Source organism: Natator depressus, chromosome 1 (assembly GCF_965152275.1).
Source record: "Natator depressus isolate rNatDep1 chromosome 1, rNatDep2.hap1, whole genome shotgun sequence".
NCBI lineage: Eukaryota > Metazoa > Chordata > Testudines > Cheloniidae > Natator > Natator depressus.
In genome coordinates, this window is record NC_134234.1 from 28,224,779 (window position 1) to 28,361,055 (window position 136,277).

Consider the following 136,277-nt stretch of genomic DNA (forward strand, 5'->3'; position numbering starts at 1 on the left):
AATAAACTGGTTCGGGAGGTTGTGGAATCTCCGTCATTGGAGGTTTTTAAGAGAAGCTTCGACAAACACCAGTCAGGGATGGTCTAGATCAGGGGTCTTCATTGCAAGGCCTGTGAGCCAGTGGCGGCTCCCATTGACCCGAAGCACAGCTCCCTAAGTTCCCTCTAAGCTGCGCGGCCCCACAACAGGCTATAAATAGCTGTGCAGCAGCTCTAAAGGGCAACACAGTGGGGACCTGGAGAGGAGAGAGGTAGGAGGTGGGTGGGAGCTCCCATGCTGCCTGCCAGCAGAGAGAGGGCTAGGGGAATCCTGAGGCCCCAGCCCCGGAGCAGCCTGCTTGCGCCCCAAACTCCTCATCCGCGGCCCCATCCCAGAGCCAGCACCCCCGCATCCAAACCCTCTGCCGCAGCCCTTAGCCCCCTCCTGCATCCTGAACCCCACATCCCTGGCCCCACCCACAGCCCTCACCCCAGCATCCCAACCCTCTGCCCCAGACCTGAACCCCCTCCTGCACCCTGAACCCTGCATCCCTGGCCCCACCCCACAGCCCTCACCCCAGCATCCCAACCCTCTGCCCCAGTCCTGAGCCCCCTCCTGCACCCTGAACCCTGCATCCCTGGCCCCACCCCACAGCCCTCACCCCAGCATCCCAACCCTCTGCCCCAGCCCTGAACCCTCTCCTGCTCCCTGAACCCCTCATCCCCAGCTCCACCCTAGAGCCCTCACCCCCAGCCAAAGCCCTCACCCCCGCACCCCACCCTCTGCCCTACGCTGGGCCACCTCTCACACTCCGAACCCCTCGGCCCCACCCCATGTGGCTTTCACATTGAAGGTTTTTTTGCCAAAGTGGCCCCCACTTCAGAAATAGTGAATAGCACTGGTCTAGATAATAATTAGTCCTGCCAAGAGTGTAGGGGACTGGACTAGATGACATCTTGAGGTCCCTTACAGTCCTATGATTCTATGTATGGTAGTCACTGGTATGATACAGATGGGAAAGAGATCAACCTACAGCAGCGTTTCTCAAACTGGGGTCCTTGGACCCCTGGGTGTCCCCTAGGGAACTCCAGGGGTTCCACAGACCCCACTGATCAACTCCTCCGTCCCTCCCTCCCTCAACTCCTCCCCCACCGTCTATCTCCCAGAGGCTACTGAAGCCAAACCGGGAGATTTTAGCCACTAAAGGTCTGGCGGTGCAGTGGGGCTAAGGCAGGCTCCCTACCTGTCCTGGCTCCACACCGCTCCCGGAAGCGGCCGCTATGTCCCTGCAGCCCCTGGGGTGGGAAGGCAGGGGGTCTCTTCACACTGCCCCAGCACCAACTCCGCAGCTCCCATTGGCCGGGAACTGAAGCCAATGGGAGCTGCAGGGGCGGTGCCTGTGGGCAGGGGCAGCACGCGGAGACCCCCTGCTCTCCCCACCTAGAAGCTGCTGCCAGAGGGATGTGCTGATTGCTTTCGGGAGCCACCTGAGGTAAGTGCCACTCCTCACCCCCTCCTGCTCCCCAATCCCCTGCCCCAGCCGAGAGCCCGCACCCTTCACCCCCTCCTGCACCCAAACTCCCTCCCAGAGCCTGTACCCCCTCCCACACCCAAAGTCCCTCCCAGAACCGCACTGCTCACCCCCTCCCACACCCGAAACCCATGTCCCAGCCCAGAGCCCACACCCCGCACCCAAGCAGTCTCCTAGAGCCTGCACCCCACACCCCCTCCTGCACCTGAACTCCCTCCCAGAGCCTGCACCCCCTCCTGCACCTAAACTCCCAAAGCCCACACCTCGCACCCCCTCCCGCACCCCAACTTCCTTCCAGAGCCCGCACCCTGCACCTCCTCCTGCACCCCAATCCCCTGCCCCAGCCTGGTGAAAGTGAGCAAGGGTGGGGGAGAGCAAGCGATGGAGGGACGGGAGATGGAGTGAGCGGGGGGCAGGAAGAGGTGTGGCGGGGCCTTGGGGGAAGAGGTGGAGTGGGGGTGGGGCCCGGGGCTGAGTCAGGGTTTGGGGGTCCCCACAATTTTTAAAATCAAAATTTGAGGGTCTTCAGGTTGTTAAAGTTTGAGAACCGCTGACTTAGAGCATGGTTATTTACCATGGGTAACATTTTCAAAAGCATAAAAGGGTGTAGCCACACTGCAATGTAAGCCTAGGCTCAGATTCAGGCTCAAGCCCAAACCCCACTTCCATCTACGCTCAATCTATTTAACATGAGGACATAAGAACAGCCACACTGGGTCAGACCAAAGGTCCATCTAGCCCAGTACCCTGTCTTCCGACAGTGGCCAATGGCAGGTGCCCCAGAGGGAATGAACAGGACAGGCAATCATCAAGTGATCCATCCCCTGTCGCCCATTCTCAGCTTCTGGCAAACAGAGGCTAGGGACACCATCCCTGCCTATCCTGGCTAATAGCCATTGACGGGTCTAACTTGGGCCCAGGACCCTGAGAGGTAGAGGGTTTGAGACAGAGTCCCGCCGAGGCACAGGCCCGAACTCCATCATTTTGCAGTGTGAACACAGCTCAGCCTGGGCCCCCTGTCTTAGGTCCTGAGAGTCACCAATGCTATCCCACAATCCCATGGGCTAGTGTCCCTTCTATCCCAAGGCTGGCCAATCAACTCCCTGGAAACTGAAGCAACCCCATGGTTCAAGTACAGCTGTTCAGCGTTTAACCCTTCCATTTTGTTTTGACTGCTGAGCTGCACGCAGAATAAACCTTCCCCTGCGTTTGTAATGGCCACTGACACGAAGAAATCCTTCCCCAAGCACACTGCTAAGTGGTCATGGGAACACGGCCAGACTTTGGTTAATCTCTGGTGTGTGGTAAGTAAACACTTTGACTTTAGCAAAGGAATGACCATGCATACCAGCTAATAGTGAAGAAGCTGGCAGCATTTGGGATTCACTGGACCAGTGACCAGTGCAGGGAGCAGATTAAGTGGCTCAAGACCAACTATAGGCAAACCAGGGATGAGAACTGCACCTCTGGGAACTTTTACAAGGAGTTTTCCTGGGTGCTGGGTACTGTGCCGAGCGCAGAGCCAGCAGCGCTTCACAACAGCCTGGTCAGCCGGGACAGTGACCTTCTCACCCCTGAATCCAATATAGGACTGGAGGGGAGACAGCAAGCATCAGATAAGGCTGCCGAAGTGACTCTTGTACTCACACTGGTCCCCGAGGAGGCTCTGCCACTAGAGCAGCTGCGACACATTCTGGGTCCCTATTCAGAGCAGGTTTTTGGTCCCCCACCACCCGTCCCTGGAGGAGCTGTCCACTGCAGAACCAGCATCAGAAACACAAGGGGCAGAATTAACCCCTGAGCCTGGTCAGTTTCTGACCCCATGTTTGTTGTTATTAATACTGTATAGGGATGGGACGGATTTCTGGCTTATGACCCAATGCAAAATGTATTGCAAGCCATAGGCAGTAGCATGCATCCACTAATGGCGGATTACACTCCAGCATCCTGGCCACCACCACCGTGTGGAACTCAAAATGGAGACTGGGAAGCACAAACAACGGTGAAATAAACATATAAAATGAAATTTTTACTAGAAATGTACACATTCTTACAGAGATGGGCTGGGGGTGTTTAAAGTAAGAACCTTTTTGCCTTCCCTTTTAATATGCCGGGCTGTACAATTCGGGCATGCCACAACAAAACAAACTATTGTAAATAGAAAGCTGTCAGGGGTGTGTGTGTGTGTGTGTGTGGAAGCAATGGATAAATTTAGTCCACAGGTGACAAAATCAATGTCCATGCAGTCACCCATGCCACAACAGCCAGACCGCTATTTTCAGCATGCTCGCTCAAGCACAGCCAGCACATCTGTCTACCTGACCTGGGAGTCACTTGAGGCATTAGGAATGCCTACGCTGCAATAAAAAACCCGTGGCACTGAGTCGCAGAGCCCAGGTCAGCTGACTCAGGCTGTGGGGCTATGAAACTGCAGTGTTAGCATTTAGGCTCAGGGTGGAGCCCATGCTCTGAGACTCTACCCCTTCCCAGGCTCCAGCCTGAGCCTGAATGTCTACACTGCAGTTTTATAGCCGTGCAAACTGAGCCCTGCAAACCCTAGTCAGCCGTACTGCGGGTCTTTTATCGCAGTGTAGACATACGCTATAAAGCCTAAGTCTCATTAAAAGTAGCTCAACCTTGCTGCGATAAAGATGGTATAAAATTGACTATAGGGAGCACAGCAATTTCCTTTCATGCTCTGTCTAGTTGTGTCCATCTAGTCTGGTGTCCTAGCAGCGAAAGTAGTTTGTACCAGGAGTTTCAGAGGCGGATGAAAAGCCTCATACGGCACCTGCACAACTGTAGAACCATGGAGCAAATTTCTTCTTGATCCTGTCCACTGAACATTTTTTCCCAAGAAGTTTGAGGATTGATTTCTCTTGAACTGTTATCAAGGCTAATATACACACAGACACTATCCTTAGTTATGTGTCTAATCATTCATTTGCATCTTATTAAACAGTTTGCTTCAATAATAGTCCACAACTGTGAGTTCAAAGTACTTGCACACAAAAATATTTCCCTTTATCTGCATGGATTGTGTTTATCTTTTAATTTTATCAACTGTTGTTTTGTTCTTTTATTCTGGGACAGGGTTAAAAGGATTGTCCAACTGGCCTTCTCTGTTATATAGCTCTCCTGTATCTTTCCTGCCATTTCCAAACTTAACAATCCTACTATTAAAAAACCCAAAGAACTCTTCTTATTTTTGGTAAGTGTTGATAAGATTTACAAATGCTGATATATTGACTTTTGTCTTTCAAAGTCACGCAATATATTTGAACTACTAACACAAAAGAGATCCAAAATCAACATATCAAGAAATCAAAGACAAAATATTAAGGGAAACACCTCCCTATGAAATGGTTGTTGCTGATTAAGAGTGTTGAATTACATAAATAAAGGCATAAAAGTCATTGTCTTTTTGTTTTTCTTCCAAGTATTTCCTCCTCCATCTTGTCATGAGTAGGAGTAGAGTTATAGCAGTTTTTAGGTTTTAGTATAGTATAGTTTTTAGGTCAAAGTATAGGTTTTAGCAGTTGCGGCAGCCTATGAGTAAGTTTAATATGTTACTTGGAGCTATAGCCCCATCCTGCAGTTCTGTAAGGGTGGATCCTTGCACCTGTATGGAAACTCACTGACTGCAGTGAGGCCCGGTGTCAGTGCAAGGATCCATCTGAGTGGAGCCAGTTGCAGAATCGCAGGTCTTAGTCTTTTTAAACTTTTCCCTTAGTTAATAGCATCATTGCATATGGGACTTTAAGGTAGGGGAGAAATCTTGGTTGTGCAGAATTATTCTTTGTCTCTGGATTTATAAGCCCAAGTCTCATAACCAAGTGTTCCAAGAATTGCTTCTAACCAAAGATTCAAGATGGGATACTGTATCATAAAAGAACTAACAGACATCCACAGAGTCATATTGTGGCTGTCTGGTGCCTCTATGCAGTGATGAGCTGCCAAAATCTTAACAACCGGTTCCCTCCTCACCCCACGAGGGGGTCGTGGCCCACCCCCACCCCCCGGGACCCTTGCCCTATCCACCCCCTTCCCCTGTCCCCTGACTGCCCCCAGAACTGGGCAGGAGGGTCTCGTGGGCCACCGTAGTGGGTGCCCACCCTGCCCCTACAAGCCAGAGGGACCTGCTAGGGGGCGAGGTGGGGAGTCCCGGTGGTGCTTACCTGGGGCAGCTCCCAGGAAGCATCCGGCAGGTCCCTCTGGCTCCTAGGGGCGGGGTAGCGTAGCTAGGGCGGGGAGCAGGGGGAGCGGCTGCTCCCCCCACTGATCACATCAAAAGTGGCGCCTTAGGCGCCAACTCCATGGGTGCTCCAGCCCTGGAGCACCCACAGGGAAAATTTGGCGGGTGCAGAGCACCCACCGGCAGCTCCCCGCCCCGCCCCGCGCCCTGCCCCAGCTCACCTCCACTCCGCCTCCGCCTCCCTGGGCCTGAGCGCGAAGCCACCGCTTGCTTCTCAGGCCTCCCAGGCTTCCCGCGCGAACAGCTGATTTGCGGGAAACCTGGGGGTGGAGAAGCAGAGGGGGAGGCAGAGCGGAAGTGAGCTGGGGCTGGACACGGGGTGGAGCGGGGAGGAGCTGCTGGTGGGTGCTCTGCACCCACCAAATTTTCCCTGTGGGTGCTCCAGCCCTGGAGCACCCACAGAGTCGGCGCCTAAGGCGCCACTTTTGGCCGGTTAAATTTAGAAGCCCTTTTAGAACCGGTTGTCCCTCGTGGGACAACCAGTTCTACAAGGGCTTCTAAATTTAACAACCGGTTCAAGCGAACCGGTGCAAACCGGCTCCAGCTCACTGCTGCCTCTATGTGTGTGTCACAAAACCTGAGAGCAGTTTGGAATCTTTGAGATGAAAGTTTTTTGCTCCAGTTTTGGCTCTGACCTTAACACATGGAGCAGTCATTGAGGACATCTTCTGCACCAGAAAGCACAGAGGCATTCTGGGACAGGGTTTGCAGATCAGGGTGTGGTCAACACATCTGTGCATCTCTGCAACCTCACCTGGCAATATTAACTTTACACAGCCCTCTGCAAAGATTAATTCTACCCTACTCAGACACACATGGGGCTATTGCCTGCTAGAATACAGGTGCACATTGACTCCACCTTTACTGCATATAAGGACCATGGATTTAATCTTTTAGCCACAGTTACTTTTCAGAATTGTTTATTCCTTCAACCAAATTGATTACATTATCCAAATAATATGCTGTATGTAATCAAATTACATATATGTTTAAACATTACACCAGCAAATAGCATATAATTCACTTAGGGCTGGATTTGACCCACTTTTTCACACTGAGTAATGCCGTACTATGCAAACACTCCCTTCAGTACTATTTGTGGGGAAAGGATTTGAAAATCTGACCCAGAAATATTTATATGCAGGAAAATGGTGTCCTGCCATTCTGTGAAAATACTCATTTCTGTTTTTAAAAAACTCTGTAAGGTCTCCCATTGCACTACAGTATCTGGCTCAGTAGTTTGGGACTTGAAATACATCACCATCTTCCGGTGCCTTTTCAAACTGGTGCTTTGAGACAGCTGATAAATTTAGAAAGAATTTAGACCTAAATAAATGTCAAGTGCTAAAGAAGACAGTGAGTCAGAGAGGGTGAAGAGGCCAGCTGGGCAGCTCTTGGGCAAAAACATTTGCTGGTGTTAGAAACTGCAACAAAAGAAGCAAACATGTTTTGCTTTACAATGCCTTTATGGCTTAAGGGCCCAATCCTGGAATATTACTCAGTTCTTATTAAGGCATATTTGCCATTGACATCAATGGGCGTTTTGCCCAAGTAAAGAAAAAGCAGGACTGCTGTATAAGACCCTATGTTTGTGTAGAAGAACCATGGCTAAGGAAAGCATTGCAGAGTTTCCAGTCTCCCCACCCAGAGAAACTAAGGGTATGTCTACACTGCAATTAGACACCCAGGGCTGGCCTGTGCCAGCTGACTCAGGTATGCAGAGCTTGGGCTATGGGGCTATTAACTGCACTGTAGACATTCGACTGGGCTGCAGTCTGAGCTCTGCCACCTCCCCCCCAACTTGCAGGGTCCTCGAGCCCCAGCTGCAGCCCGAATTTAAGCTCTTCATACTGCAATTAAACAGCCCTTTAGTTGGAGTCCTACAAGCCCAAGTCAGCTGGCACAGGCCAGAGGCAGGTTTTTAATTGCAGTGTAGACATACCGTGAGAGGCAGATTCTTCACCCTGTCTGACCTCCGCTCAGGTGCGGGGGGAGGGGCAGTGCAGGGAGCTGGTTACAGCTCTTAGAATCTGAGCCACCTGGCCCTGAGTTATACATTATAAAGACAGAAGGGACCACTGTGTTCATCTACTCTGACCTCCTGTGTTACTCAGGCCATAAGATGTCCTTGAATTAGTGCCTGTTGGAACTACAGCATAGCTTTCACAAAAAACATCCAATCTTGATTTAAAAGTTGCCAGTGATAGGGAATCCACCATAACCCTTGGTAAATTGTTCCCGTGACCCTCACTGTTAAAAATGGGCACCTTATTTCAAGTCAGAATTTGTCTAGTTTCAGCTTCCAGCCATTGATCGTGTTATAGCTTTGTCTGCTAGATTGAAGAGCCCATTATCAAATATTTGTTTTCCAATGAGGTACTTACAGACTGTAATAAAGTCACCTCTTACCTTCCCTTGGGTAAGATAAACAGACTGAGCTTGTTGAGTCTGTTACTATAAGGCAGGTTTTCTAAACCTTTAATCAGCCTTGTGGCTCTTCTCTGAACCCTCTCTAATTTATCAACAGCCTGCTTGAATTGCGGGCACCAGAACTGGACACAGTGTTCCAGCAGTTCCAGGGGCATAGTGCCAGATACAGAGGTAAAATTACTTCATTCCTCCTACTCCAGCAGCAGGGAAGCAGGTCCAAGTGACACGGCTGGAATAAAATCCCTTATACCAGGAAAGGATCAGGCATAGGGGAGATGACATGCAGAATTTTGTCCAAATTGTGTACTCCTTCTCTATAAAGGAAGTGAAGAATTAAAAAAAAAAAAAAAGGTGACCCAGTGGTGTGAGCACAGGAGTGAAAGACAAAAACTCCTGACTTCTAACCCTGGCAATGACGTTGATTCTTTCTATGGCAAGTCACTCAACTTTCTTGAGCTTCGGTTTCCCCACCTGCAAAGTGGGAATTATAATACCTGCCTCCCAGACTTAACTAGTCCACATTTACAACATGCTGTTAGATTGTCAAAGGCAAGACACTTTAAAAGTGCAAGGTACTATTATTAATTATTATGATAATTATTAACTGTGCTTAAAAGAGACCATTATGCTGTCTCTCAAATTTCTGGTGTTTGTGGAAGAGGTAGAAGTTGTCAGGCTCTGAGACATAGGTGGTCTAGCGGATGAAGCACACATCCAGGTCAGGGAATGGAGTTGAAGGACAAGCACCAGAGTCAATTGCTGATCACCAGAGCCAGGGGTTGAGCCAGAGTCAGGAATCGAAACTGAGAGTTGGAGCTGGGGTCAGATACCAAATGCCAGAGCCAAGGGTCAAGCCAGAGTTGGAGTCAAAAGCCCAAGCTGGGGGTCAGAGCCAAGACTGGTAACCTATGGTCAGAAGTGAGGCATAAGGGCAGGAGCGGGAGGCCAGGCAAGGATGAGCATGGAGCAGGAGCACAGTAGGAACTGGGAGCAAAGAGGGGGTGAAGCAGGAGCCAGAAGCAGGTCAGGAGTGGAGCAGGAACTAAGGAATGGGTGGGTACAGCAGGCACAAGCAGAGTCTGTTGCTGGAGAAGGAGCAGGAGCTGATGCTGGAGCAGGAGCAATCAGTTGCTGGGACAACTTTTCTTTCTTTTTCTTTTTTTAATGGGGAAGCAGATTTGGCTGAGTAGTCAACAGCCACCATCAACTATAATTCCTAAATATTTAACGGTTTATATTTTCTCAGTCGACCCTGTGTCCTTCAGGTAATGCAACAACCAATTTCTAGTATTACCCCATTTCCCCAACATTTTTATTAAATAACATAATGTAATTTTTTGTTACCTTAAAATGTTTGAATTCCTCTGAAAGCTTTTCCCTTTCTTCATCAAAGCCTTTACATACCCATGAAAGGTGATCCACTGTTTCTTCCACCTTACAGTGAGTGCACACATAATCCATCTTTGTGTCTACTTATTTGAAAAAGATTTTTGTTTAAGCCACAATAGCCAGTTAGTATTCTAAACAAAAGCACTTCATTGTTCCTATCCAGGCCCTGAAATATATCTTTATCCTCAATTCAAAAAATCTTTTCCCTCTTTTTTCATTAATTTTCTTGCCATTCCTCTTTTATATTTTTCTGTACTAAGCTTTTGAATTCCCATTTACTCAGGGGTATTTCTGTGTCAATTCTTCCATTTCATACAGCATTTTCAGCTACTTTTTCCGTGATTTAATTCCATGTTATTGTTAGGGGGCTTATTCCTTCACCCACTTACTTCCCTGGTCCTTCTCGCATGAACAGAGAGCAACAATACCCGAAGTCCAAAGGTGCAAACAATTCGATGTTTATTGGGGTGAACTTCCAGCAAGCATGATTCCAGTTTCCTTCCTTAGTATCCTCCTTCCCAGCTCTGACACCACAGAGCCTTACACCTGTGTCCCTGTTCCCATTCCTGCCCTTAGCCAAACATTATTCCAATTTCCTTACTCCCATTCCCTGTTCCCATTTCCCCCTTTAGCAAAACATGGTTCCAATTTCCTTACCCCCATTCCCTGTTCCCATCTCCCCCACCCACACGCCCACCCCCTCTGATATGTGCCAGGATCCAAGTTAACGCTACATGTATCCCCATCTGTACTAACTCTGTTATTAGAAATATTATTTCTAATGGACTATGTACAATATGTAAAACTAAGCACGTGTAAGTCTTTTTAACAGAGGACATTACCGTGGAAGTGCTCTTACTACACTGCAATAATACTAAAAAACAATTTAAGATCCATCTTCTACTTCAGATTGGTCTTATTTTTGTCATAATAGGAAGTCAAATAATAAGGTGATATCCATATTATATTTTCAAATCTCTAGCTACCGGTAACAACTTGATGTAGATATTTATAATAGCTTGCTTCTGTATACAAGATAATAGAGCTTTAGCTGGTGTATGTGAATACAAGAGGCCTGATTTTGACCTCGTTTAAACCAGAATAACTCCACAGTTTTGGATAGCATTGCACTTGCTTTACATCAAAGTAAGGACAGAATCAGGCTCAAAGTGTATTGCAGCTGTTTTTCCTACTTGTTTATTTGGCTTTTAGGTGTGATTTCAGATTTGTTGCTGAAGACTCAATGTAAGACTGCAAAAAATCAAAAATAATTAGCCAAATGGTACTACTAATCCCCAAAGAGAAAACAAACCATTTTACCTTTAAAACAGATAAGGCTATGAAAAGGGGAAGCCTTGTACAATCAGTGGGAGAAACAATATCTTATATCAATGGAACACAGACAGAAGAGTTGGAATTTACATTATATTTATTTTCATATTTGTTAATAATATTTAACATATAGCAACTTACATTTCGAGGGGTCCCAAAGTACTTTACAAATTCTAAAGCAATGACGAAATACTGATTGACTTCACTATGTGTAGGATTGGGCTTTGTATGATCAAATCATAATATGCTTAACATAGAACCACCCCCACAAGCTACAAAAATAAAAACTTGATGTGCCAAGTGGAGCCAGATGAACAAAAAATTATGTAGCTGAACTTTCCATAGCATCTGACATCACTGCTAGAAATTATACTATTGAAAGCCATAAGAATTATGATCATAGCCATTATAATAAATATAATGGACAACTTCCTTGCCCCATTGATGTCAGTAGAGTTTTCTCACTTCAGTGGGGCCAGGTTTTCACAAATTATCAAGCAAAAATGGCTGAATGAAAGAATCGGTAGCAATAAAGTAGCCCTTTTATATCAATTGGACTCTTCTGTTAGAGCAGAATATGGTCATCCTCTCTTTAAGCCAGTTAGGCCGAAGTGAGCACATAATACATGTGCTCAATGCTCTGCATTGACTTGTGCGTGCCGTTCGTGGTGCTGGTTACCTGTGTGATCCAAACTGTGAGCAGGGTTTGGTGGATGGGTGAGGTGGTGCAGTCAAGGGATCACTACCCATCCAACATTCTCACTGGTTGATGGGAAAGGACTTAGAGTATAGTCAAAGTTACTGGAAGGCTGGGGATGAGATATTTTACTCTTTATTTACATACATACTCTGTTGCTGGGTTTATGACTATGTTCCTTTTCCCATAATAAAGGTTTTCCTGTTTGTACACAGTTTTGGAATATTTGCCAATGGGTAACCCAAGCAGGGAGTCTTTGGTTTTCCCAAGATTTCTGGGTGGGGGCTCAAGCCAGTTTCTCAAGTGGGGACCTAGATGTATTGAACCCATCCCTTTTTGCTGCCATTAACCAACTGGAGAAGGACGATTGCATTAGAATAGGGGTAAAGTGCTATTTACTTTAGATAAGAGAACTGTGCTGAGTGTTTATAACTATTGTCCTGATCCTTCAGTGAGCCTGCCCAAAGCTTCGTTGATCTGTAAGCAGAGTCAGAATGAGCTCTACCCTGACATCTGGTGGTGAGCTGTGGAAAAAGACTTCAGGGGCTGATCTTGTTTGCATGGGCACTCTCGTTTGCATGGGCACACCCACCCTGCCTAGCATGATGGACTGCTTGCCCAAATGGTCACTTTGACTGCTGTGGGATCCCCAGTCTCCCTGTTATTGGGGCAGGAGTAATAAAGCGTTGTTATCCTGGTTATGTGAATCAAGGAAAGTAGAACTGTACTTGGTATTTTATGACAGAGAGACTCGCCCTCACCTAAGTAGTACTTGCTAGGCAAGGGACATGGGTTTCAAAACCCAGGGAATTAAAAGAGGCTGGGGATAGGTATGTGTATCTGGTAGTGTGGGCCTCTTCTGAGGGCTCTAAACACTACTTTGACCTCTTCTCTTTCTATGGAGTAATAACAGAGCTAATTTTGGTTCCAATAGGAGTATTGTTACATGCTGCAGAGCTGAAATCACTAATCTAAGCATTAGACCTACTTTGGGCTAGTGGTGCACCAGTGCTGGAGCTCCCCCTACTATCAGCTTGAAGTTGCTGAGAGCTGTGTTAAGTAAGGTGGCCCTGAAGACAAGTTGGTGAGCGGACAGCAGGATTGCTAGTGCAGAGAGCAGAGTGGATAACCGGGCAGCTAGAGAAGTGGAGAGCGGAGCAGATAGCTGGGTGGCTGGCGGAGCGGCGTGGAGTGGATAGCAGGGCAGCTGACGGAAAGGTGTGGCTGGTGGTGAAGACTGCAGCAGAACCCCATAGAGAGGCATGGCACTTGGCCATTGACCCAAGCAGCAGAGCATGTAAGATGCCCCCCATACCTCCCTCCACTTCCACCCAGGCTGGGAGGTAAACTCTGCAGATTAACTTCTGAACTCTAGGGGGCTGCACTCACCAAGGACAGAAACTGTGTGTGTGTGGGAGGGTGACTATTGGGTTGTTGGACTTAAGACCCTGAGGGGAAAAGGACACTGCCAAACTTACTTGGGGGTGGGTCTTTTGCTCATGGTTGGTGTTTATGAATCCTGTTTGTAGTGTTTCCCCAACATAATGCCACATTGTTTCCCTCCTTTATTAAAAGGCTTTTGCTACACTCAGACTCTGTGCTTGCAAGAGGGGAAGTATTGCCTCTTAGAGGCACCCAGGTGGGTGGTATGTAATTGTCCCAGGTCACTGGGTGGAGGCTCGAGCCGGTTTTGCATTGTGTTATTGAAACAGAACCCCTAGATACTGAACCTGGCCCTTGCTGCTGCCAACTCGGACGGGTAGGAGGATTACAGATTGAATGCAAAACTCACTGCAGGATTCGGACCTACACTTGCTTTTAACATGTTCCAGTTACTAGCAAAACCTGGATACCCACAACTGAGGAAAATAACTATTTAAAACATCAAACTTCAAAAATAATAATCCCCAGCCATTTCCATAGTGGTGACAAATTTAGCAAAATAAACATGATCTTATATTTGTTTGGTGAGATATGTGGTTTTTTTATGTTAGGAAAATATTATACAGAATGTGTAAATCTTTGCAAATAAGGACCCAGCACAGATAGACTATTATACATATATAGTGAATATCAGGGCTACTGTTGCTTAGATTTTTGTAACTGCTGTGAACAGGGAATTGGAAGGCTGTCAATGATGCCAGCTAATCTTTGAACACCTCCACACATAAACTCTTCTTCCTTTTCCTGGATTAACATAATCCTGACATAAATCCTCCTAACCGCTTTGTGGCAGGGACTGTCATTTTTGGTATTTGCACCGTGCCCAGTACATATGGGGCCCTGACCTGGCAGGCATCTAGATGCTACTGTTATCAAATTATTTATTATTATTATTTGTAATAAAAATCTAGCTTCTCATCTAAATTATGGGTCAACATGGAATGCAGTGGATTTACATGAGAGATTACTTTGGCCCTACATATCTACTGGATATGAAAATAGAGTGTCAGATTTGGAAACTTCACCTTTCCATAAAATAGCTCTCAGGTTTACAAAGCACCAAAGCTGTACACAGCACTTTGTTAAAACGGGGATGTCCCTGCCTGCCCCACAGGGTTTACAGACAAACCCAGAATATACACAACCTGATTCAAACACAAGGAGACATAGAGCTGGGGTTCTCAAACTGGCGGTTAAATATAAAAAAAAAGTATAATACTAGTGTTAAATATTAAAAAAAGTTTTTAATTTATAAGGGGGGGTCGCACTCAGAGGCTTGCAGTGTGAAAGGGGTCACTAATTCAAAAGTCTGAGAACCCCTGACACAGAGGCAATGTGAGAAGGGGATTTGGATGGGCCAAGGCCTGTGGCTCTGGGAACAAAGTGGGTTTGAAGGAGTGATCTGAAGGAGAAGATGGAGGGAAAGTACTTGGAGCATGGAGGCTGTTCCAGATCCCTTGGAAGGAGAGAGCCTAGTAAGAAGTATAAGGAATGAGTGAAAGTGTATGAAGAAGCAAGAGTCCTCCAACCCTCACGCTGAGTGTTCACTGTGCCCTTTCCTCACTGTGCCCTGTGTCTGCCCACAGTCCTCATGGTCTGTGTCCTCACATTCTGTTCCCTGTGCACTCTCCTCATGCCTATGCTTGGAGGCGGACAGCAGGGGGTGTTGGTCTTCTCTGTCTCTCCTTCCTGAAATGCAACCCCTGACGCAGTCAGTGGAAGGGAAGAAGTGGATTTCCTTTTACTCTGCAGGATCCAGAGTGAACAAGGAGGTTCATTGTCCTTATGCTGCCTTCAGCCACGCTGTGCCACATCAGCAAGATGCTGCTGCAGATAAATCAACCCAGAAAGGATGAGCAGCCAGGAGTGGAACATACCTCAGGGAGGGATGGTGGGGCTGCTCTGGGAAGTGTACAAGGGAAGGAGGAGGGATGGAAGTAGGGTGACCAGATGTCCCGATTTTATAGGGACAGTCCCGATATTTGGGGCTTTTTTTTTAATATGGGCTCCTATTACCCCACCCCCCCCACACACACCCGTCCCGATTGTTCACACTTGCTATCTGTGCACCCTAGATGGAAGTAAGAAGTAGGGGAAGAGATGCTTGGAGGAATGGTATCTTTACAGGCAAGGAGGAGCTAAGGGATGAGAAATAACCTGGGGGCGGGGGAGGCGAGGCAGGAGGGACGAGGTAAGAAGAGATACGTGCACTGCGGGGAGTGGTACCTACACAGGGAGGAGTGCGTCCCTAGGGGAGTGAGGGTGCCCTGGGAAGGGGTGAAGGTCCCAGGGGAGGGGCTTGTGCCCAGGTAGGGGGTGGGTCCCTGGGGAGCGGTTTGTTCCTTGCTGGGGGGCGGGACCTGGGGAGCGGCTGAGGCTCTAGCACGGAGCTGTTGGTCGGGGCTCCTCGGCTGTCCAATGGCCGGGGCCCGGCTGGGCGGGGCTGCTAGCTCCGGCCCGGCAGGAGAGGGGACAGCGTGGCCGGCGGGGAGTGGCTCGGAGCCTCCCGCGGCTGCCGCTCCTAGGGGCGGGAGGGATTGCGGCGGCTGCAGGATGCTCGCGCCGTCGCTTCGATCCCCGGCTCCCCGGCAGCAGCGGCGCGGGGCGCTGCCGAGGCAGAGCGGAGGCGGCGCGGGCGGCTGCCCCCGATGGAGCCGGGCCCCGCTGGGCCCCCGGGCCGGAGCCGGGCGCTGCGCCGCAGGCGGCGGCGGCTGCTGGCGGCCGGGCTGAGCTGCACGCTGCTGGCCCTGTACGCCTGCCTGCCGGAGCTGCCCACGCTGGACGCGTGGCCCGGCCGGACGCGGCCCCCGCCGGAGGTGACCGTGCTGCTGTGGTGGGAGCCCTTCGGCCACCGCCGCCATATGACCGACTGCCAGCGGCGCTTCAACATCAGCGGCTGCCGGCCCAGCGCCGACCGCAGCCGCTACCGGGAGGCTCAGGCTGTGATCTTCCACCACCGGGACCTCGTCCTCCACGGCCTGGGCCAGCTGCCCGCCGACCCCCCGCAGCGCCCGCCGGCCCAGCGGTGGGTGTGGATGAACTTCGAGTCCCCCTCGCACTCGCCCGGGCTCAGGGACCTGGCTGGCATCTTCAACTGGACCATGTCCTACCGGGTGGACTCGGACATCTTCGTGCCCTACGGGTACCTCCGGGCCAGGCAGGCGGCCTCGCACTTCAGCCTGCCCCGCAAGACCAAGCTGGTGGCCTGGGTCATCAGCAACTGGAACGAGGCGCATGCTAGGGTGCGCTACTACCACCAGCTGAGGAAGTACGTCCCCATCGACGTGTATGGGGCACAAGGCCTGGCGCTGGAGGAGGGCAGCATGGTGAGGACCATCTCCCAGTACAAGTTCTACCTGGCCTTTGAAAACTCCCAGCACCCCGACTACATCACCGAGAAGCTGTGGCGGAATGCCTTCAAATCCAGCGCCGTGCCCGTCGTGCTGGGCCCTTCCAGGTCCAACTACGAGCTTTTTATCCCGCCCGGCTCCTTCATCCACGTCGACGACTTCCCCAGCCCTAGGAAGTTAGCTATCTACCTGAAATTCCTCGACCAAAACAAACCCCTCTACAGGCGGTACTTCGCCTGGAGGGACAAATATGATGTTCATATGACTTCGTTCTGGGATGAGCAATACTGCAAGGTTTGCGAGGCTGTCAGGACAGCTGGGGATCAGCTCAAGACCATACAAAATTTAGCCAGCTGGTTTGAAAGCTGATAATGTTGGTTGGGGAGGTTTTCTTTGTTGGCTTCTCCTGGGGATGCAGTGCAGTCAAACCAAGGCTTAAAAAGTACCGGTTCTCAGGGGGTCACACACCCGCCAAAAAAAAATAGAGGATTTCAGAAGTGTGTCTGAGCTGTTTCTTGAGAGGCAGGATTAAAAATGTGGGTGAACAGACCATCAGACCACTATATGTTTGTTATGAACCTATGCAATTCCATCTTTGAGCTATGACAGACCTAGCACTTTCTCAAGAACTTGATTATTTGGTCATCCAGAGCGGAAACCATAAATGCAGCACGGTGTTAGACACAAATAAACTATGCCAATTTCTGTCACTCAGCAAATTTTGTCAGCTGTGACAGTTTCCAGGATTGTGAGACTTCCTCATACAGTTCTGACTGTGTATTTTTATTCCCTTCTGGGAACATATTTCTGCTGCACAAAGGCAAATGTATTAACAGTGATCATTGGGAAGATGCAAACTCCTTTGCATACAAATTCCGACCCTGGTGCCTTTAATGTAATATTATAACAATGCACAGGCAATTTCTGGCAGTGTTTTAAAGAGCTATAACCAAAAATAAAAATGGAAAAATCCTTTACTAGACATCTTAAAAGTCCCAGTGGGGAAAAAGTGTGTGGAAGGATGTGGGTGTGAGTAGAAAAATAACAAGCTCTGAAGGGTAGCAAGTAATTCCTCTGCTGCCTGCTGAAACTAAGTGCGTTCCTGCCCTGTATGAAGGTGAAGAAGAGACATAGGGAAAGGAGAGGAAGGAATACAGAAATAAAGCAGGAGCTCATCCATCTTTGCTTTATTCAGGAATCAGAATGTGTTTAAAGGAGTCTGCATGTTTTTCTCTGCAACAGTACTGCCACACAGGAAATGGCAGGGGAAGGTTCAGAACAACGCAAATTTTGTTACTACAGATGAAACATTTATGAAAAGGTTAATTTATTTCTATATTATTAGAAGTTCTTGTATAATGGTTAATCTAGGCTTGCAACATGAATTTTAAATCAGTCTATCAGGTGGTGGACAATTCAAAATGCTGTTTTGTGGTAAATTGGAAGTACAGTTCTCTTTCTTATAGAAAAACATTATGGAAAACTAGGTCTAAGCTATATTTTTAAAATGTTTGATACTAAGAGAGAATGCAAATGGAGGAGGACAGAGATCTATTATTTATTGAGTTTATTTTTCTGATGCCTTTATTCCAGCTTTTTTTGTTTTGTTTGTTTAGATAAAATGAGGTCCCTAGGCTAGAAACTTTCCTGTTAGTGCAGTGGGTCCCAACTCTTTAATGCAATTGTGTCAGTTTGCCAGACTAAGATTTTGGCATACCAGTCAGTATTTTCTACCTCCTAGTTCAGTGGTCCCCAACTTTTCTGTGGGAATAGCGCATTCCTATTCCCAGAAGACTGTGGCGGGCGCCAAACACCCCGCCGCTGAAATACCGCCGAGAAACGGTGGGCGGTTCTCCGGCGGCATTTTGGCGGCGCGATGTCCTGCGGGTGCACACAACTGCCCCGGTGGGTGCCATTGCGCCCGCGGACACCGCGTTGGGGACCCCTGTCCTAGTTACTTGCCACCTCCAGTGTCTGCATGCTTTCTAACCCACAGAGGGCCTTGGGCGGCTCTCCTCTGGTGTTTCAGGTGCCCAAGCTTTATTGCAGGTTAAAGTGCACACAGTTGCCACACACTGCAGTGCAATACAGACAATTATGGGCCTTTTTCTGCAGCCCATGGACCTCAGTAGGAATAGGATTGGGTCTAAAGGAAGGAAGGGGGAGACCAGTTTCAAAAGAATGACGTGTCAGTACAGGTAAGTTTACCAGCACTGGGGACCAGTATTCTGAAGAGGTTTGGACTTGATCTGAACTTATTACATGGCGAGTTGCTAGTTTTGAGATTCATTTGCTGTCAGCAGACTTTATACTTTAAATCAGTGGTTCCCTATGGCTAGGTAGATGGTCAAGTGACACTTCTGTACATTATTGAATATTTAATATTATTATTAATAATAATAAAACTGGTGCATGAGCCACTGGCTGGTGGTCAGGTCACACACTGCTGGTTCCCATCTGTATTCCCGGTTGCTAAAGTTTCAGTAAAATGCAGCTAAAAGCACTTCATGTTCTTTCCTGATCTTACTCTTTGATATTGGCAATTGCCATAGTTGCTGCAGGGATATTATATGATTCTGAATGGCAAGGAAGATGGTCTGCACAATTGGGAGTGGGATGGGCAGGTCCGTGAGACTCATTAAAATGTGGTCCACATCATGGAAAAAGTTAGAGAACCACAGTTTGGAGTGCTAATCTAAAGTTCTGATTTATCATTTATTACATAAATTGTAGGGCTGTTGATTAATCACAGTTAACTCATGTGATTAACAAAAAAAATTAATCACAGTTTTAATGGAACTGTTTAACAATAGAATACCAATTTAAATTTATTACATATTTTGGATGTTTTTCTACATTTTCAAATAGTATTCTGTGTTGTAACTGAAATCAAAGTGTATATTATTTTTGATTACAAATATCTGCACTGTAAAAATGATAAAAAAAAATAGTATTTTTCAGTTCACGTCAGACAAGTACGGTAGTGCAATCTCTTTGTTGTGATAGTGCAACTTACAAATGTAGATTTTTTTTGTTTGTTACATAACTGCACTCAAAACCAAACAATATAAAACTTCAGAACCTACATGTCCACTGAGTTCTTGTTCAGCCAATTGCTAAGACAAACAAGTTTGTTTACATTTAAGGGAGATAATGCTGCCCACTTCTTATTTATAATGTCACCAGAAAGTGAGAACAGGCATTTGCATGGCACTTTAGTAGCTGGCGTTGCAAAGTATTTATGTGCCAGATACACTAAACATTCGTAGGCCCCTTCATGCTTCGGCCACCATTCCAGAGGACTTGCTTCCATGCTGATGATGCTCGTTTAAAAAAATGTGTTAATTAAATTTATGATTGAACTCCTTGAGTGAGAACTGTATGTCCCCTGCTGTGTTTTACCCGCATTCTGCCATAGATTTCATGTTAAAGCAGTCTCGGTTGATGACCCAGCACATGTTGTTCATTTTAAGAACACTTCCACTACAGATTTGACAAAGTGCAAAGAAGGTACCAATATGAGATTTCTAAAGATAGCTGCAGCACTTGACCCAAGATTTAAGAATCTGAAGTGTCTTCCAAAATCTGAGAGGGATGAGGTGTGGAGCGTGCTTTCAGAAGTCTTAAAAAAGCAACACTCTGTGCGGAAACTACAGAACCCAGACTACCAAAAAAGAAAATCAGCCTTCTGATGGTGGTATCTGACTCAGATAATGAAAAAGAACATGCGTCCGTCTGCACTGCTTTGGATTGTTATTGAGTAGAACCCTTCATAAGTATGGATGCATGACCCCTTGAAAGGTGGTTGAAGCATGAAGGGACTTATGAATCTATAGCGCAGCTGGCACATAAATATCTTGTGATGCTGGCTACCACAGTGCTATGAAAACACCTATTCTCACTTTCAGGTGACGTGAACAGGAAGCAGGCAGCATTATCTTCTGCAAATGTAAACAAACTCATTTGAGTGATCGGCTGAACGAGAAGTAGGACTGAGTGGACTTGCAGGGTCTAAAATTTTACATTGTTTTATTTTTGAATGCAGTTTTTTGTACATAATTCTACATTTGTAAGTTCAACTTTCATGACAAAGAGATTGCACTTGCAGGATATGGCTTGATGGGCTTCTTTGAGCATCCAAATGCAAACCTGTATGCCTACAACTGGAACTTTCTGTTTTTAATCACAACATGTTGAATTCTATTTATTAAAAAATAAATGTAGATGATCGTATTGTGGAATATATTTTGCAACATTGCCAGCCTTGCCAAGTCTTTTCTAGTGTGAAATATGAAAATTGTTTGTTGTGAAACAACCCAATAGGTTCAGCTCAGAAATGTTAAAAGTTTTGTTCTAAAAGCAAAATTAAATATTTGAAAATAGACCCATCGAATTCAGAACAAACTGAAGCAAATGGATTGGAATTGCAGGAGAACAAGAACATGAATTTTACATATTTAAACAACCAGAACTATGTGGGAATTACTGAATCTATGTTACTCCTGGGGGAATTCTGCACTACTGTGCGTGCACATAATTAATGAGCCATGCATATTTTTAATTTTTTGCGCAAAACAGAGCTTCTGCTGAAATGTTGCTGCAGTTCTGTCTTTTGCCTACTAGATGGCACTGTGGTGATAGAACACAGCAGCCGCTCCCAACCAGCTAGAGAAGAGAAAGAGCCTGCCTTCTTCACAGCACCTGTCAGGCCAGGTCAGGAGACAGGCGCTATGGGGAGACAGACAGCGTGGGGTACTGGGGGGGGGTCAGACAGGGGCTCATAAGGGCTAGTGGGGGAGAACAGACTGGGGCAGGGGCTGAATGGGATTGGAAGCACAGGGCCACAGGGGGAGGAGGTGCAGAGCCACATGGTGATGGAGAAGGGGGTGCAGAGCTACAGAGGACTGGCTGGGTGGGGGCAGAGACACATGGGGACAGGGATGGTGGTCTCTGAGTGGGGGTGTTAGACCCGCAGCAGGAGGCTCCCTATGAGATAGGGGAGCAGGCAGACACCGGACACAGTGTTGGTATATGTGACGTTCCCCTGGTGTTATCTGGACTGGTGATCTGCTAGGTCACTCCAATCCTTGACTCTGGGAGCCAGCCTTACCCTGCTCTGCTGTGAGAACCCCACTCCTGGGCTTACAGCCTCTGGCATGTAAGCTGCTCCTTGGATTGTGCAACCAAATGACACTAGCCATTATCCCCGGTCCCAGACACAGTCCTAGGAGTCTCCTTCTTGTAGTGTCCAGTTATGCCCGCTGGATGCTGCAAGCTTATATGAGTTCATCAATTTAACAAATAAATTGATATGCATCAGGCTTGTTATTCCAAGGGGAATTTCTGTCATGCTTCAAACCAAACACACTTCTTCAGGTAGAATAAACAAATTTATTAACTACAAAGATAAATTTTATGTGATTATAAGTCAAAGCATAACAAGTCGGATTTGGTCAAATGAAATAAAAGCAAAACACATTCTAAGCTGATCTTAACACTTCCATTGCCCTTATAAACTTAGATGCTTCTCACCACAGGCTGGGTGGTTGGCCTTCAGCCAGGCTCTCCCCTTTGATCAGTGCTTCAGTTGCTTGGCAGTGATGTCTGTAGATGGAGGTGGAAAAGAGAGAATGAGCATGGCAAACGTCTCTCCCTTTTATCATGTTCTTTCTTCACCCCTTCAGAGTCCAGTGAGCATTACCTCATCATAGTCCCAAACTGACCAAAGGAAGGGGGGTGACTCACTCGAGAGTCCATCAGATCCTTTGTTGCTCCCTAGGCCAGTGTCCTTTGTTTCTGAGAGGCTGGGCTCGGTTTGTCCCATACATGCCCTGATGAGGTGTGAACTGCCCCTCTGCTCTTGGAGAGTTTTGTCTGGGCTTGTTTTAAGCCATGAGGACACAATTTCTTCCTCATAACTGTTACCTAGCAGCTCTGGGTTCTTGGGGAACCAGGGTGCAGTACCCAGCCTGTCGAAGCCCCGCCGCCTAGGGCTGAAGCCGAATCCCGAGGGCTTCAGCCCTGGGCGGTGGGACTCAGGTTATAGCCCCCACCCCATCACCCTGGGCTGAAGCCCTCAAGCTTCACCTTTGGCCCCCTGGCCCAGGGCAGTAGAGCTCAGGCTTCAGTCCCCCTTCCTGGGGTTGTGTAGTAATTTTTGTTGTGAGAAGGGGGTCACAGTGCAATGAATTTTGAGAAAACCTGTTGTAGTTTAAATGAATTATTACTCAGAGTTCTGTATTAATATGCCTAGTAAGGAATCTGTTTCGCAAAAAACATCTCCTGAATTCTTTTTGTTGTATGTATTGTTACAGACATACTTGCTGACAGGTATTTTGAAATTAATGACCAAAAATAATTGAAACTGGTGTGATTATATTGTGTTATTTTGACAAATAAAATATGCAGATTTTTGCAGAATTTTAAAATATTGTACACAGAATTTTTATTTTTTTGTTGCAGAATTCCCGCAGGAGTACCATAGGCTGTACTTGATTAAGGCCTGATTCAGGAAGGCATTTAAGCATGTACCTAAAGTTATGCATGTGCTCAAGTGCTTTCCTGAATAGGGATGCTCTCCTGAATTGGGACCAAAGCTCTGAAACTCTTTTTTATCTTCTATATAATCTCTTGACCCTCCTGACCTTCTTGCACTATTATCTACCACTGTCATACATTAAAAGTGTTCCATTTTACTATCCCTTCCATAATGTTATTGTTGATATAATCCTATAGGTGTGCACAGTGCTTTAGAGACAAAAAACACAATTTTCAAACTTGTCTGCGTAAGGGTGCTGAGCAGAACTGGTGCTCAGCACCTTTGAAAATCATGTCAGTCCTCTAAGGTATCTAAATATGGATCTAGGGGCCAAATTCTCAATTAATGGAGTTATACCAGCAGATCATTTATCTGTAGGAACCTACACTTAGGCCACATTAGACCTCATGCCATTACAATCTCTGTCCTCCATGTAGCCCTTGTACTGGTGCATCTGTCAGACCTCTATTTTCAGTCACAGCCCCGGTCATTTTCAGTGGGTGTCAGGCTACCCTAATTTGTGGAAGTTCACTACAGAAGTTTGGAGTTTATACACCTCGGGGCTGATTCTTCTGTCACATGGGTATACATTGGGGTAACTCCACCTATGGCAATGGAGTTACTGCAGGATCAGTGGACTTGGCAGGATTAAATTTTATTTTTTATAATTTTGACAGATATTAGTGTCTATATTAAGCTATTTTTAGAGTTTTATCTATTTAACTTTTCACAGTTGTGTGAAATTAGGGGGGTTAAGCATTTTTTTATGTTTATACATTTTCAGTTGTGGGAAATTCGGGGGGGCGTCAGACAATTTTATGACAGTAGATGCTGAGATTCAAAAAGTTAACACAAATTGTCAACATCACATGTCAAAATATACAAAGTAAATATCCTTAAATCAACAAATTATACATGTTTTTACTATTCATTCGCTAGTCCATTTCTAACCAGCATAATTCAAATTTAAATCACTGGATTTTGACTTTAATTTCTCAAACAGTATTTTTCTTACTTCCTCTATCTGTAAATTTTTATTATTATTGATGGAAATATATTTTGTCAGTAAGTATGTGTATGGTGAAAGTGATGTACTGACATTTATTGATAAAAATCGAATCCTTCCAACCCTAAGTATCAGTGAGAGGAGAACCAGGCCCCTTGAGTTCAGTCTATGCCAGAGGGGTTTTTTTGGGACCTCAGTCTTCATTTCCACTGAGTGAAAAACTACATCAGATCTTAATGCTAATGCTCAAAGTTATAGGTTTTCTATTTAGCTGTGATTATTTTGTAGAGTATCCATGAATGTTTTCAATCCCTATTATTGCAGACTGGATCCTAACAGGGACTCCCAAATCAATCAATTGCTTATGCTCATGCACAAATAAATTCAGTTAATCACAGCTAGGTACATGCTAAGATGAAGTTCTGGCAAGTTGCCAGCAAGTGTGTTAATGGAAAAACACACATTCTTTTCCCATTACCATTAGAGATGTCTTTTGACACAGAATCATCGGCAGGAAGCAGACAATTGGTTAATGCATAGAAACCACTTCCTTGCCTTGCAATCCAGAAGTGTTTTATTTTTCAAGTGTAAAAATTACTGCCATTTTAACAAATCAAGATATATCTATAAATAAATACAGATACCTATATAATTGATATATTAACTGTACAGTATTTGAATACTTTAATTTATAAGTATATAGACTATACTATAGTCTCATCTGACAAATTACTTAAAAACATAAATAATAAGCACAGTACTTTTACTTAATGTAATGTAAAGGGAGGAAAGATGGGGGTCTTTAATTTTAAGCACATGGCCAGGAGATGTGAGTTCAGTTCCTGGTTTTGCTACAGAGATCCTGTGTGATTGTACGGGTGTTAGTTACGTTCTGAGTCTGATTTTAACTGAAGTCTGTAGAAGTGTGACTACACAGCAGTTAACCCCCTGTGGCAGGCCTGGGTCAGCTGACTGGGGCTTGGGTTGCAGTCTATAAAGTTGCTGTGTAGACATTCTGGCTGGGGCTGGAGCCCGGTGTCTGGAACCCCGCAAGGGCTTCCAGTGGTGCTGAAACAGTTTTTACAGTGGGGGTGCTGAAAGCCAGTGATCCCCACCCCAAACTTTTTACCTCACCCCCGCCCTACTCCTGTCTGTGCTCCCCTCCCTCCCGCAGAGCTGGGGCCAGGAGCAGAACCGTGGCTCTGGGGAGGGCATGTGGACGGGAGTAAGGGAGCCAAGGCATGCGGGGCTTGGAACAGAGCCCTGAGCGCAGGTCCTGCAGGAGCCAGGGCCCCGCATGCGGGGCAGGGAACGGAGCTCCGGGCGCGTGTCCTGCAGCTGGGAGTCGGGACCCCTGGTGCGGGGCCAGGAGTAGAGCCTCAGGCACCGGGCTGGCAGCACTGGGACTCTGGGCGTGGGGTGGCGGGTGGGACCCTGCACAAAAACTGGGGGTACTGCAGCACCCCCTGCACCCCTAGTTCCCATGCCTATGGGGGTAGGGTCCTGTAGCCTGGGCTCTAGCCCAAGCTCAAATGTCTACACTGAAATTTTTAACCCTGCTACCCAAGCCCCGTGAGCCCAAGTCAGTTGACCTGGGCCAGCTGCAGCTCTTTTAATCCAGTGTAGATGTACCCTGGGAATTTTGATTTCATTAGACTTTGGATAAGGCTCTGTGTACCTAAATTTTCTGCATCTGTAAACTGGAGTTAATAATACTTACCTCACAAGGGTAGTATGAGACTTAATTAATATTTGCAACATGCTTAGTGATCACTGAACAGAAAGTGCTATAGAAAAGCAAAAAAAATATTACTTTTCAAGAAGTGTCTGTCTCATTCCTTAGGTGCATGTACGGAATTACTAAAACCACTTTTTGGATTTTCATGCTAAGATAAACACCCGGCCTCTTACCTTAGGTTATATTTCCCCTTTTGTTCTGAAAAGTTGAGGCCATCAATCCTCTTTTCTTGATCCGTTTGAGTGTTGCCAGTATACCTGGTACATTGGGCAAAACACGTCTCTAATGCTGCCCTCCTATATCTCTGGTTTATCCCAACTGAAATACTACTATGTCCATGGAATGTAAGTCCTTCAAAGAATGTTGCAGAACACTACAACCCATCCTAAAACAGGCTGTTTGCTTTAGGGAGTGGAAGGAAAGAGGCTTTTCTAAGATGGGTAAAACCATGGCCTTATAAGTCAATGGGAGTTTTGCAATTGACTTCAGTGGGGCCAGGATTTCACCCAGTATATTTATTTCTGCCCTCATCAGTTTAACTCCCACTGAAGACATGTGAAAAGTGCCATGCTCAGGAGCTAGTTTTAACAGACCATGCAAAAATGAGAAAGCCCTTTGCCCTTGTAAAGTTCTTGAAATGACACCATACCTGTCAAGGTTCCTCCCCCACTCTGAACTCTAGGGTACAGATGTGGGGACCTGCATGAAAAACCTCCTAAGCTTAACTTTACCAGCTTAGGTCAAAACTTCCCCAAGGTACAAAATATTCCACCCTTTGTCCTTGGATTGGCCGCTACTACCACCAAACAAATACTGGTTACTGGGGAAGAGCTGTTTGGACATGTCTTTCCCCCCAAAATACTTCCCAAAACCTTGCACCCCACTTTCTGGACAAGGTTTGGTAAAAAGCCTCACCAATTTGCCTAGGTGACTACAGACCCAGACCTTGGATCCTAAGAACAATGAACAATCCTCCCAACACTTGCACCCCCCCTTTCCTGGGAAATGTTGGATAAAAAGCCTCACCAATTTGCATAGGTGACCACAGACCCAAACCCTTGGATCTGAGAACAATGAAAAAGCATTCAGTTTTCTTACAAGAAGACTTTTAATAAAAATAGAAGTAATTAGAAATAAGAAATCCCCCCTGTAAAATCAGGATGGTAGATACCTGACAGGGTAATTAGATTCAAAACACAGAGAACCCCTCTAGGCAAAACCTTAAGTTACAAAAAAGATACACAGACAGAAATAGTTATTCTATTCAGCACAATTCTTTTCTCAGCCATTTAAAGAAATCATAATCTAACACGTACCTAGCTAGATTACTTACTAAAAGTTCTAAGACTCCATTCCTGGTCTATCCCCGGCAAAGACAGAATATAGACAGACACACATACCCTTTGTTTCTCTCCCTCCTCCCAGCTTTTGAAAGTATCTTGTCTCCTCATTGGTCATTTTGGTAAGGTGTCAGCGAGGTTACCTTTAGCTTCTTAACCCTTTACAGGTGAGAGGAGATTTCCCCTGGCCAGGAGGGATTTTAAAGGGGTTTACCCTTCCCTTTATATTTATGACAATACCGTTCACGTCAAATTCTTCTCTTTTCTGGGCCCAAGTGTGAAATATTTTGCTTACAGTCTCTTATAAAGTTCTGCAATAAGGCAGACAGAGAATAAGAAAAAATATATGAATGTGTTGGGTAGCAGGCTTGGGTGTGGGCTTTGGGCAAAATTGGCATGCCCATGAAAGGGCAAAATCTGCAAGACTTAAGACAGAAAGGAAAGAATTCACATCGACAAAACCAATAGAGTGAGCCTTGGCCAATGCAGAGACAGCAACAAAGATCTTCACTCATGGCACTCAAATATGAAAAAGCGGAGTGGTCGAGTTGTCTGTTTTCTCAGTTTCCTCTCCTTTTCTTATTTACAGCACCTAGTTCAGGGTATTGAAAGCACTATTGGCCAAGCGACAGAAATGTGTTAGCCCAAGACAGAAAAAGCTTGCAAACTCAGTCATCTGGTTCTCTTTTTTGGCCTGATTTTCAAAGAGGCTGAGAACCTGCAGCTCCCATTGACTTGAATGGGAGCTGGGGTTGTTGTCCGCCTCTAAAAGTCAGGCCATTAATATACTCACCTTACTCCATTTTAGAAAGTGGGCAGCTAGAAATTAGTCTAAAGTACTTACTGAACTTTATCATGGAGCTACAGGCAATTGTCTTCAAATCGATCTATCAAATTCTGGTTAGGAATAAAATTTCCTAAAATGTTTATTTACATTTTCCTTGGTTCTAGCAGTAGCTTTAAGGATTTCATAAAGCAACCCCTCCTTTGAGAGGTCTCTTTCCACCTGAAGCTCCAGAATTACCTGAAATACAGATACAGGTCCTCAGTGGGTGTATATCAACATAACTGACTTCAACAACTGAGAATTTGGCTCCTCCTTTCTTTCTTGGAATATTATACACTCAGCTATTTCCTCCTCCAGAATATTAAGGATGCTGGCAAAAATTAGATTTTCTTAAAGTTAACACACCATTTCTTAGGTTCTGACATATATTTTTCCCAAAGATTCTTTGCCTGCAGTTGTTATAATTTGTTGTGACACTTTAATTACCTCCACAGCAGCTAATTAGAATGATATTTAAATTAAAGATTATGATGTGATGTGAGGAATAAACAGCAGGCACTGATGAATTCTTAAATAAATATCTTAGTTTTATGCACATATCTTTAGAAGAGGAAGCATAGTCTCCTGATTAAAGCACATAGGTGGGAGGGGAATGAAATTGATTTATCCCACAAAAGTGTTGTGATGAGAGGTTAATTCATTCATGATTGTAAAGTGTATGTTGAGATCCTTGCACAGAAAAAACTACAGGAGTGCAGAGGATAAGACCCATGCTTACATTTTTAGCTTTTTCTGGCAGGGCTTGTGTTTACCTGTGTGTTTGGACAGTGCCTAGCACAGTGGGGGTGCTACCAGAATGTGAATAAATAATAACTAATAGTGAAATGATTATAATACAGAAAGTATATGCTATTATCAACATAATGATTTCTTGAAATAATGATTATCAAAGATATGCCTGAGGTTGTAATTAGCTCTGAAGGCAGCATCAGATTGTACCATTGTACGATTGTAGGCCATGTTCTGTCTGCCTTACTCATGGAGTAATCTCTTTCACTTCATTGGGACTACTTGTGTAAACTGGGCAAGATTTGGCATAGTGTCATTTTAGTGTAGTTGTCATCTTGCAATATATCCTAGAGTAGCTCTGTTATGTTCTGAATTAATCATGCTGCCCATGACACAAGACGGAGCATCTCACAAGGAGCAAGGGAGAATGAGGGAAGGTGACCCAATGTACTATTTCTAATGCTACTTTTTGGATTTTCTGTAGGACTTTTTGAAATTAATACCAAGTGGCATTCATGGGAGGTGTATCTTCTGTGGTCATTATATATTTTCCCCTGTCCTCTGATACTGCAAATCCTACAAACCTTAGTCTCTTCCTGGGCAGCTGGGTTCCACACTGCTCTCTAATTCTAGCTGTGCTGAGGAAGGAAGGAAGGCAGAGAGTGTTATCCCACCCAGGAGAAAGTCAGTTACTCACATCAAGGATCCCTTGTTTGCTTTTCTTCCAATGCCTAACTCCCAGAGCAGTTATAGGCTGCCAAGGGTATATCTGGGCCCTCAGGCTATTTGTAAGGCATGTGCTACTTAAACCTCAGTCAACATAAACACATACATGCCTCTCTGAATAGGTTACCATACTGAATATAGCCAGCTCCTATCTTTGGGTGGGATATTCAAAAGTGCCTAAGTAATTTAAGAGCACACTAAAAGTCAACAGGACGTGTGCTCCTAGGTCACTTAGGCATTTTTGAAAATGTTACACTCTATGTATACAATCTATACAAAAATATCTGTCAGACAGCTAGAAAATACAAGCAAGACATTTTAAAGTATGTAAGTTTCTGTGGCCTAATGCCCACCTACATCAAGGCTAAATTTGGCTCAGTGTTTTAGGGTGTGCTGAGAGAATCTTTACTGGTAACATACTTCATTACTGCATTGGTGTCTGGTGCTGGAGGAAAATGTATCTTCTTGGTTATACCTGTTGCATATTCTGTTATAACAGATGTAAGGCTGCTACAAAAAAATAAAATAAAATAAACAACAAAGAAACAAGGAAAAAGAACAGATTTCATATATATTCTAATGAAGCAGTTCTTGGTTAATTTCACAAAGCGACCTACTAAAGGTGAAGGGGATAAGTTTAAATGGCTTATTAAAGGTATTATGAAGATGGGAAGGTAGCTTAGGTACTGGGGGTTTCCTATTTTATATTCAAGTGCACCTGCCAACAAACTATAGTTGTGCAGCACATAAGCAGATGCAAATATATTCACAAGTTATGTGTTCATGACTATTGTATTCAGCCCACGGTGCACGTGCAATACATTTAAGTATAATTTCAGTGTCGCTAGAGAAGCTTAAGAAGTTGAACATATGTAGCAGACTAAATCCTTAAACAAAGATCTGTATAAGAAGCAAGAGAAGTAAGCTTTGCAGAATGTATAAAAATGTATTGGGGGATCTTTGTAAAGCAATTGTAGTGATTCAGTGGCTGCATAGAACTTCACATTCATCATCTATACTACAGATGATGGTGTGGCCTGGGATATGCAGGAGGTCAGTCTAACATAAGAATGGCCATACTGGGTCAGACCAATGGTCCATCTAGCCCAGTATCCTGTCTTCTGACAGTGGCCAATGCCAGGTGCTTCAGAGGGAATGAACAGAACAGGCAATCATCAAGAAATCCATCCTGTCGTCCCCTCCCAGCTTCTAGCAAACCGAGGCAGGGGACACTCAGAGCTAAATAATCTGGTGGTCCCTTCTCGCCTTAAATGCTATGAATCTATGACTGTGGTCACATGGTTATATGTGGAGTTAAAACTCAGGACTGTGTTCGCCTAAAGCACCAGTTTTCACCTCTTGCGCTAAAGGAATATCTTTCATGAGTGGTGCCAGTGTTTTAGCAGTAAAATGCACCTGTACAGTACACTATCCATAACATTATTTTTATGATTGAACCCCTCCACATGTTTAGTTTTCTACATATACCTAGCTGTATACAAATAACAAAATAATTCTGAAAACCATGGACTGGATGACTCAAGGGATTAGTAATGGGGTGTAGAGCATTTGATTGCTAATCATGAATCTGAATCTGGCCTGAGGTGGTCGTGCCTTAAAGTCATTAGCATAAAAATGCTGCTGATGGATGTTATCACTAGTGGATCTGACCCGCCTTGTCCTTCCAGGGTCTGTCCTATTTTTCATGTTGTTCAAAATATATCTTAGGCTTGGAGTGTTCATTATAAAACACAGTGTATAAAGCTAAAATCCCTTGAAATACAGAAAGCCTTCATTCTGCAGTTAAAGAACAGGTTTCAAGCACTAGCAGACCTTGATGAAGAGGAGGGGAATGCAGATGAGAAGATCAACAAGAAGTGGGACAAAGTAACAGCAATTAGTAAACAGAGCAATGAAGCCTATCTAGGCTACCAGCAGAAGAGGAGGAAGGAGTGGACTACACCCAGCACATGGAACACCATAGAAACCAGATGAGTCCTGAAGAAAAAAGTTTTAGACACAAAATCCCAGAAGCTAAAGGACAAATACCATGAGCAGTATAGCAAGGCACACCGGGACATCAAACACCTTGTGAGAGTGGACAAATGACATTATATAGATAATCTGGCAACACGAGCAGAAGATGCAGCTGCTTGTGGTGAACAAGGAACCGTCTACAAAATGACGTGGTTTATCAGTGGGAAACGGCAGACACCAACAAACACTCTTATCAGGAACAAACAAGGACACCTGCTAACAACCGAAAAGAACAAGAAATGGGCTGGACAGAGCATTTCAAAGAATTGCTGAACAGGGAGTCACCTAAAGAGGAAGCAAACATCCAGGAGGCAGAAGATCTTGATATCAACCCCCACCCACACCCCACACTGAGGAAGAGATCATTCAAGCCATCAAATCCTTACAAAATGGGAAAGCTCCTGGCAAGGATAGCTTGAATGCAGAATTGTTCAAGGTAAATTCTAAATTAGCAGCATCTATTCTGGCCCCCCTATTTACATCAGTCTGGGAAAGGGAAAAAGTGCCAGATGAGTGGACCAATGGGGTTATAGTGAAGATACCAAAGAAAGGAACATAAGAACATAAGAATGGCCATACTGGGTCAGACCAAAGGTCCATCCAGCCCAGTATCCTGTCTGCTGACAGTGGCCAATGCCAGGTGCCCCAGAGGGAGTGAACCTAACAGGTAATGATCTAATGATCTCTCTCCTGCCATCCATCTCCCCCCTCTGACAAACAGAAACTAGGGACACCTTCCTTACACATCCTGGCTAATACCCATTAATGGACTTAACCTCCATGAATTTGTCCAGTTCTCTTTTAAACCCTGTTATAGTCCTAGCCTTCACAACCTCCTCAGGCAAGGAGTTCCACAGGTTGACTGTTTGCTGAGTGAAGAAGAACTTCCTTTTATTTGTTTTAAACCTGCTGCCCATTAATTTCATTTGGTGGACCCTAGTTCTTATATTATGGGAACAAGTAAAAAACTTTTCCTTATTCACTTTCTCCACACCACTCAAGATTTTATATACCTCTATCATATCCCCCCTTAGTCTCCTCTTTTCCAAGCTGTAAAGTCCTAGCCTCTTTAATCTCTCCTCATATGGAACTCGTTCCAAACCCCTAATCATTTTAGTTGCCCTTTTCTGAACCTGTTCTAATGCCAGTATATCTTTTTTGAGATGAGGGGACCACATCTGTTCGCAGTATTCAAGGTGTGGGAGCACCATGGATTTATATAAGGGCAATAAGATATTCTCCGTCTTATTCTCTATCCCTTTTTTCATGATTCCTAACATCGCGTTTGCTTTTTTGACTGCCGCTGCACGCTGCGTGGACGTCTTCAGAGAACTATCCACAGTGACTCCAAGATCTTTCTCCTGATTAGTTGTAGCTAAATTAGCCCCTATCATATTGTATGTATAGTTGGGGTTATTTTTTCCAATGTGCGTTACTTTACATTTATCCACATTAAATTTCGTGTGCCATTTTGTTGCCCACTCACTTAGTTTTGTGAGATCTTTTTGAAGTTCTTCACAGTCTGCTTTGGTCTTAACTATCTTGAGCAGTTTAGTATCATCTACAGACTTTGCCAACTCACTGTTTACCCCTTTCTCCAGATCATTTATGAATAAATTGAATAGGATTGGTTCCAGGACTGACCCTTTGGGAACACCACTAGTTACCCCTCTCCATTCTGAAAATTTACCATTTATTCCTACCCTTTGTTCCCTGTCATTTAACCAGTTCTCAATCTATGAAAGAATTTTCCCTCTTATCCCATGACAACTTAATTTACGTAAGAGCCTTTCGAGAGGGACCTTGTCAAAGGCTTTCTGGAAATCTAAGTACACTATGTCCACTGGATCCCCCTTGTCCACATGTTTGTTGACCCCCTCAAAGAACTCTAATAGATTAGTAAGACACGATCTCCCTTTACAGAAACCATGTTGACTTTTGTGCAACAATTTATGTTCTTCTATGTGTCTGACAATTTTATTCTTTACTATTTTTTCAACTAATTTGCCCAGTACTGACGTTAGACTTACTGGTCTGTAATTGCCAGGATCACCTCTAGAGCCCTTCTTACATATTGGCGTTACATTAGCTATCTTCCAGTCATTGGGTACAGTAGCTGATTTAAAGGACAGGTTACAAACCACAGTTAATAGTTTCACAATTTCACATTTGAGTTCTTTCAGAACTCTTGGGTGAATGGCATCTGGTCCTGGTGACTTGTTACTGTTAAGTTTCTCAATTAATTCCAAAACCTCCTCTAGTGACACTTCAATCTATGACAATTCCTCAGATTTGTCACCTACAAAATACGGCTCAGGTTTGGGAATCTCCCTAACATCCTCAGCCGTGAAGACTGAAGCAAAGAATTCATTTAGTTTCTCCGTGATGACTTTATTGTCTTTAAGTGCTCCTTTTGTATCTGGATCATCAAGGGGCCCCACTGTTTGTTTAGCAGGCTTCCTGCTTCTGATGCACTTAAAAAACATTTTGTTATTACCTTTTGAGTTTTTGGCTAGCTGTTCTTCATACTCCTTTTTGGCTTTTCGTATTACATTTTTATGCTTAATTTGGCAGTGTTTATGCTCCTTTCTATTTACCTCACTAGGATTTGACTTCCACTTTTTAAAAGATTCCTTTTTATCTCTCACTGCTTCTTTTACATGGTTGTTAAGCCACGGTGGCTCTTTTTTAGTTCTTTTACTGTGTTTTTTAATTTGGGGTATACATTTAAGTTGAGCCTCTATTATGGTGTCTTTGAAAAGTGTCCATGCAGCTTGCAGGGATTTCACTCTAGTCACTGTACCTTTTAATTTCTGTTTAACTAACCTCATTTTTGCATACTTTCCCTTTCTGAAATTAAATGCCAGTGTTGGGCTGTTGAGGTGTTCTTCCCACCACAGGAATGTTACATGTTATTATATTATGGTCGCTATTTCCAAGCGGTCCTGTTATTTTTACCTCTTGGACCAGATCCTGTGCTCCACTCAGGACTAGATCGAGAGTTGCCTCTCCCCTTGTGGGTTCCTGTACCAGCTGCTCCAAGAAGCAGACATTGAAAGTATCAAGAAATTTTATCTCTGCATTTCATCCTGAGGTGACATGTACCCATTCAATATGGGGATAATTGAAATCCCCCACTATTATTAAGTTTTTTATTTTGATAGCCCCTCTAATCTCCCTTAGCATTTCATCATCTCTATCACTGTCCTGGTCAGGTGGTCGATAATAGATCCCTACTGTTATATTCTTATTAGAGCATGGAATTACTATCCATAGAGATTCTATGGAACATGTGGATTCACTTAAGATTTTAATTTCATTTGATTCTACATTTTCTTTCACATATAGCGCCACTCCTTCCTGCCTCCGCCCCCTGACCTGTTCTGTCCTTCTGATATATTTTGTACCCTGGAATGATTGTGTTCCATTGATTGTCCTCACTCCACCAGGTTTCTGTGATGCCTATTATATCAATATGCTCCTTGAACATGAGGCACTCTAGTTCACCCATCTTATTATTTAGACTTCTAGCATTTGTGTACAAGCACTTTAAAAACTTGTCACTGTTTATTTGTCTGCCCTTTTCTGATGTGTCAGATTCTTTATGTGAATGTTTCTCATCTGATATGGCCCATACTTTATCCTCTTTCATCCCCTCCTCATGACTAAAACCTAGAGAATCTCTATCAATAGACTCTCCTCTAAGAGAAGTCTCTGTCCGAGCCACATGCGCCTCTGCAGCAATCGGCTTCCCTCCCCCCCATCTCTTAGTTTTAAAACTGCTCTGCAACCTTTTTAATGTTAAGTGCCAGCAGTCTGGATCCACTTTGGTTTAGGTGGAGCCCATCCTTCCTGTATAGGCTCCCCCATCCCAAAAGTTTCCCCGGTTTCTAATAAATCGAAAGCTCTCCTCTCTACACCATCGTCTCATCCATGCATTGAGACTCTGAAGCTCTGCCTGCCCACCTGGCCCTGCGGGTGGAACTGGAAGCATTTCTGAGAATGCCACCACAGAGGTCCTGGATTTCAGTCTCTTTCCTAGCAGCCTAAATTTGGTCTCCAGGATGTCTCTCCTACCCTTCCCTATGTCATTGGTACCTACATGTACCATGACCACCGGCTCCTCCCCAGCACTACACATAAGTCTATCTAGATGCCTCGAGAGATCCGCAACCTTCGCACCAGGCAAGTCACCGTACAGTTCTCCCGGTCATCACAAACCGAGGTATGTATGTTTCTAATGATCGACTCTCCCATTACTAACACCTGCCTTTTCCTAATGACTGGAGTTCCCTTCCCCGGAGAGGTAACCTCAGTGCAAGAGGATACTCCATCATCATCTGGAAGGAGGGTCCCAACTATGGGAAGGTTTCCCTCTGTTCCCGTTGACTGCTCTCCTTCTCTGGGTCTTTCATCCTCCTTAACAGTGCAGGGGCTGTCTGACTGGAGGTGGGGCAAATCTACAGTGTCCCAGAAAGCCTCATCAACATACCTCTCTGCCTCCCTTAGCTCCTCCAGTTCCGCCACCCTGTCCTCCAAAGCCTGTACACGGTCTCTGAGGGCCAGGAGCTCCTTGCACTGAATGCACACATACATGACCCGCCCACAGGACAGGTAATCATACATGCTACACTAAGTGCAATAAACAGGATAGCCCACACTCTGCTGCTGGGCTTCTGCCTGCATTTTCTCCTACAGTTACCTAGGTTAATGATAGGGTTTTTGTTTAAATCAAGAAGTTTTGATTATAGTTTAGTTTAAAGGTTTTAAAGAATGGCAAGTGTACCTCGCCCTCTTCCCACTCCCCTTCCAAACTCCCTGTTAGCGGTCTCTGTTCGCAAAGAGATGAGGAACTCTCAGTGATTGTAATAACAGGCGTGGTATCACACTTTTATCTGTGCCAAGCAACGTATTGTGTAGGATCATAGTTCAGCATATATCAGAGGCAGCTGATAGTGTTCTCAGAAAAAAGCAAGCTGGTTTTCGGAAAAGGTGTGGATGCACAGACCAGATTTTAACACTTTGAAACATAATAGAACAGTGCTTAGAATGGCAATGGCAACTCTACATAAATTTCATAGATTTTGAGAAGGCTTTTGATAGCATTCACAGCACCAGCCTATGGCACATTCTGCAGGCATATGGAATTCCTTTCCGTATAATCAAAGTCATCAAAAGCTTCTATTTCAACTTTAGTGTTGATCACAATGGACACCTGAAGGCAAGTGAAAACGAGGCCGCGCAAAAACAACATGGCGAAGAGCTGTAGAAGCCAAGCTGAAAAACCTGGGGCATAGCTGGGGAACTATTGAAAGACTTGCCAGAAACAGACAGGCGTGGAGGAGCTTCGTCACTGTCCTAAACACCAGAGGCCTAATAGGAACATGATGATGATGATGATGTGTTGTCATCTGTCCCAGCCCTCCCACCCTGGTGTTACCAGATGGGTGGGACAGTTTGGTGAAACTTGCAGCCTGTGCTATATCTGTTCTGTGGGGATACAGAGAACTTAAGTTTTCAAGGCTGCCAATTTGTCCGGCTTCACAAATAGTAATCCACTCTGAAAAAAGAAAACAAATCCAGATATGTCCTATTCGGAGCATTTAACTGAGACTCAGAATGAAGGGAAAGATCTAGTGGCTTTAATGAATGCACCCGGCTTTGGTGTAGTTTTTTTTTTTATTAACTTTATTGCAATAGTCATGCAGGGAAGGGTCATTTTGTAAACTTTTCCTGCACATTTCATGTGGTGTAAATAAACGTGCAATTAATCAGACCTTGTCCTTCAGCGCAGCAGAGGATGGAGTTTTGTTCACTTTCACATGGGTGTCATAGTATAGCTCCTTCTCTTGGCAAAAAGCATTGTGCTAATAGGACATTACGTGGACACTTCCCCCTTCTCTAGATGGGGCGTAATATGGATGTTACTCAGTGGTGAGCTGGAGCCGGTTCGCTCCGGTTCGCTAGAACCGGTTGTTAAATTTAGAAGCCCTTTTAGAACCGGTTGTTCCACGAAGGACAACCGGTTCTAAAAGGGCTTCTAAATTTAACCCGCCAAAAGTGGCGCCTTAGGTGCCAACTCCATGGGTGCTCCAGCCCTGGAGCACCCAAGGGGAAAATGTGGTGGGTGCAGAGCACCACCGGCAGCTCCCCACCCCACCCCCAGCTCACCTCCGCTCTGCCTCCTCCCCTGAATGTGCCACCCCGCTCTGCTTCTCCGCCCCCCCAGGCTTCCCGCGGTTCGCATGGGAAGCCGGGGCAGGCTGAGAAGCAGGCCACAGCTTCCCGCTCAGGCCCAGAGAGGCGGAGGTGAGCTGGGGCGGGGGGGCACGAGGAGGACCACCCGCGGCGCAGCAGGTAACTGGGGGGGGGGGGCTCTGCACCCACCAAATTTTCCCCGTGGGTGCTCCAGCCCCGGAGGAACCCAGGGAGTTGACGCCTAAGGCGCCACTTTTGATGTGATAAGTGGGGGAGCAGCTGCTCCCCCTGCTCCCCCCCAGCTACACTCCCCTGCCCCTAGGAGCCAGAGGGACCTGCCGGAAGCTTCCTGGGAGCTGCCCCAGGTAAGCACCTCCGGGACTCCGCACCTCACCCCCCGGCAGGTGCCTCTGGCTCTTAGGGGTGGGCACCCACTACGGTGGCCAATGAGACCCTCCTGCCCAGTTCTGGGGGCAGTCAGGGGACAGGGAAGGGGGGTGGATGGGGCAGAGATCCGGGGAGGGGGTTGGATGGGGCAGGAGCCCCGGGGGGCGGGGGTGGGCAACGACCCCCTCGTGGGGTGACGAGGGAACCCATTGTTAAGATTTTGGCAGCTCATCACTGATGTTATTGGAACCTTGTTGTGCCCCTGTGGTTCCTTGCTGCTGTTACATAAATCTTAAGACTGGTTCATCTGGGTCTAGAATAGCTATGAGCAAGAAAACACACCCTCCTCAGAAGGGGACAGATAGCATGAATCAGCACAAAGAAAACGGGATAGTTGGTTTATTTAAAACCCCTTGTTCAACAACCACTCTTTCAATTCATTGTCAAAATAGCCCATGATACGGATGCTGCCAGTGACTTCGTTGACTTGAATAGGTGTTGGTTTTCCAGAAAGCTGAGTGAAGAACTTCCTCCTCCAGGGTCCAGATATGTCCTTCGATTTTCCTGATGAGAGTCATCCTCCTGTTGCCACTGATAGTGTCCTTATAGACTGGAACGTTGTGCATGTGGGGACATCTCACAAAGTAAGGAAGGGCAAGTGGAGTATCTGATGGCGCTCTCCAGCCAGACAGGGTGGGGTACTGGTCGTGTTTGGGGGAAGCAGGATTTTTGGTGGGTGGAATGAATCTCTCCACAAATACTCTTCAGTGGATTCCACAGTCCCGGGATAACGAGGGTCACGGGTCTCAGGTTTTTCCCAGGATTGGCTCTGCAGCAACCGCTGAGCCCCTGTGCCCCACACGCCACCTGGCCGCCTCCTCAGCTCTGCTAGGGCCATGGTTGCGTCATCTTGCTCCGCGTCCGGCTGGGACCACTATAGGAAACTTAACTAAAACTGTTTGATGTCCTAGCTCAGCCTGCATAGGGTCTTTTCTAAAACACGGGATGGAGATCTGAGAGGGTATCTTTATTTGAGCTGTTCTAAAGTCCTGGTCAGGAAAAAAGACGGGATCTTTCCTGATCAATATAATCATAGAACTTCAAATCCTCTTGGCAAATTCTGGCCATTTCATTCTCTGCTTTTAAAATTATACCTAAGGTATGTATTTATTAATTCACCTAGGAGCCCAAGAAGGGCCAGCCCTATGTGTTTTGCTGCCAGGGACAGAAAACGTTTTTGGTGCTCCCCAAGCAGCCGAGCAAACAAAACAAAACAATTTGGCACTCCTTCTCCCCTACCCCCCAAATGTTGATCTGGTGCCCCTGGAAGTTGACAGTCAGGGCAACTGCTCTGATTGCCCACCTCTAAGGCTGGCCTTGAGCCTCAGTCACAGACTGTTACAGGGTGTGCTTGCCCTGCACTGAAACAGCAGGGGTTAACTCTACAATTTGGGCCTAAGAGGCCACACCCCGTTGGCCTTTCTGGGCATGCTCCAGCTGGAGACTAGGTATAAAAGGGAGCAGCCCAGCTCATTCAGGGCTGAGGAGGGAGGATGTACATTGCAGGCTCCAGCCTGGGAACTGCTGAGGCCCCAGGCAGTGGAAGCCAGAGGCGCTGAGACCCAGGCAGATGCCCAAGGAGTGTCAGGGCTGCTGTGAACTGCACAGGCCAAGAAGCCTGGAGACACCTGGACCACTGCACCAGGGACAGGGTAAGAAGTAGCCCAGGGAGACTAGTCATTGTGCTGGGTGGCATCAGTGTGTTTTGGTCGGATCCCTGCTGACTCAATGGTGAGCACGCTTGCCATTGATAGGGCCCTGGGCTGGGACCCAGGGGAGAAGGGAGGGCCCAGGTCCCCTGCCCAAGTCACCAGCCATCCCTAAATGGTGGCCTAATCCACTTCCCCTGGCTGGCCACTAGACCACACAACTCTGAGGGAGAAGACAGCCATATTGACTCTGGCCAGTGGGCCCCACTGCCCTGAGGGAGAGAGCAGCCATATTGACTATGGCTGTTGGGCCATGCAGCCCTGAGAGAGGGCAGCCATATTGACTTTTACCCTTATGCCACAGTACCCTGAGAAAAAGAGTGGTTGCACAGACTTAGCTGCAGGGATATAACAACCCTCACCCAGCCCCAAAAGGGGACGGGGCGTGCTTTCCCCCACGATACAGAGCAAGACCCAATTATGCTACAGGACTGAGCCAATTGCAAGAGGTTTTGAAGGGGTACAATCAACTTAAAATTCACTCTTTTGTCTGAAATAATTTTGCCACCTCAGTGACATCTGAGGTGATTAGAACTGGAAGAGATTAGAGAAAATAATGATTTTTCAGTTTGTTCACTTTGTGTATTTTAGAGCACCAGTTTTTGTACAGTCAGTTACTGTTTCCCCCATGTAGTCAGTGGGTTGGATCCTGATCCTGCAATGAGTTCTATGCAAGCAGAACTCTGCACATCTGCATGGAGTTTATTGCAAGATTGGAGACTTAGTTCGTGTTCTATATATGAGTCATTCTCTAAATTAAAGGAGGATAGTCAGATGACAGGAGGATGGAATTAGAATTAAAAATGATCTTGATAAACTGGAGAATTGGCCTGAAATCAATAAGATGAAATTCAATAAAGACAAGCGCAGAGTACAACACTTAGAAAGGAACAAGCAAATGCATAAATTAAAATGGGGAATAACTGGCTAGGCAGTAATACTGCAGAAAAGGATCTGGGGGTTATAGTGGATCACAAATTCAATATGAGCCAACAATGTGATGCAGTTGTGAAAAAGGAAAATATAATTCTGGGGTGAATTAACAAGACTGTCATAGGTAAGACACTGGAAGTAATTGTTCTGCACTACTCAGCACTGCTGAGTTTTGAGCGCCACACTTAAGAAAGAGAAGGATAAATTGTAGAGTCCAATAAAAATGATAAAAGGTTTAGTAAACCTGACCTATGACAAAAGATTAAAAAAACTGGTCATATTTAGTCTTGAGAAAAGAAAACTGAGAGGGGACCTGGTAACAGTCTTCAAATATGTTAAGGGCTATTATAAAAAGGATAGGTTTCAGAGTGGCAGCCGTGTTAGTCTGTATCTGCAAAAAGACCATAAGTACTCCTGTTCTTTTTATAAAAAGGGTGGTGATCAATTGTTTCCCATGTCTCCATATCATCATAATCATAGGTACTATTTAATCAGTTTAATCTGCAGCAAGGGAGATTTAAGTTAGATATTAGGAAAAGCTTTCTAACTATAAGGATAGTTAAGCAGTGGAATAGATTACCAAGGAAGGCTGTGGAATCCCCATCGGAGGTTTTTAAGAACAGGTTAGACAAATATCTTTTAGGGATGATCTAGGTCCTGCCTCAGCATGAGGGGGATGGACGAGATGACCTCTCAAGGTCCCTTCTACCCCTACATTTCTATGATTCAATGAATAAAGGTGTGGTGTAGCAATTAGAGCAGGGGATTGGGGATTACCACTGTTCTGCTATGTGACTTTGAGTAAGGCACTAAATCTTTCTTTCCCTTAGTTTCTCCAGATCTAATCATGGCCCAGGCTATGTGGCAGAGCAGGAGTGGGTATACTACCCACATCATGGGTAGCAGCATGGGAAGGGACACAGACTCCCCAGAGACCTTACATCCCCTCCCTGAGCAGGGGAGCACTGTGCCCCACCCCCCACCCAATGCACCTGGCAGTGCAGTTCTGCTGCTACCTCTATACTGCACCAGGTATAGGCCTAGTGCTGCATATCCCTTCTCTGGAGCAGTGTGGGGACTGGGAGGGAGATTATGACTTCCTGAATCAGAGTCTCACTCTTGGGCTGCTCCCGGGGCAGTGCAATGATTCACTTGCCACTAATGCAGGGCTCATGGCAAAGCCACAGTTGAGCCCTCAGTTTGTAAAAGGAGCAATAAGCACAATAATATTAATCTACTTCCTAGAGGTGTTGTGAGAAATAATGGTTTAATGGAGGGCTGTCAGGTGATTAAAAAAATTAATCACGATTAATTGCACGATTAAACAATAGAAGAATACCTTTAAATATTTTTGGATGTTTTCTACATTTTCAAATATATTTTCAATTACAACACAGAATACAAAGTGTACAGTGCTCACTTTATATTTATTTTTCAGTTCACCTAATACAAGTCCTCTGGAATGGTGTCTGAAGCATGAAGGGGCATACAAATATATAGCATATCTGACATGTAAATACTTTGCAGTGCCTGCTACAGAAGTGCCATGCAAATACCTGTTTTCACTTTCTGGTGACATTGTAAATAAGAAGCGGCAGCATTAGCTCTCGTAAATGTAAACAAACTTTGTTTTAGCAATTGGCTAAACAAGAGATATGACTTAGTGGACTCGTAAGCTCCAAAGTTTTACATTGTTTTGTTTTTGAGTGCAGTTATGTAAGAAAAAAATCTACATTTGTAAGTTGTACTTTCACGACGAAGATTGCACTATGGTACTTGTATGAGGTGAACTGAAAAATACTATTTTTGTTTATCATTTTTACAGTGAAAATATTTGTAATAAAAAATAATATAAAGTGAGCACTGTACACTTTGTATTCTGTTATTGTAATTTAAATCAATATATTTGAAAAGGTATAAAAACATCCAAAATATTTAATACATTTCAATTGGTATTCTATTGTTTAACAGTGTGATTAAAACTGCAATTTATCATGATTAATTTTTTAATCATGATTGTTTTGAGTTAATTGCATGAGTTAACTGTGATTAATCGACAACCCTACTTTAATGTTCATAAAGTATTCTGAAGAGAGCTGCAGATAACAAACTCTACAGAAGCACTGAGAAGGGACCACAGTAGTACATACAAATAAAAGAAGAGCATTGCTCCTTTAAAACTGTCTGACTCTTGTGACTTCTGCCTGGATAAACTGTGTGACAACTCTATTAATCTGAAGTACTTGCTGGAGCTCTCACTTATCCTTCAGATAAGCTTCTGTGTTTTATAATCCCCTGGATTTTGCCTCAGAGAGAGAATTCTCTGTGCTGTGATGTTTTAACTAAGCCTCTTTGCTGGGTACAGGAGCTCTTCCTTGCTGCAAACATTCTAGAATTAAGCTTGATTCGGTTCAGTTAAACTCATCCATTCATTTCTGACTAACCAAAAAACCTGGGGAAAATCCCCAGCCCATTTTTACATATCATTATAATCATAGGTGGTACTGTATTTGTCTACTCCAGCCACAGTACAGTCGTGATCACAAATGATCCAGTTCATTCATATTTTTTTAAAGAACTGGTACAGTACTAAGTACAGTGAACCAGCTGACGTGTTTGGTTTGAAAGGGAACACTGAAATAAAGGTCATACTGTTCTTTTTCACATACAGCCTTTGCGTAGGAGATACTTACCCTCAGATTTATGTACTTTGCACTGTGATAAAGTACAATTTAATTGCTTTGATCTTCGCAGACATGAAGATTACAGAATATACAGTGCAGGAAATGGCAAGCAATAATATTACGGCTCGATATGTATTCCTTTGTGTGCTTCATGCAGAACCTCATAAAATCTTCTCTGCATAGATTTCACTTTGCAGTGGTCTCCACCATAAGTGCCAACTCTGTGGGTGCTCTGGGGCTGGAGCACCATGGGGGAAAAAATGGTGGGCGCTGAGCACCCACTGTCAGCCCCCGATCAGCTCCCCTCCAGTGCCTCCCACCCACTGGTGGGCCCTACTGATCAGTACCTCCCCCTCCCTCCCTGCGCCTCCCACCAGCCATGCACAGCTGTTTCGCCATGTGCAGGAGGCACTGCGGAGGAGCGAGGGCGGGGCGCTCAAGGGAGGGGGTGGAACGGGGCGGGAAGAGGCAGGGTGGGGGTGAAGCAGGTGTGGGAAGAGGTGGTGCGGAGGCAGAGTGCGGGCAGGAAGAGGCAGGGCAGGGATGGGGATTTGGAGGAAGGGGTGGAGTGGGGGTGGGGCCTGAGGCAGAGCCGGGGATCGAGCACCCCCATGCACATTGGAAAACTGCGCATGTGGTCTCTGACAGCAGACTGTGCTGCATCAAGACCCTGGTACTATGGGCAAGAACTAATAAGACCACTTATTCTGTATTTTAAGGGAAATCCCTTATTTTGGGTGCAATGTGTCTCAAATCTTATCCAACAAGGACCTTTTAAGAAGGCTTTAATCGGATAAAAATAAGTTTTCAAGCTACGGGTGAACCTCAGAGTTATGAACACCTTGGGCATGGAGGTTGTCTGTAACTCTGAACAAAACATTATGGTTGTTCTTTCGAAAGTTTACAACTGAACATTGTCTTAATACAGCTTTGAAACTTTACTATGGAGAAAAAAACATTACTTTTAACCATCTTAATTTAAATTAAACAGAGAAAGTTTTCTTACCTTGTCAAACATTTTTTTTAAACTTTCCCTTTCTTTTTAATAGTATGTATTTACCACAGTAGCGTACTGTATTTGCTTTTTTTTATTTTTTTTGGTCTGTGCTCCTGCCTGATTACGTACTTTCAGTTCCAAATGAGGTGTGCAGTTGAGCGGTCAGTTTGTAACTCTGGTGTTCATAACTCTGAAGTTCTACTGTATAATCACCTGAATGTATGATTTTTGTATTATGAAAAAAATATTGTGGGGTTGTAGACCTTAAATATAAGCTTGAAGTGTAAATGGCCACCTGTGACAGTACCATATGTTTTATGGAAATATGCTTATGAGTAAAAACAACAAGAAGTCCAGTGGCACCTTAAAGACTAACAGATCTAATAAATCTGTTAGTCTTTAAGGTGCCACCAGACTTGTTGTTGTTTTTGTGGATACAGACTAACACGGCTACCCCCTGATACTTGACACCATGCTTATGAGTGTGAATATGATGTAACTGGAATATGCTTTATGCAAAAGGTCTCTTGTAAGGTATCATTACAAAGCTTATAGTTTACTGAGTCTGTTCATCCCATTTGTTTGCATGTATTATTTCTATGTCTGAAGTTAGGAAAATAAGATATAAACTTGTATTATTGATGTAAACCCATTAAGTGGAAGCCATTAAGGGTGCTTCAGAATCAATGACCTGTAAATGGCTCTGTTTACTTGCAAAACTTCCTGTGTACGTGTGGGCCAGCCCAGAAAGAATGGAGGCTGGGGTCTCACAGGACATGTAATCATGTCACCTGATACTGGAATCCATCTTAAATCTGGTGCTTTTCCATTTAGAAGGAGGGGTGGGGACCCAGAGAGACATAAGGCTACATTGTGGCAACCTCTGCTGTCAAGCTAAAGGAAAACAGTTAGGTGAGGCCAGCCACATAACCACACATTCTAGGCCAGATTCTTACAGGCCAGAGTCTTACAAGTGAGCATAGATTAAGGGCAAGGTTAAACTCAGTATTTATTTAGCTATTTATTGAGTTACTCTAATTTAGTGGTGGGCAACCTGCAATACAGTTTGTTTACATTGACCATCTGCAGGCACGGCAGCCCACAGCTCTCAATGGCTGCAGTTCGCCCTTCCCGGCCAATGGGAGCTCCAGAAAGTGAACCATGGCCACTTGGAGCTGTGGGTGGCCGTGCCTGCGGACAGTCAATGTAAACAAACTGTCTTGCAGCCCGCCAGTGGATTACTCTGATGGGCCACAGGTTGCCCACCACTGCTCTAATTCATATAAACAAAACTAGGTGCCCATCCCATGTCCTGGGTACCCTAATATAATTTAATTTCACAGTAAAATCTCAAAGGAGTTAACTGCTCTTTCCAACCTAAAATAAATACATGCCAGAAGATAACGTAAACTACACAGAAAGCAACAGACCTCTCAAACCCTCAACCCAACTGTCAAATGCCTGAGGAAAAAAATGTCCTGAAGCATAACACATCTGGCAAATAAAAGAGAATACTTTGCCAGCAATCCCCTCCCTTTTATATTGAGGGTCTCTAGCTCAAGTACTTCCATGGATTTTAACTGGGGCAATATTGCACAAGGAGAGAGGCAGACTCTCAGACTATGTCTGCACTGCAGTAAAGCACCCACGGCGGGCCTGTGTCAGTGACTCAGGCTCATGGTGCCGAGGCTGCAGTGCTATAAAATTGAAGTGTAGATGTTAGGGCTTGGGCTGGGACCACTAGAATTGTGGTGTAACACACTCTCAGCCTGAAACTTGTCTTTTTGTGCAAGTCATCCAGGGCTGTCCCTAGCTATTCTGGGGCCTGTGCAGCCCCGCCCCCCCCTCCCCACGGGGGGTGGGGAGCAGGGTCCGTGGGGGGCTGGCCCCAGGACTCCACGGTGGGGGGGTAGGAGGGACCCACCCCCAGCACTCACCGGCGTCGCAACTGGGGCTGGGCCGCTGCACTTCCCGCTGCCCAAGAGTGCAGGCCCGGCCCTGCTTCAGTCCTCAGGGGAGTGGGGCCAGTGCTTGGGCAGAGCAGGGGTGGGAAGAGGCCAGGAAGGGGCGGGGTGGGGGCAGGAAGAGGTGGGGTGGGGCAGAGCAGGAGTAGGGGCTGAGGTGGAGCAGGAGTGGGAAGAGGCGAGGCTGGAGCAGAGGCCATGGGGAAGAGGCGGAGCAGGGGCTGGAGCAGCACGCAGCTGCGCAGGGCACCAGGAAATTTGGTGCCCCAAATTTCCTGGTGCCCTACACAGCTGCATACTTTGTGTAAGGGTAAGGACAGCCCTGAGGACATCACATTCTGCGCTAGCTTCAGTTTCTAATCTAAGGTGTTTTAGTGAGTATGTAGAGTGCATTACAGTATTCCAATCTCACTGTGAGAAAGCATAGATAATTGTGGAAAGGTTCATATAGGAAAGGACATACATTTCCTGCTAGACGTGGACGGAAAAAACACTCTTAACCACAGCTGCTCCCTGGGCCTGTAGAAGCAGCCCGGGATTTAGTAATACACCTAAGCTAAACACTTTTGTTACAAACAGTAATTGCCTTCCCTCAGTCAGGTTCAACGTCACCACCACTTCTGGCTACTTCTCAAAAACCACACATATAATTTCAGTTTTTTCCACATTCAGTCACAGACAGTTGGCCCTCGTCCAAGTTTCAAGCTCATCTAAACACTGGGTTATTTGTTCCAATGCACCGCCCAGGTCAGACATGAAGCAAACAAAAAACCCTGTTCACTGACAACCTGTGTTCCTGAAAGCTATTAGAAAATGCTGCTAAAGAAACTGAAATCAAACATCCTGAGTGCTCTTTTAGCCAAATCTCAATCTCAACCTCCAATATTTGTTGGTGCAATTAAGTAATTAAACTTCTAAATGGAGGCAACTGTAGGTGCAATTAATTGCATAGATTATAATGTAATTTAGGTACATGAATACACATAAATATTGACTACCTCTACCTGGAAAACATTTTATTTTGCTTGTACACCAGCAGCAGAATTTATTTATTTAAATCTATACAAGCACAAAAGCATCTGTTCAGGGCTGTATGTGCCTTTAACATATATTAAAATATAGTAAATGAATGCAGAAATAAAATAAACCCCGCAGACTGCAGACAAGAAGTAGGGGTCACCAAATGAAATTAATAAGCAGCAGGTTTAAAACAAACAAAAGGAAGTATTTTTTCATACAACACACAGTCAGCCTGTGGAACTCCTTGCCAGAGGATGTTGTGAACACCAAGACTATAACAGGGTTCAAAAAAGAACTAGATAAGTTCGTGGAGGATAGGTCCATCAATGGCTATTAGCCAGGATGGACAGGGATGGTGTCCCTAGCCTCTGTTTGCCAGAAGCCGGGAATGGGCAACAGGGGATGGATCACTTGGTGATTACCTGTTCTGTACATTCCCTCTGGGGCACCTGGCATTGGCCACTGTCAGAAGATAGGATACTGGGCTAGATGGACCTTTGGTCTGACCCAGTATGTTCTGATGCTGGAAACTAGGAAGAAAAGAAAAACATCATACCAGTAACAGTTGCTTACACCCAATGCACCTGTCCCAGATCTCAGCTCACCCCTCTTTCCCAAAAAGGCTAGGAAAAATGAGCCTTGAATGGTAACAGATTTAGGCTATTTTGGATGGAGATGGAGAAAAATGAATTTAAAAGTCTAAAGCCCTTCACAAAAAATATTCTGCAAACTAAGGGGGCTCCAGTTTAGGTATCTCCTCTGACTAGCTGTGGCAGGATGGCACAGGAAGAAAGGTGATCTCTCCAAAGGGTAGGTGTTAGCTATGATATGACTACAACACCTTAAACTCAATCCAGTAACCAGCAGACAGTGTAAAGCCAGGAGCACTGGGGTCTTGTGCTCATGGTCAGAAATGCAGCTTAACAAGTGAACCTCTGCACTAACACAATTTCCAAGCTGATTTAAGGTGCAGTTCCATGCCAAGATTAAATAAGATTAGAGTTAGAAAATGCAGCCAAGGAAGCAAGTCTACTAAATGTCCAGAATCTGTTGTCTCTGATGAAGGAAAACCTAGAAGCATTAAAGTCATAGAAGCGGAAAGCTCACAAATATTTTACCTGTCCATCTCATAGTGTGCATGGAATTCAGTGTGTGCCACAAGCAGGTATTACAAGCCCTGAACAAAACAAGAACTGGCATGTGCAGACATGTTTGTGCTTGTTGATCTTCACTGCACAACGTGGAGAACTTCAGAGAAATACACAGTGTTTCTCTAACAGACATGATAAGAAATCTCTTCAAGATAGTCCTGACAATTGACTGTAGTATGTTAGGCTACCATGGGGAGATTTCTTCATAGGATTAAACTTGCAACTTAATTTGGTAGCCTATTCTGTATTAGAGCCCACAAAAGCCATCTCCTTATTGGTTGATTAAAAGATCTGAGCAAAAATGTCCAGAGGAAGCACGTCTCCTTCCCACTGTAACTGGGTGAACACCAAGAGGATACGTGCATGTGTATGTATATGTCTTATACGTTAAACTGACAAGAGCCTGGAAAAATATGCTGCATTTCTTAGCATACTAAATGTTTATAACAAATACATCATAGGTATTGGGATCTATTTGCTTCTTTTTTTCTGAAAGCATGAGCTGTTCCTGTCTGGGTGCAAGGCAACTGTTGTGATGGCAACGTGAGGTGGCTTTGTCACAAGATCACACCTCAGTCATGAAGCAATTCTGTCATGACATTGCATGTCAGTTGTGACTTCGTGGTGACACTGCACCCTGGGGTGGGGCTGCGATGTCATGATGTGCCCTGGTATTGCCACCCCATGTCCTAAATGTGCCTGCAGTATAGTTTTCCAAGGGGAGGCTCCCTCTGCCTTTCCTGGGCGGCAGCGGCTCTGTGTGACTGCCACCTACCCAGGGCTCTCCCTATCCCGACCGTGGGGTCGGCTCCACATGGAGAAGGCCCCACTGCCCTACCCCAGGCGGGCTGCTCAACACTAGCATCAGCCAGTCCCTGCAGGTGTCACGTGCCTACAACTCTCCCGCGCAGCGGTATCACTGAAGGGGGACCAAGGGGTGGGTAGGGGCGTGGCTTGCAGGGGAACGCGCGCCTAGTCTAGAGCTGGCGAGGTATGGCCGCTGGGGGGCGTGGCTTTCTGCAGCGTCACGTGCGTGCGGAGGAGCGCGTGGGCAGTTGCGGGCGGGGTTGGTGAGCGCGCGGAGCCGCCTCTCCGTTCTCCACCGGCTCCTAGGGCGAGGCCCTGAGGCGTCTCCGGGCACCCCGCCTGGCGGACCCGGTGTCTGCCGTCCTGTCGTAGCCCCCCCAGCCCGCACGAGACCCCATCCGCCCCCGCCCGGTGATGCCCCAGACCGGCCACGCGGTGACCCGGGCCGCTGGCAGCAGCAGCCGGTTGGGGTGACGCGCGGTGGTGTAACGGCCCCGCCCCAGGCAGCGTCTTTCACACTCTTGTGTCTGTGTGTCTCCGGCTCGCAGGGCGGCGCGTGGCGCCTCGGCGAGGGACATGACCGGGCGTGCGCGGGTGCGAGCGCGGGGACAAGCCCTCCCGGGCGCCGCCGGGCAGCCCGGCTCCCCACGGCGGCCGGTGCGTACTGCCTGGCCGTGACGTGCCCCGTGCCCTCTGCCCCGGCGCGCGGTGCCCTCCTGGGGGGGCCCGGTCTTGGGTGCGTGACGGGCGGTCCCCGGGCCGGGACAGATCCCGGACTCTCTGTTCTGTGCCGTCTGTTCAAGTTCATTCCTCTCCCCTGACCGCCAGGGTGGTCTCTGGACACTGCTGAGGAGCCTTGCCTCGCTCCTCCGTGACAGCCCTCATCCCCTGCCTTCCCCCAGTGGTGGGGGTGGTAAAATGTGTCACTTCCCCAGGGGCCCCCCAGTCACCCTTGTGTGAGGTATAAGGACCTGAGCCAGAGAATGGAGACTGGTTCTTGTAGCTGTTGACACTGAGTGCAAATTCAGGGCCAGCACCATTTCATTCCTTCATATGACTTAATTTATCTTTTTGGATTAATCACTGACATTCAAAATAAAAAAAAAAAGTCTAATGTAACTTCCTTTAATAGCAAGAAATACAAAAATATTCACACTTTTGTGCGTCTTACCTGCTTTCCTTTGTAAACCACCTTGAAGGACACAAACTACAAAATTGTACCATGGATACTGCCTGGTTTGAACCAACATTGCAAAACTGTGGCCTGCATTGAAGGTGGAATTAATAGTCCTCCCAGGATAATTTGTCCACGGGCCCCTTCTGTCATGCCACTCTGCATTTAGTTTTGATAATAGAGAATGGGTGAAAAAGAAGAAAGGGTGACATCTGCCATTCAAAACTAAGCACCAAAATGGTTTTCTTTCGACTAGTAGAATATCCATGTAGTCACAAAAATACTGAAAGAAAAAGAACTCTTATTATTAACATCCCTTGAAAAACCTGAAGAATGCTGCTTTTTAGGGTGAATTCTCTTAGAGTTCCTGAATTGAAGATTTTTAAGTAGTAGACAGGTTGTATTTGTTTCCAGTGTTTGGTACCTGTCTCTTCCTGTTGACTCAGAGGCTTTCTGTTTCTTCTGTTTGAGCAGGTCTCTGAATGAGATGATCTCAGTTCACTAAGGCTGTGATTCAGCAGTCTATCTTAATCAGGAAATTGTTTAAGCATGGAGGACTTCTGCACAGCCTTAAAGTTAAATATGTGCTGGGGATACTGTAATGTTTCTATTCTGTAATAGCTGCCTTTGTCTGTTCTATGCAGCATTGACATTTTTCTACAGTATCACCTGTGCTGTACGTGAAAAGAAAAGGAGGACTTGTGGCACCTTAGAGACTAACAAATTTATTTGAGCATAAGCTTTCGTGAGCTACAGCTCACTTCATCGGATGCATTCAGTGGAAAATACAGTGGGGAGATTTATATACACAGAGAACATTCTTTCAGCAGTGAAATTTCATCTCTTCTATGAAAACATGTTGTTATAACAGTGGGCCATCTACAGAGTAACTATTTTGTAACTAAGCCATTTTCCATCTTACGGACATCCCTTATCTATATCTCATAGGATTGTTTGAGAAGTGACGAGCCCATAGCTGTTAGGACTTTGCAATCTGAGAAAGAAGCCTCAACTTCCTCTGGCCACAGGGAAACAACAAAACTTACTCAGCGATGTAAGAGATCAACTGCATTAATTACTTTACTTTGAAAGCTCTTGAAGGCAGGGACTATCTATTTGTTCTCTGTTTGTACAGGGCATAGCACAATAGTCTTGGTCCATGACTGAGGCTCCTGGTGCTAGTAGAATACATAATAATAATAAGGTAATTATTTTATTATTATTAGCCACTGTAAAGTAGCTTGTTTTCTAAGTGAATGTATTAACATGTATTAGGAAATTATAGACAGAATGAAGTATAAAGACATAAATGAGTTGCAAGTCTTGTATAAAAATGTGAAAACATCTCAATATTCATTGTCTTTAAAAAGGAATTTATTTTTTAAACTACTTTAAGAATAAGGTGCTGTTAATACTGCTGTGACAATCGTGGTAGCTCAGGCTCTGGTTATTAAAAAGTGATTTTACATCTCCTTATTTTATGTGCTGCTGTCCAAATAAAATCCAGTTAAACATATTCCATTTATATAGCCTAATTCTTGCTATTAGGATGACAAAAATTGAAGGCTAATAGACTGAAGGCTATAGAACTACCTGTGTCCAAATTTATGAATTCTTAGGTTATTTTGCTGGATTTACAAAAATGAATACATTTTACAGTTCTTTCCACATTTCTGTTCAAGATGGCCTTTCTGCTGGGGATTCTGGATGCACACTGCTGGAGAGAGGGGGGAAGACTCGATGTAACTTTCAAGATCTGGGACTAAATACTAGAGAAACTATGGCACATGTGAAAGACTGTAAAACAGGTAGAGTAACTCCATTTCCTTCAGGTTAGCCTTGTCTTCTAAGTGCCTGATCTGGGGAGGTGTTGAGTACTAGTAGTCCATTGATTTCAGTGAGCTGCAGGAGCTCCATATGTTTCAGCAGCAAGCCCACAGTATTTGGTTAGTACATGGGAACATGAAAATATACATGTTCAAAGTGTTGAGAGCCCTTAACTTGGAGTTGCGGTGCTTGTTAGCTCAGAATATATCCTTACCCCCTTCCAGGAGTTTCCAGTTGTCAAGAGAATGTTCAGAGATGTCTAATTTTTGGCATCTAAATTCTCTTTGTGTTACTTGTATGATATATTTCAACTTTCTTGGCTTCTGAAGTTAAGCTTCTCTGACATGACATAATACATTTTGCATTAGCTCTTCTGGCAGGCGCTCTTGATCTGTTGAATCCAAGGGATTAATATATCTAACCAGAGAAAATCTTTCTTAGTTTAAAAAAAAAATAGAATAAACATGTCTTCTCTAGTAAGATGTGGCATAAATGTGTCTCTTGTATTTGTTAAATGAAATACTAGTATTTAGAAACTAATTCAAAGATTGACTTTCAACATTGTTCAAAATCAAGAATGTTGTGTATCAAACAAATAGGGCATTTTGATTTCATTTTTTCATAGAAAAATATAGTCTCTGCTAAACTCAAAATTCCACTAAAGTGGAAATGTGATCTTATGGGTGTAACAAAGGACTGGGAGGGAGCAGTCGGGGGCAGGCCGGCGCGGGCACGGGGGCAGGGAGCAGTCGGGGGGAGGCCGGCACGGGGGCGGGGGCAGGGAGCAGTCGGGGGCAGGCCGGCGCCGGCACGGGGGCGGGGGCAGGGAGCAGTCGGGGGGAGGCCGGCGCCGGCACGGGGGCGGGGGCAGGGAGCAGTCTGCCACTTACGTTTTGTGTGACTTTATGTAAAGTACTTATAAAGCCTTCTATGCCTAAGTCTCCCCATCTATAAAATGGAGATAACAGCACTCTACTTCACAAGGGTATTGTCTGTCTTAATCCATTAATATTTAAGTGTTTTGAGATCCTTGGATGGAACATGATACAGAATTACACAGTATTATTTCTTACGTCAGACATTAGCATGCATTTCAAAGGGGCAAGTAGAACTGGGATGAGTGAACATTTTAGAAAAAATCGGCTACATTGTGGTGGTATACTGTTTTTTTTATACTGCAAAGCAGTTTTGGTTTACAGTTAAAAGCAAACTTGCTCTGCTTAAGTACAATGACCCCATTTATATGTGTCATGGTTTGTCTGGAGTATAAAATATGGTAGTAATAAGCGTTTTACAAAACTGCTTTTTTGAGAGAGAGAGAGAGTGCGAGAGAGACCGCGAGCGGGCAGTCTGACCTAACCCTTACAAGCTGACATCAGCAGGGTTCCTTAGTTATGTCTCCAGAACAGTACACATTAGGGCATCTCTCTGTGTGTAACCTGGTGATAGATCTGGTCTTCATGATCCTTCAAAATAAGAAATCAAAGGCTGTTTTTTTATATATATACATACATACACACAAAATGCCCATTTTACCATATTTATTTCGAGCTTTATTATTATTATTATTTATTATGTTACATTTCTTCAGTTCTTTCGACAGGTATGTTTGCAATCACCATCAAATAGTTAATTGGGAGAAATAAACTAATCTTTAGTGTATTTTTGTAAAATAACCTATGTTGGCAGTGGGAAATTACTTTTGCCAGCCCATTTGTATCATCTTATCTTTCATTAGACATTGTGTTCCATCTACTTGTTTTGATGTTGGTAAGGCATTCATTTTGATTGACTTGTATTTGTATATTGATGACTTTTTTGTCAAAAAGATCTCTGTGTTGTTTCTTAATGTTACTGGGCAATGAAGTATTGCCTGTAGTTATTTAAGATGATTTAAATATTTTTGGTAGTAATATTTGTCTTAAAAGAAATAAACTTATTATCTCTTTCAGGCTTCAGTGGAATTCCGGTGAAAGTGGTCACAAACCTATATAGCTTAGGTTTGCCCAGGGAATGGCAGCTTTACCAATACCATGTAACATTTAATCCAGAGTTGGAATCAAGGCGCCTGCGCCTTGCTTTGCTTTACAGCCATACCGAACTTCTTGGAAAAGCCAAAGTATTTGATGGAGCTATCCTTTTTCTTTCTCAAAAGCTGGAAAATCAGGTGAAGATAAGTGTCTTGTGCACTGTTGCATTACCACAAAGGCACAGTCATCTTAATTATGACCTTTGTGTTGGCAGGATGAAACAGCTGAAACTATCCCCTCCCCAAAACCTTTTGTTTTATTTGTTTAAAATAGTTTAAATAATTTTGTGACCAAGCCATCTCCTCTTATCTGAAGTTTGTTTAGTGTTGGCGGAGGGGATGGTCTAATGAGCTAAACACTAAGATTGAAATAACAGGATCAATTCAGTTCATCATCCTTCCAAGGGAGATATATTGATTTCCATGCATTTTAGTATATGTGGATCTTCAAAAAATGAGGCTTGTCTGCTTTGTGAGGACACTAAAGATGGCACTTCCTGTGAGATTGGAATTTGTAACGATGTCCTTGGCCAAAATTACCCTGCCCACCATCTTCTGATATGTAGAGTTTTACATGCTGGTTGTCTTGTCTGACTTCTGTCCTTCTACCCACAGGTGCCTGCATTTCATTAGTGCTGCATGTATGCATAAATTTTGGCAATCTTTAATTGAGCATAGCTCCCATTTCAACTGTTTGTTATATCTGTTAAGCTAATAGAGGATTTCAGTTTCCCAGGCTGTCAATCTAACACTTTTCAAAGCTTGAAAATACAATATGTTTTTAAAAAGTAGAAAAAGACAGAAGTATAATGTACAGTTTTTTATTTTCTGGGGCTTCACATAGCATACTGAACTGGTTCACTTTACCATATTAAAATTGCTATTGCACTCTAGTCGTATTTCTCGGTGTTTGGTGTCCTTACAAGCACTTCTCAGTCTCAAGTTTTTTAGTAATATTGCAAGTGTTCCAATAGTCTGCAGTTTGAAACATATTACTGGAACAAAAGGTGAGTAAGTGGGGGGGGGAGAAGACTTGTAAACCAGGGAGCTGTTTAAATGGGTTTATGGAAGAAAATGCCACAACCCTTTAGCTTCTTCTGGGTTATACGGTAGCAGTAGTTTTCTGGCACAGAAATAAATTTTAAATCATCAATCACCTTTGCATGATAGGAAAGCTCTGTCTTTGGTAGAGTAATGATTGTGCCAATAAACACAGTGCTCTGGATATGTTGGTTGAAGGCCTGCCTGCCCAGTTAATTTTTGCATTAGTTGCAGTCCTTGTTGTGAATATTAACTTCCTGATCCCAGAAAATCGATGAAAAGACAAATTATCTGAAAAGTAATATAGGATTCATTTTTGGGCAGTTACACTTTTACAACTACTATTCTATATTCAAGGTAAGATGTTGCCTGGATATTGTATGTACCTGTTTTGAATTTTTTCTTAGGTTACAGAATTATCGAGTATAACGAAAAGAGGTGAGACTGTAAATATTACCATTACACTAACAAATCAGCTAGCATCAAGTTCCCCTGTGTGCATTCAGTTTTTCAATATCATCTTCAAAAAGTAAGTGATTTTGAAAGTGTTTGTTTGAGATTAACTGTTAAAGGTGGAGCAAAAAAACATAGCTTTATCAAAAACTTTGTGAAAATTAAACTTCTAAAAAGTTGCATATCTAGTAGCATCTGATTTTTTCAGTTGTTCGGGTTGTAAAAATGTGGGTTGAAAATCTCTTGATGTTTGGTACCTAGTAAAAAAAAATTGTTATGAAATATTTATTGCCAGAAGTAGTTATGGAAAAGATTTTTTTTAAATAAATTTCACTCACAACACCATTTACTCCAGAGAAGCTGCTTCACTTCAGCCAGTAGTGAATTTTGACTGTTGACTATTAAACATAATATACAGATTTCCTGTGCTGTCTTTTTACATGTGTGAAAAACATTCTCAATAGAAGTCAATAAGGGCAAAGCTCTTTACATAATTCTAAGTAAACCTTGGGTTAAGAGTTTCCATGTTGGTTTTTAAAAAAATGTATTGATGGGTTGTGAGATAGAGGGCCACACTTTCAAACACAGCTGAAGAAATTGTGCCCATCCATATATACACACAAATTAAGTAATTGTGATTTACCTAGCACATAAATGTGTATGCAAATAAGAATTTTGTACAGTGCAGTGTTGGCACTATTTTGGATGCTAATTTGGTGTTTGAGATCTCCTGAAATAAAGGAACAGTTATATTACTTAGTTGCTTTTAAACCAAACCTGAACTCAGATGTATTCATAACCCAGCTTTTTACCAGTTCTAACTGACACGTAATAATTCATACTGTCAAGTCAGAAAAGAGCAGCTTACCCACTTTAGAAAACTGATAATTATTTTGGAATAAAATTCACCCTTGTGAGTGGGCCTGCACAATTTCCTACTTACCATTATGTGTCTATAAGTCTTTAACCCAAGTTTTAAGTGGTATTTAAATGATGCATACAGTCTTGTGCAGGTCCTCTCCAGAGCCATGAATTTCATCCGGTGTCAAAGTTTTGTTACCTTTCCAAATGCTAACTAGGGAACAAAATGGCTTCTTACTTTTATTTAAGTTCTTGACAAAATTCTCATTAACTTCATTAGGACCATACTGTGCTCAGGCGTGCAATATCTTTTAACCTAAATATTAAAGAGAACATTTGCAGGAGATGTGTGGTAGCATTACTCTTCTAATAAAATATTCTACTTCATGTGCGTCCGAACAGAATGGGAAAGCCTTTCAGATGAATGCATCTTTGAGCTCTTAAGATAAGAAACAGTGTTAAGTGTGTAAACAAATTATTGTGAAACTGGTATGTTCTATGTTTTCTCAATTAGACCAATTTGTATTGTTTTTGACTGCACACAAAATACTTCGATTTATTTCTGTGGTTCATGTATTTTTGTGGGATTCTGTTTTGTTACTCTCCTGATACTTAGAAAAAAGGTTGGTATTATGTTTGAAGTAGTTATTTTAAGATGTTCAAGGACTGTTATCTCTGAAGTTATGACGTGAAGTGGGATATAGAATACAAAGCAGTATATTTCTAGTTTATTAAAGAAATGTCTGATTAGTGTTATAAGGCAAGATGTTTAAGGCCGAATGATTTCATCTGATTCCATGAGTTTAATTATTTCCTCGAATGTATTGTCTGGAATGTCTTATTCCTATTAAGTGAAATCTCTACTTAATAAATAAATTGGACTTGTACTTCTTTGGGCATTAAAGATATTATGGGTGTGATAGTGCTGTTAGGAAACTTTCTTCTCTTCTCAGCCTAACTATTGTGTTGTGTTGGTGTGCTCTATTAAACAGCTGCCATGGTCCACTTCGGAAAGTGGTGGAGGGGGTGGGGTTCCGCATTTTATTAGTGGATGCAGTGATTCCTGTTTATGCTGCACAGTTCACAAAGTGCTTTGGAAGCCTTCTGATGAAAATGTTAAGATAAATGTGATACTATCATTATTTAGTAGTATTACCTATTATTAAAGCTTTATTTATGTCCAGAATTTTGGGCAGCAGTAGTGATTTCCATTTGAATTTTGAAGTTGGTCAAATTTTTGAGATTCTGCACTTCCTTAACATATTAATAGCTCAATACATGGAATTAATGGAATTGTGTGCATTTGTTAAAGGACATGTTTTTTCTTTTATAAAAAACATTGGAATGAATTCATTTCTTACATTCCATAATGCAGGTATAACTCAACTGTCTTAATCAAATCTCACAGCTGTGTGGCCTCATTGCCCCATACCAAAAGTGTTTGTAAATTGCTAGCACACAGACTTTTTTACTTCACTTATCAATTGTGCCTTAGACCTTTCAATAGAATGGGGTAGTACTAGCTACTGTTGTCCTGAACTCTTGCAGTATTTCCAGTTTGTACTAAGGTATTATAGCTGATATTGGTTTTTGAACTGCCCCTTTTTTCCTTTTGACTGTGTTTCACTGATCTGGATGTGGACTTTTTCTTTTTAATTTTTTTTCTTGCACAGTAGATCGTGAGATTTACTAGATATAGTTTCATTTTCAGGTCCAACTTACTGTCTTGAAACCTGAGCAGTTTCTAGAAGATAGCTTTGTTTGAAGAATTACTCCTGGGGGAATTCTGTGCCACTGCTCGTGCACAGAATTCATGACCTCTGCATATTTCTTTGCTTCCCTGCAGAAAAATGTCTTCTGACAGGGAAGCAAAGGGAGGCCGCAAGAGTTGTCATGTGCCCTTCCCTTGCAGTGCTGACATATTGGTTCAGGCCCCCAGAGCAGCCAGTAGAAATGTAAATCACCGCTGGGGGGTTGCGGGGGGTGGGGGGAGAGGCTGGACAGTCATGTGTGCGTGAGAAAGAGAGATTCTGTCAGTCTTGCTTGCTATTGTGGCACACTCAGCGTGGAGGGGCAGGCTCTATCCCCTGAGGCAGAGCAGAATGTAGCAGCCTGCCTGCTTAGTGAGTTGGACCCATTGTTCTTAGTGAATTCCCCCAGGAGTATAAAATGGGTGTAAAAGTTTTAAGGCTCCTTTACACTGCCAGAATAGTCTAAAGGATCCTTGTTGTAAAGGACAGTGTGGCCTTATAAATGCTTATGGTGCTTTAGTGATTAGAACTGGTCTAAATTTCTGGACTGAACAAATTTTCCTATCAAAATGTGCTCCATGAACTGTTTGCTACTGATCTTTTTGGAGATGGTCAGTAGCCCATATAAATTATGAGTTTGATTCCCCAACCCTCACTTGCTCTTCAGTTGCCTATGATGTAACAGTGAGCATATCATAGAATATCAGGGTTGGAAGGGACCTCAGGAGGTCATCTAGTCCAACCCCCTGCTCAAAGCAGGACTAATCCCCAACTAAATCATCCTAGCCAGGGTTTTGTCAAGCCAGGCCTTAAAAACCTCTAAGGAAGGAGATTCCACCACCTCCCTAGGTAACCCATTCCAGTCTCTCACCACTCTCCTAGTGAGATGGCTGCATCTATTTGTGTTTGATTAATAATTTGAAGTAAAGGCTCAAACCTAGCTAAATTACTATTAGACAAAGGGGGTTTGGGGATTTCCTCCTATGCACCCCACTCCCATTCTCCATCCATTGTATTGTAATTTAAATAAATTACCAAAATAATTGAATCCAGCATGTTTATATTGCATTAGTTTAACAAATGAAATATGCAGAATTTTGCAGAATTTTAAAATATTGTGAGCAGAATTTTTAATTTTTTTTGTACAGAGTTCCCCCAGGAGTCAAGAATATAGCTAGGTTTGAGACTTGCCTTGTGAGTTCAGCTTCTGTTGTGAATTTGGTTAACTTAAAATTTAATGATCTAATAATGAGTTAAAACTATTATCTATTTTCGGTGTGTTCTAAGAATTATACTTATGTGATGTGTTGAAAAATATGCATTAATACATAGGGTTTTGAAAAAGCTGTCCATGTACCAAGTTGGACGGAACTTCTACAGTCCTGTAGACCCAGTGGAAATTCCCCAGCACAAGTAAGGTTTTGGGATTTTTTCCTCCCTTTAATTCTAGAATTTTCTGGTAACAGTTTATGGTAATGTGTAAACCCTTTCCAGTATATCTTGCTGGAGAATAGTTTTAATGTCTGAGCTTTGTGTTTGAACAGCATCCCTGCCATTCTTAAGATGTGCTGAATTGTTAATACAAATTGCAGCAGGAACTTGGGTACAGAATCTCCACTGTAACGCAGAGCAGCAGGAGCTAGGCAAACCAGTGGTGATACTCTTTGTATTACCAGTGCGAGAAGAGAGAGAGGTTATACTTCTTGCATGTTTGTGTAGCAATAAATGTGCAAAACTTAACTTTAAACACATGGCAGCCAAGATGGTGGAAGTGGACCTACATTGTTAAACGTGGGTTAATTCAAAAATAGTTATTTTAAATATTTTTCTTTGCATTCCATAAGACTGACTCTTTGGCCAGGATTTGCTGTTTCCATTACACAGTTCGAGAACAGAGTGATGTTAAGTGCTGACGTGAGCCATAAAGTCCTTCGCAGTGAGACTGTTCTGGAATTCATGACAAGTCTGTATACCAGGATTGACAGACTGTGCTTCATACAAACATGTGAAAAGGAGCTGCTAGGGCTTATTGTGCTTACGAGGTAAAGACATCACTATTTATTTTGCTGTTCTGTTGACTCAGGTGTCCTGTCAACTAGAACTATTTGTACATAGTGGCTTTTTGCACTTCTTTCTACTTTAAAAGTCGTAGTCCATATTAAAAGTTGTAGTGGTTTCTTATGTCATTCATAAATTAAGTGTTCATGAGGCAGGAGATTGCTGTCTATTAAAGGTTATAGGTGTGTCTTCCAGTAGAAAGATCTGCAAAAGCAGGAGGGCATGAAAGAAAGCTGGGTGTCCCATGAAGAGGACAAATATGGAGGTGGATAATGTATGTGGGAGAGAGCTGCTAGTTTGTGTGGATATTGGCCTGGTGGGGGAGGATATTGGAGACCCATCCAGTCACAAGAATATGTACCTCACATGGGAGTGCATTGGGTGTCTCTGCCAGAAAAAGAAACTCCTATGGGAGGCCTCTTTAAGAGGGAGCCTCCCTATCACAGAATTGCTGCCCCTTGAAGAGGCAGTGGGCCATCAGTTTTCTCCCCTCACTGTGACTTTACTGTCTCTAGAATAGAAGACTGAGCTGGCCATTATTGACCTTCCCCCTGCATGATCCTCCTGTTCTGTGGGGATTGGAGCAGGAGAAGCCAAAAAACACCCAGCGGAACCTGGATTTGGACAGGGCTTTGATTTCTTTTGCCTGCTACATATACCACAGTTTCAGAGTAACAGCCGTGTTAGTCTGTATTCGCAAAAAGAAAAGGAGTACTTGTGGCACCTTAGAGACTAACCAATTTATTTAAGCGTAAGCTTTCGTGAGCTACAGCTCACTTCATCGGATGCATACTGTGGAAAGTGTAGAAGATCTTTTTATATACACACAAAGCATGAAAAAATACCCCCCCCCCCACTCTCCTGCTGGTAATAGCTTATCTAAAGTGATCACTCTCCTTACAATGTGTATGATAATCAAGTTGGGCCATTTCCAGCACAAATCCAGGTCGTCCCCCCCCACACACACACACACAAACCCACTCTCCTGCTGGTAATAGCTTATCTAAAGTGACCACTCTCCTTACAATGTGTATGATAATAAGGGTGGGCCATTTCCAGCACAAATCCAGGGTCTAACAAGAACGTCTGGGGGGGGAGAGGTAGGAAAAAAAAAGGGGAAATAGGTTACCTTGCATAATGACTTAGCCACTCCCAGTCTCTATTCAAGCCTAAGTTAATTGTATCCAATTTGCAAATGAATTCCAATTCAACAGCCTCTCGCTGGAGTCTGGATTTGAATTTTTTTTGTTGAAGAATTGCAACTTTCATGTCTGTAATCGCGTGACCAGAGAGATTGAAGTGTTCTCCGACTGGTTTATGAATGTTATAATTCTTAACATCTGATTTGTGTCCATTTATTCTTTTACGTAGAGACTGTCCAGTTTGACCAATGTACATGGCAGAGGGGCATTGCTGGCACATGATGGCATATATCACATTGGTGGATGTGCAGGTGAACGAGCCTCTGATAGTGTGGCTGATGTGATTAGGCCCTATGATGGTGTCCCCTGAATAGATATGTGGGCACAGTTGGCAGCGAGCTTTGTTGCAAGGATAGGTTCCTGGGTTAGTGGTTCTGTTGTGTGGTATGTGGTTGCTGGTGAGTATTCGCTTCAGGTTGGGGGGCTGTCTGTAGGCAAGGACTGGCGTGTCTCCCAAGATTTGTGAGAGTGTTGGGTCATCCTTCAGGATAGGTTGTAGATCCTTAATAATGCGTTGGAGGGATTTTAGTTGGGGGCTGAAGGTGACGGCTAGTGGCGTTCTGTTATTTTCTTTGTTAGGCCTGTCCTGTAGTAGGTGACTTCTGGGAACTCTTCTGGCTCTATCAATCTGTTTCTTCACTTCAAAAAGAAGGATTCTAGGTGGACTCCTCCTGAAGGTCAAAACAGCAGACTGGACTTCTACATAGAGTGCTTCCGCCGACGTGCACGGGCTGAAATTGTGGAAAAGCAGCATCACTTGCCCCATAACCTCAGTCGTGCGGAACAGAATGCCATCCACAGCCTCAGAAACAACTCTGACATCATAATCAAAAAGGCTGACAAAGGAGGTGCTGTTGTCATCATGAATAGGTCGGAATATGAACAAGAGGCTGCTCGGCAGCTCTCCAACACCACTTTCTACAAGCCATTACCCCCTGATCCCACTGAGGGTTACCAAAAGAAACTACAGCATTTGCTCAAGAAACTCCCTGAAAAAGCACAAGATCAAATCCGCACAGACACACCCCTGGAACCCCGACCTGGGATATTCTATCTACTACCCAAGATCCCTAAACCTGGAAATCCTGGGTGCCTCATCATCTCAGGCATTGGCACCCTGACAGCAGGATTGTCTGGCTATGTAGACTCCCTCCTCAGGCCCTACGCTACCAGCACTCCCAGCTACCTTCGAGACACCACTGACTTCCTGAGGAAACTACAATCCATCGGTGATCTTCCTGATAACACCATCCTGGCCACTATGGATGTAGAAGCCTTCTACACCAACATTCCACACAAAGATGGACTACAAGCCGTCAAGAACACTATTCCCGATAATGTCACGGCTAACCTGGCGGCTGAACTTTGTGACTTTGTCCTTACCCATAACTATTTTACATTTGGGGACAATGTATACCTTCAAATCAGCGGCACTGCTATGGGTACCTGCATGGCCCCACAGTATGCCAACATTTTTATGGTTGACTTAGAACAACGCTTCCTCAGCTCTCGTCCCCTAACGCCCCTACTCTATTTGCGCTATATTGATGACATCTTCATCATCTGGACCCATGGAAAAGAAGCCCTTGAGGAATTCCACCATGATTTCAACAATTTCCATCCCACCATCAACCTCAGCCTGGTCCAGTCCACACAAGAGATCCACTTCCTGGACACTACAGTGCTAATAAACGATGGTCACATAAACACCACCCTATACCGGAAACCTACATGCCTCCAGCTTTCACCCTGACCACACCACACGATCCGTTGTCTACAGCCAAGCTCTGCGATACAACCGCATTTGCTCCAACCCCTCAGACAGAGACAAACACCTACAAGATCTCTATCAAGCATTCTTACAACTACAATACCCACCTGCGGAAGTGAAGAAACAGATTGATAGAGCCAGAAGAGTTCCCAGAAGTCACCTACTACAGGACAGGCCTAACAAAGAAAATAACAGAACGCCACTAGCCGTCACCTTCAGCCCCCAACTAAAACCCCTCCAACGCATTATTAAGGATCTACAACCTATCCTGAAGGATGACCCAACACTCTCACAAATCTTGGGAGACAGGCCAGTCCTTGCCTACAGACAGCCCCCCAACCTGAAGCGAATACTCACCAGCAACCACATACCACACAACAGAACCACTAACCCAGGAACCTATCCTTGCAACAAAGCTCGCTGCCAACTGTGCCCACATATCTATTCAGGGGACACCATCATAGGGCCTAATCACATCAGCCACACTATCAGAGGCTCGTTCACCTGCACATCCACCAATGTGATATATGCCATCATGTGCCAGCAATGCCCCTCTGCATGTACATTGGTCAAACTGGACAGTCTCTACGTAAAAGAATAAATGGACACAAATCAGATGTTAAGAATTATAACATTCATAAACCAGTCGGAGAACACTTCAATCTCTCTGGTCACGCGATTACAGACATGAAAGTTGCGATATTACAACAAAAAACTTCAAATCCAGACTCCAGCGAGAGACTGTTGAATTGGAATTCATTTGCAAATTGGATACAATTAACTTAGGCTTGAATAGAGACTGGGAGTGGCTAAGTTATTATGCAAGGTAACCTATTTCCCCTTGTTTTTTCCTACCCCCTCCCCCCCTCAAATGTTCTTGTTAAACCCTGGATTTGTGCTGGAAATGGCCCACCTTGATTATCATACACATTGTAAGGAGAGTGATCACTTTAGATAAGCTATTACCAGCAGGAGAGTGGGGTGGGGGGAGGTATTTTTTCATGCTTTGTGTGTATAAAAAGATCTTCTACACTTTCCACAGTATGCATCCGATGAAGTGAGCTGTAGCTCACGGAAGCTTATGCTCAAATAAATTGGTTAGTCTCTAAGGTGCCACAAGTACTCCGTTTCTGTGTACCACAGTGTGACTCTTATCTTTCTTTTTTTATTCTGATTTTTAAACAGAGCCTTCTGGTGTCTGATGTTGGGCCACAGTTCAACCTCTCTTGGGGCTAGGTAGCACACCATTTTAGTGTGTTTTTCTCTCTGTTTGGATTGCTCTTGCAGCACCTCTTCCTTCTGGCCTGGAAGGAATGATGGATATGTACTCCTTGAATTTGATGACTTCAAAGCTTGCACACTGATCCTGCAAAGACGTATGCATGTCATTATTTTTAGGGTGCTGTGAGTAATTCCAGTGGCCTCAGTGGGAATACTTGCAGTAGATAAAATTAATGCATGCGTGTGTCTTTGCTGGTTTGGAGCCTTGGATTTTTTTTTTTAAACAATTCAGTGTAGTTAAAATTAAGTTATTAGAGTAAATATGTTTCTTCTGGTACATCTATGTTAAAACTGTCTTTTGTAAATTAATCAGTCTGGTTTGCAGTAATATTTGATCAGATTTTTTTTTTAAGTTTTTATTGTACTACTGAAAATTCATTAAAGGTGCAAGTTTTATCCTCTGAGAAAATATAGACGACAACATCATGTAAAACTGTTAAGCGAAGTACTGATAATATTTGTTGTGCCATTCTAAGCTTCCCCCCCACATATTTCCAAATGGACAAGTCTCTGTACTGGAGAAGACTTATGATTGCAGTCATTTATACCACACTTAAATAGGCCAAGCAATTAAATCCCCTCACTTATTCTGCATTTTCATAGATATAACAATAAAACCTACCGTATTGATGATATTGACTGGTGCGTGAAGCCAACGGACACATTTCCAAAACGTGATGGCACTGAAATCTCTTACGTTGATTATTATAAGCAGGTAGGTTAAAAACTAGGAAGCTGTTACAAACAAAAAAAATGTTTTATATTATTTTGTATGGTCGCTTCTAAATGTACTGGTGCTGTAGTTTTGGCAAGTATGACCAAGGTTTTCTATATTAAACACAAAAAACACAAAAAAGGAACCATTTTTAGTAGTATGATGTACATTGGAAATACAATACTATTACATTCGGATGTTTAAAATTTCTTTTACTAATAGACTCTGGGAACACTTTGCCATGTTCTAGGATGAGGAACTGTTTGTAAAGAGTTTTGGAGATGAAATAGTTCTTTATAGGTGTGAAATATTAACAGCATTCTATATATTAGAGCATTTGGCTTACCCTCTTACGAAAAGTAATAGAACTTTAACTTGTTCCATTGTCTTTAAAATATGCTCAGGACAGAGTGCTCTTGGCAAGTAAGAGCAAACATTGTTCCATCCATAAACATACATGTGTAAAAAATAAGTTGCGGTGAATTCCTAAGAATAATGATGTTTCACACTTACGCGGTACTTACATATTTGAAGCACTTTATGAACATTAATAAAATCATGAGTACACTTAGTGTGTGGCAAAAAGCATTTTCACACTCATCGCTACTGTATTGTATTCTATTAGTAAAAGTAATTTTAAATATCTAAAAATACTTAAATATCTAAAAATCTATATTACCAATGTACAATAAAACTAGAAATAGTCCCTTTTTATGTTTAATGTGCTTCAAAGCACATAAATGTGCTAATATGGAAAAAATCTGCTCATACTCTTAAGATGCTGCATGTACAATACACATTAAAAGGTGTTATATTTCATTAGTTCCAGTGCTGGGAACACAACTTTACAGTAGTTAGAATGTCATCCATCTTTGCCCTTGTTCATATGTTTGTTTAAGGGCAGGCTTACGTTTGGTCTTATTGCAGGCATCCTATCCTAATCACATTTTGAGACATTAGATCGAGGTAAAGTATTGCTGCTTTTCATTTAAAGGTTTAATTAGGCCAAAAGATAAAATTGGGACTGTTCACACTTGTTGGGTGCATTTGGCCTTGTACCTTCAATTATACTTTTCCTGAATGGTCTTATTGTTAGTGCCAGAGTAAATTCGGTAACTCCACTGATTTATACTGGTATAACTGATAACAGAATCTGGCCTTTCATTGTAATTATTGATGCAGCTATATAAAGTAGCTAGCTAGTCTGATACCTCCCTTTATTTCTACACGTATAAAGTCACTTTATACATTTTGATTCCATTTTCTCCTTTGTTAGTGTCTGAGTTGTATTGGAGGTGATGGTGAATTAGAACCTCTGTCTTTATAATATGAACTGGTTCTTTACAAATACAAGAAAATACAGAAAGGGAGGGATTGGCATGTTGATATGCAGAGAAGACAATATTTCATTCTTATCCCTTTTGGTTGGCCAGAAATCACTTTCACTGGAAGCAAAAGATTATTCTAAATACATGTGGAAACCAGAAAAGGAATATAGTAGGTGATGGTGGCGGCAGCATGAAAACCGTAGCAGAAAATATCATACAAGAAAACTTAAGATTCTGTACTGCTTTGTACCTTGTGTAGGTATTTAGACCTGTGTAAAATATTAGCCATTCCTATTTGGTAGCGATTAACAGTGGAGTCAGGCCCAATATCTTTCCAGAAAGTAGTTTTGAGTGATGTTAGAAGCACAGGATAAAAATGTAGGGCTAGATTCTCAGTGTACTGGACCTCACTCTCTGCCCTTCCCCCTAATCCTGGGGGCTGTTTTTGGCAACTGGTGCAATTTAGAACAGTCTCTGTTGTGAATTATGTCTAGTTAGCTATGGTTCCTGAGGATCCATCCCCTGAGCTGGGGATAGCTGAAGCACTGCCTGCTTCGGCTCTTGCACTGTATGCCCTATACATCGGGAGAGTAAGGAATGACTGGTTTAGAGGTATCTATGCCAGTTTTACCACACAGGAGTTCCTCTACACAAGAGGAATCCCATGTGGTTGGGAAAATCTGCTTTCCTTCTCCTTTGTACCTCTGGGGGAGGGGGGGTGTATCTCTATATGTGGACAAGTTTAATTTGGTCTTTATTGTACAGCCCAGAACACAGCCAGTGGAATACTTGCAGCTTATGAGCAGATTTGACTAATTATCTGGAATGTGGTGCAGTGTCTCCTGATTAACTTTTACCTCAATAATATTTCACCTTACAGCAGTATGATATAGTCCTGACTGACCTAAATCAGCCTGTGCTGGTTAGCCGATTGAAAAGTAAGCAGAATAGCACTGTTGAACCCCGTGTTGTCCACCTGATCCCTGAGCTGTGCTATCTAACAGGTAAACCACACTTAACTTATAAATCTTGTCTGATCCAGCAGCTAGGTAATGTAGGCTGACAGCAAAAGAGGACAGGGAGCACTTGGAATGGTATTTAATTAGCAAAATGACAGTATATTAAACATACTCTGATTCAGTATGATAGGGAAGCATGAGGCAGAACCAGACCTGGCTGCTGAAAATAGCTCCTTAGCTTGTGTGTCATATGGAAACTGCACTAGGGCCTCTGAGGGTATATCTACACAGTATTTGGGAGCGAGCCTCCCAGCCCGGCTGATAGAGCTAGCACAAACCTGAGTCTGTAAAAATAGCTGTTTGAGGTTTCAGCTTGGGCTGGAGCTCTGGTTCTGAAGCCTAGAGAGGAGGCAGGCTCGGAGATTTGCTGCTGTGGGCTGTGTAGACATACCCTTTTATTCAATTTGGGATGGGGTTGGAGAGAACCAAGCACTCCTAATGCCGAAAAGTCCTGGGTTAATTAGGCAAAGGAATATGACAGACACCAGTACCACCCCACTGCCCCCAACATAAGAGGTTCTCCTTATGCCATGCTAGGTCCCTGTGTTGGGGGGGGGCGGGGCAGTGAGGACCTAAGGAGGTGATAGGGACAAGTAACCCTCGCGCAATTAAACAATAATAGAATACCATTTATTTAAATATTTTTGGATGTTTTCTACATTTTCAAATATATTGATTTCAATTACAACACAGAATACAAAGTGTACAGTGCTTACTTTATATAATAATTTTTTTATTGCAAGTATTTGCACGGTAAAATAACCAAAAGAAATAGTATTTTTCGATTCCCGTAATACAAGTACTGTAGTACAATCTCTTTATCATGAAAGTTGAACTTACAAATGTAGAATTATGTACAAAAAAACTGCATTCACAAGTAAAATAATGTAAAATTTTAGAGCCTGCAAGTCCACTCAGTCCTACTTCTTGTTCAGCCAATTGCTCAAACAAACAAGTTTGTTTACATTTGCAGGAGATAATGCTGCCCGCTTCTTGTTTACAGTGTCACCTGAAAGTGAGAACAGGCATTCTCATGGCACTGTTGTAGCCGTCATCGCAAGATATTTATGTGCCAGATGCACTGAAGATTCATGTGTCCCTTCATGCTTCAACCACCATTCCAGGGGACATGCGTTCATGCTGATGATGGGTTCTGCTTTATAACGATCTAAAGCAGTGTGGGCTGACGCATGTTCATTTTCATTATCTGAGTCAGATGCCACCAGCAGAAGGTTGATTTTTTTTTTTTTTTGGTGGTTTGGGTTCTGTAGTTTCCGCATCAGAGTGTTGCTCTTTTAAGACGTCTGAAAGCACGCTCCACACCTCATCGCTCTCAGGTTTTGGAAGGCACTTCCGATTCTTAAGTCTTGGGTCGAGTGCTGTAGTTACCTTTAGAAATCTCACATTGGTACCTTCTTTGTGTTTTGTCAGATCTGCTGTGAAGGTGTTCTTAAAATGAACAACGTGCTGGGTCATCATCTGAGACTGCTATAACATGAAATATATGGCAGAATGCGGGTAAAACAGAGCAGGGGACATACTATTCTCCCCCAAGAAGTTCAGTCGCAGATGTAATTTTACGCATTTTTTTAACGAGCATCATCATCATGGAAGCATGGCCTCTGGAGTGGTGGCCGAAGAGTGAAGGGGCATACAAATGTTTAGCATATCTGACATGGAGGTACCTTGCAATGCCATTTACAAAAGTGCCATGCAAATGCCTGTTCTCATTTTCTGGTGACATTGTAAATAAGAGGAGGACAGCATTATCTCCTGTAAATATAAACAAACTTGTTTGTCTTAGCAATTGGCTGAACAAGAAGTAGGACTGAGTGGACTTATAGGCTCTGAAGTTTTACATTGTTTTATTTTTGAGTGCAGTTATGTAACAAAAAAAATCTAAGTTTCACTTTCATGACAAAGATTGCACTACAGTCAGTACTTGTATGAGGTGAATTGAAAAATACTATTTCTTTTGTTTATCATTTTTACAGTGCAAATATTTATAATAAAAAATAATATACTCTTGGATTTCAATTACAACACAGAATACAATATATATGAAAATGTAGAAAAACATCCAAAATATTTTATACATTTCAGTTGGTATTCTATTGTTTAGCAGTGCGATTAAAACTGCGATTAATTGCGATTAATTTTTTTTTGAGTTAATTGCGTGAGTTAACTGCAATTAATCAACAGTCCTAAACAGTTATTTAACTTAAACTAGAAACAGGAGCCTATATGAGATACGTCTAGGTATGTGTGTGCTTGGGCAATTAGCTTACCCTCACTGTTTGTTTCCTAATTTGTAAAATAAGGATAAATGATACCTATCATACAGGTGTGTTGAGAGGCTTAATTGGCTAGATCTTTTTTTGATTTAAAACTGTTGTAAATCAGGAGCAAATCAGTTGAAGTTCATAGGTTTACACCAGTGCAAGATCAGAATCAGGACCCTGGTGATCAGATAGTGCTTTGAAAATGTAAAATGCTACATAAATCCTAATTGTTATTTTGGAATTCGCTTCAGCCAACAGGTTCAACAGTGATCCGCATGACGGAGACTCAGATTCATTTTCTTATGTTTCAAGACAGTGATAGTCTTTTCAGTACTTTATATGCTATGTGGAGTTACATTATCTAAGGGAAGAGAAAAATTAAATTGTTATAGTGGGTTCTCATATGGGTCATTGTTAGTTTCTTTACAAGAGTTGTGTGTGTTTTCAGTTGACCATTTTATTCTGCCAGTATTTAGCAGTTATTTTCCTTGTCACTAAACAACTTCTTTAAATATTCATGAGTGAAGTGCTGTGTATATGCTGCACTGGGGAGAACTAGGCTTATATTTTAGATATTCAGGAAGTGGGAGAACTTTCACGTTTGCTTTGCAGAAAATGGAGGAGTTCTTCAAATGCTTGCTCATGTCAGTGCCATGTTAGGTGTGTGCGCCCCCTTGGCTGTTGGAGATTTTTGCCTTAGTGGTATCTGTAGGGCCAGCTCTGGCGCCTCCTGCAGCCTTGCGCTTTTGCACTGGTATATGAGGTGCCGTTAGCCCTGTGCCCTCTCAGTTCCTTCTTACTGCTCATGACAGTTGTTCTTGTGACTGCAAGCACTTACAGTGGTTCTCTTTCATAGTTTCTTGTATATAGTTGTTCAGTAGAGTTAGTATTTTGTAGTTAGTAAATTAGAGTTAGTTAATGGTCCCGTTAGGGACATTATCCTAGGCATGGGGCATGTCCTGGTCCCCGGGCTTCAAACCATGTTCCGCTTGCCATAAATCTGTGCTGATCAGTGACTCCTATGCAAGTTGTCTGAAGTGTTTGGGGGAGACGCACGTTTAAGATAAGTGCAGAATTCGTAAGAACTTTAGGCCAAGGACTCAAAAGGACAGAGGTATCTGTTTGAAAGCCCTCCTGATGGAGGCTGCTCTGATACCTGCCTCAGAACCATTCCATTCTGACTCTGCACTGGGCACGTTCTCATTGGTATGGAGTGCTCCACTGGCCCTGGGCTCACCCTGGCACAATTTGCCATCGCTGATGCCAAGAAAGAGGTGCAAAAAACAGCAGGAGTGTTCCCCGGTGCTGAGCAAGGACAGGAAAGGGAGGGCAGGTAAAGGACCCATGTTTGGCCACCTGCCTTCGGTGGAGTGGCAAGGGGCAGCCTCTTCATCAAGGGCCCTGAGCCCACCCAGGGAACTACCTCAGACTCCTGGGAGCGGTAGGGGACCCGTACATATAACAGTTCCTTCGACGTGGAAGCATTTCAAGCAGCCAGGGACCTGATGGCCCTCCCAGTACCGCCTATGCAACGGGCTCTCCAGTCAGCGGCAGAGTGAGCGAAGGCTCCTCCTTCCAAATGGAAGCTCTCCATGGGACCACCGCACTCGGGCACTCGGTTGTTGCCAGTCCCGGAGTCACGGCACCAGTCCTTCACATTACGGCCCTGATTTCCTATACCACAACCACAGTCTCCGATCCCGCGGCCCAGGTCTCTGGCTCTATGTTCACGCTCTCCCGCTTCATGATGTGGCTCACTGACCTTGCAATGTCAGTCCCCACTCTCCCGGTATCAGCTGCCCTCCTCTCGGCAACAGTTGTGATGCTGCAGCACCAATTGCTGACCCCTCGAAGGTCCTCAACGTGGTCTCCAGCTCGGCGCCACTCTCCACCATTTCGACTCCAGTCCCTGCCTAAGCAGTACGTTCTCCGGAACGCTGCCAGTCACCTTCCTCGCAGCTCTGCTTTCTGGCCTCCTGTCAGGGCTGACTGAGGGAGGCACCAACTGCCCTGCCATGGTCCCCGAGAGAGGAGTCTTCCTTGGAGTCAGAGGGGGAGTTCAGTTCGCAGCCACAGAAGCATTGGTCAGCCTGGACACCGGACTTTAGAGCTGGACCTGCAGCTCCCCATGATACCAGGCCTGTACTCTCACCAATCATCCGCAGCCACTTCCAACAAGCGGTCTGCGGCACCGCCTACACTGGTGCAGAAGCCAGATTTGGTCTCTGATGCTGGTACTGAAGGGCAAGTGTCAGTTTCAAGGGAGACTTCCCCGGTAGAAGGTGCCACAGCCCCTCCCTGGTATTGTCTTCATCCTCCTCATCCCCGGATGAAGCAGTTGCAGGTCTCTCCCACCAGATGACTTTCGGCCTACCAGGAGGCGCTCATAGAGCCAACACATAGCCTCTTTGACATCCTGGTGGCTGCAGCACTCTCTAAGGTTGCACTGCCAGTGCATGAAGGGGTGCTGAAAGTGGTCAAGGCCCTTTGGCAGACCCCGTCCCCTTTGCCACCAATGTCTAAGAGGGTATGTGATGTTACGAGTGTAATATAATATCTCATTGAAAGATGACAGGGCCAGAAAGAGTTAATTAACTCACCGACTGACCTGACCCATGGCCGAAATTTAGAGACTGGTTAGGAAGATATGTAAATGAATAGAGCTTTGAAATGCAAGCCTGTATTATTGTTAGAGATAGAAGAGATGTTTGCTCAGGTCTTGTGATGTAAACAAACAAGTTTTGTCTATTGCTATAGCTTTGATTCAAAGATCAAAAAAGAATATTAACATATATTTGAGTGAAATAATAGTATTGTCTGTGTCTCTTTGAAGGTTGTTATAACCTGTGTCTGATCTGTTTAATGGATAAATTATCCTGGGCTAATTGCCATGATGTTTGGAAGAAGGAATGTTAAGCCTATTCTTTTCTCAGGCCAAAAGGCTGCAGGAAATGTATAAAAATCTTGGGACACGATCCTTCTTCATCTCAGATCTGCTTTGGGTTTCAAGAGGGGGAACCTTAAGCCATAAGGATTGAGATCCCCAGTCACTGACTGGAGTCACCCCGAATATGGACATTTGACTATACCCTATGGACTATTTCTAAAAGGACTTTTGGCAACTATAAGCTCATATGTGCTATGTATCTGAACCTCAAGAATTCAATTCAAGTCTGTATGTATCTTGATCTTTTAACCAACATTCTCTTTTTTTTCTTTTTTAATAAATTTTAGTTTAGTTAATAAGAATTGACTATAAGCGTGTATTTTGGGTAAGATCTGAGTTACAATTTGTCCTGGGTATGAGGCTTGGTCCTTTGGGGTCAGGAGAACCTTTTCTTTTATACGATGAAATAAGATTTTCAAAATTTATCATCATATGTTTGACATATGTGTCTGGATGGAGGCCTGAGGCTGGGTACTTTAAGTGAACTGCATTATTTGGACTTCTGAGTAACCAGTGAGGTACTATAGAAGCTGTTTTGTGCTGGCTTGGTAAATCTAAGTACTGGAATATCCACCAGCATTTAGGGTTTGTCTGCCCCGTTCTATTTGGAGTTCACCCTGATTGAGTGACCTCAGCTGGCTCCCACAGGCAGCACCGTCACAGGGCAGAAAAGAAATTTTATGAGCTTGACAAGTGCTACGAATACTTATATTCACACCCGCCTCCAGCATCTCTGGTAGCGTCTGCTGCAAATGAGCAGGACAGGCAAAAGCCATGCCTAAAAACAAGGACGCTAGAAAACTGGACCTCTTTGGGAGAAAAATTTATTTTACTGCCAGGCTCCAACCTAGAATATCTAACCAGCAAGCATTGTTGGGGAGATATAATTTCAATATCTTGGATTCGTTGAGTAAACTCCCTGCCACAAGAACTTGGACAGGAATTCACGTCCATCCTGAAGGAGGGTAGAACGGTAGCCAGAGCCTCTCTCCAGATGGCGTTGGATGTGGCTGATTCGGTGACCAGGTCAATGGCCTCTGCTATATCCATGAGTCGCAACTTATGGCTGTCCCAAGAAGTGCAGCAGCCCATTCAGGACCTTCCATTTGAGGGCAAAGCTTTGTTTTCAGAGTAAATGGATACCAGGCTGCACAGACTGAAAGATTCTTGTATCATGCTTCGCTCCTTGGGACTGTACATGCCGCAGGCCGACATTTCCGGCCGCCTCCACTGCCTAGATTCTCGGGTCCGCCACAGAAGAGCTCCTACAAGAGAAGGGAGAGACACAAAGCTGTTAAATGTTATCCCACCCCATCCTCCTCAGCTGCCCAGTTGGGGCCCGTGCGACACTCAGGTGGCCCATGGCAGGCATTTTGAGGGTGCTCCCGAGGACAGTATTTCAGTCTGGCCCTGGGATCCATCCCTTCTCCTGTTTCTGAACTGCTTGTCTCCTTTCCTCACTGCATGGGCGTTGGGTGCTCAACACCATTACAACTGGCTACACTCTGCAGTTTTCCTCCATCCCTCCTCACTCTCCCTTTTCAGGGACGCTTCTCATGAGCAGCACCTTGTCCAGGAGGTGGAAACCCTCCTACAGATAGGAGCCATAGAGGAAGTTCCTCAAAATATGAGGGGAAAGGGAATTTATTCCCAGTATTTCCTAATCCCAAAGGCAGCTTTAGACCCATCCTAGACCTGCATCGCCTCAACAAATATGTCAAGAAGTTGAAGTTTTGCATGGTCTCCCTGGCCTCCATCATCCCCTCTTTTGATCCATTTCCTGTTTCCACATTTCTGTTTTCCATGAACACAGGAGATTCCTCCGATTCATAGTGGGCCGATGCCATTTACAATTCATGGTGCTTCTCTTCGACCTTTTGTCTGCTATGAGGGTCTTCACAAAGTGTATAGTAGTAGTGGCCGCTTACCCGAGACGTCAAGGGGTATAGATCTACACATACCTCGATGACTGACTTGTCAGAGGCAGATCACGAGCACAGGTTCAGCACAGCCTCAGTCTGGTGCTGGCCACCTGTCAGGATCTGGGCCCACTTATAAACTAGCGGAAATCAACCCTGACCCCAGTTCAGGAGACAGAGTTTATAGGGGCAGCACTCAATTCTACTCAGGCCAGGGCCTTTCTGCCAGAGTCCCTGTTCCGAGCCATGTTGGACCTCATCACACATGTAAGAGCCCACCCGCTCAAGACTGCTCAGGTATGCCTCAAGGCTCTGGGCCATATGACAGCATGTACTTAAGTGGTCCAGCATGCACGTCTATGCTTCAAGCTCCTGCAGACGTGGCTGGTGTTGGTTTATGCTCCTGGCAGACATAATTTGGATCTAGTGGTCACAGTCCCATCGCACATCCTGTCATCCCTGACCTGGTGGATGGACCCCCGATCAGTGTTGGAAGGAATTCTCTTCGTGGCCCAATCTCCATCGATAACATTGGTCTCCAGTGCTTTGGATCTGGGGTGGAGAGCCCAACTCGATGACCTCAGCACGCAAGGTCTTTGGTCACAGGAGGATCATGCCCTCCATATAAATGTTAAGGAATTCAGGGCTATATGCTTGGCCTGCCAGGTGTTTCTTCCTTACCTGAGGGGCAGAGTGGTTCAAATCCTGATGGACAGTACTGGCGTGATGTTCTATATCAACAAGCAAGGTGGAGCTCTCTCGTCAGCTCTATGCCAAGAGGCTCTCCAGTTATGGGATTTCTGTGTACAGCATGCCATTCATCTCGTGGCATCACACCTTCTGGGTGTCAGGAATGTGCTGGCAGATCTCCTCAGGAGGTCCTCTCATCTTGCTACGAGTGGTCACTCCACCCAGAGGCAGTCAGTGTGATCTTCCAGAGGTGGGGGACTTCCTAGGTGGACCTGTTGGCATCCAGGCAGAACAGAAAGTGTCACCAGTTCTGCTCGACCTGCAGGCTCACCAGAGGTTCCCTCTCTGATGCCTTCCTACTTCCATGGATGGAGTCACTACTATACACCTTTCCGCCAGTATCTCTGGTTCTTCTTCAAGTGCTTGCTCATGTTGATTCCATTCTAGGTGTACGCACGCCCATGTGCGTGGCTGTCTGAGATTTTTGCCTTAGCGGTACCCGTAGGGTCGGATGTGGTGCCCTCTGGAGTGCTTTGCCCCTGGTGCAGTATATCAGGTACTGCTGGCCCTACACCCTCTCAGTTCCTTCCTACCGCCCATGGTTGTCAGTCGGAGTGCCTTCCTTGCTCGTCAAGGACTTGTGGTTACTTCCTTTGGACTTTGTGCGTTTTGGCTTTGTGTATAGTTATCTTTAGTGTTAAATACCTGTTAATTGTAGTAGTTAGTGTTAGTAGCTAGGTCCCAGCGGGGACTTTGCCCTGGGTGAGGCATGCCCCAGTCTCTGGGCTCTAAGCACTGCGACTCCTGTAACAGGCCTATGCCTATTAGCGACCCCCACGGCGGCTGTCTCAAGTGCTTGGGGGAAACGCACGTTAAAGAGCGGTGCCATATTTGTAAGAACTTTGAGCCTTGCACACAGAAGGAGAGAGACATCAGGCTTAGAGCCCTCCTTATGGAGTCCACCCAGCTCCCAAGCCATCTTGGCACGAATCTCCCAGCACCTCAACATCAGCGCGAAGTGTGCCACCGGGGCCCTCTTGACACTGCTCCATGTTGCCGTTGCCGAAGAAAAGGGCCAAGAAGCACGGTTCCCCGGCACCAACGAAGAAGGGCCAGTTGGCTGTGAACAAGAAGTGAGCCCCGAGCCGCCTGCCTACACCGGAGCCCTGCTGTCAGCCCTCCCTGGTCGGGGCCGTCAGCCTGACAAAAGGTCCTGCTTCGACTTCTGTGAGCGGAACTGGACCTGCTTCCCTGCTGGCACTGATCCCGAAGGCCCAGGCGTTGAAGGAGCACAGGCCTCCGCCCACGCAACCAGAGCCACCAGTGCCGCAGCCTTTGGCTAAGGCTCCCCAAGAGGGCAAAGCAGCTGACAAGGCTCCTCAAGAAGCGGTGGAGCACCGCCAATCCCTTGAGACAATGGCACGCTCTCCACCGCCAGTCGCCAATGCCGATGTTGAGATTGACAAGGACTTACCACTGGTTGCCAGCTCCACAGTCTCCGTGGTCTCAATGTGGCTCTCTGGGAGGGAGGCGCCAGTCCCCATATTACTGACGCCAGTCACCGTCCCCAAGATCGTCATCCCGGCGCCATTCCCAGTCACTGACACTGTGGGAACAATCTCCTTCCTGCCTCCAATCTCCTTGGCACTGCACCTGCTCACCATACTGTCAGCACCAGTCCTCTCGGCCGGGGAACTGATCTCCGGTATCAGTGGTCTCTAGGCAGACCCAGGCATTGATAGCCCCTCCATCGTCTCTGGAAGGGAGCTCCTCTGGTACCAAGGGCCGCTTCAGCCTGTCACCCTGGCCTCAGCAGCAGGACTGGGCGTCAGAGCCGACAGCAGTGGCAGCTGGACAGTGACAGCCAGGGCAGTGGCCTGCTCAGTGGCAGTGTTGGAATGTCTGGGGGGTTTCAGTCATGGCGATGCCCCCATCGGTCCATTTGTTGGCCACCGCCATGGAACAGCGGCCTCTGGCACCGGGCCTGGCACCAGAGGAGCACCCGGTGGCCGACCCTCCAGAGGCTGTGCCTACCTCCAACCCATCCTCCCCAGCAGAGGAGGAGGAACAGGCCCCCCTCCGCCCATACAGTTGTCCTCGTACTCCCCGGATGAGGCGGTCACGGGCCCATCCAGCGCCAGCCCACCTGATGACTTTAAGGACCACCAGGCCCTGCTCCAGCGCTGATATTGGAACCCTCCTCCCCCCCCCCGGTTCAAAGTCCAGCTGCTGCTCCACCCAGCCTTTTTACCAAAAGTGGTCTCACAGTTCCATGGTCATCAGGACACGTTTCTACTGGTGTTCTTTCCGAAACCTCACAAACCCAGCAAGGAGCGCAGGTTGCATACTCTGAATGTTAGATGAGCCTTGGCCTTCTACATCGAAAGAACTAGACCCTTCCATAAGTTGGCACAGCTCTTTGTCGCAGTGGCAGACAGTATGAAAGGTCTGCCGATCTCCTCAGAGAATTTCCTTGTAGATAACCACCTGCATCAAGTTTTGTTATGAACAAGCAAAGGTATCACCACTAGCGATTGTATCTGCTCACTCCACCAAAGCGCAAGCCTCATCAGCAGCCTTCCTCACACAGGTGCCAATTCAAGACATCTGCAGAGCCGCTACTTGGTCTTGAGTCCGTGCCTTTGCATCCCATTATAACATCACCCAGCAGGCTCGGAACGATGTCAGCTTTGGCAGAGCAGTGTTGCAAACAGCACATCCGACAACTCTGAGCCCACCTCCAGGGGGATACTGCTTGTGAGTCACCAAACATGGAATCGGCATGAGCAAGCACTCGAAAAAGAAAAGACGGTTACTAATCATAGAATGGAATATCAGGGTTGGAAGGGACCTCAGGAGGTCATCTAGTCCAACCCTCTGCTCAAAGCAGGACCAATTCCCAACTAAATCATCCCAGCCAGGGCTTTGTCAAGCCTGACCTTAAAAACCTCTAAGGAAGGAGATTCCGCCACCTCCCTAGGTAACACATTCCAGTGCTTCACCACCCTCCTAGTGAAAAAGTTTTTCCTAATATCCAACCTAAACCTCCCCCACTGCAACTTGAGACCATTACTCCTTGTTCTGTCATCTGCTACCACTGAGAACAGTCTCGATCCATTCTCTTTGGAACCCCCTTTCAGGTAGTTGAAAGCAGCTATCAAATCCCCCCTCATTCTTCTCTTCTGCAGACTAAACAATCCCAGTTCCCTCAGCCTCTCCTCCATAAGTCATGTGTTCCAGACCCCTAATCATTTTTGTTGCCCTCCGCTGGACATTTTCCAGTTTTTCCACATCCTTCTTGTAGTGTGGGGCCCAAAACTGGACACAGTACTCCAGATGAGGCCTCACCAATGTTGAATAGAGGGGAACGATCACGTCCCTCGATCTGCTGGCAGTGCCCCTACTTATACATCCCAAAATGCCATTGGCCTTCTTGGCAACAAGGGCACACTGTTGACTCATATCCAGCTTCTCATCCACTGTAACCCCCAGGTCCTTTTCTGCAGAACTGCTGCCTAACCATTCAGTCCCTCGTCTGTAGCGGTGCATGGGATTCTTCCATCCTAAGTGCAGAACTCTGCGCTTGTCCTTGTTGAACCTCATCAGATTTCTTTTAGCCCAATCCTCTAATTTGTCTAGGTCCCTCTGTATCCTATCCCTACCCTCCAGTGTATCTACCTCTCCTCCCAGTTTAGTGTCATCTGCAAACTTGCTGAGGGTGCAATCCACGCCATCGTCCAGATCGTTAATGAAGATATTGAACAAAACTGGCCCGAGGACCAACCCTTGGGGCACTCCACTTGATACCGGCTACCAACTAGACATGGAGCCATTGATCACTACCCGTTGAGCCCGACAATCTACCCGGCTTTCTATCCACCTTATACTCCATTCATCCAGCCCATACTTCTTTAACTTGCTGGCAAGAATACTGTGGGAGACCGTGTCAAAAGCTTTGCTAAAGTCAAGGAACAACACGTCCACCGCTTTCCCCTCATCCACAGAGCCAGTTATCTCGTTATAGAAGGCAATTAGATTAGTCAGGCATGACTTGCCCTTAGTGAATCCATGCTGACTGTTCCTGATCACTTTCCTCTCCTCTAAGTGCTTCAGAATTGGTTCCTTGAGGACCTGCTCCATGATTTTTCCAGGGACTGAGGTGAGGCTGACTGGCCTGTAGTTCCCAGGATCCTCCTTCTTCCCTTTTTTAAAGATTGGCACTACATTAGCCTTTTTTCAGACGTCCGGGACTTCCCCCGATCGCCATGAGTTTTCAAAGATAATGGCCAATGGCTCTGCAATCACATCCGCCAACTCCTTTAGCGCTCTTGGTGCAGCGCATCCAGCCCCATGGACTTGTGCTCGTCCAGCTTTTCTAAATAGTCCCGAACCACTTTTTTCTCCACAGAGAGCTGGTCACCTCCTCCCCATGCTGTGCTGGCCAGTGCAGCAGTCTAGGAGCTGACCTTGTTCGTGAAGACAGAGGCAAAAAAAGCATTGAGTACATTAGCTTTTTCCACATCCTCTGTCAGTAGGTTGCCTCCCTCATTCAGTAAGGTGCCCACACTTTCCTTGTCTTTCTTCTTGTTGCTAACATACCTGAAGAAACCCTTCTTGTTACTGTTAACATCTTTTGCTAGCTGCAACTCCAGGTGTGATTTGGCCTTCCTGATTTCACTCCTGCATGCCCGAGCAATATTTTTATACTCTTCCCTGGTCATTTGTCCAATCTTCCACTTCTTGTAAGCTTCTTTTTTGTGTTTAAGATCAGCAAGGATTTCACTGTTAAGCCAAGGTGGTCGCCTGCCATATTTACTATTCTTTCTACACATCGGGCTGGTTTGTCCCTGTAACCTCAATAAGGATTCTTTAAAATACAGCCAGCTCTCCTGGACTCCTTTCCCCCTCATGTTATTCTCCCAGGGGATCCTGCCCATCAGTTCCCTGAGGGAGTCAAAATCTGCTTTTCTGAAGTCCAGGGTCCGTATTCTGCTGCTCTCCTTTCTTCCCTGTGTCACTCACCTTTTGTAAATGTTGTTCTTTGAGATGTGTTCCTCATGTCCATTCCATGACTCACCCTCCTTCCCCTCTGTCGGAGTTGACAGCAAGCAAGAACTGAGAGAGCGCAAGGCAGGCAGCGCCTCATATACCAGCACATGAGCGTAGGGCTCCTTGGGGCCCTACAGGGCTGGCAAAAATCTCCAGCAGCCGTGCATGTCGGCGCACGAACACCTAGAATGGAATGGATGTGAGCAACACATCTTGAACAACAGTTATGAAAGATTAGTAATCATCTTTTACCTGCAATCTACTTACAAACTATTATATACTTACAAACTATTATACACTTAAAACAACATATTTGTAAATTGCATCTAGAGCTGGCATCCAGAGCTGCTATGAAGATGGAATAAATAGCATAAGCCTCTTTACTAAAGAAATTTCTCTTTGCTGCATATGAGACAATGATCAGAAATAAGCAGCCTCTCACTTCTCAGCTATTTCTTTTAGGAGATGGACATCTCTCACTGATTTAATCTGGGGTAACTACACTAAAAGCATATTGAGCATTGCTCCTTGTCAGTTTCAGACTGGACAAGAGCATGGGTCTGGCATAACTTAAGGTTCACAAATTGGCAACAGTATGAAACATAGCAGAAAATTATACACTTTTTGGATTGATACTCACTTTGAAACAAATCAAAATCCCTATATACAGCAGGCCACGTTTTGCTTTCAGTTACGCAGCTTTAAATGTGGAGGAACTCCATTGGCTTATTGTCAATTTCACGTTGCATTCATACTAAGACACTGGCCAGGGTTGTGAAGACCAGGAATACTTTTTGAAGAGTGTATATTTGTATAAATTAAGGAGGCCTCAAATAGATTACACTGTCTCAGTGACAACTTGTGAAAACACTCAAGGCTGCACAATACATGCACCAAAATGTTGATGTAAATCTAAAAGAAAAACTACAGCAGTGACCTGAGGTTTACAGTTTTTGGTGGAAGGGGTTACTGCTATTATCAATTTGGACACTTCATCTACTGCTTTCCCCTTTATTGGGCAAACCGCTTTTATGTCACTTTTTTTGGCAATAAATTCAACATCATGCATGCCAAAAGAATAACCTGCATTCTTTCAAGCTTGATAGCAGATGTCATCTTTTAACTTACAAGCTAAGAGCTCCATAGGTAGCATCTGTCCACCCAGGAATTTGAACCATTTAACTTTGGGCTTGTCTTCACTACCGGGGTAAGTCGACTTAAGTTGTGCTACTCCAGCTACTTTATTCATGTAGCTGGAGTCAACGTAGCTTAGGTCAGCTTGCCCCGGTATGTTCACTGCACTGTGTTGATGGGAGATCCTGTCTGGTCAACTTACCTTAATCTTCTCGGGGAGCTGGAGTACCAGAGTCAACTGGAGAGCACTTTGACATCGATTTAGCAGGTCACTAGACCCGCTAAATCGACCTCTGCTACATCAATTGCAGCAGCTTCGATCTCCCTGTAGTGAAGACCAGTCCTCAGTCTTACATCCAACTCCCTACTAGTGGGCAGTTTGCACAGTGGCAAAATGGGCTGTCTGTAAACCAAAGGATGCTTTTTTTATGAGGAATTAATATTAATAGCTAGGGAAGTTAGATATTATTAGTTAGGGAATCTCCCAACTAAGAATTGTACACATCCTCCTATTTTTATCTCACCTCCCCTTCCCTTATCCCAACCTTTCTTGTTTTACGTCGTAGGTTTTTTGGGGCAGGGTTTGTCAATTTTCTGTGTTTATATAGTACCTAGCATAAAAAACCGCAATCAGGTTGAAGCCAGTAGGGGCCACCACAATATATCTGTTAAGTAAGAATATAGCATCAGGTACCATGATGATAGGTCTGGAATGAACACACAGATATTCTAGATCAGTGCTGATGATATCCTTTTTCTGGATTTTTTCAGGGGAGGGTGGGAGGATGGGGAAGTGATGCTTTCTGACGTATTATCATTATTATTAGGTTTGACCAGCCGGGCAATTTCTGACTTCCGTCTGATGAAGGATCTGGCTCAAGAAATGCATCTGAATCCTGAGCAAAGACAGCAAAGGCTGTCTCGGCTTGCTGACAACATTCAGAGGTAATTTAATATAACAAAACCTGCCTTTAGGACCAAAATTAGACATCTCCCTGAAATGTTAAGTTAGATGAGTTGTGTGATCTTTTGACAGTCTGTAGTTACCTGTTCTGCTAAACTGCCATGCAGTCTCATTCTGTGATTCGTCATCGTAGCACAGATGTAGAAGAGGAGGAATGGCTTACCAAAACATTTGCTGCTACTACTACAAAAAAAGCTGTGTACCTGAAATCAAGTGACAGCCTGGTTTCCAGCTTGTAAGGACTGTAGAAAGATTTTGGGGGACAGTTAAAATATGACAGGTTTCAGAGTAGCAGCTGTGTTAGTCTGTATCCGCAAAAAGAAAAGGAGGACTTGTGGCACCTTAGAGACTAACAAATTTATTTGAGCATAAGCTTTCGTGAGCTACAGCTCACTTCATCGGATGCGTTCATGGAAAATACAGTGGGGAGATTTATATACACAGAGAACATGAAACAATGGGTGTTACTATACACACTGTAACAAGAGTGATCAGGTAAGGTGAGCTATTACCAGCAAGAGAGCGGGGGCTGGGGAGACCCTTTTGTAGTGATAATCAAGGTGGGCCATTTCCAGCAGTTGACAAGAGCGTCTGAGGAATGGGGGTGGGGGTGGGGGTGGGGAGAGAATAAACATGGGGAAATAGTTTTACTTTGTGTAATGACCCATCCACTCCCAGTCTCTATTCAAGCCTAAGTTAATTGTATCCAGTTTGCAAATTAATTCCAATTCAGCAGTCTCTCGTTGATTTGCTGTTCTTTACACTATAATTTGGAGCATATTTTAACTGTGTCGGTGACAACTATGTTGTAAATGGGCCCCCCAGCATGGTTGATGTTTTCTGTAGTGTAGATGGGACCAAAAATAAAAGAATGCATCACTAGTTTAGCCTTCTGGGGAATTAAGGTTAATAGTTGAGTAGCTATAATGACTATTAATTATTTGGAGGATATTAGTTCAGTTTACATCACTGGTAGTTTCTTCATTTAGGGCTCAATCCCGCACCCATGTAAATCATTGAGAGCATTGCCATTGACTTCCTTTGGCGCAGCACCGGACCTTTAAAATACTCTATATGCAATCACATACTTGCACCAGTGCATAGATATGTTGGGGATGTAATCTAAGCACCCATTTTAAAAATGTTTGGCCATTAAATTTAGGTGTAAGTTACACACACACACACACACACACACACACACACACACACACACCCTATAAATATTCTATTCGGAAATAATGGAATAGAGTGGAAGAGTGAACTTTCTACTTACATAGTTGAATACTTTTACTAGGTTTGTACAGTAATCACTGGGGCGGACTGATACTGGTAGACCAGATGGGCTCTGATATTTAATGCTATAATTATTTCTGTATACCTGACCATATATATAACAACTCTTATTTTACTAGCTCACTAGCTCATATTACCTTTTTTATGCAGTGGAAATTATTTTAATCAGTTTTATTGCTTTACCAGCTATTTTTTTTTAAATAATGTATTACTTTGTTTTGACTGCCTTTTAGCCAGTCTAATTCTTTAAAAGATATTTATTTAAATGGGCTCCACTGTATTTATATACTTAAACTGTATATTATCAATGTAATATATTGACTAGTGGGGACAATTGAGGGAGATGAAGGTGAGAGCAGCAGCAAGGCCTAAGTGCTGGAGTGCTACATTGAAGAAAAGAGGAGGATGAGAGCTGTAATGGGACACAAGAATAGGAGGGCTTGACAGTTGTGAGGGAGAGGGTTAAGGAGAGAAAAGTATGGGTCTTGCACCTGAAATAATGCATTACTTTATTTAAAATGAACAACAAGCTTTGAATTCAGTATTGGAGTTTTAGCAGCTGCATACACTTACTCTGATGATTTATGATATGACTAGATCCTCTAGATGGAGTTAAAGTACCATAATTCTTAGTTAGCTGTTGATGGTTTTATATTTACAGTGCACTAGGCTGGATAAAATCTAGACAACTTAGTATATTCTATGTACTTAAACGTAACGTAGTACTCGGGCTCACTAGTTTAACTAGCTGACATTGATTACTGGTGGTGTTTAGTTTTTTCCTTTATTCAGAAGTTGTGAAACCTTTAGAAATGATCATGTATAGAGCATCCATATTTCATTTATTTTATTCAGTGGAATAGCTGGTATTTGTTCCAGTGTGATAGAAATTAAAATTGAAATAGAAACAGATGCTTCGAAAATTTGTTTGCTACTTTACCGACTGACTGTTCACTGGGATTTTTGGTGCTGGTGGGTTTTTCTTTTTTTTTTTTTTTTATTCCTGTCCATAAAGTCAAAAAAATCTTCTTACAGAATCAAAGAGGCTCGTTTAGAGTTAGAGATGTGGGGGCTGCAGCTTGGGTGCCAAGTTTCCCTGACAGGCCGTGTTGTCCCAACTGAAAAAATCCTAATGCAGGAGCAGACCGTGAGTACAGAAACTTTCACTTTAAATTCCATATGAGAACGTCTCTCTAGGCATTCCCGGTGTGCCCAGTAACTGTTGTTTAAAGGTGCCAATATATCTAAGGCTGGGAAACTTACTGAGGGAAAGCCTGCTATTAGAAAACTCGGTTTTATTATTACCCAATAGTTATAAGAGTCAGGTTGGGGCTGTAATTTAGGTGGCTGTAGACCACATTGAGCCCTCAGGCCATACTCTATGCACCCCCACCTTTGGAATACAGAAATTCATCCCAGCTGTCTGGAGTGAGTCTAGGAAGTTGGTACTTGCTACTTTACACTTTGTAGCTGAGAATTTACCACAAGCCCTTGTGTGAATAGTTTCCTTAGCTCTAGAAAAAAACTTTCAGCATAGGTCAGTTAGCCATCATTGACATCCTCAGCAGCCACCAGCACCTTTAATATGAGGGTGCTGAGCCAGATATGGGACAGCTGTTTTCTAAGAAAGGATTTTAAAAACCAGCTTTGTGGCTTGATCCAGTGGGTGCAGAATGCCCTGAACTCCCTCTGAAATCAGTAGGCGTTAAAGATGCTCAGAAGCTTGCATGATCAAGCCCCAAAGCTAGTTGAGACAGGCTGTCAAGTCAACAGCCTCTTGGGACCCCGGTTGGTGGTGTTTGTTAATGTAACACCTGCATATGGTACTTTTTGTATCTGCTCCCTTGCTTGCAGAACCATCTCACAGCCAGATACTCAAACGTATTTGGCAGTTGTTTTTAGGTATGATCAGTGGAGTAGGGTGAACGCATACTTCATTTAGTAAGATTTTCCCAGTGCATAGAAATAAGTCCTGACATTTGCTCCAAGTGTCAGATCAGACACTTAAAAGAATTCTGTTCCCATTGTAAACTACTACAGTCTGTCTTTGAAGAGGGCTACTGAATTACCCCTTTATCTAGGTATAACAATGTAAGGATGGTCAACAAAACTGACCCTTAATATTTTCTGCTGACAACTGTTTGTCTATGAAGAACTGTCTTCTGACAAGATATTTTTCTTTAATTGTTAATTTATTGTTTTTTTCCTTTGGCAGTGTCTGCCAATGAGTGCTGGTGACTGGTCAAAGGATATGCGTAATATGAAGATAATTGGAGTGCAGCCTCTGGACAACTGGTTAATGTTGTGCAGTAACAGAAATGGAGAACTAGCTGAGAACCTTCTGAATTGTCTGAAAAGAGTGGGAGGTCCCATGGGATTTTACATTGAATATCCCAAAATGTGAGATTTTTCAGAGGACTAGCCTAGATTTGCTTTTCTTTCATCCATCAGTCCTGTGCATTATTACTACCAATAACAACAACTTGCATTTATGTAGCTCTTTCAACTGGCAATATTCCAAAGTCCTTCACAAAATTAACAAATGAATGATGGCAGCCTCAATGATCTGCTTACCCACTTCTCTCTCAAGAACCACTGCTCTCTCTTATGTTGTCCCTCAGGCACATAAAAGTACCCGGTCAAAATCTGTAAAGCCACCACCTTGTCCTCCAAATCCTTCCTCAAACTCACCTCTTCCATAATGCTTTCTCTAAACTGCAACCATATCATGGCTAGGCATATAGTGAGTTGTGGTTACTGCCCCTGATTGGCTAAGAATGAGACACATCCTGTTACATTTGTTGCTCTCTTTCCCATCCAAGCTTGCCTGTGTCTCATCTACTTGCTGTGTTTTGATTTTTAGATTTTTAGCTCTTTGGGGCAGGTATTTTCATTTTCTGTATATTTGCACACTGTCTCGCTCTAATCTGATTGGTCTCTTGGCACTACCCCCAATATAAATGTTGAATTATAATAATAAATAAGTAGTATGTATAAATAATTATGTATGCCAGTAGGTACAATAGAATATAGATTCTAATAGGTGAAATGAAATTAACAAAAAAGAGGATGGAATATCTCAGCCACTACTAGAAACAGTCACTTCTGGGACATACAGTATACCAGCTATTTAACAACTTGCAGCAACGTTATGTAATGGAGACTATAAGGGTAAAGGAATACCATATATCCATTTGAAACTACAGAAGTGATTTAGGGAAGCAGAATATAAGTATTCAAGGACAATAAACTGCAAGACTTGACTGAGGCCATAGGAGCCTTTCCTACATATTTTAAGGTATCTAATGCAAGCAGAGGCAAGAGTAAACTTAGTTTTACAAAAAGCTGCATTTTAATGTAAGCAGCTTTCAACAGACATATCTTACGCTGTATACCGGGTTATTGCTTAGTTTACTAAATCTGCATTGTGAAGGAAAAGTAACATTTTTGGATTCTCACTAAACTACCACCTTGATAAACTAAATATTAATACTTTTTGTTCTGTAGTAACTTTGGGCCAGATTCTCTCCTATGTCAAGATCTACTTGGCTCGAGAGTACGGGTCTGTTGGAGCCATGCTCCCTGATCTTCTGCCTTGTGCAGCTGTCACCCACCTTAGGTTAGAGCAGTGTAGGGGTTATTTTAACCTAAGCCAGATGGCAGGAGTTTCCAAGGGACCATTCAACAGTTGAGAATGGCCTGAGTACACCCATGTTCTGGCCGTGCCCCTAAACCAGCCCTCTCCCACTCCTTGGTGTGGCCTCCTAGGCCAGGAAGGTAGAATAAAAGCCAGCCATGTCAGTTAGTTTCTAGTTATGAGGTCCATGCCACTGGGAAAATTCTTAGCTGGCCAGTTATGGGCAGATTCCAAAGTCTTTTCTTTGGATAGTGATGTGTAATATGTTCAGATCTGTTTCCTCAATGATTTTATAGTCACTTTTCTTGTTCTTTTGTTATATACATATTTAACTCCTATAGATAGCGGGAGTTACTTATGCAAAAACTGAGCATCTCTTGAGAGTGAAACTGAAGGGCGGTTAGACTTCATATGGCATTGTCAGGGTTATTCCTTCAGGAAGCTGATCCTGTGATATGATGAGTGATTCTATAGGGTGTTAAGTTCACTTCAAGCAGCTGAGAGACACTCTGTTTTTAAAAGGAAATAACTAATTCACATTTTTCCTTAACCTTGATTGCAACATAGACTTCTGCAACCATGCTACTTTCATATGTTCTCAGTGAGCTGACTGTGATGCTAGTCCTAGGACCTGTGTTCTCCTATCTCCCACAAATATGTATTGCCTCTCTTTTGACTTTCTTCACCTCCATGTCAGATTCTGTGGAGTAGGATAATGAACCATCAGCGCCCCCCCCCCCCCCAAATCAATGATTTGCCCAACTCTAGTCTTAACACAGATGCGGCCTCTTTTAGGCAATGGATGGAATTTTGAGTATTAGTTTTAGTAGACACATCCTTTGTCATTGGTTACTGATTAATTCCAAACTAGTCAAATATGAATAACCTTTTAATCTTTGTGGAAAATCTGTTCATAATGCTTCTAAAGATGTGCAGTGAACTGACATTTGCAAAGTTAGTGCATGTTTAAATGTCTTTATATGTTTTTGTTCAGAGTACAAGTACAAGAAAGCCCAATGACATTCCTGCGAGCAGTGCAACAGCATGTAAATCCTGAAGTACAGCTGGTGTGTATATGTTCGTTAAGCATTGCTTTGTGATGCTTTCGATAGGCTAAGTCCAGTCTTCTGATATGCAAGGAAGGTGGGGGGAGAGGAGAGAAAGCATAGCGAGCCTCTTCTCCCTGTGGAATCAGCAGAGCAGAATCTCTCTGAGAACACTATCAGCAGCCTGGCTACAGCAGCAGATAATACACCATAACCCCAAAGGATGACTTTCCAATTAGGAGGCATGTCTAACTCAGGACATGCACTGCTTCTTTCCAGAACAGCACTGTCAGCGGATGCTTTTTTAGCTACCAAGTGAGCAGCCCTTCTAGCTTGTTTTTGTGGTCTTTCTGTCACAAACACACACACTTACTCTTTCTACCTCATGTATACCTTTAATCCCCTGTTTCCTAACTGGGCAGGATGTAGCACAGGTATACAGCAGGGAGAGCCTTCCAAACAGCTTTCTCCTTCACCCAGCTCACCCTTTAAGATGCCCCCCCACACACAATTCCTGTTCCTCCTGACTATATATCCTCCCATTACTAAGCCAATTACTTTATTAGCCCACCAAGTGTCAGTAATCCCCACCAGTAACAGGTTGATTCCAGTTAAGTCTGCCACTTTCTCTGTGCTACAGCAACCTCAGTGGCCAGAATCCTGCAACCAGTACTCTCTCACAGGCACCCTCTCCCATTTGGCAGAATTCCTCGAGAAGGGAACACATCTGCCAATATCTCTGCTCCCTCAGTTTATACTGGTTTTAGCTGGATTTGGCCTGTAGTTAATCAACCAGTAAGTGTAATGTGGTCCATTTAAAAAATGTATACAAGCCTTTATCTGTGGATGTCAGTTTTCCAATCGTGAACTCACAGGAGCAAGAGATTTGCAGGAAAAACAAGCTAGCCTGGCTTTATAAATTCTTCAGATTTGTGGGAGAAATTGTATGTCTGTTAAGAGGGTGAAATGTATCAAAGTGTAAGGAGAGATCTGCGGAAGTAGAATACTGACCACTGTTCTCCCCTTCTTCTACTTAGGTAATGTGTGTACTGTCTTCCAATCAGAAGGACTGTTATGATTCTATTAAAAAGTTCCTGAGCCTTGACCGACCTGTACCAAGCCAATGTGTACTAGCACGCACTCTGAACAAGCAGGGCATGATGATGAGTGTTGCCACGAAAATCGCAGTGCAGATTATCTGTAAACTCGGAGGGGAGCTATGGGCAGTAGAGATCCCTGTAAGTAATTTGTTTAAAATGTTTGTTTTTTATCACAGCAAAACTTGTTCAACCATTTATGTTAACTAGTCTTTGGTATGTCAGAAATGCTTAGCTCTAGCTGAAATTGATTTAGCATGGTATAAGTTGTGCTTTGTTGACATTTTTCATCTGAGGATCTCAGAATACTTAAGCAACAATAATTCACACGAGAAACCACTCCTCGGCATGAGGAAGGATTGCCCCAGATTGGGCCCTGTGTTAATGATGCAGGATACTTACTCTTGATCTGTTGACTTCACAAAATGTTGGTGTATTTAATCCCATCAAAATCATTTTCACATTATAGTATCTCTCTGTACATACTCAGAAATCTGAGCACTTCTTGTTTACAATAAAGATTGTTACAAGGTACAGTATTGTGAAACATATCCATGTTTTATGAAGATATACAAACAAATGTCCAGTGTTAGCATTTCTTTGATCCACATTTCTGGGCAGGAAATCATGCATTTGTGACCCAATGGCCCAACCATGGGGGAAAAGCCTCTAAAATTCTTTAAATAAGCTTTATTTTCATGTGATCATATCAATAGGCCATTTAGTTTGACAGTATTTTTTCAGTGGTGATGAGATTTAAAAGAATAGAATTAAAGAAATATAAAGCTTTACAACAAAAAAGGACATGTTCTGGGAAGATGTATGGTCTACTGGTTAGAACAGGGGATCATTAGATATAGCAGTGGTATTACAAATAATACCTGATGACCCGAAATAGGATTTGGGTCCCATTGTGCAAGGCACTGTACAAACAGTTTTAAGCCAGATGTCTCATATTATCCATATTTAACACTGGTATAATAATATTTATGTATCTCACAGGAGTGCAGTGAGGCTTAATAATATTTTTGACCTCCGTGGGTCTACTTGTGTGAGTAATAGCTCCCTGATGTAAGGGCTGTACAATTGCTCTTGAGGTCCAAACTTGCTTCCATTGAAATCAGCAGCCAAATTTTGACTGACTGAAAAAAGAACAGGATTGGTGCCAAAGTTTATATCAAGCAAGTCCTGTCTGGAAATCACAAATTGTAGTTTTAAAATGCCGGTTATTTAATTGTTACTTATGGGATTTGCATGTCCTTGAACACCTTGTGGCTTCAGACTTAAGGCCAAAAATTAGATTGTTTTCCTTCATAGTGTTGTCTGGAACCTGAATAGTGATTTCACAGAAACTTGGTAAAAAGTAAAATAAATGATCACGCTACAGAATAACATTTTCATTCATCAGTAGGAGATTCAATAAGCAATTAATTCCATATCAAGCTCTGTCGTCTCCCCCTGATTTTTAATTGATCATTTTGGGATGGCTCCTGCACATTTTAAAAATCACAGAATCATAGAATATCAGGGTTGGAAGGGACCTCAGGAGGTCATCTAGTCCAACCCCCTGCTCAAAGCAGGACCAATCCCCAACTAAATCATCCCAGCCAGGGCTTTATCAAGCCTGACCTTAAAAACTTATAAGGAAGGAGATTCCACCACGTCCCTAGGTAACACATTCCAGTATTTCACCACCCTCCTAGTGAAAAAGTTTTTCCTAATATCCAACCTAAACCTCCCCCACTGCAACTTGAGACTATTGCTGCTCGTTCTGTCATCTGCTACCACTGAGAACAGTCTAGATCCATCCTCTTTGGAACCCCCTTTCAGGTAGTTGAAAGCAGCTATCAAATCCCCCCTCATTCTTCTCTTCTGCAGACTAAACAATTCCAGTTCCCTCAGCCTCTCCTCCATAAGTCATGTGTTCCAGTCCCCTAATAATTTTTGTTGCCCTTCGCTGGACACTTTCCAATTTTTTCACATCCTTCTTGTAGTGTGGGGCCCAAAACTGGACACGGTACTCCAGATGAGGCCTCACCAATGCCGAATAGAGGGGAACGATCGCGTCCCTCGATCTGCTGGCAGTGCCCCTACTTATACATCCCAAAATGCCATTGGCCTTCTTGGCAACAAGGGCACACTGTTGACTCATATCCATCTTCTCATCCACTGTAACCCCCAGGTCCTTTTCTGCAGAACTGCTGCCTAACCATTCAGTCCCTCGTCTGTAGCGGTGCATGGGATTCTTCCATCCTAAGTGCAGGACTCTGCACTTGTCCTTGTTGCACCTCATCAGATTTCTTTTGGCCCAATCCTCTAATTTGTCTAGGTCCCTCTGTCTCCTATCCCTACCCTCCAGGGTATCTACCTCTCCTCCCAGTTTAGTGTCATCTGCAAACTTGCAATCCACACCATCATCCAGATCATTAATGAAGATATTGAACAAAACCGGCCCTAGGACTGACCCTTGGGGCCAGGGCCTGTGCAACCACTAGGCGAACTAGGCAGTTGTCTAGGGCACCAAGTGGCTGGGGGCTGCGGAGGTGAGCTGGGGCAGGGAGGCGCGGGTAGGGCCGCCTGCAGCAAGTAACGGGGGGGCGGGGCAGCGTACAGGAGAACTGCTCCCCGCCCCAGCTCACCTCTGCTCCGCCTCCTCCCCTGAGCACCGCCCCGCTCTGCTTCTCTTCCTCCCAGGCTTGCGCGGCAAACAGCTGATTGGCGCTGCAAGTCTGGGAGGCGGGAGAAGCGGTGGCATGCTCAGGGAGGAGGCGGAACAGATATGAGCTGGGGAAGGGTGCTGCCGCACGCAGCTCCCTGGGTAGAGGGGGCGGTGGGGAGCTGCCACGGGGGGGGGGGCGCTCCCTGGGCTGGGGGGGGCAGCGGCGGAGGGGAGCTGCCATGAGGGGGCACCTCAGGGTGGAGGGGGGCAGCGGGGAGCTGCCGCAGGGTTCCTGGGGTGGGGGCGGGCGCAAGATGGAAGTTTTGCCTAGGGCGTGAAACGTCCTTGTACCGGCCCTGCTTGGGGCACTCCACTTGATACCGGCTGCCAACTAGACATGGAGCCATTGATCACTACCTGTTGAGCCTGACAGTCTAGCCAGCTTTCTATCCACCTTACAGTCCATTCATCCAGCCCATACTTCTTTAACTTGCTGGAAAAATACTGTGGGAGACAGTGTCAAAAACTTTGCTAAAGTCAAGGAATAAATTTACTGCTTTCCGCTCATCCACAGAGCCAGCTATCTCATCATAGAAGGCAATTAGATTAGTCAGGCATGACTTGCCCTTGGTGAATCCATGCTGACTGTTCCTGATCACTTTCCTCTCCTCTAAGTGCTTCAGAATTGGTTCCTTGAGGACCTGCTCCATGATTTTTCCAGCGACTGAGGTGAGGCTGACTGGCCTGTAGTTCCCAGGATCCTCCTCCTTCCCTTTTTTAAAGATTGGCACTACATTAGCCTTTTTCCAGTTGTCCGGGACCTCCCCCGATCGCCATGAGTTTTCAAAGATAATGGCCAATGGCTCTGCAATCAAATCCGCAAACCCCTTTAACACTCTCAGATGCAGCCCATCCGGCCCCATGGACTTGTGCTCGTCCAGCTTTTCTAAATGTTCCCGAACCACTTTTTTCTCCACAGAGGGCTGGTCACCTCCTCCCCATGCTGTGCTGCCCAGTGCAGTAGTCTGGGAGCTGACCTTGTTCGTGAAGACAGAGGCAAAAAAAGCATTGAGTACATTAGCTTTTCCCACATCCTCTGTCAGTAGGTTGCCTCCCTCATTCAGTAAGGTGCCCACACTTTCCTTGTCTTTCTTTTTGTTGCTAACATACCTGAAGAAACCCTTCTTGTTACTGTTAACATCTCTTGCTAGCTGCAACTCCAGATGTGATTTGGCCTTCTTGATTTCACTCCTGCATGCCTGAGCAATATTTTTATACTCTTCCCTGGTCATTTGTCCAATCTTCCACTTCTTGTAAGCTTCTTTTTTGTGTTTAAGATCAGCAAGGATTTCACTGTTAAGCCAAGCTGGTCGCCTTCCATATTTACTATTCTTTCTACACATCGGGCTGGTTTGTCCCTGTAACCTCAATAAGGATTCTTTAAAATACAGCCAGCTCTCCTGGACTCCTTTCCCCCTCATGTTGTTTTCCCAGGGGATCCTGCCCATCAGTTCCCTGAGGGAGTCAAAGTCTGCTTTTTTGAAGTCAAGGGTCCGTATTCTGCTGCTCTCCTTTCTTCCTTGTGTCAGGATCCTGAATTCGACCATCTCATGGTCACTGCCTCCCAGGTTCCCCTCCACTTTTGCTCCACCTACTAATTCTTCCCGGATTGTGAGCAGCAGGTCAAGAAGAGCTCTGCCCCTAGTTGGTTCCTCCAGCACTTGCACCAGGAAATTGTCCCCTACACTTTCCAAAAACTGGATTGTCTGTGCACCGCTGTATTGCTCTCCCAGCAGATATCAGTGTGATTGAAGTCTCCCATGAGAACCAGGGCCTGCGATCTAGTAACTTCTGTTAGTTGCCGGAAGAAAGCCTCGTCCAGTGGAACCCCGTTTATCTGATCTAATTGGGATTGGGACCAGATTGGATAATCAAAAATTTGGATAATCAGGAGAATGGGCAAAGAGCTTTCTATCTGTTATTTTAAGATGCAGAGTTGCTTTAAAGCTAGCTGACCACTCCCGGAAAAGCATTAAAACATACCCCCCCACACACACTTCTTATCTACTTGACAGAATATACAAACCCCTAGTTCTTGCAAATAATGGTATGTTCATTTATTAACAGGAAAAGCAATGTGAGTTTTAAACAAGTACAGGTATTGATCATTTTTACACTCTTTCCTCTTTAACCCTGAACATTATAGGGACTTGTCTACAACAGTGTTTCTCAACCTTTTTGTTGCAGTTGCCCAGGGCTCCACACCACATGGAGGTTCGGTTAAACTGAGTTCTTCTGTATTTCTTAAAATATTCAGAACACTGCTTTATTTCATATCTATTTTATCAATCTAATGATTAATGGGAAACAGGTTATTCTGTTTCATCTTTAATCTTTAGCACTCACTTTAACAAGAAAATTTACTTCATTCATTGATTTTCTTTGTCATCATAAAAACAGCTTGACAGCATGCTGAAATTCAGTTGCCAGAACTAAGTGGAGGAAATGGACTACTTTATTTCATTTAGTATGATCTTTCATCATGAGACACCTATGCTCCTTTTGATATTCTTCCATTTAGTCTGATTTCCCTTCATAAAAGGTGTCAAGATTCTTTACTGAATGAGCCGGGCTTAACTCTTAGTGCTAGACCATATCCTTACAATGAGTGTTCTTTTATCATAAACCAGAGAACTCTGCTCATTCTTTATGCCTCTCTGCTATCACTCTCCTTCCCGTCTATGGCTTATTTAGTAAGATATAAAAATGTTAACTATGTACCAAATTTTTCCCTGAGTTACTCCCGTGCAGTTATACTTTTTCAACCCCACTAAAACTCCATGTCTGTTGTGCTCTATATGTGAATTTTGCCCTGTATCTCTACTTCTTCTTATGTTGTATGAGAGTCTGAGCCTTGCAATGAGGTCTTGCTGTAATGAGAAATAACTGTAAAAATAGGTACATTAAACCCAAGTATCTACAGTACCTTTGCAGTCCTTGTATTTGAATTCTCTTGTAATTTAATTAGTTGAGATAGGCATCAGACTACAAACATTTTGTGGGGCTGAGGAGGGGATTTCCATCCCTCTTTAGAATGAAACATTCTTCACTTTCATAGTTTGCATAGGTAGAAAAAAGTTAAGTAACACAATCTTATTTTCATAACACAAAGTTAAATTTCACCAGTAGTACTGTGTGAAATATTTGCTCCCACCTATTACAGAGAGCCTGAGTCCCATCTACAGATGTCCTAAATTGTGGTTATTTCTGACACTTGAATTTTATTCAAAAGTTTTGATTCAATTATTCCAAGTTGATAGTGTCTTTTAGCAATCTGTTCCTTCTCAGAATCACCTTAAGTCTTACCACTTTTTTTCCCCAAGTGGAAAGCACACTATGACCTGGCCTTCAATAATAAATATGCATAGCACCATACATAAAATATTTTTTAATTCTTTAACAGTTTTTCCCCAGTGAGCAAAAGAGAGAAAGAAAGAATCATGTTTTATAGACTCTAGTCATGTTGATGTTCATTGGAATATCATTGTGATGGCATGGTAAAATGATCTATATAGAATGTGGGCACAAGGTCAGGACCTTACAGAATTAGCAAATCCGGTCTGAAGTGATCCATTAGCATTGGTGTGAATGTGCTTCATCTAAACAGAGTTTAAAATGTCTTTATTTAACAAAATTAAACTTGAGGATTTGCAGGTTTTATTGAAAATAGCATAGTCTCATCTGACAATACTCTAGCTTTGCTCTGTTGTGTGGCTCTATGCCATATGTATTTTAACTGTTTCAAAAAGTGATTTGGTAAAGCTTTGAAAATCAGTATATTTGAAGTACTGTATATAATTGGTAATTCATTGCATCACCAAATTATTCTCAATTTAAATTTATTTCACAGCTAAAATCACTCATGGTGATAGGTATTGATGTCAATAAAGATGCCCTTAACAAGGGAAGCTCAATAGTTGGATTTGTGGCTAGCACTAATTCAAAAATTACAAGGTAAGCCTTTTATACTATTAGTACTCCTAAGGATCCTATAATTATGCCTACCTATCTCAGAAAGGTGTCTGGAGGCTTACTTTCTATTTTGAGTTCTTTGGACAGAAGGTACTATCACTGGCTGGAAGAAAACATAAAATTATTATTGATTAAAGTTTTCAGGTGACAGATAAGAGAAATGGTAAATAATGAGGTCAGGTCTCTGATACATAGTGATCTGGATCACTTGGTAAGCAGGGCACAATCCATGTATGGCTTTTAATATAGTAAGGTCAATACAGTAAAGCCAAATGTAAGGTCGTATATCTAGTAACAAAGAACATAGACCATACTTATAAGATGTGAGTCTATATCTTGGGAAGCAGTGACTGAAAAAGATTTGGGGATTATGGTGTATAATCAGCTGAACGTGAGCTTTCCCAGTGTGACGCTGTGGCCAAAACGATTAATGCAATCCTTGAATGTATAAATGAGAATATTGACTAGCAGGGAGGCTATATTACCTCTGTATTTGTCACTGGTGTGACTGCTACTAGAATACTGTTTCCAGTTCTGGTGTCCACAGTTCAAGAAGGATGTTGAAAAATTGGAGAGGGTTTAAAGAAGAGTCACAGAGATGATTAGTGGATTGCAAGACATGCTTCATAGTGAGATACTTCAGAAGCCATCTGTTTAGCTTCTCAAAGAGAGGGAGTTAAGGGGTGACTTGACCGTAACCAGTAAGTACTTTTTGGGGAACAGAAATTTGATTGGTGAAGGCTCTTCAAATTAGCAGACAAAGGTATAAAACAGTTTAATAGCTGGAAGTTGAAGCTAGACAAATTCAGAATTTTAGCAGTAAGGGTAATTAGCCACTGAAACAACTTACCAAGCGTTGTTGTAGATTCTCCATCATTGGAGATTTTAAAATAGACATTGGATGCTTTTCTAAAAGATGTGCTTTAGTTCAATCACAACTATTGGACATGAAGCAGAACTTAATTCAGGGAAGTTCTGTGGTCTGTGTTATGCAGGAGATCAGACTAGATCACAGTGGTCTCTTCTGGCCTTAAAAATCTCTGTATCGAAGTGTAAGACTTTGGCTTCTTTACTTGAGTTGGTGCGCTCTATCTCCAGAGCGGAGAGGGGACACCTGTACCTAGTGGACAATGTGCTGTTCAACAATGGTGACTGATAAGAGCAGTGGTAATAGAAGTACATTGGAAAAGGTCTACAGTGGCCTGCATGCTGACAAAAAAACCCAGCAGGTGCTCATTCATTGAAACATAAAGTCATCTATTGTCTTGATTTTCTACACACTACACTGGTGTAGCTCTACTAAAGTCAGTGGAGTTAAATAGTGGTAAAATTGGAGTAATGGGAGGGGGAATCAGGCCTATGGTAGTCAGGATACAATGAGGAGCACAGGAATCTTTGAATTGTTGTATTACTGCATACTGCACTCACACCATCTCAGGTGTTCCACTCTATTTAGAAGTAGATTTTTCTTATGTAGATAAGTAGAATTCCAATTTACAAACAGAGGGTGGAAGGAGGATGTTTTGTTTAACTGTTGGAAAGCATTTTATTCTATACAAAATCATTCTAACTTTTCACCTACTACATTGCAAAAGATAACCAGATAATTGACAAAGTGAGATGCATAATTTACAAAACTACAAGGCTGTTCCCATTTTGTGTATGCTAGAAATTCATCCACTGGCAGAATGGTGTCATTATCATTCATTCACTTCTGTACATATATACATACTTAATATCCTACTTCATACTGAGTCCGACTTAGTAAATCACCACCATCATTTCAAGCCAGTATGGTTTAAATATAATTTATTTTAAAAGTTAATAATTTTGTGTTTTTCTTTGTAATCCCTTAAGTACACCAAAGAAAACGAGAGTTTAAAACAAATGTGAAATAACTTCAAATGACTTTTAAATCCATAAAGACTGTAGAAGTCTTAAAAATGGCCATTTAGACATGAGCCTGTGCCTATCAGCCATAAATGTTTTACCATCAACTTTAGCAACAGCAAGTTTATGCCCTTATTCCATCCATCACTCAAACAGTTCCTAAGTATTGCAGAATATATGATATATATACATGATATATGATATGTAAGATCATCTGTTATGAGCCATTTGAGGTGTCTTCCACGTTAAAGACAATATCACACCCGTGGTCACTAGGCATCACTTCCAGTTGATACTGATAGTAGTTGTATATGTGGATCAAGAGTACCATGTGGGTCTTTAATGTTTATTGATAAATATTAAGGAAGGCAGTGTTTAATGTTGTGAGCAAGGGGACTGGGAGTTGGGACTCTTGGGTTCTACTCCCACATTGGATGTGCTCACTGGCGCTGGCTTTCTCCTTTCTCTGGGGGTGCTCAACCCCTGCTCAGTCCCAGGCCCCGCCTCCACTTCACCCCTCCACCCAAGCCTCTGCCCCACCTCTTCCTGCCACTGCTTTGCCCCAGGCCTGGCCCCCACTCCACCCTTTCCCCTGAGGCCCCACCTCTTCCCTCTCCCACTCCACCCTCTATCCCGCCTCTTCCCACCCAGTTCCACCCCCTGCCCCGAGTGCATCCCAGCTCTGCTCCTCCCATTCTCTCCCCCAGCACCTCTTGCACACCCACACAGCTGATTGATCCGGGTGGGAGGCACTGGGAGGGAGGGGGGTGCTGGCTGCCGGTGGGTGCTAAGCACCCACTAATTATTTTTTCCCTGGGTGCTCTAGGGCTGGAGCACCCATAGAGTCGCTGCCTATGAATGTGTTGGGTTTTGGATAGGATGTAAAATTCAGCCGCGTGTATTATTGAAAGACAAGGGAATTTTTTGGAAGAATATGGGTGTTAACTCAGGTGTCTTTGCTAAATTAGGTAATTACATCCTGCCTTTTATATCACAACATTTTGTTGTTGTGATATAAATTCAATGTTAGAAAAAGAAATTTCTTTGCATTCAGAGGTCTGTATGAAGTTAAATATTGTGATGGTTTACGTGTTTGGGGGTATATTCAGCAACCAACACAAACTTAATTTTTTCAAAGTAAAGCTATTTTTTTACAGTAATCCAGTAAGGGTGTATTTTTAAACCATTGAAACCACACAGCTTTATTTATGAAGAACTCTAGAATTAAACAAACATTGTAACCAAGTCAGCTATTTTATTAATGCATGATAGTGTCTTCACAATTCTGAACCTGGAAAGACTTGTTGGCAGCCCTGATGGGCTGCATTATAAGCTGTCATGATGTGGTTGGTCAACTTCTCAGTGCTGAATGGATGTTAATGTTCCCTCTATATACGTTCAGTCCAGTTCTTTGGTGTACACCACCCTCTGCATGTAATAATAATAATAATAATTAATTATTAGCATTTACATAGAACCTTCCATCTGAGAATCTGGAATTGCCTCACAAATATAGTGTAGTCATCTTACAACACCCCAGTAAGAGATGTAAGCATTTTACAGAGAAGGAAAGAAGGACAAGAGGTTGAATCTCAAGTTTTCAAAAGTGGCCTCTAACTTCAGATTCCTCAGTGTTTTGGGTGGCCAACTTTAGACACTAAGTAGCTAATTTTCAGAGCTTTTGAACACCTTAATCTGCCAATGGAGTCAGTGTGAGCTAACTAGACATCGAGTTTGAAAAATGTAGCTCATAAATCCAGGGGAATAAGGCAGGTCTGACCTGTTCTACTGCATTGCTCAGGATCTGGATTTCATATCCACCTCAAGCTATCCTACTTTGAAGAGTCCTCCCTTTATTGGTAGTTTCAGGTGATGGCTGTATGATTTATGAGAAGCGTAGCCAATAGTAAAGGAAACGTGGAGTGAAAGTAATGCAGAACTCAGAAGAACACAATTGTAATGGTTGCCTAGTAACTTACTACTTATTTTTAGGTGGTTCTCTCGCTGCGTCCTTCGGAATACAGAGACTGATATCGCAGATTGTTTAAAAGTCTGCATGAAAGGTATAATGTCATGTACCTTTTAAAGTTAGAACAATACAGTTTATAGGTTGATTATTGGCTATGTCTCAATGTATTGTTTGCATTACATTCTAATCTCCTATGTAAATGAATTTCACAATGCATCAGAACCTGTAGTATTATAGAAGCTCTTATTACAGAAATTAGCTACCTAGACTAGTTTTAAAACCAAATGCACAACATCATTACACCAATTACTCTATATTTTGTAAATTATTATATTCTTTCATTGGTTCTTTTGATAATAAGTTAGGGCTTTAACTTGTAAATCCTTAGTCACAGGAATATTCCTTATTCACTATACGGAGTACTACTCCCATGTTCTCACTTTGTAAGCTCCTTGGGGCAGGAACCTTTACTTATTATGTATTTGTAAAGAGTAAGGCTCACAAGGTATGCTATCTAAATATATAATCAAAATTACATGGTAATATATAGTAAGAGACTTTGAAAATTTCACTCATCCAGCGTGAGTAGGACTCTTTTCTGCTTCTTCAGCATCTGTAGAATCCAAGCTCTACCAAAAAAACAAACCACCTCAACCCCATTTCTAGCTCTTGTGGTTGTGAAGAAAACCTCCCAAGAACCAAGTGTGGTCTTCCTAAGGCTTACGTCTATACTACACACCACTTTCAGCAGCATGCAGGGTATGTGTAGCTTCACGCTGCAGTATGTGTCAACTCAGTAAAATGCTGTGGCAGTTTCGAAAGGCTTCAGTAGCTTCCCCACTGGAGTCTTTTCCTGCAGCAGGGAAAGGTTTAGGCACTGGGACAGTACGTGGCTAAAAATAGCAGTATAGACAGGGAGGCATGGCTGGGGTAAGCAGAGCCATGTAGGGTATGTACTTGGTTACATAGCGCACCCCCAACCTGCCCCTTCAGATGTATGTTTACTTGCCTAAGCCATGTCTCACCATCAACACTGCTGTTTATATCTGTGCTGGGAGGCGAGCTATGTACACTACACACTGTCAAAAGGAGCCTGCAGTGTAGATTTAGTATAAGTCTTCAGAGAGATGATTCCAATGTTGCTATCACTTTAAGAGGGGCAGATGATGAGCCTGCCTGTCACCAGTGCTAAGGCTGCCAGAGTCCAGCCATCACTCTTAGGAGTAGTGGGCCTGGTGGGGAAGAGGCCACTTATATCCTGATCCAAAGTGCATTAACATCAGTGGGAATGTTTCCATTTATTGTGGTATGGGCTTTGGCCCATAATTTGCCTGATACAAGAACTGTAGTGCAATCTATTTATCATGAAAGTTGAACTTACAAATGTAGAATTATGTACAAAAAAAAGTTTTATTTTTGAATGCCATGTAAAACTTCAGAGCCTACAAGTCCACCCAGTCCTAATTCTTGTTCAGCCAATCACTCAGATAAACAAGTTTGTTTACATTTGTAGGAGATAATGCTGCCTGCTTCTTGTTTACAGTGTCACCTGAAAGTTAGAACAGGCATTCACATTGCACTGTTGTAGCCGACGTCGCAAGATATTTACATGCTAGATGCGCTAAAGATTCCTATGTCCCTTCATGTTTCAACCACAATTCCAGAGGACATGCATCCATGCTGATGATGACTGGTTCTGCTTGATAACGATCCAAAACTGTGTGTACCGATGCATGTTCATTTTCATCATCTGAATCAGATGCCACCAGCAGAAAGTTGATTTTCTTTTTTGGTGGTTCATTTTCTGTAGTTTCCACATGGGAATGCTGCTCCTTTAAGACTTCTTAAAGCATGTTCCACACTTCATCCCTCTCAGATTTTGGATGGCACTTCAAATTCTTAAACCTTGGGTTGAGTGCTGTAGCTATCTTTAGAAATCTCACATTGGTACCTTCTTTGCATTTTGTCAAAGCAGTGAAAGTGTTCTTAAAATGAACAACATGTGCTGGGTCATCATCTGAGACTGCTATAACATGAAATATATGGCAGAATCTGGGTAAAACCACAGAGCAGGAGACATACAATTCTAGGGTGACCAGATAGCAAGTGTGAAAAATCGGGACGGGGGTGGGAGGGTAATAGGTGCCTATATATGAAAAAGCCCCAAATATCGGGACAGTCCCTATAAAATCAAAAGGAGTACTTGTGGCACCTTAGAGACTAACCAATTTATTTGAGCATAAGCTTTCGTGAGCTATAGCTCGCTGTAGCTCACGAAAGCTTATGCTCAAATAAATTGGTTAGTCTCTAAAGTGCCACAAGTACTCCTTTGCTTTTTGCGAATACAGACTAACACGGCTGCTACTTTGAAACCTATAAAATCAGGACATCTGGTCTCCCTATACAATTCTCACCCAAGAAGTTCAGTCACAAATTTAATTAACACATTTTTTTAACAAGCATCATCAGCATGGAAGCATGTCCTCTGGAATGGTGGTTGAAGCATGAAGGGGCATACAAATGTTTAGCATATCTGGCATGTAAATACCTTGCAATGCCAGCTACAAAAGTGCCATGCGATCACCTGTTCTCACTTTCAAGTGACATTGTAAATAAGAAGCGAGGGAGACAGCATTGTCTCCCATAAATGTAAACAAACTTGTCTTGGCGATCAGCTGAATAAGAAGTAGGACTGAGTGGACTTGTAGGCTCTAAAGTTTTACATTGTTTAGTTTTTGAGTGCAGTTAAATAACAAAAAAAAATCTTCATTTGTAAGTTGCACTTTCACGATAAAAAGATTGCACGACCGTACTTGCTTAGCACCCACATTTTTTTCCCCCCAACCACTCATGGAGTCGGCACCTGTGCTTTTGTTTATCTTGTTTACAGTGCAAATGTTTTTAATAAAAAATAATATAAAGTGAGCACTGTACACTTTGTATTCTGTGTTGTAATTGAAATCAATATATTTGAAAATGTAGAAAAACATCCAAAATATTGAGTACATTTCAATTGGTATTCTATTGTTTAACAGTGCGATTAAAACTGTGATTAATCGCAATTCATTTTTTGTGTTAATCGCGTAGTTAACTGTGATTAATCAACAGCCCTAATTATAAATTGTGCTCAGCTTTAAATAGATCTAAGGTGGATGTGTGTTTGTAGCGTATGTTTATTATATGCTGTGGCAAAATACCTTGTTCGCCTCAGTAGGCTCAGTCCTTTTTAGCCTTGGAGACTCAGGTTTGGGGCAAGGCGAATCCTTATAGGTGGCACAGGGTCCTGCTACTCCTCTCCTCAGTCAGTCCCTTGTGCTTGTTTTCCTTCCCTTCTGGGGAATGAGTGCAGCCTCCCTACTGGGAAGGTCTGGTGTCTTGCTGCAAACAGCCTACTGGCAACTTCCCTGCTCCTCTCACTCCCTCACTCTCCCCATCCTACCACCCAGGGGAGGGTTTAAAAAGGTCCCAAGTAGTTGGAGTCAGCTGAACCTAATTGGTTCCCTAGTAACCCCTTTTCCAGCTGAACCTTATTGCCCCATGGTTCTCTCTCCTCAGTGGATAGGGAGGGGCCTTTTAAAACCCTGGGACTAATTACTACCCCACTTTTGCAGTTGTTTGTCCTGGGTTTACCACAATGCACAGAAATATATAGTGTTCTGCATTAGGTAGTCTGTATTTACAGAATGTTAAATATAAGCATGTGTAGTTTTCTTTGGTACTTGGAATTGATTAAAAACTGTGTTTAGCTTTTTGTAAATCATGAACATTTGATGGAGCCAACTGTATATAAAATACAGGAAATCACAATAAAAAGATACGATCAATTTATTTGAGTCATTAACACCAGGAATTAATTTGTACTATAAGTTTCATAAAATAATATGTTGTATATTAATGCATTAAAAACATTCAAGTGAAACAAAAATGCATCAGAGAACTTGCTGTTACTATTAATAGCACATACAGTACAGTACGCATTTTAGCAGAGAGGGAAATTTATTACCTCTAGTGCCAGGGCTAGATCATATAACATTTTATCTCCAGTACTATTTTTATGACACTATATTCTATGAAAATCAAAACAGAATGATTGCATATTGTTACAAAAGAAAACAAGAATATTAATATTAAATTAGGTTGCAAAGAAATAAACCCTGATCACTCTCTCCTTACTGATGCGGTATGTACTATAGGAGCCATCAGCAAGTGGCACAAGTATAATTGTGAATTGCCTGCGCGCATCATAGTATACCGTGATGGTGTTGCAGATGGCCAGCTGAAGATGGTTGTGGATTATGAGGTCCCACAACTGCTTAGTGTCCTCACAGAATTAACTACTAATTACAGGTAACTAGAATTTCTTCCCCGCCCGCCCCGTTCCATGTTGGAGAAATCAAAGCAAGTTCAATGCACTTATATCTATTATGTCATTTCCTATAGAAATATATATGAAAACATAAAATTCTGGTTGACATTGCTGATTTCCAAAGAGACTGAGGACTTATAGACACTATCGTGTAACTTGATGTGTTCTTTCAGCTCTCAAACATAACCCATTGTTTAGATGCCCTATAAAAGACAAGTAGAACATTCTGAATGAGATATGGCAACATAATTGAAGCCATCTGCCTGTTTCTATTCTTAGTCCTTTTATAACTAGGAAAGAGGTAATATGAAATCATTTATTATAGCTACTTTATATTTGTCCTTTGTTTCAAGTCCCAAAGTGTCAGTGATTGTGGTCAGGAAGAAATGCATTCCTCGATTCTTTGCAGAGGCAAACAGAAGCCTGCAAAACCCACCTGTTGGCACTATTGTTGACACAGAGGCTACTCGTCCTGAATGGCAAGTATACTTGCGTCAAACCGATAGAGCCTGCTGTCTCCTTCACAGAGTATAATTTGAATATCAGATTAAGGGAGTATAATGTTATTAAGCAGGAGTGTTCTAAAACTTCAGGTTAGAAAGGCACCCTGAAATTTGTTCAGCTCTCCTAATTCAACAAGCATACAGTATAATTTGTTTGAAGGAGTAAATATATCTGTTTTCAGATATGCTTGTAGAATTTCTTCAGTGAACACAATTCATTTTACATTTAATCCCTGTACAAAAATTCTGATTTTGAAACGCCTATTAAAAGTGAAATATACAGTGTTCTGCACTGAATGACACTAACCAAATTGAAAGAGTACATAAATCTGCATTAATTTTTAAAAATGACAGTTATAGTATACAAAATGTATGTACCAATATAATCCATTCATCTTTACATTATATTTTAAAAGATAAATCCACAAAAAAAAAAAAAACCCAGAGAAAATACAACTTTAGGATTCTCATGTAGGTCTGATTTGCTCGTGCATTACTCCAGATTTATGTTGGTGTAAATCCATTGATTTCACTGGCATGAAGCTAGAGTAATGCATGGGCAAATCAGAGCCATATCAGAATTCTAAAGTTATATTTTCTCTGTTATACTGGTTATAGGTATTAATATTAATGTAACTAGCTAAAGAAGCTACATTAATAGACATTGATACAGAGATGACAGACTCAGAAACCTAACAAGGAAAAAGGTCTGCATTTTAATGTCCTTTTCAAACCCAAACATAACATTTCAGCCAAGATTTTAAGCTGGGCCTTGTCTACACTACAGAGTTTTGTCAACAAAAGTTATGTCGACACTCAAAGTGCTGTAATAAAAATCGGTATTGCATGTTCACACTACTCTCCATCTGTCGTCAGACACTAGGATTGACACTGTAAGAAGTGTATTGTGGGTATCTATCCCACAGTTCAGCTCGACACCTTCTGCCACTAAGTCTTGTGGGAAGGTGGAGTGGATCACAGTGCATCTTGGGACTGGGCTCAACATCCCATAATGCATTGTTTTCCATCCCAGCATTCTGTGGGCTTCCAGCTTTCTTTCGTGGCATTTTTCAACAGCCCTTGTTCGCTGTGCACCCCGGCATCTGTGTGTGAAGGGTTGGATCTCGCACTGCTCTCCTACGCTCTGATAACTGTCACTAAGACATTGCGGATGGCAGTGCAGTTAATCATGAAATTCCTAAGTGAACAGGATTCCCAGTTGCCTCACTTGCTGTGTGATATGGATAGGAGCAACTTAGATTTCTATTGGCATTCACGGAACAGCTTCACAGTGTGGACCATCACTTTTGGGCTTGGGAAACAAGCAGTGAGTGGTGGGATCATATTGTCATGCTTGTCTGGGATGATGAACAGTGGCTACAGAACTTTCAGATGCAGAAAGCCACCTTCTTGGAACTCTGTGCGGAGTTCACAGCGGCACTAGGACACCGGACCCCGAGTTGCCCTATCGGTAGAGAAGCACGTGGCAATCACAGTGTGGAAGCTGGTGACTCCAGTCTGCTACTGGTCAGTCATGAATCAGTTTGGAGTCAGAAAGTCGACCGTTGGGGCTGCGTTAACGAAAGTGTGGAGGGCCATTAATCGCATCCTGCTACAGAGGACCCTGACTCTGGGAAATGTGTGTGAAATAGTGGACAGCTTTGCAGAAATGGGTTTTCCTAACTGCAGAGGGGCGAGAGATGGTACACGTATGCCAATTTTGGGACCAGACCACCTTGCAATAGAGTACATTAATAGGAAGGGGCACTTCTCCATGGTATTGCAGGCACTTGTGGATCACTATGGACGTTTCACTGACATCAAGGAGGAGCGGTCTGGGAACATGCATGATGCAGGCATCTTCAGGAACACCAGCCTGTACAGAAAGCTGCAAGTGAGGACTTTCTTTCTGTACCAGAAGATTACAGGGGGGGATGTTGAAATGCTCATAGTGATCCTGGGCGATCCGGCTTACCCCTTACAGCCATGGCTCATGAAACCTTACACAGGAAACCTGGATAGCAGTAAGGAGCGGTTCAACAGCACACTGAGTAGGTGCCGGATGACCGTGGAATGTGCCTTTGGCAGATTAAAGGTACACTCATGATGCCTTTTATGATGGGTTAGACCTCAATGAGGATAATATTCCCATGGTCACAGCCACGTGTTGTATGTTGCATAATATTTGTGAAGCTCAGGGTGTAAGGTTTGCTCAGGGGTGGAGTGCTGAGGCAGACTGCTTGGCTGCTGATTTTGAGGAGCCAGATACCAGGGCTATCGGGGGCACAGAGGGGGGCAATTCGAATCAGGGAGGCTTTGAAGCAGCACTTTGAAAATTAGAACCAGTAATGTATATCCCTGTGCTCGGTACAGCAGTGTTACATTACATCTAGTTTTCCTGGGAAACAATTGTGAATTTTGGGGCCTTAAATTCCAGTAAGCAAATGATTAAACTGCCTGGGTATGTCTTGGTAGTGCCTGCTATCTCAATTTGTAGGACACAAAGATTACTTATCGTTCAAAACTTTGCTTTTATTGCACAAAAAACAAAACACACAAACGCTTGGTGGGAAAGGAGGTGCCAGGGAAGGGCAGACTTTCAGAGCTGTGCATAGGTCTCGCTATCATTCTGAAAGTTGTCTGAGCGAGTGGAGTGAATGGGAAACAGAAGTCTCGGAAAGTGGAAAAGAATGTTAGAGTGGAGTTGAGGGGCACGGAAAAGAGTTTTGAATGTGCTGCAGGGGAGGGTGGGCATGCATCTGGTCAGTCTGCAACATTATTAAGGACTTCAGCATCTGCGTTTGCTCCTCCATGATTTGAATCATCTGCACAGTAACGTCCTTAACGAACTTCTGATCTTCTTTTCTGTCCTGCCTTTTGGCGTCCCTCCATTCCCAGGGTTCCCTTTTCTCTTTATTGGAGAACTGCAGCACCTTCCGGAACATGTCGTCTTTGCTCTGTCGCTTTCTTATCTGGCCGCGATGCTGTGCCAGAGTGTAGGGGGTGCCCCTGAAGCCACATCTGTAGAAGCTTAAGAAACAATACACAGAAGCGTGATTGTTAAGTTCACTCACAGCATTGAAACATTTCAGTAAAATGCACATCCGGTAACAACAGTCACTTTCTCACTAACCCTTGGCAAGCACACATCTTGGCGAACACCCCAAGCATGAGTGAGTGTTGGCTGGGGGGCAGGGGCAAGTGTTCTACACAGGAGCACGGCACTGAGGCCAGTACCAAGATCAGGGCTGGTGCTGAGCCTGGCACCAAAACTGAGGAACCAACACAGGTCGGACCCTGTGAGCCGGAGGGACAGGAGGGCCCGGTACCAACCCAGGCGTCATCTTCATCTTCCCCGGATGAAGTGGTGGCAGGGACATTGGTTACACCGACTCCAATGGACAACAGGGCTCACCAGGAGCTGTTGAAGAGAGTGGCCCAAATCTGAGACTCCAGGTGGAGGAGGTGACTGAGGCAACGGACCCTATGGTGGACATTCTGACATAAGGGCCCTTCGAGAGTGGCCTTGCTGCTCATAAAGAGCATTCAGACCATTACCACGACATTGTGGCAGACGCCTGCCTCTCTGCCTCCCACAGCTAAAGGGATAGAGAGGAAGTACTTTGTGCCATCAAAGCAGTACAAATATCTCCTTACCCCCACTCAGCCAGGGTCATTGGTGATAGCGGCTGCAAATGAACAGGAGAAGCAGGGGCAGCAAGGTCCAACACCCAAAGGTAAGGATGTGAAGAAGCTGGACCTCTTTGTTAAAAAGGTTTATTCTGCCTTTCTAACAAAGGTAGAATAAACTAGCAGGCGATCTTTATTCACCATAATTTCAATTCCTGGAATGCAATGGGGAAGTTTAAGGAGTTGCTACCGGCAGAATTTAGGACAGTATTTGCAGCTATTGTGGACGAGGGCAAGGTGGTAGAAAGAACCTCTTTGCAAGCCTCTCTGGATGCGACAGACTCAGCGACCCAAACCAGGTCCTCTGCGATTGACGTGAGAAGGAGCTCATAGCTGCAGGCTTCGGGCCTCCCACATGAGTTCCAAAAAGAATTCAAGACCTTCCCTTCGAAGGCTCACGTTTGTTTTTGGAGAAAACAGACTCTAAACTTCACAGCCTTAAGGGCTCACAGGCAACACTGAAGTCCCTGGGGCTTCATGCACCAGCCCCACAGAGAAACCATTTTAAACCCCAGATTCTTCCATGCTTCTACCCTCCGCAGCCCAGGCAGGATTGCAGCAGGAAGCAGGGCCGAAACCATATGCGAAGGCTGCCTCAACCCCCTTCCAGCCAAGGGCCTGGGTGTCTGAGGCAGTTCTCTGGACCTAAGCACACCTTTTGAGGGTGCGCCTGGGGATGACACAGCAATCCAAATCATAGATCCATCTCCTTCTTTCTTGAACAGTCTATCCCACTTCTATCATGCTTGGGCCCAGATCACTTCAGACCGCTGTGTCCTGCGCAGGATAGTATTGGGTTATTCTCTCCAATTCTTTTCCCTCCCTCCTACCCACCTTCCCCGTCCCTTTTCAGAGAGGCCTCTCACGAGCAACTTCTAGTACAGGAAGTGCTTGAAGCTTCTTGGACACATGGCCACCTGTACATATATAGCATAGCATGCAAGGCTGCGGCTCAGACCTCTCCAGTCTTGGTTGGCATCAGTATACCGACTGAGTCGAGACTGACTGGACAGGGTGATTGCACTTCCTCCACTGGTTACTGAGTCTCTCCTGTGGTGGCTCAACCTGCAATCAGTTGGGGCCCTTCTCCAGGCCCCAACCTTCGCTGTCTCCAGTCACAGATGCATCAGCAATGGGGTGGGGAGCGCATCTAGGGAGGCTCAGAACTCAAGGCCTCTGGATCCAAGCAGAAGTCTCACTACGCATCAATGTCAGGGAGCTAAGAGCAGTTTGCCGAGCCTGCCAGACCTTCCAAAGCCATCTGGAGGGAAGGTGTGTATCAGTCAGTCTTGACCGACAATACAACAGTGATGTTTTATATAAACAGACAGGGTGGAGCTCACTCCTCTCCCCTGTGCCAGGAAGCCCTCAAGCTGTGGGACTTCTGCATAATCCACTTGATACATCTAGAGTCATCGTACCTTCCGGGATCTCAGAATGAGCTGGTGGACCATCTCAGCAGGTCCTTCCACAAGCACGAATGGTCCATCCGACCAGATGTCATGAACAACATCTTCCAACAGTGGGGAACTCCCCATATAGATTTGTTTGCAACAAGACACAATAGGGAGTGTCTGCAGTTCTGCTTCTTCCTGAGTCGCAGCCTGGGCTTGATCGCAGATGCATTTCTTCTTCCCTGGAAGAACCATGTGCTCTATGTGTTTCCACCCATCCCAGTCATTCAAAAGGTCCTGCTTAAGATCAGAAGAGAAGAAGCATCACTGATATTAATAGCACCAGCATGGCCCTGCCAACACTAGATTCACCACTCTCCTAGACCTGTCGGTGGAGACTCCGATCACTCTGCCCTTGGTCTCAAACTAGATCACTCAGGACAAGGTTCAGTTAAGGCCCACCCAGCCTTTCTTCTAAAGGTAGTCTCACAATTTTATACAAACCAGGACATTTTTCTCCCAGCTTCCTTCCCTAAAGCACACGCCAACAACCAGAAGCAAAGGCTCCACTCCCTGGACATCAGGCGAGTGCTGGCTTTTTATATTGAAACGGTTTTGAAAGTCAGCACAACTTTTTTTTGCAATTACAGACAGGATGAAGGGACTTCCCATATTGTCCCAAAGAATACCTTTGTGGATCATGGCCTGTATCCGGGCATGCTATGATTTGACAAACATTCCTGCCCCCGCGCTGACGGCACACACTATAAGGGTGCAGGCGTTCTCGGTGGCATTCCTAGCGCAGGTCCCGATCTAGGTCATCTGCAGGGCTGCAACATGGTTGTCGATCCACACCTTTACGTCACGCTACACAATTACACAGCAAGCCAGAGACGATGCCACATTCTGCAGGGCGGTTCTTCAAATTGCAAACCACTGAATTCTGACCCCTTTTCCTAGGAACTGCTTGGGAGTCACTATTTGGAATTGACATGAGCAAGCACTCGAAGAAATAAAAACAGTTACTTAAGTTTTTGTAACTATTTTTCTTCAAGATGTGTTGCTCATGTCCATTCCAAGACCCACCCACCTACCCTTCTGTCGGAGCCAGTCGGCAAGAAGGAACTGAAGAGGCAGTGGGTTAGCAGGGCCCTATATGTGACGCCATGAAGGTGCGACTTCAGGAGGCACTTGGATCAACCCAACAGATGCCGCTAGGGGGAAAACCTTCTGGCAACTGTGTCTGCAGCACGCACACACCTACTTGGAATGGACATGAGCAACACATCTCGAAGAACAACAGTTACGAAAAGTTAGGCAACTGTTTTTTCTGCCATACTAATTAGCTGCACAGGGAAATGTCGAGCACACAGAAACACAGCACGCTTTGTGCATTTCTGTACCTGAACCCACCTCCACACTACACAAAGCACAGCCGCTTAGCAGGCGTCTCCTCTCCTGCTTCTTGCTTGCTGGAGAGCAGCTGCTGATACTGGCTAGACACCTCCAGAGTGGTGAACAGTTCCTGGCTGCATGCCCCACTGGACAACCCCACCGTGGGCTCCAAATCATCGTCTGTCTCATCTTTTCATCAACGACTTTGTCCTCCAGGTTACGTCCTCCTGCCACCTCCAGGCCTGCCGAAGTATCCACGGAGCTCTTGGCGGCGGAGGTGGGGTCGCCTCTGAGGATAGTGTCCAGCTCCTTATAGAAAGGAGGTCTTGGGTGCAGCACTAGAGCGACGGTTTGCCTCCCTTGCCTTCTGGTACGCCTGCCTCAGCTCCCTTATCTTCGCTCTGCATTGCACCATGTCCAGGGCGTGCCCCTTTTCATACAAGCCTCAAGAAATCTACCCTTAGGTATTGAAATTCCTATGGCTGAAGTGCAGCTGGGACTGCACAGCCTCCTCTCCCCAAATACAGAGTAGATCCAGCAGATCCTCAGCTAAGTTCCCTCTAAGCTGCGTGGCTGCGCAGCTGCCTATTAAGTCCCGTGCAGGGGCTTGGTGCTGCGGCAGGGAGAGATGCTTTTCCCCCAGCATGGACCTGCGGCGGCAGGGCGAGGCGCATCACCCCCCACCCCCCTCAGGTCCCAGCACAGACTTGTCGCAGCAGGGAGAGGCACCCCTCCCTGTCGGCCCCAGCATGGACCTGCAGCAGGGGGGAGAGGAGGGGTGCCTCTCCCCACCGGCCCCAGTACAGACCTCTGCGGTGAGGGGAGAGGAGACCCTCCCTTGGCCTAGCCCAGGCCCACCAGAGTTACTGGGGAGAGGAACCCTGGCCCAGCCCTGCCGGAGCTGCCACAGCTGGCGAGAGGTGCCTCTCCCCTGGTCCCAAGCTGCTGCGGCGAGAGAGGGCTGGGGGGAGTCCTTTCTCCCCCCCGCAGCCATGGGTAGCCTGCACCCCAAACCCCTCATCCCTGGCCCCACCGCAGAGCCCGTACCCCAGCCCTCTGTCCCAGCCCTGAGCCCCCTCCCAGACTCTGAACCCCTCATCCCCAGAGCCTTCACCACCTAGCTGGAGCCCTCACCCCCTGCACCCCAGCCCTGATCCCCCTCCTGCACCCCGAACCCCTCATCCCCAGAGCCCGCATGCCCCCAACCCTCTGCCCCAGCCCTGAGCCCCCTCCCATTCCCTGGCCCCACCCTAGAACCCACACCCCACCACCCCAACCGTCTGCCCCAGCCCTGAGCCCCCTCCGAACCCCTTCACCCCACCCCCACCAAATGAATTTTGTTATGTGCACCAGTATGAAGGTATGTGTTACACATGGATGTAAAAAATTAGAGGGAACACTGCTCCTCAGTAGTCCAGCAGGAGGGGTTGCCATGGTCGCCTGGGAAGATACGTTGAGACCTTTCCAGCAAACAGGAAATGGAATTTCAAAAATTCCCAGGGCTTTAAAGGGGAGGGGTGGATGGTTGTTTACCTGGATGGGGGGCAGCAGAGTTCAAACTGCTGACCAGAGCAGTCAGGATGGGCATTGTGGGACACCTCCTGGAGGCCAATTAAAGCGATAAAATCAAGTGCGGTGTCTACACTGGCACGTTGTCAACACAACTTTTGCGCAAAAAGTCTTATGTCTCTCACCGGGATGGTTTTAGTTTGTCGACAAAACAAGGCATTTTTGCCATCAAAAGTCGCATTATAGTGGGCACGCCTCCACTATTTTGTCGACAAAAGCTGCCTTTTGTGGATAAAACTCTGTAGTGTAGACACAGCCCTGTACTCGTCTAGAATATAAACACAGGAGGATCAGATTGTCATTTACACTAAGGCCCCTTTACACTGCCAGACTGCTGTAAAGGGGCCTTAGCGGCAATATGAATCTAGCTCGGAGAACCTTAATCTGATTGCAGCATTGTAAATCCACTAACTTCAGTAGAGTTACTCCTGATTTACAGCAGCGAAAGTGAGATCACAGGCCCTTAAATGATAAAGAACCACCTTTCATTTTAACTAATAGGCAATATTAGTGAGCATAAACTGTCAAGTTCACATAAACTAATTCTGTTTTTTTTTTCTAAATTGTTTAGGTATGACTTTTACCTAATCAGCCAACTAGCACGTCAGGGAACTGTCAATCCCACATACTATAATGTTGTGTATGATAACAGTGGATTAAAACCAGATCACATGCAGCGCCTCACGTACAAGATGTGCCACCTGTACTACAACTGGCCAGTGAGTAAATAGTCACATACAATCGTAATTGAAAGTAGTGTAATTTTTCCAGCTGGCTTTAAATAAAACTGGAAAGAAATTACACATCGTTTCACATTTGATGATTCAATGCAGTTATCACAGTACTGCTATTATAAAAAGGGTAGGACTGCAACTCCCAATCATAGCCACACTGCTGCTGTTATGGTGGGAGGCATAGATGACTTGTGCTTCCAGATGCTGCAGTAGGGGACACAATGTAAATGTAACCCTTCTGCCCATCAGAGTTGGCAGCAACAAGGGCCGGGTTCAGTATCTAGGGGATCCATTCCAATAACACAATGCAAACCGGCTCGAGCCCCCACCCGGTGACCTGGGACAAAAATATACCACCCCGCTGGGCGCCTCCAAGAGGCAATACTTCCCCTCTCGCAAGCACCTAGTCTGAGTGTAGCAAAAAGCCTTTTAATAACAGAGAGAAACAATGTGGCATTATGTTGGGGAAACACCACCAACAGGATTCATAACACAACCCATGAGCAAAAAACCCACCCCAAGCAAATTGGGGCATGCCCTTTCCCTTTTGTTCTTGAGTCCAGCAACCCCAAATCACCCAAAGTCCCAAAAGTCCAATGACCCAAAAGTCTCTGTCCCTGGTCAGGGCAGCCCCAGAGTTCAAAAGTTTATCTACAGAGCTTTACCTCCCAACCTGGGTGGAGATGGGGGCGGAGGTAAGAGGCACCTTACATGATCTGAAGCTGACCGCCCCACAGCTCCATAGGCTTTCGCTTCGCTCAGCTCCGCTCTGCGGCCCACACGCAGCTCCCGCCGTCCCACGAACTGCTCCACCAGCCGATCCACGAACTGCTCCGCATCCCACCAGCAGCTCCCGCCGTCCTATGAACGGCTCCACCAGCCTGTCCACCAGGCACTCCAGCCGTCCCGCAAACTGCTCCACAATATATCTTCAGGCTCCCCCACTACTTAACACAACGCTCAGTGATTTCAGCTCTTAGGTGAATTCAACTTGTAGTAGGGGAGCCTCAGTGCTGGTGCACTATTAGCCCAAAGTGAGCTCAGCAGCCTGTAACTAGACTTCTAATGAATTAGCTCTGATATTCCACAGTGGAGAGGGGAGGAAGTGCAGTTAGCATGTAAGGCCCTCACCCAGGGGCCCATGCCACCAAGTATTAATACTTGTCCCCAGCCTCTCCCAATTCACAGAGTTTTGGAACCCATGACCCTTGCCTAGCGAGTGCTACTTAGTTGATGGTGAGTCCCTCCATCATAACAAAAGGCCAAGTACAGTTCCAAGCACAGTTCCCATAATCAGGGTAATAACAATTTATTCTTCCTTCCCCAATAACAGACACTGGGGATCCCACAGCAGCCAAAGTGACCATTTGGGCAGCTATGGCCTCATTCTAGGCGGGGTGGGTGTGCCTATGCAAATGAGATCGGCCCCTGAAGTTCTTTTCCACAACTTGCCACACCTCACCATCAGATGTCAGGGTGGTACTCATCCTGACACTGCTTACATAAAGGGGAGGACACGTGACTGCCCCACATGTATCTTCTACCCAGCAACCCTCTTGTACTGTACCCAGTCTGGGGCTACCGCGCTCTCCCCACCCCACCAGAGTTACCTGCAGGGAGGGCTCTGTCTTTCTCCTGCTGCGGAGGGTACTTGATTCCACATACCTCCCCCACGTCATCTGTGGTGAGAGGAGCAGCTTCTCTAGCTGAGAATTGATTGGTGATATTTACAAGGACAAGAGGATTGTTTGTTAGAGCCAAAAAGCTATTTTGAAAGGCCTGTATTTGCTGAAACCCCCTTGGAAAATGTGTTTGTGATATTAATTCAGTTCCTAGTAGACATGTATCCATATCACAATTATTGGTACGAACTGGAACCCTTGTTGGCATACTTAATAGAGAGGCCAATGATTGAAAAGGCAGAAAGCCTGCATTACACATTCAGCTGTAGAAGTGTTCACACCATTTCAAGGTTGAGAGAGTTCAGGTATGTCTACACTGCACTCAAGATATGCAGTTGCAGCACATGTTGGTGTACCAGAGCTAGCTTTAATTGAGGTAGCTCACTAAAAATAGCAGGGTAGCCACAGCAGTCCAGGCTAGCCACCTGAGTATGTACCCGGGATCCTGGGTGGGATTATACTTATCTTGATGAAGGGGTGGGAAGAGGAGAGCTGAAGGTGTGAATCCTTCCCTTCAGCAGGTATTTAAGAAATTGAATGCAGATGCAGTCTAAAAAGGCGGGGGAAGTGGCCTGCCTCTCCAGTAGGTATATACAACATAATCTTTGAATAAAGGATACGATGTTTTCATTATGCAGGAGTGCCCTCTATTGGCTGAATTTCATCAGTACAAATTTGGGCAATTCCTGCCTACCAGTGGCTGGGAAAGGAATTCTGAGATTATATTATGTATGGAAATGGTACTTGGGATTTTAAAAATAGTTTGCTTTTCTCAGAAGAAAGCAGCAATACGGTCTGGGAATGTCAGTCTTACTTTCATCTGATGTTTGTTTCACAGGGTCTAATCAGAGTGCCAGCGCCCTGTCAGTATGCCCACAAGCTGACCTTCCTGGTGGGTCAGAGCATTCACAGAGAGCCAAGCCTGGAACTAGCTGACAAGCTTTTCTATTTGTGAGGAGAATAATAATAATCTATCACAAAGACAACTTTAAGAAATACTAACATGGCCAAATCTGGATATGGTCTCATGGCTGCCAGCATACTGTAGCTCAAACTCAGTCTTGTATCTGAAAGAAAACATCTAGTTTTAGACTTAAAGAGAAATATCTATTCTCTGAATTAAGAGAACAGAGCATTCTGAACAGTATAAGGGATTAAGGTACTTTACTTCACTTAGCCCAAATAGGAGACTTGGAGCATACTCCCTAGTAACATTTGAAAATGTAGGGGTATATGATGTTTTAATAGAAATTTTGTTTATAGATACACTGTACACCTGATTATTCTGTAAGCATATCATTGCCATTTAATTTCCAGATCGTTTTAGAGGGTTACTTTTTCCTTCAAAGACTCTTTTAGAAAATTGTTTGGATAAGGTTGAAATTTTTGAACAAATAAAGTTTTATTCTGTTTGCATTTTAAGATTATTTTTGATAATTAGTTAGAATATATTACACCAAACTTTCTCTCTGCTACAGATAGACTATCCTTATTTAAAAAAAAAAAAAGGGCAAAAAAGCCAGGTGTTGCACGGATGTTTTGCAAATTAACACAAATCACAGTAAAAATGTAGGAACAGACACCTTGTTATACAAACATATTAGCTGGGAGGTATTACTAAATGTTTTAGAATTCAGTTAATTGAAAAAATTGGTTTGGAGGAGTCAGTGTTTTTTTAAGTGTTAAATGACATCTATTGTAGTTTGATTTTTAAATAGGGTAGGTGCCTCACTTATTGTTAGATAATAGCCTTACTTGGTGAGTTTTCCACTCAAGGATCTGGGTTCAACAGCCAAATTGTGTCTCAGCAACCCTGGATGGTTGGTAAATATTACCATATATGACTCATAGATGGGTAGACTGAAGTTAAGTGTCTTGGTTATAGCAAAAGTGTGAGTGAGGAGCAGGAATGCAACCCAGGATCATTAACTCTGTCTGATTTTTATGTATTAGTGCCACAGAAATACCTATATTCTATGTTCAGATACTTCACAAACCTATGAAAAGTTTCACTGTTTTAAAAAGGGTTTTTCACACAGAGATACAGTCAAATCTGTAAAATGAATGAGTGGGATTCAAAGAAGCCACCCACAGACCATATCTAAGGAAGTAATGAACGTGGAGTCTACATATTGCTGTGGTGAACTGTTTCCACTTTGGGCAAAATAGAGTTCAAAGAATCAGGATTGATACTGATAGCAAAGAATAACGCTGGAGAGATTGCTGCCCAAAAATGTCCCAAATTAGATTGTTCCCCAAAGAGTTCTGCATCTTGCACCTTTTTCACATAGTTCCGGTCAGTGACCAAGTTCTCCGACACCAGTGGAATCTAGTAATAGTTGTATTGTTGTTACCGGAGGTCACTTATCAAAATAAACACTCTTAGCATTATTGAGTCCTTCATGCAAGTAGTTTGCCACCTGGAAGCCAGTGAGTCCTTGGCCAAACTGGTGATATGAAGCATCTTGATTGGTATCTTATGTGACTATCACACTATTCCATATACAGCTGCAGAGTAATTTTAATGTAATACAAGTGCCAGTGACTGTTAGTACCCTTTGCTTTATCTAGTTGTGCACACGTACACCATACGCTCTGTGCCAAAAGAGCTAATTTCTACAAATATCATCTTGATTTCCTGTATTTAAAAAATACAGAACTCTAATTTACCGTCCTCTGGGTCTCCCAGTGAGATCTTCTCATCTTTGTCTCTCTTTTTGATTATAAGATAATTAGGGCAAGAATCATATCTGAAATCATCTTAGTATATATGTTTAATAATACAAAGACACGCTTTAAAGCATTGCTATGTCTCTTTGGTATAGAAAAATGTATAGAGAGGAGTTGTCTAATTCTCCTCTAACACCAATATAAATCAGGTGCAGGTCTGAAGTCATTACACCAGTATAAGGGAGGGGAGAATCTGCTCTAGTTGCTTTACTTATATTGGAGTGAGAGGAGAATAAGAAGTCCTAATGTGATAATACAAAACTACTTAAGATAGTTAAGTCTAAAGCAAACTACAAAGAGCTACAAAGGGACCTCACAAAACTGAGTGACTGGGCAACAAAATGGCAGACGAAATTCAATGTTTATAAATGCAAAGTCGTGGACATTGGAAAATATAATCCCAACTTTTCATATAAAATGATGGGGTCTAAATTAGCTGTTACCACTCAAGAAAGAGGTCTTGGAGTCATTGTGAGTAGTTCTCTGAAAACATCCACTCAGTGTGCAGCGGCAGTCAAAAAAGTGAACAGAATGTTGGGAATCATTAAGAAAGGGATGGATAATAAGACAAAAAATATCATACTGCCTCTATATAAATCTGTGGTACACCCACACCTTGAATATTGTGTGCAGATCTGGTCGCCCCATCTCAAAAAAGATGTATTAGAACTGGATAAGGTTCAGAAAAGGGCAACAAAAATGATTAGGGGTATGGAACAGCTTCCCTCTGAACGGTTTCAGAGTAGCAGCCGTGTTAGTCTATATTCACAAAAAGAAAAGGAGTACTTGTGGCCCTTAGAGACTAACAAATTTATTTGAGCATAAACTTTCGTGAGCTACAGCTCACTTCGTCAGATGCATTCAGTGGAAAATACAGTGGGGAGATTTATATACATAGAGAACATGAAACAATGGGTGTTACCATACACACTGTAACAAGAGTGATCACTTAAGGTGAGCTATTACCAGCAGGAGAGCGGGGGGAAAAAACCTTCTGTAGTGATAATCAGGGTGGGCCATTTCCAGCAGTTGACAAGAACGTCTGTCAAGGTTCCTTCCCCACTCTGAACCTAGGGTACAGATGTGGGGACCTGCATGAAAAACCCCCTAAGCTTATTTTTACCAGCTTAGGTTAAAACTTCCCCAGGGTACAATCTATTTTACATTTTGCCCTTGGACTTTATTGCTGCCACCACCAAGAGTCTAATAAATATATAACAGGGAAAGAGCCCGCTTGGAAACGTCTTCCCCCGCCCCTAAAATCCTCCCAAACCCTACACCCCCTTTCCAGGGGAAGGCTTGATAAAAATCCTCACCAATTTGCATCGGTGAACACAGACCCAAACCCTTGGATCTTAAGAACAATGAAAAAGCAATCAGGTTCTTAAAAGAAAAATTTTAATTGAAGAAAAAGTAAAAGAATCACCTCTGTAAAATCAGGATGGTAAATACCTTACAGAGTAAACAGATTCAAAACATAGAGAATCCCTCTAGGCAAACCCTTAAGTTACAAAAAGACACAAAAACAGGAATATACATTCCATTCAGCACAGCTTATTTTATCAGCCATTCATTTAAACAAAACAGAATCTAACGCATATCTGGCTAGATTACTTACTAAGTTCTAAGGCTCCATTCCTTTTCTGTTCCCGGCAAAAGCATCACACAGACAGAGAGAACCTTTGTTTCTCCCCCTCTTCCAGCTTTGAAAGTATCTTGTCTCCTCATTGGTCATTTTGGTCAGGTGCCAGCGAGGTTATCCTAGCTTCTTAACCCTTTACAGGTGAAAGGGTTTTTCCTCTGGCCAGGAGGGATTTTAAAGGTGTTTACCCTTCCCCTTATATTTATGACACCCCCCCCCAAATCACAGATAGGGTCAAACGCTGGCTGTGATTTCTTCCTGGAGCTCTAGGAGAAAACAGAGTTAATAAGACACATGCACCTCTAAATATACTACTAAGTATATAAAGACTAACAATATTTTCCACATCTCAAGGACGATTTTAACCAGTTGATTCTGGGAAACTTTCACGGGAGAGTGCATCAGCTACTTTGTTAGAAGCTCCTGAGATGTGTTGGATGTCGAAACCAAAATCTTGGAGAGCTAAACTCCACCAAATATGTTTTTTGTTATTTCCCGTGGTGGAATGAAGCCACTGGAGCGCAGCATGGTCGGTTTGCAGGTGGAAACGCCGTCCCCAAACATATGGGCGTAACTTTTCCAGAGCATAGACAATGGCGTAACATTCTTTTTCACTGACTGACCAGTGGCTTTCCCTCTCAGACAGCTTCTTGCTGAGAAACACTACAGGGTGGAATTCTTGATCCGGTCCTTTCTGCATTAAAACTGCTCCCACATCATGCTCGGATGCATCTGTGGTTACTAGGAACGGTTTGTCAAAGTCTGGGGGCCCTTAGCACAGGGTCAGACATGAGTGTCGCTTTAAGCTGGTTAAAGGCCTTCTGACACTCTTCGGTCCACTGAATGGCATTTGGCTGTTTCTTTTTGGTTAGGTCTGTCAGTGGGGCGGCGATTTGGCTGTAGTGCGGTACAAATCGTCTGTAATAACCGGCCAAGCCTAAGAAGGATTGAACCTGTTTCTTTGACTTTGGGACAGGCCACCTTTGGATAGCATCCACTTTGGCCTGTAGGGGGTTGATAGTTCCTTGACCCACCTGGTGTCCAAGGTAAGTCACTCTGTTTAGGCCTATTTGACACTTCTTAGCCTTAAGAGTTAGTCCTGCCGCCCTTATGCGCTCAAAGACTTTTTGTAGATGTTCCAGGTGTTCTGCCCAGGAATCCGAAAATATGGCCACATCGTCAAGGTAGGCGACTGCATATTCTCCTAATCCCGCTAGGAGACCATCTACAAGTCTTTGGAAGGTGGCGGGTGCATTCCGCAGCCCGAAAGGGAGTACATTAAATTCATACAGCCCGAGATGTGTGGTGAAGGCTGACCTTTCCTTGGCGGATTCATCTAGCGGTACCTGCCAGTACCCCATGGTTAAGTCCAAGGTAGAGATGAATGGGCCCATCCCAGTTTCTCTAATAGTTCATCTGTGCGTGGCATTGGATAGTTGTCTGGGCGAGTTACAGCATTTAGCTTACGGTAGTCCATGCAAAACGTATCTCCCCATCTGGTTTGGGAACTAGAACCACTGGAGATGCCCATGCACTGCCAGAGGGGCGGATTACACCCATCTGTAGCATATCCTGGATCTTCCGTTCTATAGCAGTTTTAGCTTGAGGAGACACCCGGTAAGGTTGTACTTTAATTGGGTGAGCATTACCTGTGTCAATGGAGTGGTATGCCCCGTTCAGTCAGTCCTGGGGTGGCTGAGAACGTCGGCGCGTAGCTAGTGCACAGCTCCTGGATCTGCTGTCGCTGCATACGCCCAAGGGTCATGGAGAGATTAAAAAGACTGGGACGTCTCAGCTTGGACAGGAGACGGCTAAGGGGGGATATGGTAGAGGTCTATAAAATCATGACTGGTGTGAAGAAAGTGAATAAGGAAGTGTTATTTACTTCTTCTCATAACACAAGAACTAAGGGTCACCAAATGAAACAAATAGGCAGCAGGTTTAAAACTAACAAAATGAAGTATGTCTTCACAACACACAGTTAACCTGTGGAACTCTTTGCCAGAGGATATTGTGAAGGCCAAGACATTAATGGTTCAAAAAAGAACTAGATAAGTTCATGGAGGATAGGTCCATCAATGACTATTAGCCAGGATGGGCAGCGATGGTATCCCTAGCCTCTGTTTGCCAGAAGCTGAGAATTGGTAACGGGATGGATCACTTGATGATTACCTGTTCTGTTCGTTTCCTCTGGGACCCCTGGCGTTGGCCACTGTCAGAAGACAGGATACTGGGCTAGATGGACCTTTGGTCTCACCCAGTATGACCATTCTTACGTTCTTAGGACTACTTCCTGCTTAAAGTAAGCATGTGCTTAAGTGCTTTGCTGCATAGGGATTGCCACAGCTCTGTTCTTCACAGCAGTGCTTCACCATTCAGTGAATAATCAGGCAATAATAGTAAACGTTCAAAACCAGCATTTTTTAGACAAAAAGTGAATGTGGGGCAAGGACTGCGTCTGAGAATGAGCCTGCTCAGAACAGATTTCAACTCTAAATTTATTCTAGCGAATATACTTTGAATTATATATAGTCTTAACAGAAGCTTAGAAACCGTTTCACAAAAGGTCAAGTCTCATTTTCTATTAGAACATGCCATGTTGACTTTCTGTTCATGTTCTTTTTGCATGAATGAGCTGCTTCTGGTAAGAGTTTTTATTTCCAAAACCAGTGAGTATGCACCTGGTGTTTGTGTTTGGCTAACTGACTTTTCTTTCCTCAAAGGAGCAAAGAGACAGAATAGAAGAACTGAACAACTTCTGGATTTCTGCAGGATGTTATCTCAGATTCTTCAAAGACGAGCTACTACTAACAAAAAAAAAAAGTCTGTTTTAAGCATCCCAGTATTACAAAATAATTTGGCTATCTTTAACTTATTGATTCCAACTGCCAATTTGTTTTTATGAACTAATACTATCTCAAACTAACGTCCAGCGATCAAGTAACACAGTGTTATAGGCCTGATCCTCATAGCACTCTGGTTTTAAATTAGTGTGATTGTATTGACTTCACCAGTTACAATAGATAGCTGGGTTTGCGATGACCGGGAGAACTGCATGGTGATTTTCCTGCCTGGTGCGAAAGTTGCAGATCTCTCGAGACAGCTAGATAGACTTGTGTAGCGCTGGGGAGGAGCTGGTGGTCATGGTATAAGTAGGTACTAGTGACATAGGGAAGGATAGGAGAGAGGTCCTGGAGGCCAAATTTAGGCTGCTAGGTAAGAGATTGAAGTCCAGGACCTCCATGGTAGCATTCTCTGAAATAAGAAAAAAGAAAAGGAGTACTTGTGGCACCTTAGAGACTAACCAGTTTATTTGAGCATAAGCTTTCGTGAGCTACAGCTCACTTCATCGGATGCATTCAGTGGAAAATACAGTGGGGAGATTTATATACATAGAGAACATGAAACAATGGGTGTTACCATACAGACTATTTCCCCATGTTTATTCCCCCCCTTCTGTTCCTCAGACGTTCTTGTCAACTGCTGCAAATGGTCCACCTTGATTATCACTACAAAAGGTTCCCCCCCACGCCACTCTCCTGCTGGTAATAGCTCACTTTACCTGATCACTCTCGTTACAGTAAAAAGAAAAAAGAAAAGGAGTACTTGTGGCACCTTAGAGACTAACCAGTTTATTTGAGCATGAGCTTTTGTGAGCTACAGCTCACTTCATCGGATGCATAGCATATCGTGGAAACTGCAGAAGACATTATATACACACAGAGACCATGAAACAAAACTTCCTCCCACCCCACTCTCCTGCTGGTAACAGCTTATCTAAAGTGATCATCAAGGAGGGCCATTTCCAGCACAAATCCAGGTTTTCTCACCCTTCCCCCCCCCCCACAGACACACATACAAACTCACTCTCCTGCTGGTAATAGCCCATCCCTCTTTGAAACCTCTCTTTATAATGCGCATGATAATCAAGGTGGGTCATTTCCAGCACTAATCCAGGTTTTCTCACCCCCCCCCTCCCCACACCCCCCCCTCCAAAAACCACACACACAAACCCACTCTCCTGCTGGCAATAGCTCATCTTACAATGTGCACAGCAATAATCCAAGTTTAACCAGAACGTCTTGGGGGGGGTTTTGTAGGAAAAAAACAAGGGGAGATAGGCTACCTTGCATAATGACTTAGCCACTCCCAGTCTCTATTCAAGCCCAAATTAATAGTATCCAATTTGCAAATGAATTCCAATTCAGCAGTTTCTCGCTGGAGTCTGGATTTGAAGTTTTTTTGCTTTAAGATAGCGACCCTCATGTCTGTGATTGCGTGACCAGAGAGATTGAAGTGTTCTCCGACTGGTTTATGAATGTTATAATTCTTAACATCTGATTTGTGTCCATTTATTCTTTTACGTAGAGACTGTCCAGTTTGACCAATGTACATGGCAGAGGGGCATTGCTGGCACATGATGGCATATATCACATTGGTGGATGTGCAGGTGAACGAGCCTCTGATAGTGTGGCTGATGTTGTTAGGCCCTGTGATGGTGTCCCCTGAATAGATATGTGGGCACAGTTGGCAACGGGCTTTGTTGCAAGGATAGGTTCCTGGGTTAGTGGTTCTGTTGTGTGGTATGTGGTTGTTGGTGAGTATTCGCTTCAGGTTGGGGGGCTGTCTGTAGGCAAGGACTGGCCTTTCTCCCAAGATTTGTGAGAGTGTTGGGTCATCCTTCAGGATAGGTTGTAGATCCTTAATAATGCGTTGGAGGGGTTTTAGTTGGGGGCTGAAGGTGATGGCTAGTGGCGTTCTGTTATTTTCTTTGTTAGGCCTGTCCTGTAGAAGGTGACTTCTGGGAACTCTTCTGGCTCTATCAATCTGTTTCTTCACTTCCGCAGGTGGGTATTGTAGTTGTAAGAATGCTTGATAGAGATCTTGTAGGTGTTTGTCTCTGTCTGAGGGGTTGGAGCAAATGCGGTTGTATCGCAGAGCTTGGCTGTAGACGATGGATCGTGTGGTGTGGTCAGGGTGAAAGCTGGAGGCATGTAGGTAGGAATAGCGGTCAGTAGGTTTCCGGTATAGGGTGGTGTTGATGTGACCATCGTTTATTAGCACTGTAGTGTCCAGGAAGTGGATCTCTTGTGTGGACTGGACCAGGCTGAGGTTGATGGTGGGATGGAAATTGTTGAAATCATGGTGGAATTCCTCAAGGGCTTCTTTTCCATGGGTCCAGATGATGAAGATGTCATCAATATAGCGCAAGTAAAGTAGGGGCGTTAGGGGACGAGAGCTGAGGAAGCGTTGTTCTAAATCAGCCATAAAAATGTTGGCATACTGTGGGGCCATGCGGGTACCCATAGCAGTGCCGCTGATCTGAAGGTATACATTCTCTGAAATGTTTCCAGTTCCATGTGCAGGGCCAGTTAGGCAAGAAGAACTGCAGGGTCTCAGTGCATGGATGTGACAATGGTGTAGGGAGGAGGGGTTTAGATTTATTAGGAGCTGGGGAACCTTTTAGGAAAGGGGGAGCCTATACAGGAAGCCCGGGCTCCACCCAAACCAAAATGGAAGCAGATGGCTGGCGCTTACAATTAAAAAGGTCATTGAGCAGTTTTTAAACAAAGGGCTGGGGGGAAGCCGACAGGTGTGGAGGAGCACATGGTTTGGACAGAGCCATCCCTTAGGCAAGGATCTATAATGTCCTAGTAAGGAGGAGAGGATGGAAGATGATAAAATAAGTGTGGGATCTGATGAGAAACAGTCAAATGACAAAGAGTCTCATTCAATTACACGAGGTAATGGCAGACAGCTAAAAAGTGACAGTTTTTAAGTGCTTATATGCAAATGCTAGAAGTCTAAAAAACCAGATGAGTGAACTAGAGTGCCTTGTATTAAATGAGGATATTGATATAATAGGCATGGCAGAAACTTGGTGGAATGAGGATAATCAATAGGACACAGTAATACCAGGGTACAAAATATATTGGAAGGACAGAACAGGTCGTGCTGGTGGGGGAGTAGCACTATATGTGAAAGAAAACGTAGAATCAAATGAAGGAAAAATCTTAAATGAACCGAACTGTACCATAGACTCTCTATGGATAGTAATTCCATGCTTGAATAACAAGAATATAGAAGTAGGGATATACTACCGACCACCTTGCCAGGATGATGAAAGTGAGTATGAAATGCTCAGGGAGATTAGAGAGGGTATAAAAATTAAAAACTCAATAATAATGGGGGATTTCAGCTATCCCTATATTGACTGGGTACATGTCACCTCAGGACGGGATGCAAAGATAAAGTTTCTTGACACTTAAATGACTGCTTCTTGGAGCAGCTAGTCCTGAAACCCACAAGAGTAGAGACAGTTCTAGATTTAGCCCTAAGTGGAGCACAGGATCTGGTCCAAGAAGTGACACTAGCTGAACCCCTTGATAATAGTGACCATAATATAATTGAATTTAACATCCCTGTGGTGGAGAAAACACCAAAGCAGCCCAACACGGTAGCATTTAATTTCAGAAAGGGGAATTGCACAAAACTGAGGAATTTAGTTAAACAGAAATTAAAGGGTACAGTGCCAAAAGTGAAATCCCTGCAAGCTGCATGGAAACTTTGTAAAAGACACCATAATAGATGCTCAACTTAAATGTATACCCCAAATTAAAAAAAAGAGAACCAAAAAAGTGCCACTGGGGCTAAACAACAAAGGAAAAGAAGCAGTGAGAGACAAAAAGTGGAAGTTAAATCCTAGTGAGGAAAATAAAAAGTAGGGATGTAAAGGTTTAACCGGTTAACTGATGAGCTTGATGCTTCCCGGTTCCAGTTAACGATTAAACTCTGCTGCCTCCCCACCATGTGCCGGGGGTCCCGGCTGCTGGCCCCAGATGCCGGGCAGCAGCAGAGCCCCAGGGGCTGGCAGCCGGGACTCTGGGCGTGCGGGGTGGGGGCCAGCCAGGACCCTGGGCACATGTATGGGGGGCAGCGGGGATCCCGGGCACACAGGATCCGTGTAAAATGTGGGGGGGCTGCAGCTCCCCATCGCCCCTTGTTCCCCATTAACCGTTTAACCGATTGAATTTCAATAGGTTAAACGGTTACTTTTTTTACCCAGTATTTACAACCCTAATAGAAAGGGGCATAAACTCCAGAAATGAAGTGTAAAAATATAATTAGGAAGGCCAAAAAAGAATTTGAAGTACAGCTAGTTAAAGACTCAAAAAGTAATAGCAAAAACATTTTTAAGTACATTAGAAGCAGGAAGGCTGCTAAACAACCAGTGGGGCCACTGGACGATCGAGATGGAAAAGGAGCACTCAAGGATGATAAGGCCATTGCGTAGAAACAGAATTCTTTGCATCAAACTTTACGGCTGAGGATGTGAGGGAGATTCCCAAACTGAGCCATTCTTTTTAGTGACCAATCTGAGGAACTGTCCCAGATTGAGGTGTCATTAGAGGGGGTTTTGGAACAAATTGATAAACTATACAGTAATAAATTACCAGGACCAGAGTTTGAAGGAACTCATGTGAAATTGCAGAACTACTAACTATTGTATGTAACCTATCATTTAAATCAGCTTCTGTAACAGATGACTGGAGGATAGTTAATGTGACGCCAATTTTTAAAAAGGGCTCCAGAGATGATCCTGGAAATTACAGGCCAGTAAGCCTGACTTCAGTACTAGGCACACTGGTTGAAACGATAATAAAGAACAGAATTGCCAGACGCATATATGAACATAATTTGTTGGGGGAAGAGTCAACATAGTTTTTGTAAAGGGAAATCATGCCTCACCAATCTACTAGAATTCTTTGAGGGGGTCAACAAGCATGTGGACAAAGGGGATCCAGTGGATATAACATACTTAGATTTTCAGAAAGCCTTTGACAAGGTTCCTTACCAAAGGCTCTTAAGCAAAGTAAGCTGTCTTAGGATAAGAGGGAAGGTCCTCTCATGGGTTGGTAACTGATTAAAAGATAGGAAACAAAGGGTAGGAATAAATGGTCCATTTTCAGAATGGAGAGAGGTAAATAGTGGTGTCGTCCAGGGGTCTGTACTGGGACCAGTCCTATTCGACATATAAAAGGGGTAAACAGTGAGGTGGCAAAATTTGCAGATGATACAAAACTACTCAAGGTAGTTAAGTCCAAAGCAGACTGCAAAGAGCTCCAAAGGGATCTCAAAACTGAGGGACTGAGCAACAAAATGGCAGACAAAATTCAATGTTGATAAATGCAAACCAATGGACATTGGAAAACATAATCCCAACTACACATATAAAATGATGGAGTCTAAATTAGCTATCACCACTCAAGAAAGAACTTAGTGTCATTGTGGATAGTTCTCTGAAAACATCCACTCAATGTGCAGCAGCAGTCAAAAAAGCTAACAGAATGCTGGGAATCATTAAGAGATAGATAATAAGACAGAAAATATCATATTGTCTCTATATAAATCCATGGTATGCCCACACCTTGAATATTGTGTGCAGATCTGGTCACCCCATCTCAAAAAAGATATATTGGAATTGGAAAAGGTGCAGAAACGGGCAACAAAAATGATGAGGGGTATGGAACAGCTTCTGTATGAGGAGAGATTTAAAAGACTGGGACATCTCAGCTTAGAAAAGAGATGACTAAGTGGGGATATGCTAGAGATCTATAAAATCATGACCTGTGTGGAGAAAGTGAATAAGGAAGTGTTATTTGCTCCTCCTCATAACACAAGAACTAGGAGTCACCAAATGAAACCAATAGTCAGCAGGTGTAAAACCAACAAAAGGAAGTACGTCCTCACACAACACACAGTTAACCTGTGGAACTCTTTGCCAGAGGATGTTGTGAAGGCCAAGACTGTAACAGTTCAAAAAAGAACCAAAGTTCATGGTGGATAGGTCCATCACTTGCTCTTAGCCAGGATGGTTAGGGATGGCGTCCCTAATCTCTGTTTGCCAGAAGCTGGGAATAGGCAATAGGGGATGGATCATTTGATGATTACCTGTTCTGTTCATTCCCTTTGGGGCATCTGGCTTTGACCACTGTTGCAAGCAGGATACTGGGCTAGATGGTCCTTTGATCTGACCTAGTATGGCCATTTTTATGTACTCCTGATTTATACCAGAGTGAGTCAGATGAGAATGAGCCCTATGGTATTCATTGAGCCCTAAACTTCTATGAGTTGTCTGGCTTTTTTCTCTCTGAAACTGTAAAACTTATTAGCATAGATCAAGCTTGTGAAGTCTAAGGCCTGGTCTAAACACAAAATTGCATCTGTTAAACTAAAGGGACAAGGTTGCATTGATTTAGTTAAAATGCTGCAACTTTGTGTGGACACATTTGTCCCTGTTATTTAGTGTTCATACACAAAGTTGCACTGGTTAAACTTAATCAGTACATCATCACATTATTAGTTTAAAAAGGTACAAGTTCTCTGTTGATAGAGAAGCCCTTAGTGAAACTAAACAGCAATATGGCAGGGAAAATAGCTTAACTCCACAAACCAAATGTGCAAACAAACATAGAGCCTTAAAGGAAAGAAAATCCCTGAAAATGGAGAACTGAAACATAGGTAAACAATCATGAGGAAGCCCACGGTAAATATTGTTCAGTGAAAAAGAAAGAGATCTGCAGTAGAAAGCAAGTAAAAGAATCTGGGGCAGAATGCAAATTGACTGAGGACAGGAGGAAAGTGTGTGTGTGTGTGTGTGTGAGAGAGAGAGAGAGAGAGAGAGAAATACAGAACTGTTACGTCAGAAACTAGAGCAGACTGGAAGACAACAATTTTGCAGCAGTTGTCAAGGTTTTGAAATTGGTTTTTGTTCTGCATTAGAACCCTAACCACCCAGTTACAGCATCTCTTACACACATACCTCTTTCCATGGAAACCAGTGCATCTCCACAAAACATTTTGACTTAGACAAAAGAATATATTTTGGCAAAAACGTTCCGGCCAGCCTGAGTAAATTGGCTGTGGCCACCAACCCTGCCTGCCAGAGGAAGATAAAATTTCGAAGACTATGAGTAGGGCTTGCAGAATGCAGTTTTAACTGATAGTAACCAATGTTTTCCACGTCCCAAAACCTTTTTTAAAGTTCTGCAGGTTAGTTCATCACAACAAAGTATGTGCACTTAGTGGCAAGCAAAGCAAAACATCCTCTTGTCGTACACCGGGTCATCAGCATGAGAGGCAGTGTGGTCCATAGGCTAGGGCACTAAATCAGGAATTGGGACCACCTAGGTCCTATTTCTTGTTCTTCCATTGACATACTGTGTGACCTTGGGCAAGTCACTTCACCTCTGCACTGTTTTCCCCTCCCACCTTGTGTCTGTCTTGTGTCCTTGGATTGTAAGCTCTTCATAGCATGTATGTCTTCTCCTATATGTTTGTACTGTGCCTAGAACAATGGGGCCCCAGTGTCGGTAGGGGTCCATAGGTGCTAATAAAATGGAAGTCAAGCAAAGATGAGATGCAAATGAAGAAATTGATGGAGTTATAGTAACTGTTCACAGGCAGCCTGGACATCTATTTAAATAGCGTTATATCACTAGACCCCCTGAAAAAATAGGTGTTTAAAGTGGGCACCAAATACAATTTAAGAAGTTAAAACTCAGCTGCTTGAATTCTCAACCACTAACTGATTTCTAATGAAAAAGCATCATTTCCCCCCAAATAATGAATTCCTGTAAGCCCTATTATTAGCAGCAGCAGCTGCTGAATAAATAATGCTGCATACTTGAATCAAATTTTAAAAATGCATTTCAATGCAAAGGAATGTAGTCATGGGGATTACTGTCTGCTTCTAGATTATTACTCTGACATTTATTTTCAAACCAGGTGACATTTATCCTGGGCCAGATTCAGTCACCATTATTTTGTGCAGAAAAGTTCCTTACTCCTTGAGCAACCCCCCTGCAATCAATGGGTCTACTCGCCGAGTAAAATACTATTCTGAGTGAGCATGGGTGGTAGAATTTGGCTCTCTGCAATAATAGTTCTATTCTAACGACTTTCTATCTGGTCTAACAAATGACTGACACTAGACTTAATCACTCTTTTGAGTGGTATTGGGTGTAACGAAGGGTTTGTCTATTCTACGTGGTAATGGGAGCCAGAATAAGGAAATAAATTGTAAGTCAAATTTGAAATAATAAGGTGTCTCTGACCCAAAACCCTACAGCAGTCTGTACTAACTGGCAAGCGATTTCAGTTAGGACCACTACTCCCCTCCCCCAGTCAAATGTTTCTTTGTCTTCCAAAGATCTTGTTGCCTTCAGTGTAGGTGAGAGGGGAATGGTGAAATGGTGATGTCATAGTCCCTTATTTTATACTCTCCTCCAGGTGCTGGAAATATCTTTGCTGTGTCATGGGGGTTAGGCAGCCCTATGGTGTGGAGCAACCGTCTTTCATGTGCATTGTAAATCTCTTGTTTACAACTCCCCTGCTCATATTGTCTCTATATAAATCCATGGTACGCCCACACCTTGAATATTGTGTGCAGATCTGGTCACCCCATCTCAAAAAAGATATATTGGAATTGGAAAAGATGCAGAAACGGGCAACAAAAATGATGAGGGGTATGGAACAGCTTCTGTATGAGGAGAGATTTAAAAGACTGGGACATCTCAGCTTAGAAAAGAGATGACTAAGTGGGGATATGCTAGAGATCTATAAAATCATGACCTGTGTGGAGAAAGTGAATAAGGAAGTGTTATTTGCTCCTCCTCATAACACAAGAACTAGGAGTCACCAAATGAAACCAATAGTCAGCAGGTGTAAAACCAACAAAAGGAAGTACGTCCTCACACAACACACAGTTAACCTGTGGAACTCTTTGCCAGAGGATGTTGTGAAGGCCAAGACTGTAACAGTTCAAAAAAGAACCAAAGTTCATGGTGGATAGGTCCATCACTTGCTCTTAGCCAGGATGGTTAGGGATGGTGTCCCTAATCTCTGTTTGCCAGAAGCTGGGAATAGGCAATAGGGGATGGATCACTTGATGATTACCTGTTCTGTTCATTCCCTTTGGGGCATCTGGCTTTGACCACTGTTGCAAGCAGGATACTGGGCTAGATGGTCCTTTGATCTGACCCAGTATGGCCATTCTTATGTACTCCTGATTTATACCAGAGTGAGTCAGATGAGAATGAGCCCTATGGTATTCATTGAGCCCTAAACTTCTATGAGTTGTCTGGCTTTTTTCTCTCTGAAACTGTAACGCTTATTAGCATAGATCAAGCTTGTTAAGTCTAAGAGGGGGCCAGAGGGACACTTGGGGGAGGCGCAGGGGGGCAGCAGGTGGGGCCGGGGGGGACACCTGGCCCCAAATATTGGTGGAGCTGGGCCCCTGGGCTCTGAATATTGCTGGTGCCAAGGCACCACGTGGAGATATAAGTCGCCGCCCCTGCCAGTGCCTGGAGGAAATCCTCAGAGGGTATGTCCCCACTGCACTGTAAGCCCAGGGTTAGAACTCAAGGTAGCAGAGCCTGGGTTTGTTAACCTGGGGTTTCAGCACCTATGCTCATTCGTAACTCCAGGTTAGGAATTGTTGAACCCTGGGTCCCAACCTGAGCCTCCAGCATCTACACTGCATTAAGTGGGCCTGAATCCCACCACCCATATACTAGATTTCCTAGCTCCCTCCAAAATGTGTCCGTGGTGCAGTGTGGGAAAACTTGACTGTCCTGAGGACAAAGAAAGTTGGCCTGTGGGATTGTGGAATGCTTTTGGCCAACTCTCAGAGCAGAAGTCCAGGGGGGCTGCATCTACCTTGCAAAGCAATTGGGCTTGAACCCTGTGTCCTGGCTTGGCTCAGACACTCCAAACCCTACAGGGGCCTGGTACCTGGGGTCCAAGCCTTGGGTTAGCGTGACTTGTGTGTAGATGGAAGGGGGGTTAGGCTTGAGCCTGAGTTGGAACCTTTGGCTTATGTTGCAGTGTAGACATACCCTGAGGAGCCGGGGGTGCTCCGCAGAAGGCCAGAAATGGGGTGAAGTGCAGCTCCACAGCTTGCCCCTGGGCTGGAGAGGTGTGCATTTCACCTTCCCCAGTTTCCATGCAGAGCTCCACATAATCCCAGTTACTCAAGCCATATGAAAGATTCGGTCATTTCACCTTAGGAGCAGATCCTGCCTCAGTAGACTCCCCTCATTGTGGACCCCGTGCAGTTCCACAGCATGGGAGGGTAGGAGGAGCTGGATTTTGAAGTGACCATGCAAGGGGTGCTCCCTTCCTGTGCTGTATGAAGATTTCTGCATGGGGGTTCCCAGTAGGGCAGCATGCAGGGGACGGAGCACCTGCTGCTATGGTGTATGGAATCTCCCCCATGTGGAGAGAGTGTGGGCAAGTGGCTAGAGCACTGAACTTGGACTTGGGACCCCTGGGCTCTAGTTCCAGCTCTCAGGGGCACCCTCAGAAATTCTTCACATGGACCACACAACTCACCCCTTCGTGTCTGCCCCCCGGCTCCCTGCTGCCCCTTTGCTAACCAGTTCCCCTGCATGGGCCCTCACTGCAGCTCCCTAGAGGTGTAACAGCTCTTGAGGCTGTTGCTGAGTGAGTCCTGTGGGCAGAGCAGGGAACATGGGCTGCTGGAAGCAGGGCGAGGTTAGGTTGCAGGAGATGCCCCACGGCAGCAGTGAGGAGGAGCAGTGCTAGTTGCCCCACTGACCACTCAGCTCCTGCACCAGGGCTTCCCCAAAGGCCTACCTGGCCTTGTTCCATTTCTAGCAGCCTCAGCCCCGTCGTGGTACGCACCAGGTGTAATGTGTGTATGGCTGCGGGTGCCACTGTCCACTCTGCCACTGGCCTGCAGGGTGACCTTGGTCAAGTCACGTCACCTCTCTGTGCCTCAGTTTCTCTGTCAGTAAAATGGGGATAATGATACTCCTTTTATAGAGTGTGTTGACATCTACTCATTAGTGCTATATAGGAGCTAGGCATTATTATTGGGGGACAGTATAAAAGATCACAGAGGCTTCTCTGGGCTGTGGCTGCTCCTGGGGAGGAGTTGTGGGGCTGCTGTTGGATCATATTAAAGAAGTTCTGTATTAAAATCACAAATGAGTTTGATTCCCCATAGTTTAAATTCCAGGGTATTACTAATTAAGAGGTCTCTTGGTTTTTGGTACTGTTTCTCTCCCTCTGTATGTGAAACTTGCAAGCTGCTAATTGCGTTAGTACATTCTAAGACAGAGTCTGTTCTCAAAGCAATTCACAGAGAGAGACTCAAAGCAATACTCTAACAACAGACACAGCACCCAGAGACTCCCCGCCCTTTTGTTGTATTAACAACTGTGATTAAAATAGAGATAGAGGATGGATGTCGATGGATGCTTGGTGTGGATAAGAACTGAATGATCAGGGAGGTGCCAGCCTAAGAATCCAGTGTCCATCGGCTGAAGAAGGCGTCAAGTGGAAATAACCAGAGGACCCCGGAGGGCAGACTGGAATCCACCCAACAGCCTCAAGAATGGGAGAACCAAAGAACAAGATAACATCTAGCAGCACGGAGCCGTCAGGAATGTGCTATCTGCTGATTGATTCAGCAACAGCATGATGAAGCAATTCCCATAGACTGGCATAGGAAGAAATTCCTATAAAAATAGACTCTAAAAAAGTGAGAACTTTGGGGTCTGATTCTGCAAACCAACTTCCAGGAGCATCAGATGAGCATCTGACAAGGCCCTGCTCCCTCCTCATGTCCAGGCCACCTGGCCAGTGGCTTGGCATGAGCAACTCTAAGGCTGGTAACTATGATAACAACCTTGCAGAACCTGTGTGTGTGTGTGTGTGTGTGTATATGAATGAATGTGTGAAGAAATATGAGATTGAATGGAATGTTATAGCTATAACTAACTGCTTACTATGATTCTTTCTGTATTCACAATAAATGTGGTATTTTGCCTTTTTCCCTTTAATAAGATCCTGCTGGTTTTTAATTTATTGGTATAACACTGCCCCATGACCTAGGAGGAGAATGCCACCTCTCTGTCCCTGTGCCTGCTGGGCTCACTCATAAATACACTAATTTAATTAAGAACAAATAAAGGCTGAAGGGCAATCGCATGTTCATAGAACAGAATTCTTGGGGGGGAGGAATTTAACATATTTAACACTCATGATTCTTTCTTCATGAGCAGCAGCAAAACCCACTCTGAGTTCAGGATGAAACCCCCTCTGATTACGTAATCACCCAGCCTCAGCTCAGCAGAGCCATAGCCCATTAAAATGGAGAGCATGTTAAAAAGCCACAGGAAAGTATTTCACCTTATCAGCAGTTTCCCAAATGCGGCCATGTTATCTTAGGTGAGTTTTTTTGAACTATTATGGAATTTAGGTGAGTCGCTATGCCTCATATACAGTAAAAAGATAGATTCCCCCTGCCTCCTTCTGCAGCTAGGGGCCTGATCCAAAACGCATTCCGATCTGTAGACAGACGCCCATTGACTTCTGTAGGCTTTAGATCAAGCCACTAATAGGTTTTAAACTGAAGATCAGACTCCTTTCTCTTTGAGAGGCTGTAGACTCTGGAGTGTATTTATTCTGTCTGAATGATAGACTGCTGGAGGACTCTTCTGCAATATATGTGCAAAAGTAATAAGATCTCCTGCATGTTACATAATGGAATAATTAAGTCTTTTCGCTTCCTTAGCCCCTAGGCTACAGCTGAACATGTTCTGTTATGAATGGTTCTTGTATAATGGTCCTAGGGTAGACTTTGTTTATGGTCATTCTTTGCTGATCAGTCATGCCATTTGAATTATGTTATCGTGCCTGTTGGGGTCTTGTAAATTGTTACAGCAACCGTTAGGATAATTGTTACTTCAGTTCCCTGAGTGAGAATTTTAAATAACATGCCCCAAGTTGAGAGCCTGGCACTGCTTCATAATGCCCATTTAGAGAGTAGGCAACCAACAATGAAAAAAGAAAGAATTGGGGCACACCACAATTTAACGGGAACTCATGTTGCTGCCTCATTAATATATTCATGGTGGAGACAGCTTTATGTTAAACGTGCAAGTTAATTTGATACCTCATACCACTGTGGATCAGCATGGAGGGGGACTTGTGACACGCTCCTCAATGGGGTGCATAGACACCACCAACCCTGCTGCTCGCTTTGCATAGCAGAGCCCCTCTGAGGAAGAGTAGAGAGTGTGAGCTGGAAGAAAGCAGGAGGAGCTGTCCCCCTTGGGAAGTAGACGACCTCAATAAAAGTCTCTGC

At 44.2% G+C, this 136,277-nt stretch overlaps 2 protein-coding genes, 1 long non-coding RNA gene and 1 pseudogene across 3 annotated transcripts; 2 read left to right on the top strand and 2 right to left on the bottom strand.

The window, feature by feature from the left end:
* The first annotated feature begins 15,704 nt into the window (after positions 1-15,704).
* Positions 15,705-21,144, top strand: FUT4 (fucosyltransferase 4). Its single transcript, XM_074956851.1, has one exon. It carries the CDS (start codon positions 15,705-15,707, stop codon positions 16,773-16,775), a length of 1,071 nt encoding a protein of 356 aa, XP_074812952.1. The 3' UTR covers positions 16,776-21,144.
* A 766-nt stretch (positions 21,145-21,910) lies between these two features.
* Positions 21,911-48,476, bottom strand: LOC141981559 (uncharacterized). The gene is made up of 3 exons (XR_012637829.1): positions 48,438-48,476; positions 47,742-47,849; positions 21,911-22,010 (listed from the first exon to the last, which is right to left on the bottom strand). It is a non-coding gene; the product is annotated as an uncharacterized LOC141981559 (long non-coding RNA).
* LOC141981551 (large ribosomal subunit protein mL49 pseudogene) lies at positions 38,356-38,874 on the bottom strand (annotated as a pseudogene).
* A 1,337-nt stretch (positions 48,477-49,813) lies between the features above and the next one.
* PIWIL4 (piwi like RNA-mediated gene silencing 4) lies at positions 49,814-117,036 on the top strand. Its single transcript, XM_074956862.1, has 20 exons — positions 49,814-49,934; positions 51,400-51,505; positions 52,134-52,259; positions 54,231-54,445; positions 55,756-55,877; positions 59,746-59,826; positions 60,258-60,455; positions 65,329-65,440; positions 67,649-67,772; positions 82,636-82,753; positions 85,101-85,212; positions 86,281-86,465; positions 88,697-88,769; positions 89,786-89,986; positions 96,415-96,518; positions 100,419-100,489; positions 104,589-104,742; positions 105,115-105,240; positions 113,884-114,031; positions 116,567-117,036. Exons 1-20 carry the CDS (start codon positions 49,854-49,856, stop codon positions 116,681-116,683), a joined length of 2,574 nt encoding a protein of 857 aa, XP_074812963.1. The 5' UTR covers positions 49,814-49,853; the 3' UTR covers positions 116,684-117,036.
* Positions 117,037-136,277: the final 19,241 nt, after the last annotated feature.

What these genes read in the sequence shown, in the direction of transcription:
- FUT4 (XM_074956851.1), top strand. Translation starts at nt 15,705, where the DNA reads ATGGAGCCGGGCCCCGCTGGGCCCCCGGGCCGGAGCCGGGCGCTGCGC.
- PIWIL4 (XM_074956862.1), top strand. Translation starts at nt 49,854, where the DNA reads ATGACCGGGCGTGCGCGGGTGCGAGCGCGGGGACAAGCCCTCCCGGGC. An exon ending in TGAGCTGTGCTATCTAACAG is followed by an intron (nt 67,773 to 82,635) that starts GTAAACCACACT and finishes CATTATTATTAG; the next exon opens with GTTTGACCAGCCGGGCAATT. An exon ending in TCCTAATGCAGGAGCAGACC is followed by an intron (nt 85,213 to 86,280) that starts GTGAGTACAGAA and finishes TTCCTTTGGCAG; the next exon opens with TGTCTGCCAATGAGTGCTGG.